Source organism: Cheilinus undulatus, linkage group 11, assembly GCF_018320785.1.
Source record: "Cheilinus undulatus linkage group 11, ASM1832078v1, whole genome shotgun sequence".
Classification (NCBI taxonomy): Eukaryota; Metazoa; Chordata; class Actinopteri; order Labriformes; family Labridae; genus Cheilinus; species Cheilinus undulatus.
The window spans coordinates 31,810,248-31,933,156 of NC_054875.1; the positions used below are offsets into that span (position 1 = coordinate 31,810,248).

General features: G+C 40.3%; 3 protein-coding genes across 5 annotated transcripts; 1 reads left to right on the forward strand and 2 right to left on the reverse strand.

Moving 5' to 3' along the window:
- Positions 1-15,763: 15,763 nt before the first annotated feature.
- Positions 15,764-25,599, reverse strand: LOC121517552 (YTH domain-containing family protein 1-like). Of its 2 annotated transcripts, none has more exons than XM_041799414.1 (6): positions 25,172-25,599; positions 24,319-24,343; positions 22,325-22,404; positions 20,218-21,867; positions 20,021-20,065; positions 15,764-18,154 (listed from the first exon to the last, which is right to left on the reverse strand). In XM_041799414.1, the coding sequence occupies exons 1-6, from the start codon at positions 25,196-25,198 to the stop codon at positions 18,128-18,130; spliced, it is 1,854 nt and encodes a 617-aa protein (XP_041655348.1). In that variant the 5' UTR covers positions 25,199-25,599; the 3' UTR covers positions 15,764-18,127. The 2 variants fall into 2 exon arrangements, with proteins under 2 accessions (XP_041655348.1, XP_041655347.1); XM_041799413.1 differs by having other exon boundaries at positions 20,021-20,068.
- Positions 25,600-27,029: 1,430 nt separating this feature from the next.
- birc7 (baculoviral IAP repeat containing 7) lies at positions 27,030-33,188 on the forward strand. The gene is made up of 8 exons (XM_041799035.1): positions 27,030-27,132; positions 27,239-27,781; positions 30,657-30,756; positions 30,896-30,977; positions 31,124-31,169; positions 32,464-32,673; positions 32,756-32,821; positions 32,986-33,188. The coding sequence occupies exons 1-8, from the start codon at positions 27,030-27,032 to the stop codon at positions 33,186-33,188; spliced, it is 1,353 nt and encodes a 450-aa protein (XP_041654969.1).
- A 1,446-nt stretch (positions 33,189-34,634) lies between these two features.
- nkain4 (sodium/potassium transporting ATPase interacting 4) lies at positions 34,635-121,036 on the reverse strand. Of its 2 annotated transcripts, XM_041799797.1 has the most exons (7): positions 120,715-121,036; positions 87,803-87,940; positions 86,350-86,430; positions 75,778-75,978; positions 58,057-58,117; positions 40,429-40,513; positions 34,635-39,267 (listed from the first exon to the last, which is right to left on the reverse strand). In XM_041799797.1, exons 1-7 carry the CDS (start codon positions 120,766-120,768, stop codon positions 39,258-39,260), a joined length of 630 nt encoding a protein of 209 aa, XP_041655731.1. In that variant the 5' UTR covers positions 120,769-121,036; the 3' UTR covers positions 34,635-39,257. The 2 variants fall into 2 exon arrangements, with proteins under 2 accessions (XP_041655731.1, XP_041655732.1); XM_041799798.1 differs by lacking the exon at positions 40,429-40,513.
- Positions 121,037-122,909: the final 1,873 nt, after the last annotated feature.

Consider the following 122,909-nt stretch of genomic DNA (forward strand, 5'->3'; position numbering starts at 1 on the left):
TCCAGTAATTTAACAGAGAATGGTCATAGTCAGCATCTTTTTCCAACACTTTTCTTGCTTTAAAATGTCCTAGAACTCACTGGGAGATGCCAAGGGAGACCACTAGCACTGATTTTTTTAAAAAGTAAATGAATAATGAAAAATGGAAATATAAGGTTTTGGCCCTACGTCAGGGATTTGTGTCTTCTTACAAGAGATGTGCCCCATAATTGAAAGATAATGCTTTTATTTGAGAACACAAAAAAGTAACCCTGTTTTCACACTTACACTGCCCTGGAAGTTAAACTACATGTCAGTCTGACCTGACAGGGGCTCCCCAGAGACCGTTATTTCTGATTTTGCTTATCTGGTGAGTGTTCAGGAAGAGGTCCGTTTCCAGGCTCACCGCCGGACAGCCCTGCCTTCTGACTGATACTTTATCAGTTATTGGTTTCACACTATCTCAGGCTGCTTCTGAGATTGAACCCTGCACAGATAGAGATGCACACAAACAGACACACACAGAAAACACAAATCGCGATCAAAATTTTAGTAGTTGATTGTGTTGACGTGAGGACAGACACATTCATCTACCTTCACACACATGCATGCATTTATTGTTTACTGCAAACTACTCTGCAGACCATAGGCGGTTTTACCATTAGGCAAAGGTAGGCAATTGCTGGGGGCCTACTGCTCCAAGGGGCCGTAAGATATAGTAACTTTATACATGTAAATATGTATTTATGAGGTATACCTCTTTTTGTGATTATGACTAGTATTTTGAGGGGCATGGAATGATCAATAGATCCAAAATGTCCTTGGGAGTCCCCTTATTCCCAACAGTGTGATTAAAGACCCATAAAAAGCTGCCAAAATATCTTAATATTAAGCAAATTATAGTAGGCTAGAGCCCTAACTGAAACAATGATTTGGTGGACTACTTTGTGGTAATTTATCCAACTTTGGATACTGCGAAATTCGAGGCCATATACATTTTTATGTATACATACATTAGATGTATTTCTGGGCTTTTTGTGACTCTTTAACATACATAGGACAATGCTTAAAGTTGAAAACAGAGATAAAATAGTAGGGATTGACATGGATTTTATCCTGGGCTGCCAATGGGCCACAACCTGACTGCTAGGATATCTGCAGCCCATTATGGGGTATATACAGTGCCTATAAAGTTTTCATCCAATTAGATGTTTCAACCTTTTGGTTTTATAAATCAATCATGGTCAATATAATTTGGCTTTTTAACAAGAAAAAATCTTTAATGTCAAGGTATAAACAGATTTCCACAAAGTAATGACAATCAAATAAAATATGCAATGGTAATTAAGTGACCAAATAAACATTCACCCTTTCAATCAGGCTAGCACATCAGGACACTACAATTTTATTCTTTTTTGTTATTTGCAAAACTGCTCAAGCTCTGCCAGGTTGCACAGGGATTGGGCATGAATTGTCCTTTTCAAGTCCAGCCACTAATTCTATTTTATTGAGGTCTGGGCTTTGACTTGGCCACTCCAGACCACTCATCTTTTTGTCTTTAAACCATTTCTGTGTAGCTTTCACCGTATGCTTCAGGTCATTGTCTTGCTTGAAAATAAATCTTTTCCCAGGCCATAGTTCTCTTGCAGACTGAATACGATTGTCCCCTGGGTTTTTCTGTATTTTTCTGCATTCATTTTACTCTCCATCTTTACCAGCCTTCCACAGTTGGCTGGCAAGAAGCATCCCTACAGCATGATGCTGCCACCACTTTGCCCTACAGTGGGGATTGTGTGTAAGAGTTTGGTGTCCATCAAACATAGTGTCTTGTCTGATGGCCAAAACCATTTTGGACCTCCCACTTGACCAAGGAGTCTCCCTCATGACCTTTGGCAAACTCTAGTGGAGATTTACTGAGTTTTCTTCAACAGTGGCTATCTCTTTGTCACTCTCCCATAAATGTTTGACTGGTGAGGGATCCGGGCAACAGTTGTTGTATGCAGAGTTTCTACCATCTCAGCTAGGGAAGTTTGTAACTCCTTCAGAGTAGTCATAGGTATCACTGAACATCCCGGGGATGTTTAGTGCATTGGAATTTTTTTTTGTATCCATACTTTTCAATAACCTTTTTCTCTGAGTTGCTTGAAGAGTTCTTTTGTCTTCATGGTGTAATGGTAGCCAGGAGTAGTGATTAATCAGTGAGTGGACCTTACAGACACAGGTGTCTTTAATCACATTCGCTGCACTCAGGTGATCCCCATTTCATTAATTGTGAGACTACTAGCACAAATTGGCTGGACCTCTGTTGAATTAGGTCAGTCACTTTAAAGGGGAGAATATTTATGCAGTCAGTCTGTTTTCACTTTGAAATGAAAGGGTTTTTTTTCTTGTCAATAAAGCCAAATTATTTTGACCATGATTGATTTATAAAATCAATAAAAGGGTAAAACATCCAAGGGGATGGATACTTTTCAAGACACTGTATATTTCATTGGTATAAGTTACACCTGGCTCTGAGACATGTTTAAATATTAAGATGTTTTAATTTTAAGTTGTTATGCTCTAAGAGCTGATGAAGTATGGGTGTTTGGGAATGTATACTTCAGATTTGGTTAAGTTTTCTGGCTTTGTCTCCAGATTTTTTTTTTTGTTTTGTTTTGTTTTCTTGCCTTGATTACTTTTAGCTAAATGACTGAGGACATCATGTTGTACTTTGCCTGGTGCCTCCCCAGCCCCTGCTGCAGCCTGTCCTTCAATGAACCTTACCTTTTAACCTTCCCTGATAGACACTTGGACCTGAATTATACACACAAAAAAATCACTAGTTGACTGCTTTAAGTTATGAATTTATTCAAAGAGAAGAAAGCAAACTGTGGTTCTCTGGATGCACACGCAGGGACAGGCATGTCTTCTCCATAGAGGACACACTTTCAGAGCATCTCGCATGACCGAGCACAGAGGGGAGAGAGATGAACACAGGCTGCCACTGCTGTAAACCATCATGGCAGCCACTTATCCCGCTCGTTCCCCTCTACAGCAAAATTATGTCCCTGCTATGGCGGGCGAAATATTCCCATCTTTTTCCCTGAGAATGCGAATATGTAAGGAAGAGAAAAATTACAACACATCTTTGAGAGTGGAGCGACTGTGCATATTGAAGTCAAGCTGATATTTGTATTGATAGTTTTGTTATTAATTATATTTTCAGGATGGGAAAGCATGTGACGGATGAGGAGTGGTAAATTAACTTGATGAATAGAAAAGGCTTTACAGCTTGTCCAGCTCACAACATGTCCATTCACACAAAGCTCTCACTCTGTCACACCTTCCTCCTGTCACTCACACAAAGCATGCTGGGAGGCATGGTTTCCAGGGCAACCGAGAGGCACCTTTTCCTTGACGACGGTTCAGAACGCGGCGATGGGAGGACATTAGCTTGCACCTCAGGTGTGGCAAATATCGGCGCCTATAGCTCAAACGGGAGCAGAACAAAGCGGCCGTGACCACTTTGGCAAAGAGGAGAAATGTAGAATTTGACATGGAATACATGTGAATAAAAATGACAGCACAGTTTACACGTACAAGGACCAGCAGATGATGTGAGAAGTGACATAAGTGACGAGCAATTGTTCCTGGATGAACTTTGTCGTTTTTGTGTTTAGCAGCTAGTTAGGATCCTCCAGAGTTTGCAGTGACGAGGGACCCACTGGGAGAGGAAGCAGCACTCTGGGTGTCTCTTCTCTGTGATAAATGAACTAAGCTGCTTCACACTTATAGTGTGAATTAAAATTTCACACACACATACTCCCTCAAAAGACCCTCGCACACTGTCCTAAATATGCAATAACACACTCCTGAAAACCCCTCTAGGCTCCAAAATACATCTTCAAAGAAACCCTCAATCTGCTTAACACATTTTACACACCGCACACACATACTGAAGCATGGCTACAGCTGCACACATGTGCACAAAGGAACACATTCAGACCCAGAGCACACAGATCAATGCAAGAAACGGGTCGACTCTGTGATAGCGTGTTGCTTTCAGTGAAGGCCGAACCCATGAAATCCATAAAGAGGAGACAGAAGCGGAGAAGGGTGTGTCGTGTGCACGCAAAACACACCCTTTAGGACGCAGAGGCGCTCACATACATCTCAAGAGAAACACACAAGCAAAGTGAGAGGAAAATGGAAGTGTGGTGTCCTTAGGTGTGTGTGTTTGTGCGAAAAGGAGAGTGCATAGAGAATTGAGTGCAGTTAGTAGAGTTTCCCCCTCGGCTGAGGCATTAACAAGCCTATAATGGACCCTCTTAAAAAGCCGACTAGGATCTCCTCCAAAACTAACTGATTTAGAGTGGCCAGGGCCCCCGTGGGCAGTGGCCAAGTTCCCCCTCTGTCCCTCCCCAGCACAGCCACAGCCAGCCCCGGTGGCAGGCAGCACAGACTCACATTGTGTTTGTCTACTGAACCACAAGCAATAGCAGTTTATAACACAATAAAACACCATGAGGAGGCATTAATTGGATATAATAGCCAGGGAATGATTTAGATGATTTAACACCTTTTTTCCAAGATGAGTACATAAAAGGGAGAGAAAGGGAAGAAAGGGGAATTAGAAAAGGACTAACGCACCGTTTCCGACTTTGATTACAAATGTTAGCCTGATTGGAGTGCACCCACACAAATACAGGCTGCGAATGCACACTGCAAGCACTTGCAGATGTTTTAGTTGTGTGAAGTCCATGCAAGGTCAACCATAGCTAATTTACATGCACAATTAAACATATAAAACAGCTGTGGTTGAAAAGGAAATCATGCAAAAGAAATAAAATCTTATCTGCCAATGCAACATCATCTATTCTGCATTGTGTTAACTCTTTAACTGGTGACAATAATCAGTCCATCGCACTTGTATCTGATGCTTACAAGATATGACAGGCTTGCGACTAGGAAAAGACACACCCATAACCTCTTTATCACTGATCAATGTTTCAATGGCGGCGTTTTATTGACAATATGAGCATCAGGAAAATAACAGACTCCAGTTTCTCACAGCAAATTATCCTCAAGCCCTGCTCGCTAAACCTTCAAGATATTCCTGTCACCTTATCTCTCCTCACCTCCCCGTCTTTTCACTCCACGCCATGCTGAAAGGGAGCAGGGCCTTGCATGTATGTACATAATTGGCACTTTACTGTCATATCAAATTCATATCAGCGCAGGGTCCTGGGCTGCCGAGGAACAATGAGGGCCAGAGACAAAAGCGTGGCTCCCATGCTCTGAGAGTCGGCCCTGATAACCGCAGCATAGGCCGGTCAATAAAACCAATCATCTCTAATCTTCTTATGGGGGACTAAACAGGTCCCCCAGATACTCCACAATGCCCACTAGACACAATGCGCAACCACACTGTACCAATATACGCACTGTACAGACGGGCAGGAAAACAATATCTGAACCGTAACCTCAGTGTGCAGCCTCATCAGACTTATCTTCTGCTGCATAATTATCTTCTAAACATGCAAGTTCTTCAAAATATGGACTAAAGTTTATGAGATTTAAAGCAGCATTTACAAAGAAAAAGGCCTGTTTGATAGCTGGTGAAACATGATGTCATTTTTCATGTAAATAATGTTTAAAGCACACCAAACGAAATATATTTCAGAATAAATCCCTTTAAAATTGCTGTGATGTTTGGTGTTTTTATGTGCCTTTGTAGACTTAAAAATGATGAATAATCCTTCACTAAAAGCAGAAATGTTACCACATTTTCTATGGAGTTCATCCTCATGAGTGACGCAGAGAAACATGCACATCTCCTGTACTCCAATCTGTTGTTTCTCCTGAAACACACGACAGAGAGGATTAAAGGTCAGCACCCTCATCTTTTAGCATTTAGCTTCCACCGTCTCACCCAAAAACAACCCTCTGATTTACAGTGCTGCAGCTGTTTTAAATCTGTGTTATTTCTTTCGCTACATTCACACAAAAATGGCACAATATTAAATGATATTAAATTGCTGTTGGGTTTGGTCACACTTTCCTGCATTTCCAAAACACTCCATCAGCCTGTCAGTGGAGACTTGCATACAGCTGTATGCAAAACCTCTCTGATGCTCCAACGCCCCAAAAAAGCTCTCGACTGGGGCCTACACAATCTGCGAATAAAGTGTGGGGGATGGGAGAGGTCACTGGGGTTGAAGCTATATGGTTTGTGCAGCTTAATCATCCCCAATTCATTTTTAAAGAAGATACATGTGATGTCATATATGCAGGGAATCAACAAAAATATAAAATGTCAGCTGAGGAAAATGTCACATGATCTGAAAATTAGGGTTGGAAAAATTCTTACTTTTATAGATTTCCCAGAAATACACACTTCTAAGTCTTTCTCCATCTTCCTCTCTCTCTGTCGCTCTCTCTAATGATGTTTGGCTGAGGTGTGGGTTAATTGCGGGGTTAACTGATGGCGTCGAGGAGCACTGTGCTGCGAGTATGAGACGACAGCCAGGTTTAGTCACAGTGTGTGGATGAGAGAAGCTGTGCATACGTTTATTGAATTTCTGCAGGTTTGCATGCGGTGTTTGTGTGCATGTATCTGTGTGATGGAGCTGGAGAGGAGGAAAAAGAGGGACTTGTGTCTTTGTGCTTCTCCACATGCACTTATAAAACAGCATCAGCTGGGCATGAATGAGCATCAGGAAGAGCAACGCTTTGAAGGGAGGTTAAACGTGTGCCTTTGTTTTCATGTGAACGGCTGACATGTGGGATTTGTGTAAAACTCACCTTAGCAGCAGTGTCACCTCTGCTCTGTGGAATAAAGAAGAAAAAGTGTATTTGTTGCCAGTGTGTTGATCTCATTGGAATTTGACTTGTTTTGCAGTGATGCAGTAATGAATTTCTATGGAGGCGGTTAATGTTCCTGGTGGTTCAGTGTGTCCTGTTTCCTCTGCAGCTCTCTGACTGCTAACACTGGAGTACATGACTGAGGTGCAGAGCCAGTAATGTACAGGCTAATGATAACAGGAATGTAAGACTTCTCTGGCCCTGTGAACACAAATATATGCAGGTGAACTTTGCATCACTTGTGTATCAATATTTGCCACTGGTTAAGACACGCAGGAAGATAAAGTGCATCTACAACACTGATCTAAACTTCATATTTACACAGTGAGCAGTAATTCTAGTACATATTGAGTTGTTAACATATACATTATGATGCATAGTCAAATATGAAAAAGCAAAACACACTTTGAAGCAGCAGGCATTCAACAGCCTCTCAAAAAATACAATCAACATTCAGGAACAAACAGGATAATGATCCTCTTCTACTGTCTCTGTCACAAGCAGATCAATGCAAACAGCTCATGACATTTATCAGACAGAGTCAAGGACCTCCACATTAGTCGTGACGCTCACCTCACTGCTCAAGTGGCTCAACGGTATTGATATGGAGTCCACAAAGCAAAGGACAAATATGATTCAGTCATCTTTAAATGCATAAAAATGAAGAAAAGACAAAGATGGTGTTATGTGGAAAATAATTATTAGAGGAAATGTGCTTTTGCATGTCTGTGTGTAAAAACGGGCTATTGTTGGTAGACACACATGTGAGAGTCCATGTCTGAACCATTTTTATTGCAAAAGTATGCACAGGGATTCTGTTTTTTCCCATTTTCTGACCAAAATTTTAACCGAAAGAGTCATCTTAAATGCACAAAAATTACTTTCTTGAAAGTTTAACCATCCAAAAAATTCTATTTTTTGTGCATTTAATTTTGTGTGTCTCTATGTGTGTTTGTGTGTAAAATTATGGCTTAAATGCAGCTTTTTATAAGGGATGTAAATTAAAACAAAAAATAAAAATGCATTTAAATTGCATGTTTGAAAAAATTATCATGTTTTACCTCATTTCAAACAGTCAAAGGTAATTTAAAATAATAATCCATGAAAGCTCTGATAACAGAGATCTAATTATATGTCAGTGTAAGCTAAGCCTTTATTAGCTTTCATAATATTTCCTAATAAGTGTATTACAATGAAAGAGCATAGTTAAAGTAATATAATATAGTTATAATATATATATATATTTATTTAGTTTAGTTTAGGAATTGAGGCATTGCTTAAAAATTTAATAAAAGATAAAAACTGCATTAAAAATAAGCTTACCTCACACCATGTGGAGCACATTATCTTTAGTGTAGCTCTACAAAATAAAGTTAACTTTATCCTGAAAGCAGGTGTAACACTTTATATCCAACAGATTTCCCCAAACTCACAGCCTCCAACTTCTCTCTCTTTCTCTTCCTATACTGTAAGTGTACATGGGTTGTTAATAGCAAAGTTTAATGTCGGCTGCTGTTTGTTATATCTCACCATATATTACCATTTCTCCTTGGAGGGGCCCCTTGCATTCAAATCAGCGGCCGGCTGCCTGATCGTGGAGGACAGCTTACTAGGCCCCTTGAATTGTTCACTGGGAACAATGGATTCCTTTGTCAATGTGTTTCTCTTTCTCTCCCTGGACAATACTGGAGGGTCCTTCTGGCTCTCTGCACTTAAGAAATGTTTGCAAAATTACACCTCTTTATATGCCTCTCAAAACAAGTAGCTGTGCCAGTATAAAAGTGTGGGAGGTTTCAGGAGGAAAATGCACCGGAGATTTGTTTCTTTTCTCTTTGATAAACTTTGGTCAGTGTTTTGAAGAAAATTTCCTGTATCTAAGAAAAGCTTACCAGCATGTTTTCCCCCCCTGGAGCCCTACAATCAAGAAATGTTGCAGTCTGTTTTGCTGTAAATAAAGAGTTAAAATGGAGTAAGTAATTACTTGTGACACATATAGATCATTTATAAATTAGAAAGAAAATGCTATTTTTAAAAAGTCCTAAAATGTAATTTATTTTTGGGGGGTACAGAAATCCAAAATGATCAACTAAAACGTCCCTATGAACCTGACTAAGGTAATCTACTTACACTTTGTAATGTCAGAGGGGCTTCATGTTATAAACTACAAAGTGTGTATCTGCATAACGAGCAGATAGCGCGGAGCAGCAGCAGCAGCAGGCCGCAGCGCTGACCTCTCCTCCTCCTCCTCCTCATGAATAGGCCCATAAGCAGAAGCCCAGCTGTGCCTATTCGGGCCTTCAACAGCATTTCGGAAATCGGTATGATTTCCCTGGGAAAGTTGGCACACCAAACCGGGACAATGAGTCCAACAATGTCCAGGATTATTAACTTGGGGAAAAAACAACTACCACAATAACGATTTTTTTTTCTGTTTTCTTCATCAACGTCTATTTGTTTTTATTTCTATACTATCATTATTATTACACTACGTTGGTATGATTATCTTCAGCAGCAGCCTATATGCATGTTTAAGTGATAAGATATGAGGGGAAGGCTACATTTAAAAAAAAAAAAGTAAATGCACGTAAAGACAAGACATAACGGGGCAATTCAAATGGGCTCAGACAAAATGCACGTGCCTAGGTGTTAGCACCATGCTAACAGAACTACGTTTAAATATATTGTGTTTACAATAAAACGCGAAGTAAAACTCTTTCCCGTTTTTCCTCTTTGTTTGATATCATTTTCATGTCATTTCAGTTAAATTTATTAATAAACTGCGAATATTTTCTAATATTTGACTATGTTCTGATTTAAAACAAATTGTAAATGACACTGTTAATGTTATTTACCCACAGAAAATAGGCCAAACCTGTCTCGAACACCCACAAGCTGAATTGCGCAGAGCCCTACATGAAGTTTGGTCCTCCAGTTTTCCTGTACATGTGTATTGCCTCATCATGTTTTGCTCAGCTGTTTGCACCAACTTTGCTATCAAGTGTGCGCATTTTTGAGTTGGAAAGTGTCTTATTCGAATCTCTTTCTTGAATTGTCAACTCAGCTGCACCTGCTGCAACAAAAAGATATTTTAAATACCGAGCATATTTGTTAGAAATGCTTTCTGTTGTCAGCTCCACATAAAACCCCGCCGCGGCACGTTCCCTAATGTAATTCAAACGCACAGGAATATTTTCCCAGCGTACCTCAAAAGTCCAGGGGCCGCAGCTCGCACAACTGGGGCCGACTCTCCTCTCTCTTTTGTTGGGGCTATTGTGGGGGGCTGCGTGTTGGGATTGGAGGTGGGGGGGTGTAATGAGGGGGCTGCGACCCCCCGATGGGGGTGCATTTGCTGTCCAAAGACCGTTAGACAGTGGCTGAATGAATGGGGCCTGAATGTCATTGTAATGCACAGGGACAACTCCCCCTTCATTCAGCTTAAGATGTGGAGGCCGCTCTGCTCTGCACGGGGAGAGATGAGGGAAGAAAAAGCTGCTGCGATTCAATTCACGATCCGGAATCTCTCTTGTGCATGTGGAGGAGACACGGAGGCTGGTTTTGCTGAGAGCTATAGGCGTTGTGCTGCAGCGTTTGCGTACGTTTTCTGCCCACGCTAAGGCCTGCTGCTGCACAAAATGGAGAGAAGATGCAATGGAGCCTCAGTATGGTGCATGGAGAAATCAACAACGAGAGAAAGACACTGAACAAAGGATTGTGAGTCCAAGTCAGCGTGGATTTATCACTATGGGCGATGACTGGACCGAGGACGCTTCTACTTCTGCAGGCTGGGTTATTACATTTACTCTTTTTGGCAACAGTGAACCCGTAGACCTGTAAGCCTAACAAATGGCTTGCATTAGTGAATTGACCTGCATTAATGTAAATGCAGGAAGCTCGTTTTGAGATGTAGATTACGACGGAGGCTGAGATGAGACAAAAGGCATGCCTATTAAAATAGTTAATAATTGCATTTGTTTGAAAAAGAGCACATTTGCGATTGTATAGGCTCAGTTATGGAGAGTAAAAGAGGAGCGGTTTCATCCTAAACAGCGCTGATGGGTCCTCCTCTCCCTCTCTTTGTTCAGCCAACAGTGGGAGGTAGACACAAGCAAGGGAAGGAGAGAGAAACATTTGAAAATCCAAGGCATTTTCTTCCGGGACACTTTATTCCTGCAGGGTTTTTTTTAGCCAGATTTAGCTGCAGAAATAAAAACACAGGTTATCACTGACTTAAACTGGTAAAGGAAAATAAAATTTAAACGACATTATGATGGTGTGCATATGGCAGGCCTACATGTGCGTTAACGTGCAAAACATATTTTTAAGAGATAAATGGGCAAGGTCTTACTTTAGTCAACACAAGAATATTTTATTGATTTTACTGACACAAATTATAGAAAATTCATACTTGAAATGAAAATGATGTGAAAAAATATACGGTGTCAGTTTTGCAGCAGGAAAGCTAAGAATTGCTTTTAGAAGAGCTGATAAATATTTGTTTATAAAAGTAGGTCACACATCCTGACAAAGTCATAATCGGAGCTAGCAGGGGATTGTAATATATGAAATACAGTCTAGAACATTGACTCCCACACTGTGCTAACTGTGCATACTATACTTGTACCCTACTGCCATTTAATATGTGCACCACATATGATTATTTCCCTATTTAATCTTCAGCTGTTACACAAAAACAGATGCTACATTAGCATGTGTTCTCAAACACTGGGTAGCACAGGCTACAGGCCTGAAAAGAGCAACCTTAAACACAGCTATGGAGAAGTGTTTGAAATGTTTGGTAGGAAGAGATTTATCTTGGGGTTTCATGCAATATTCATCTCTTAAAAAGTAATTGCATGCTGATACAACCCTGTCTGCAACTGGAATTCAGTGCAGTGTTAGCAAATTCATTGGCTAATCCAGAGACCTGCGTTGAATTTGCAAAGTAGAATTCATCCTCCTCTTGGCTGCCAGTACATCTTTTAAATTCAGAGGCCAGAGGCCGTGTTTGACTTGAGTAAAAATAAGTTGTCGCTCTAGGTTTTAATCAGAATGATATCATAGTGCAAAGCTATCAACCTTTAACCACAGGCCTGCAGCTTGGTTAGTAGCAGCAGTGAGCTGCTGGACATGCACCTGCTAAGGAAAAGAAAAAGTCAACATGCTGCTATCAGGTGTACGGTTAGCCTGTTTCTGCTGTATGCTAGATCTGTTTGAGAATGTAAACCATCGGCTGGAACTATTTCCTGTTAGCACACACGGTAAAGTCTTTCCTGATGCATGCATGCATGACGCGCTGCAGAAAGTCAGACCTGGTTTCAAGGACATTTGGGGCTGATGAGGATTTGGTTTTAATGGGGGGAGGTGAGAAGGAGGCAGGAGGGAGGGGGATTTGGGCCCCGGGCCATGACGTCATTGTGCGCCCATGTAATCCTCTTGCGCCGAAGCCCAATCAGCAGAGACTCGCAATTGTCTAGGATGGGAAGAGAGGGGCGCTCTAATCCGGGAGACAGTGGATCACACAGCCCGAGAGAGAGAGAGGAGAGAGAGAGAGAGAAGAGAGAGAGCGAGAGAGGGGGGCATGCATCCACGGCTGGATTGTGCCTGAAATGGGTCAGATTAAAAAGACACGAAGCAAAAGGAACCGGCTGACTCTTGGTGGAGAGAGGACCATTCTGCTGACGAAGAAGCCATTTTTCCACCTTAAAGAGATTTAGCCCTCCGTCTGCACGAGCTGTAGGGATACGCTAGAGAGCTCTGTGGCGCATAGAAGAAGCGCTTCCCTCCAGATATACAGTAGCCTCATGTTAAAGTAGCTATCTGTAGTTGTCAGCTGCATGGAGAGAGGAAGCATCGCGCGTTTTGTCCGAGGGCGTTGATCGTGGACAAGTCGGGGAACTGCATTCAAGCCAAGTTAAACGGAGAATACAGCACTCATCGCAGTGGGATGTATGACTTCAAAGAAATAGCATCATCAAGTGCTGCCATTTCTGCTTCCTTCTGCTTTGCACTGTTGTCTTTGTGTTTATGGCTAGCCTGATTGTTAAATTGAGTGGTTTGGAGAGAGGACAAAGCGAGATCCTGTGTAGCCTCAGCTGTCATTCTGTGCAGGAGATGCGCAAAGACGCACAGAAATAGAGAAGTGTTTGTTAATGGTAACAACGATAATTTTAACATGTTAGATATCTGCTTTAATTCCTCTGATTGTGGGTGAGCTGATGGGGTTTGATGCCGAGCTGTGGCGCAGTGATATCAATATTTCTGTGTGTGGAATCCAAAGAGACGCAGGGGAGGAATGTGCCCGCGCGCGTTATTGCTGCTGTAGGCTATAAATCGGCTTTAGATTTGAGTGTCTGCATGCGTGTGAGCGTATGTATGCTTGTGTGTGTGTGGATAATTGCGTTGCAAAATCGGCTTTAGATTTTTTTTTTTATGTGTGTGTGTGTGTTTGTGTACGGGCGAGCGCGCGCACGGACGGGAGCTGTACTTAAATCGCAGTCATGCAGTCTTGCATCCTCCTTGGCGGCAGCTGCTGAGGGTTTGAGCGCGTGGGAGTCAGTCAGGGTGAGAGGGGTGCTGGCTTGTCTTTATTGTGCTCCCATCAGCAGCAGGGTGAGAGGAAGACTTCTTGAAGGGTTGTCACTCTGCGTGTTCACAGCGGACCTTGATTTAATGTCCATACAATTAAGGCACGCGGTGAATGCCAAGAGAGGAATCTGCACGGCATCATGCTTCACGTTTGATCTCGTTATTTCATCAGGCCGCGCGCTTCCTTTTAACTACTTTGACCCTAAATGTTGCTGAAACAGGCCCTGGCTGAAGCTGGCTGCTGTACTGTCACTCAGCCGCGCGTGACTATGTGTATGTGTGCACGCGCGAGTATGTGAATACATTTCTATGTGTTTGTGCGTGTTGCTTTGACAGGGTGAGCGCAATGCGTACTTTAATTTACCATTACAGCATGATATGCGGTTACAGAGAAGTGGCTTTGTAGCTTTCATAGAGAATCAAAATGTTGGTTTTAAATGTCTTATTGCTCTGACGTCTCCAAAAACAGTGTAGCTTACAACGCCTCACGCGGAATACGACGTAGAAAACAACTGGACTTTCGCCAAGTGGGGTCACTGGCCTACATCTAGACATCACTATTATTTTAAAATTGATTTAAATCGATAATACTGTCGATATTATTGCAGAAGTTCATTTTTTAACGTTGGAGTTGGCGGATAGCTGGCTTCTTTGATGTGCGCATTTTTATCCCTTCAAAAGAAAATATGCTAGCCATCTTTTGTCACGAAAGGTGTCAGGTAATTTAATTGTTGGCCGAAATGACAACATCAAAATTGGTGACAGTCATACATTTATTGAGGACAAAACCTATGCTCACGAGCTATTAATTCAAGGCTACCTATGAATGAGCCAAATGGTAGGCTACGTGTCCGCCGAATGCTGTTTGAGCATTCATGCTACATCTCTATATTTAGGAGCCTTTGCACCCGTCTCCATATCGTATCACAGTCTTATTTTGACGGCCTGACAATTGTTACAAAATGTTCCAGAGGCTTTGTGGGCTGCAGTCTCCGCATCGTTTCAAATCAGTCTGCAATGAATTATTTCACAAGCTTAACTAGGCCAACGGTTCCATCCCACCACACCTTCACAGCTCAGGCCTACAGCAGAGACTGAGCTGGCTGAAGGGACACACTGACGGCGGCTGCAGTGTTCAGGTTGATGGAGTTAACATATAGAAATGTAAGCGGTTCAATGCCACCTACAGGCTTTTTCCTGTCAACGCATGTATGAAGCTGTAGCCTTTGGGAAGCCATGGGATTCAACACTTGATCAGATAATCCTTCATGTAAAGGTTAAGCAAATAAAAGTCCCTTTTTGGACCTTTTTAATAGGTTTTCCCTTACATCACCTATGTGGAATCTAACAGGAGCTAAACTTTAAATCTAGCTAATTAACATATTTAAGACTAACCAGATGTCTTCAACACATTTTGAAATACAACTTAAACATAGGTTTAATTTAACAAAAGAAAGGAGCAGAGTGTCTGATTGTGAATTTGTACATAATTTGAATGTCCTTTTTCTCCCTTATACTGTTTGATAGGTTGTTTGTATTACTGTGACCGCAAATAAAGCCTGAGCTGCACTGAGTTTCCTGCTTTTATTGTGATTATTCCACATGAAATTGTACATCACTCATGTCCACTTCACTCAACGCACCTGGGTATACTTGCAGATCAACATCTGATTTGATTAATTCTAGATGTGAGAGATTTAAAAGGCTGATATTGTGAGGAAGCTTAGCACCATATGTAACGAGCCGCATCAGGAAAGTTTTAGCATATGTTGTAGGCATACTTTTCAGCGTCTGCCACTGTTTGTAAAAAGTGAACTTTGAGTGTTTTACCTCTAGATAATGTTCTGCCTTTCTGTGGCTTCAACATCGCATCAGCAGTTCCTCCTAATCAGGACATCAGCACCACGGAGAGCTCCTGTCAAGGAAAGGGAAAAAAAAATCTGACTGAAATAGAACAAGTACAGGGCATCTCAGGATACAAGGCTGGATGAGAAAATGTTTGAAAATGTACGGCTTTACATTTAAATCAGCCAGTTAAATGCCTAATATGTGAATTTTCCTCTAGTGCGCTTAAAATTGGTCAACCTTATCCCTGTTTAAGATTACATTTTGACCTTATGAACCCATGGAAAAATGAGGTCTGCTTTGATGACAGTTTTTAAAGATACAGCAATGGAAACATCAGCAGCATGAATAAAGGAACACAAAAAAAGCACAACATTTTCAATGACATTTAAGCACAGAGGCGGTCCTGCAGAGCTCCCTCTCTTTGAATAAGGTCACTAGAAAAGACTGTTTACTCAATAACAGAAAATACATGAGATCAAGGCAGTAATTTCTGAATGGAGTTTATTAAGGCTTGATTTCTTCTATAAAGAAAAACCAAGATAGATCTTTTAAACAAGTTAGGCCTACTACAACTGAAGTCTAAAAGTAATCAATGTTAAATATTTCATGTTAACCCTTTTGTAGTGTAGATACATATACTTTAAAGGCTAATCTGACATCCCTCTATTGCAACATACATTATCTGACAACGTGCACGCAATCTCTGCACTATGATCACAACCAGCTCATGCTTCCTGAGGCAAAGAGAGATCATCTTCTGTTGCGTCCTTTAGCTTGGCAGCTCCCCCCCTGACTCTATGATGGTCAGAGAGCGGCGTGCGGTGAAGGCAAACAGTGAAGGGCCTTCAGCATATTGCTTGAATCAACCTAGCTATTAATTATGGCAGGTAAAAAAGGAAGGTAAGAGGTCAGTTCTTTAGATTACAGGGGATACACTGGCCAGTGGGGGGGCAATGCAGCTTTTGGAAACTTGTGACGTGCGCAATCATACTCACTCGAGTGACCTCAGCAAAGTGCAGTACTTCTGTCATCTCAGCAGGGAAATAATCTCACAGAATCAAAGCAGATTATATGATACATAAATTCTATCACATAATCTGCCAAAGTAATGAGTTCAGGGCACATTAAACATTTTCAACTGTCACTTTCTGTCTGTTTCAAGTAAAATATTGCAAACAAAAAGTTGTGAATTATTCATATTTGAAAACAAAGATACTTCTGATTTAAATCTTTACACAGACAAATAAAACTGCCAAAGGGAGAAAAGATTCTTCTACATTAAATGACAGCAATATCTAGCAGCTTCCTTATGACAAATACTCAGAGCCTTTTTTTCTTACCGATCTGGGCAAATAAAGCATACTGGAGCTTTTAAGATTCTGAAATAACATGAAAAAAAAAACTGCAAGATGGATGACAGTAAAACAATCCCAGCAGACCCTCTGTAGCTTGTCATGCACGGGCAAACACACATCTGTGAGTGACTGTGTTTTTAATATATAATCTCTTTTTCTGTTAACAGACCTGAAAGTCAGTCATAATCAATGGTTTTCAGTCTCGATCAAATTATGTTTGCAACAACAACCAAAAAACACACAGAAACCACATTTCATTCTTAATTTTTTCTTACTTGATAGTAAATCAGTTACATTAATTTTAGGTTATACATTTTTTAGGCTTTCTCCATGAATATATAGGCTCCTACGTTAAAGCTTAGCATTACGACCAACATGACAGACTTAGCAAAAAAAAAAAATTGAGGAAAAAAAAAAAAGAAAAACAAGAGGATTAAGACAGAATGATGGTGAATGGACAAAAACATGAACCCTCCCCCTGTTTCTGTGAAACAAAAAAAGCAAAAGCAACAATTCATTCAATGTAGTAGTTACATCATTACACATTTCTGATTATAAAACAATTTAAAAATGTTGGATGCGACAATTCTCTCAGACTGGGTTGCGTACACAAGCAGAATCTCCTGATGAAACATACGAAAGACCCCTTCAAGAAAGACATCAAAAGAAAGCAAAGCAGAGGGGTGTGAAGGATGTCAATAGTACAATTTTTGACTTAAAATGGTAAGAGTTCTGGTTGTGGAGGACACATCCGTTATTTCTTTCCCAGAGGCCTTTGCAATTCCTCCTCAGAAATGTCTCAAGTCCCGTGTGACTTCACACTATCCCTGATTTCTCCAGCAGTGTCACTGTTTGAGCAGTTCTTTTGAGTCACCAATAATTAGAAAAAAAAAAACATTAAGGCTCCAGAAAACAGGTTTCTGAAATGAAATTGTCAGTAGTAAGCCAAAAAATAGAGATTTTGTTGATCTGAATGAAAAATAGATAAACCAGTGAAGTTTTATTATCGCACAGCTCCAAGTCCATTGCCTTTGGGATCCTCCAACCCTGTTGGCACAGTTAAACCTCTGAAGCATGGCAATGTTGCCCCCTAATGGACACACAGGGGCAGGACACATCCGTTCCTGATTGTACTGAAATATAAAGTGGCAGATTTTTCTCCATGGTGCAGTCAAACCCTGATTCAATTGGAAAGAGGTGGGGTGGGGGCAGGAGACAGGAAACCAGTCTGGTGAGAGAAGAGCACGAGATGGAACGGGAAGAATTTTTTTTTTTTAAAAGACCCCAAACTAAAGAGTGTGGTGGTGGTGGCTACGTAATACATGAAATCAGCTTATTATCCCTGCACAAGAAGTGGGTGGTACATGGGGCAAAAAAAGCACAAGTCTTGACAATGGCAGAGATTCACCAGGATTAAACTGAAAATGAAGGGCATGGTTGCATTTTCATATTCTTCTGTCTCTTAAATCAAACGTCCTAGTGTAACTGTTGATCAAGCCAAGGATAAATGTCTTCTATTGTTTATTCCTGTTTTGACGCTCCTGTAAAAAAAACAAGAAAGTGTATTAAACATACAAGCGTTACATAAGAGCAGAGTAAATTGTACAACATTCTGTTGAACAATCTGCACTGATCTATTTAAAGCAGCGATCAAGTATTAGTTACAAAAAATGTACAGGTACAGCTCAAAAAATTAGAATATCATCAAAAAGTTCAATATTTTTGTCACTCATTTCAGAAAGTGAAACCCATATTTTATATAGACTCATTACACAAAGAGGTAAATATTTCAAGCCTTTATTTCTTGAAATGTTGATGATTATGGCTTACAGATAATGAAAACCCAAAATTCAGTGTCTCAGAAAATTTGAGTATTACATAAGATCAACGAAAAAGGATATTTTAAACAGAAATGTCAGGCTTCTGAAAAGTCTGTTCATTTCTATGCACTCAATACTTGGTTGGGCCTCCTTCTGCATAAATTACTGCATCAATGCAGCGTGGCATGAAGGTGATCAGCCTGTGTCACTGCTCAGGTGTAATGGAAGCCCAGGTTGCTTTGACAGTGGCCTTCAGGTCATCTGCATTGTTGGGTCTGGTGTCTCTCATTTTCCTCTTGACAATACCCCAGAGATTCTCTATGGGGTTCAGGTCAGGCCAGTTTGCTGGCCAGTCAAGCACAGCAACACCATGGTCATAGAACCAGCTTTTGGTACCATTGGCAGTGTGGGCAGGTGCCAAGTCCTGCTGGAAAATGAAATCAGCATCTCCATAAAGCTTTTCAGCAGAAGGAAGCATGAAGTGCTCTAAAATGTCCTGGTAGATGGCTGCATTGACTGTGGACTTCAGAAAACACAGTGGACCAACACCACTAGATGCCACGGCAGCCCAAATCACCACTGACTGTGGAAACTTCACACTGGACTTAATGCAACGTGGATTCTGTGCCTCTCCACTCTTCCTCCAGACTCTGGGACCTGGATTTCCAAATGACATGCAAAATCTACTTTCATCTGAAAAAAGGACTTTGGACCACTAAGCAACAGTCCAGTTCTTTTTCTCCACAGCCCAGGTAAGACGCTTCTGATGTTGTCTTTGGTTCAGGAGTGGCTTGACACAAGGAATGCCACATTTGTAGCCCATGTCTAGGATTCGTCTGTGCGTAGCAGCTCTTGATGCGCTGACTCCAGCCTCAGTCCACTCCTTGTGAAGCTCCCCCAAATTCTTGAATGGATTTTGCTTGAAACTCCTCTCAAGGCTGTGGTTATCCCTTATGCTGGTGCACCTTTTCCTACCACACTTTCTCCTTCCACTCAACTTTCTATGAATATGCTTGGATACAGCACTCTGTGAACAACCAGCTTCTTTAGCAATGAACTTTTGTGGCTTACCCTCCTTGTGGAGGGTGTCAATGACCGTCTTCTAGACATCTGCCAGGTCTGCAGTGTTCCCCATGATTGTGTAGCCGACTGACCCAGACTGAGAGACCATTTAAAGGCTCAGGAGACCTTTGCAGGTGTTTTGAGTGAATTAACTGATTAGAGTGTGACACCATGACTTTCCAATATTAAACTTTTTCACAACATTCTAATTTCCTGAGACACTGAATTTTGGGTTTTCATTATCTGTAAGCCATAATCATCAACATTTCAAGAAATAAAGGCTATACATATTTCACTCTATGTGTAATGGGTCTATATAATATATGGGTTTCACTTTCTGAGATAAGTGACAAAAAATATTGAACTTTTTTTTATGGTATTCTAGTTTTTTGAGCTGCAACTGAATTGTCAGTGTATCAACACCAATTTCAAGAGCAACTACCACTGGATACAAATTTTCAAAAAGCCAGTAATTCTCAAGGGACATGCAATAAAACTAAAAACGGAAATTTGACAGGCTTTTACCTGATCCAACCGTGAGCGGTTCTGTATCTGAGGCGGTTCAAAAGTCTGCTGGAAGGAGCAAATACAAATGAAGATTATGAAAACAAAACAAAAAACTGTCACTCAGAAAGAAGCATCATTACACATGTACTACAATAATCAGTTCCAAACATCATTTTCATTCTTTTTAGGTAACACAGTAATATGACCATGCCCACCTTCCGCACCTCCTCCTCCTCTTCCTGCCTCTTCTCATAATGGGAGAAATCATCAAAAATGGAGGTGGTGTGTTTGTAGGTGGCGATGATCTTTAGCACCTGCTTGGCCTTCTCCAGAGGAACTTCCTGGGTGTCGCGGGAGTTGGTCACTGGTTTGTTGTCGTTGTTCTCCAGGCGGATGTGGCGCAGCTGGCTGTTAGGCACATCCTTAACAAACAACCAGTCCACGTCAAACTTGCCCTTCCACTTGTCCTGCGCCCAAACACCAGCACTGGTACCATAGTCCACTGGCGAGCGCATCTCTGCCACACCGCAGAAATGGCCGCTGCCGTTGACACTGAACAGCAGGTACACGGGGCCCTTACCGTTCATGGCCCGGAAGGCTGAGTCCAGGCGCTTGTTGCCATGCTCCGTGCTGCACCAGATCGAGTACTTGATGGAGCGATGGATATCGTCCTCAGAGTAGCTCTTAATGATGAAAACACGACCGTTCTTCAGGTTCCACTCAAAGTCCTTGGGGTTGTAACTATGTGAGGCACGCAGCTTGTCAAGCACTGGGTGGGACTCTACACCAGGTCCCTGGTTGGCAGAAGATTGGGGGCCAGCGCTTCCACCTCCAACCGTACCCATCACACCACTACCGTCTTGGCCAGGGCCGCCCTGTCCATAGCCTTGGTTACGGTTACGCGGGGCGACCCAGCGCGTCTGGGGTTGAGGGGGCTGGGTGTGGTTTTGGTAGGCATGAGGTGGTTGCTGATGGTGCTGGTGATGAGGGGGTTGGGGCTGTAAGGCCATAGGCTGCATCTGGGGCTGCACCAAAGACTGGGGAGGAGGAGGCTGCATGGGTCCTTGCTGCATGGGGGGCTGAGGTGGCAATCCATGGGGCAGGCTGAGAGGCTGCTGCTGTTGTAATGCAGCTGTGGCTACTTTAGTCACCGGGCCCTTGTCCCAGGTCCCAATGTTCATGTTGTGTTTGATGGGTGGAGGGGGAAGAGCCCCCCCTGGATTGAGCATCCCTGGTTTCACCTTAGCTTTGAGCTGCTGCGGCTTGGCAGGCTTGCTTGCAATTGCAGCCCAGGAGGTGGGTTTTGGTGGAGGCATTCCAATAGGTGTGGCTCCATTCCCTGTGGGTGCCACAGCAGGTCCACCAATCACAGATCCTACAGCTTTGACTCCCGACCCCTGGCCAGTGACATCCCCTCCAATCTTCAAGCCAACCATACCCTGCTCCAGGCTGTTCATACCAGGGGCTTTGTTGAGGGTGTCACTGTGAAAGCCCGTTTGACCATCAGGCACCAGGGTGCCCCCGAGGGAGCTGGGAGGGTAGCTGTAGCTGCCTCCATAGGCTGAACTCTGAGTCTGCTGGCCTTGGGAGCCACTCGTACCCCAAGCAGAGAAGGCAGGGTTTTCAGGGAAAAAGTTAAACCTGTGGGGGTAGATGCTGCTTCCCAGACCCCCTGGTTGACCAAACACTGTATCCGGCATGAAGTGATGGTCTCCATTACTCAAAGGTCCATATGGGGTCAGGTATGGAATAGGGGGATCCCCGCCTGTGGACCAAGGTGCCTCACTGAGGGGGTATGGAAAGCCAATAGAAGGGGCGTAGTAGCTGGACAGGTAGGGATCGGTGATAGACTGGTAGCTGTTGTTCTGGATGGATGAAGGTAAACAAAAGCACCATGTTAGGATGTTATTTACTTTGATTTAAATCTAATCTGTGAATTTAAAAAATTGCCTTTTCTACATGCATAAAGTACCTGGTACTTAACTTGAGTTAAATTAACTTGCATCAAATTAAGGACATGGAATTTACTTGATATAGCCTAATACTGATGAGAAGATCATACTTTTTGATTTCAAATTCATTCTTTTACATATAGTCAGCTTTAAAATGCTCAACAATGATGCACATTTTTGTCTATATGCAACCAGGTTTATCATACAAGTATCCTTAGCATCAAGTACATTTAAAGCAAGACAACAAACACAACTTACATTAATTATAAAATTAGATGCTGTTCTTGACCATCTACACATCATAAACAATGTTCATACCCATTACTTTCTGATATATATAAACTTCTGAGATTGAGATATGAAGCTTTACCTGAGTAGATTGACCAGTGAGGTATGGCTCAAAGTCATTGTCATGGACAGTCTCCTTCTGATGCAGTGAACCATTTTGCACTACAGAGAAACAGAATCACAGTAATTACAATTTACAATGATGTATAAGGATGTCAAGGTTCCTATCTTAACAGAAATAGATATAAGTTTAAGTTAACTTCAGCACAGCCCCCAATGGATTTAAGGATACACACTACTCTCATATTCAACTACAGAAGTTAATACAGAAAATAATTTTCTACTTTGCCTTTTTCCATGATGATATCAGAGTAATATTATGATTAAAATCTATCAAAGGACATGTTTAATACATTTACAAGGTACTTTTGTCTGTCTGTGCTGAAGGGGAATCAGCCTGTGGCCAGCTGCCAACCAGGCCTGCAGGTTAAAGTGACTCAAGCACTGAATGTCACTTAGCCTTTTTCAGGAGCTGCAGTAAATCAAAGAGGACTTGCCTGCCATAAAAAATACAATGACAAGGCCATAATAACACAGTTGATAATAAAAGTGTTGTAAAAAACTGTCAATGGATTTTTAAAGCTGAGTGATTATGTCTGTACATGTGTGCCTTTTGTAACTTTCTATATCAAACCCTTCTGGTCGAGAAAAGTGCAAAATCGTCATCTGTTTCAGTTTAGTTAACATGCATCTCTGTGGTTAGTGATGATCAAGGGAAGAGGGTTGCATTTTCAGATCTTTGGACAAAGCTTTACCATAAATACGCCCCGTCCCTCTTCTCAGCATGAGAGGAATCGTCTTACATAGTTCACTAACCGTTGACTCATTTAGGAGGATGAAGGGAAGGTCTTATACAGGGTAAGGATTGAGAAAGGACCTCCATTTTTCCATATAGGAGATAAACAATGTGGACATGCTTACAGTAAGTCATTAATTTGTGTCCGGACTTTGAGGGTTCAGGAAGTATCATTCCTCTCCAAGACAGTTCTATTTATAAAGACATGCTGAATGTTTCCTTAACTCTCCTCAGAGTATTCAGGTATTGCCCACTTTCATGTATTAGATTATTAACACTGCTATTGTGTCATAGTCAACATCACAACAGTACACCTTTAACCAAAACAAAGCTGCACAAACTATTTGTTATTTAGGGCAGGGGTTCTCAAACTTTTTAGCCCAAGACCTCAAAAATAAAGGTGCCAGAGACCAGGGACCCTCACTGACCTGAAGGTGATTGAAGCATAGTTGAACACAGTCGCACACATCAGAGAATAGTTGTGTACGAAATTACATTTTTAGGAATTTTTTTAAAAATTAATTTTGATTTCAGCATAAATCTCAGCAAATTGGCATGTTTTTATCAAAAGGATTTGGCTGCATACCTCTACAATGGGGAGACCTCGACCGTGGGGAAGGAAGTGACATACATTACTTAAGCCGAAACCAGAATGGTGTTCTGGAGATTTTATTTATTTATTTATTTATTTTGAAAATGGGTAAAATATAAAATTTGAAATAATCTGAAAATATTCTTTGTTTTTTGGAAGGTATCTGGCAGCCCCCAGGTTGAGAACCACTGGTACAGGCTACATTATGGTGAGGTGTGTGTAAAAGCGATGTTAAAAAAAGCTAAAATTCCAGGTAATTCTAAAGAAATTTCCATTATAACTTGGTTCACTCTGAGTAAATATGTAGTACATTTATCATGCTATATTTAAGTTCTATTTTGATTGGTTTTACTATTTTGCAGTGATGTATTCTTGTTTCATGTTTTGCTTTTCTACTGTGAAGCACTTTGTTTAACCATGGTTGTTTAAAATGTGCTCTAAAAATAAAGTTGAAGTAAATATTTACAGTGTTGTGTTGTCTGGCAGTGGTATATATCAGAGGCAGATTAAGACTTTATAAAAGGCCGAAGTATGTGATGCTGTAACACTTTGCTAGAGGAAAATGAGGGCCAAGATTAAACGATCGTTTAGTATTTTCCCTTGCTTGTCTTTTGATGCTAAAACATACCTTTGGATGCTTGTCCCTTTGATCTCTGCTCCCACATCGGCCCATAAAAAGAAGACAAAGAAGACAATGTGATTAATTTCAGGTATTTCGGTATTCACACAAAGGTTTAGGTTGACTACAAGCCCAAAATGCAATCAATGTATGGTTCAGAAAATGAACACAACTGACTACTTCCTGAAGAAAAGCAACGCTTCAAACTTACCTAACATTATGTACAGTAAAAGCTGTTGATACAACTGGGATATTTAATCTATTTGACCCACTTACGTGGTATATGACAGGAGATAACCAATGTTCCAGTAAACGTTGGCGTTATTACACGCACAACTCAGCTAGCTTATGTAGCCCTCTTAAAATGGCTTTTTTTCCCTTCTACACACCAGTGGCGTCAATGTACCTTATAACACAGTGCTCACATGAGTCAAAATACATTTAAGGAAGCCTGGACAACACAGAAACACATTAAATAAAAAGTTAGGATTCACTGAATGAGTTACATTAGCTTTAACCCCAGTTTCAGTCGTTTAACGTTAGCTTTTGGTTTCACGTATCCCACCATAGGTGGCAAGTTTTTTCTGCTACGTTGATGGAAATAACGTATTAATTCCGGGGAAAGATACGTTGGACAAAGACTTGTACGCTAACACATGGATGTCATCATTCCCAAAATCTACATTACAAACATTTAACCGTTTAAAGGAATGTAGCTCATTTGCTAGCTAGCTACATGCACCGGCCAACGTTAGAGGCTAGTTAGCACTTCCGAGGAATAGCCATAGCCCAGCAAATCGTTAACATTAGCAGGTAGCTAGCTTGCAAGCTCTTAACAGGCGAGGTACACCGGCCTTCCTACCTGAGGGTCAATGCTTGTGGCAGACATAATTCATTAAGTAAGTCCCTGGATTCTCACAGAGCCTGGGCTTGTATCTGGATTTCAAGCCCCGTGATATCAAAGCAAGTTCACAGCTCAGTTACAGTTAGCTATGTGGCTAGTTGTGCCGCTTAGCGTGTGGCTAGTAGTTGTAGCGCAGGCTCAGCTGTATATTTTCCGCTGTGTGCACGTATCCCAACTTCCACAGTTCAAGTCTGTCGTCTCGGATACTGTGCCCAAAACGATTCAAGTCCTGGTAGCGCTATTCAAGTTTGAACGTTTTTCTTCACCGAGGGGACCTCTCGTATCCTCAATATTTCTATCCTTGGTCGCCTTTTACTTTGTCTTAATTATTCCAGAGAGAGAGAGAGCCCTCCTCAGTTACGTTAAAGCCCTGTATACTTCCCCAATGGCTGCTCCATCCGGGCTTCGAGCCGCGGCTGTAGTTCACCTCCCTCCCCGCGGGGTGGCAAAAGTTTAAGAGCATCGGTAAGTGAACATAAATAATGTCTATATTTTAATTAATACAAAGAAAACCAAGAACCCAACCCTTTAACACTGACACGAATGTCCAACTACCCATTTTTAGATTATTGACCCGTGTGATTTTGGTGTTTGGAGTCTCTTTGGGAGTAAACAAGGCCAGGCGGCTGTCAGCAGACTCCGGTGTTTTTCTGCAGGGCCAAAAAGATCTGACACAGTTTAATTGCGGCAATTTTCACGTGAGACTTACTGGGGCATGATTTAAAATGACAAAGTGATCTTAGTGTTTGCAAAAAAACATCCAAGACATAAGTCAAATGTAGGTCCTTCTTGCATTAAGCTGGTGGCGCTGAAACACAGTATTAGTAGAAATGTAGTTTGTATAGGTTTAAATTTATATTTATTCTAATGAAGTGTTCACTTTCTTTTAGTAGTCTACAACATAAAATGCACAAACATAGTTATTTTTGTTCTCCCCTCACATGTTCTGGTCTAGTTTGACCTGCAGTAAATACAGAGGTTATTTACTGCCTCTTCGCCACCAGGGGGAAGCAAAGCCGCACTAACAATTCTACTAAACTCCGTCAAAGATCAACCTATGGTCCACGAGATTAAAGCCTTTATTTTTAAAATTTCAAGACATAAATCTGACAGAACATGGCATTTCTTGTATATGGGATATTGACTTGGGATTATTGATTATTGTGTTTATATAATTGAAAACAATACTGTAAAGGGGGCATGCAGAGCCATTTCGCACTGGAACCTCTTGTTTGATGGATTATGTTAAAAAATTTCATCAAGTAAAGCAACTGTCTAAATCTAACAAATCGAGGTTCACAGGGCAATGCCCACAAACTCCTAAAAGAAAGACTTATCAATTATAGAAAAAAAGATCCACTTTTGTGCCAGTGTGTCTTTGAAAAGCATTGGTGGATAAAGTACAAGATTGTTGTACCCAAGTATGGTTACTTTGGTTAAATTTTATTTAAGTCAAAGTACTGGTCTATTAATCTACTCAAGTAAGAGTCAAAAGTCTTCAGGTTAAAGTTTACTTTAAGTGCTGAGGACTGAGGTGCTACAGACAAGTTGTTCAGTTAAAATATTGACTTTCCTTATTGGCAAGAACAACAAGTGCATAGATCTCCAACCATGTTGCTAAGGGTAAGTCACACCTTTATAATAAAGTAAAATATACAACAAAAGTGACAATGTTAATTGAACTCACATAGTGTGAAAAACTTTCAAAGTGTCCATATTGGTCCATGTTACATGTAGTTAACTATCCATTGGTCTTAAACTGTGTAATATCCCTTTAAAGGTCATAGTTGTTGGTAGGCCATGAGATGCTTCCAAAATGCGTGAAGCAGTTGTAGGTGGAGCTACATGGCATGTTCAGGCTCTCATTCATTCAAGCATCAATGAGCATACATTCTGGCATTTGGTGGCTTTTCTGGAAAGTAGTCTCCTGTAGGCCACTGAGCAGGCCCCCCACAGCTGATCACATTATTTCAACTGGTGTGCTGCACTCACCTTCAGTGCGCGCTCCACTATGGACCGCATAAGGGGTGACTGGCACAGGACAAGAAAGGAGAGGAAAACCTACATGCCAGAAAACCATGGATGACAGGAGTACCATGCTGCACATCCTCGAGGAACCCCAGATGAGGAAGGAAGGGGAGAGGATTCAAACTTTTCACAACTGGCCAGCAGATGCTCCTGTAACATCTGGAGAGCTGGCCAAAGCAGGTTTCTTCTTCCTCGGTTCTGGGGATAAGGTCCAGTGTTTCTGCTGCGGAGGGATTTTAAGATGTTGGGTCCATGGGGACAGCCCAGCTGAAGAGCACAAGAAGCATTTCCCCACTTGTAGTTTTATTCTAGGTCAAGCTGTGGGAAATATTCCACTTCAAACCGGATCCTCCGACTCTGTTGACGGCCAGCTGTTGAGTCAGCTCCAGAGGATGACTATGGATGATCAGGGGACAGCTGGACAAGCCGTATACCCAGAAATGGATGCAGAGGATTCCCGGCTTACCACTTTTCACAACTGGCCTACAGAGGCCTCGGTCCAGCCGGATGTTCTCGCAAGAGCTGGATTTTTCTACACAGGTGCTTATTGTGTCATTGCAATGCTTTTGAGTATATTTCAGTCAAATATTCAGCACTGACCTAGTCCCTGCTAGAGTGACCTGTCTTTGTGAGAGTTCATGGTTCAATTGAGTTGCTGACTCATGATATTGTGAACAGAACGACCTGGACAAAGCTGGGGCTGCTAAAGAAGCAGGACCCACAGCTTCAGGCAGCACACAGGCCGTAAGCACAATATTAAAGCTTGTATGAAATCATCTTCTCAGGATTAGTTGTAATGACCGGAAGTTGTTACATGACCATGATTAACTTTTCGTTCTGTTAAAATGAGATATGAAAAAGTTAAACTGATACATACATACCTAAAGAAGACAAAGGTCAGTGGTGAGGAGTGCAAAAGATCCTGAAAAACATGACAATAAATGGGTTAGTTTACATGTTGTTTACACAGTTTATATAACAAACTAGTGTGCATAGATTTATGACAGACAAGGAGATTTTATTAACATGACTAAACATATCCATAAAACCAAGTAAAATAACAGTTGCTAGAGCAGATATTTCTGGGAAAGAAGGCTCATTTCTAACATGATATTTTTGTCATTTTCCATAATGATTTTGTCCTGTGCATGTGACGTCATGTTAAAAAAAACACATTCTGTGTTCTTTTAACAATCAAATGTTTTGATCACTAAAATTAATTGCTGTGGAAAATGTTGATTTAGGTAGTTTATCACTTTGTCTGCCATGTATCAGAAGCAGTTTTAGCAGAGGTGGAAATGAAGTAATTACATTTACTCAGATTACTCTAATTGAGTAGTTTTTTTGGGGTGTAGTTGTACTTCTTAGTAATTTTGAAATATGTACTTTTACTTAAGTAAGTTTTAACTAAAGAGTGATTTAACATCACATCCCAAACAGCTGATGCCTAGTGGGATTCTTTTGGTCATTGTCCCAGTGGATTGTTGGCACCATGAGTGAAGCTATCGACTGATTTGGAGCTCCCTCTTGTGACTTTAGGTGGGACACATGGAGCATATTCTTCATCAGGATTAAATGCCTTGCTATGAGGTTGACTCTCTGCTTTGTTCTTGCTAGAGGAGACCCACATTGACACAGATTTTCAAGGGTTGCTGCAGCTCTGTCATACTGTAAAATGTTTCCTTCTCCCAAATCTGTAGTTAAACTTTATGTAGTGTGGAACATATAGATAATTTTGAAGTGTGGAATTAAACTCTATATTAGTTTAATTTACAGTCAATTTAGCTGTGTATTTAACTTTATTATAGAGGTGTGAATTTACCCCCCAAAAAAATGAAAAACAGTAGCACATAGTCAGAGAATGACTCGACATCACATCCCGAAAACAGCTGTTGCATTTACTTTATTATAGAGGTGTGACCTGTCCAACCAGGTTGGGGATCAATATTCTGATGTTATTGCCAGTAAGGAAAGTTCATATTTTACTGCACAGCTCCTCAGAAGCTACTGAGGCTGGGCTATTGTAATATGTCCTCATGCAATTTACAAATTGCAGAAGTTGTTTCATGTAATTCTTTTGCTGCAGAGACATTATGCTCTACATTAGTGGTTCTCACCTGATGGTTTGGGACCTAAAAGTGGGTCTGTTTTCAGTGGGTCGCAAACTAGTTCTCGAAGAAAATAAGACTAATATCTAGAAGTCCCAGGCTGATGTGTGTCCCTGTACTTTATTTTACTCTTCTCTGGACAAGGAATAAATTCTGTTTTGTTTTGGGGGGGGGGTTGAGATCTTGTCTTAAAGGTCACTTTTTTTTGAACTTTTAAGACAAGCTGATAAATTATTTGTCTCAAAGGTCTCCAAAACATGCCTGTGAAGTTTGTTGCTGAAAAAACATTCCAGTATTGAATTATTGTATGTCTAAAAACCCCTCTGTTTCAGCCCTGGTCAGAAGGAGCTGTTTCTGTGTCTGTGGCTTTAAATGTTGCTGAGCTGTCTGACTCCGCCCCTCTCAGGAAATGGATGTGGCTTAATGGATATGGCTCTCCTGATCCTCCTGGGCGGAACTTTCTTCCAAGAGGGTGGGCCAACTGAACCTGGGGGCGGTGCTAACTCCCCACATGACATCATCAGGGAAAATCTGAGAAAGGCCAGGGGCACATATTTTTGTTAGAAAAACCTGAGACAGTGTATTTTACATAATATGTGACCTTTAAGTATCATGTTATCACGGATGGAAATATCTTCAAGCAAGTTTGTTTTCCTATAATGATGTTTTAATTTCTTGAGACCTTTAAAAAATTAGATGATAAGCAAAACAGACTGAAATTAAATGTTTGCATGCCTGTCTCTTTGTTTAGTTATATGTTTTGTCTATTCCAAGCCCCAACATGCAACTTTTTTATTACATTAATGTAAAAAAATTCAGAAATTTGGGTCACAGTTGACAATACAGGGTCCTGTGGTTGGACCAGTTTAGAACAAAGATTGAAGCATCAACTTTTTATAGAATAGTTTGGGAATCTTCCTTTTTTTTAATTGTGCAAATGTTTATTTTGTTTTTTGTTTTAATGTTTATTTAAAATGTAAATGACATAAATATGATTACTTACTATTCAATACAGCAATTAACGTTGCATCTGCAATATGAGTCAAAATAATCGGATAGATATATTTTTTAAAATTGTTCAGCCTTAGTTTTACAAATAAACAAATCAGTAAATTGTTATAACTATTTTAAAGCTCCTCTCAGGGGCTCTACGTTTATGTGATGCTTTAAAGCAGATGCAGCTCTATTCACAGGCTGTATTTATTGTATATGTTAACTTGTACGTCTGTTTAGGATAGCAGGAGTGCTATGAGTCATGTTCATATGTACAGCTGTTCTACTCATTGCAGTCATTTACATCCTGACAGGTCATGGTGACAACGTCAAGTGCTTCTACTGTGACGGAGGGCTGAGGAACTGGGAGCCAGGGGACGACCCCTGGCAGGAACATGCCAAGTGGTTTCCACGGTAACAGCAGGGATTGTCACAAGGAATAAAAAGACATCAGTGGCATTTATTTATTCTACAATATAAACAAAAATGAAGGGTTGAGATATTGTTCCACATTCTGTATCAGATTGTAAACAAGCACGTCTCTGTTTCTCAGATGTGAGTTTTTAATCCAGTCGAGAGGACAGGAGTATATCAGCAACATCCAGGATGCTCACTTCCATCTGGGTGAGACTGTGGTGAGAGCCTTTCATCCCTATTATCTGCTCAGAATACAATCTGTTTGGCACATCATAATCGCACGCTGATAAATGACAGTTGTGACACTCTGCTTCACACAGAAGCGTTCATGACTTTTCACGGTGAATATGAAATCTGATTCCAGGGTGGATCGCAAAGCACCATGGGTAGAGATATCAGCTCAAGAAATGGTAAGTCAGAAAACTGAAACAAGATGCATACACCATGAACTCAGTCGACTTGAATACTTAAAAAAAGAAACTGATAACTTAAGAATTAAATTATGAAAACATTATTTTTCTAAGAGTATTTAAGTATTTTTTAATGCTTTGATTTTGATAGAATCAGTAGCATCTTTATTATGGGCAGGTACGATAGGATGAGGAAGGTGATTTTTTTTTTTTTTTTTTTTTTTACCAGGAAAGCAGTCAGGAGTGTGCCATGAGAGTAAAAGAAAAACTTGTTAATCAAACACTAAAGAAACTACTTTTTTTGCTTGGACAATGACATTTCTGATATTATGTAAGACCCACCATCCCTGAACCACAGTGATCAATTGATTTGAGTTTCGTGTTTGTTTGTCAATTGACAAAAGCAAAATGCTGCGACATACAGTCATGCACATAAGTTTTAGGCATGTGGGGTGCCAAAGATTCATCACAGGACTTGATTTGCCACAAACCAGGGCTGTAGTTTGGGGGGCAGAGTCAAGCTCAGCATGTCAACACATGGGACTCTGGGCAACCCTACTACCCGCCCAGATGGTACTCTAGGTCATGTTTACTTGCCACATCCACCACTTGTGCCTTAAAAGTGTGGACTTTATTTTCCAACAGATTATTTTTCCATGCCCTCGGTAGTAATGCAAGGACATCCAGAGCATGACTGAGGATGTGTCAATCCTCCTTTCTGCCTAATGGTGCCCTCAAGCGGCTTACTCGCCACATCCACGCCTTACCTTAGCCTAAATTTTTGACCCAAACATGCCTAAAAGTTCTGCACAGCACTGTATCTGGATACAAAATACAGCAACCTGTTGATTCAATGATTCTGATGTCAGCCCGGGTGAAATATTTGGCTTCACTTTAAAAGAAATAGTCAAACTCATCACTGAACCAACTCCTTGGAAGAAAGCAAGCCCATCACTTTACTTTGCAAGTCTGCAGAAAATGAAATAAGAGCATGCTCAATTACCTGAGCTAATGTTTGCATAAGATTGGAGTAATTAATGATCGCTGCTCATGGTGGCATTGAAGTCATGAGAGAGCAATTATACCTTTGAATAAAGAAATTGCAATTATGAATTTCAGCAGATTAACAGAAGATGTCTGAGGCTTAAAATGTTAATATGAGTTAGGAAACAATGGAGGCAATGTTCTCAATTATGGGATAGATTGTCCCTGTTTTGTCAAAACCAAAAGCCGTCCAATTTGTCTCTTTCCACTGGTCTGGTCTCCTCACATCCTCCCTTCCCTAATCTCTCAGATATGGTCGGAGGTCTGGCAGCCTCCTCAGCCATGCTGTCTCCCGTGGTGCAGACGGTGCTGCAGATGGGCTTTGAAGCCAGTCTGGTGGAGAGTTTGGTCCAGACTAAGTACCTGCTGACAGGCCAGCACTACACCTCTGTGTCAGACCTGGTCACTGATGTGCTGCAGGCGGAACATGAGGATGGAGAGAGGGGCCTGCAAAGCAGAGGTACCATTGTCAATTTTCAACACTTTGCCATTTTATTTCTTTTTGGGTTATTTTCAACATATGGGCATTTTTTTTCCTTTAGAGACAGAGTTGAGGCAGGGATCCAGTTCAGGAAATATGAGAACACAAACAACCATCAGAGAGAGAGGTCAGGAAAAAGTATCTTTTTTTGCTTGGATTAACTTTTTTAAACCAACCGAATCTGCTTATATGCGATTGCCCTTTCCTGAAGCGCAGATGCTTTACACACAACGGTTAGTTTGTACGTAGTGCCAGAGTGTACTGATGTGTCTGTGTGCATGGTTTCTCCATCAATGAAAGACCCCAGCCCAGAGGAGCTGCTGAGGCAGCTGCAGGAGGAGAGGACGTGCAAAGTGTGCATGGACAAGCTGGTGTCCATCGTCTTCATCCCCTGTGGACATCTGGTGGTGTGTGGAGACTGTGCCGCCAGCCTGCGCCACTGCCCCATCTGCAGAGCTGTGATCAGAGGCAGCGTGCGAGCTTTTATGTCCTGAGGCTGCAAAGAGAAGACACTGACATACAGCTGTTGCAGGAGTGGCCTTTGGTTTTCCTCTTAACTTCCTCTCCCATGTAATTACAAAATAAAATTAAAATAACTTCTGCTGGATGTTTTTATAGTGTACTGATATTTTTCTACAACCCTGTTTCCAAAAACGTTGGAACACAATGTAAGATAAAAATGTAAGTAGGAAGTGATTTGCTGATGCTCTTCAAAGCCTTTGCATCAAAAAAAGTTCTCACTTTCAGGATTTAGTGCAACAAGCGCACTAGCCAGCTGTGAGTTGGGCTCGCAGAATCTTTAATCTATTTCTCCTAGGACCTTATCAATAGTACGGAAATACTATTGCATGTATTACATTTACTAATACACATATGGACAAAAGTTTTCAGCTGTCTAACCATTACACTAACCACCATTACAAACTGTAATGGAGTGTTTCTGTGGGAATTTGTGTCCATTCATCCTCTAGAGCTTTTATGAGGCCAGGCACTGATTTTGGACAAGAAGGCCTGGCCCAAAATCTCCATTCCATTTCATTCCTAATGTACTTGGTGGTGTTGAAGTCAGGGCTCTGTGTGGGCCAGTCAAGTTCTTCCACACTGAACTCAAACCATGTCTTCATAGTCCTTGCTTTGTGCACTGGAGCAAAGTCATGTTAGAATAAAAAAGGGCCTTCCCAAAACTGTTGCCACAAAGTTGGAAGCATAGCATTGTCCAAAATGTCTTGGTATGCTGAAGCATTAAGACTGGAATTCACTGAATAAGGGGCCTAACCCAAACCGTGAAAAACAGCCTATACCATTATCCACCCTCCAACAAACTTCACAGTTGGCACAATGCAGTCAGGCAGGTAATGTTTTCCAAGGCACCTTTTATGCACCATGCAGCTTTTAACGGCTTTTCAGCCTTGTAGCTGAGTTGCTGTTGTTCCTAAACGCTTCCTCTTGAATAATATCACTTACAGTCGACTGTGGAATATCCAGCAGGGATGAAATTTTACAAACCATCTTATGCAAAGGTGATATCCATCACAGTGCCACACTTGAAGTCTCCTAGCTCTTCAGAAAGATTATTTTGTATCACAGATGTTTGCAAATGGAGACTGCATGGCTAGATGCTTTTATTTTTTACACCTGTGGCAACAGGTCTGATTGAAACACCTTAATTCAATAATTGACAGGTTTGGCCATATACTTTTGTCCATATAGTGTTAAATTTCAGCAGCTGGGGATCGAACCTCCAACCTTCTAGTTGAGAGACGACCAACTCCACCAGCAATCAAAACTCACATTGTTTTTTTTGTTGTTGTTGTTTTTATTTTCAATTTTCCCAACTTGTAGGAGACAGAACAAACTTAAAATGGCTAAATGCTGCATTAACGAGTGATCCTCACATTTAGCATGTATACCTTTTGCGACTGAATGATCCACACAATTAGTAAAAGATCACATTCTTTTATTAACAAACACCTATTTACAAGACACCAAAGCACAGTTCAGGATAAATAACATTACACAATCAGGTCCCGTAGGGGTGACACAAACACAAAATACAAAAGAAAGAAATATATAAAAGAGATTTGTTTTCTGCTTTCCATACAAAGAAAATGAATAATCTACAAACAGGTGGAACTTTGCAGTGGGACTAGCACACACATACACAACCGTAACAGCGTCAACTAACTCCACTTCCAGGGCTTCAGAGGAGGCTGTATTGCACTCAGAGGAAGACTACATGGCATTTTTAGTAGCATTTACTACTAACACTGATAATGTTACAGTATGAGGTGCTCTGTGTTTATACTAACGCACACACCATTAGGCCTTTAAGAACGGTGTAAACTTTAAATGATAAAAACAATAATGACATTTTAATTATTGCATCTCGCCAACAGAGAGGTGACCAATCAAACCCAAAATAGCTCACTCTCATTATTCTGACATAAGCTGAGAAAAACGATCAGAAGATTTTCATGTTCATAACAGATCGTAACTGTTTATGTGGCAGTGAAGAACTTTTCATATCACAAAGGAAAAACAACACCTTTAAGAGTATTTTTAGGTGCTGACAAGCAGACACAGTAGAAACAGAACTTTTTTCTTCTGATTAAAATAAAGTAGACAGACATTTTCAAACTCACCACTTTAGACAAAGCATACAGAGGAATACAGAAAACATCCTGGATTTATGTGCAGTGGCTACCAAAGATCTTTGTCTCATTTGTTTTGACAATGACTAGCTCTCCAGTGAAAAAGTACATACTCTTTTGGCGCGTTTCCTTCAAGTGGTCCAGTTTGGCATGGTTTTGGTTACATTTCCACAGACAGAGTTCGCAGTGAGGCTGATGGGAATTCTGGCTTCTTTTAGACAAAGGGGAAAAAGTACTTGATTATTTTACTCAAGTAAAAGTAGAGTTACTCTGGTTGAAACTTACTTAATGTATTAGTACAACTACCCAAAAAATTTACTCAATTACAGCAATTTGAGTAAACATAATTAGTTACTTTCCACCTCTGCTGTTAGAGATCTGAATTATTTGGCTCAGTGTTATTCTTTCAGCTCCAAAAAGGCTTTTCATTTGGTATAAGTCTGCCTTTTTATGTCTACTAAACAACAACAAAAAACGTTAGAAAAAGGAAATTGTCCCCTTAAACAGGAACATTGGCCATTCACATAACAGAGCCAGCTCTTAAAAGCCGGCTAATTCTTGTACAACACATCACTACAGCATGTAGTTTGTTTACCTGAATCAATTCAATCAGTACCAGTTTTAGTTCCTAAATGGCTAATCACCATTTCCTTTAAAAGCATCTTTATGACAAAATAAGGGAGAAAAGGTGTTCAGCTCTGCAGGCCTGCCTACAGAATTGACTGGGCTCCTGAAAAACCCAGAGAATGGGCCCTCCCCCTGTTATTTCATGATGGTATCAATACTTGTGTGTTGGATCAGTAGCAATGGGTGCTTGCGTCCCTGCTAACAGTTACTTAAATTTAGAGATGAAAAGTGTGTCAAGCTATAATTGAGTTTAGATGTTCGAATTTTTAATTCTTGCCACTTTTTAAGAACTTTTCATCACAGTTTCAGCTAATTTTGCCACATTTGTTTCCACATCAAACCAAATTTTTGGTTTTGCAACTTTAGCCACTAATATATCTCATTTTTGCCACTTTTTAACCACTGTTCAACACTTTTTATGGCCAATTTTGCCACTTTTTCCTTTCTTAACCAATATTTGCAGCTTTATTCCTATGTAGCCTCTTTAAGCCTATTTTCCCCTTTTACCCATTTTTGCCACTTTTAACTGCTTTTATTGACTGGGCTCCTGAAAAACCCAGAGAATGGGCCCTCCCCCTGTTATTTCATGATGGTATCAATACTTGTGTGTTGGATCAGTAGCAATTGGTGCTTGCGTCCCTGCTAACAGTTACTTAAATTTAGAGATGAAAAGTGTGTCAAGCTATAATTGAGTTTAGATGTTCGAATTTTTAATTCTTGCCACTTTTTAAGAACTTTTCATCACAGTTTCAGCTAATTTTGCCACATTTGTTTCCACATCAAACCAAATTTTTGGTTTTGCAACTTTAGCCACTAATATATCTCATTTTTGCCACTTTTTAACCACTGTTCAACACTTTTTATGGCCAATTTTGCCACTTTTTCCTTTCTTAACCAATATTTGCAGCTTTATTCCTATGTAGCCTCTTTAAGCCTATTTTCCCCTTTTACCCATTTTTGCCACTTTTAACTGCTTTTCACCACTTTTTACAGCCAATTTTTCCACTTCTTTCTTTTTTAATCCATATTTGCTGCTTTATTCCAGCTTTGCCTCTTTCAGCCTATTACTGTCACCTTTAAACTATTTTTGCTGTTATTTTGCAATTATTTGTATTTATTATTATTATTATAATTATTTTTCCCTTAAAATTATCACAGTTCCTTCTACTTTATTCTCTGGTATCCTGACATTTGTGCACATGATGGTTGAGCTATGAAGTCTAACATTACTTTCCAAATGGTTTAGTCAATGTGCCCATTCGCATTAACATAACCAAAAAAGGTGATTCTGTTTTGAGGAAATGGGTTTACATTTTGAAAAATGCTATTGTACAACAGCATAAATAAATCAAACTCACTTTTGTTGCTTAGGTAGGAGGGGTTATTGTTCAGGTTAAATCTAAAATATGGTTATCACAAATAAACTTTACAATAGATCATGATTTTCCTGACCTCCATGGGTACCCCAGTTGGCTTGGCCACAGAAGGCTTTCCCCTTCACCTCCTCTTATGGGCAGCCTTGCAGCTTAACAGAAAAAATGGCAAGCTTAGTCTTTGTTAATTTTCATAGCTGTCGCATAGTAAATGAAGAATCTTTTAAACTAATCAGTGGCCTTCAGTCAGCCCAGCTCCACTCTTCTCGGGTCACATAGGTACGCTTGGTACCCCAACAGAGAGATGCCACAAAATCAGAAGGTACCAATCAGTTATTCTGGTACCTCTTCTAAGTTTTGACAGTGAAAACCAAACTGAACCAGACCACTTGATAGAAATGCAGCTTTTACACACAAAAAATATTCAAGACAAATTTTCTGAAAATGCTCACCTGTATAAGCGTAAGTTGTATATGAATGCTCTGAACACCAGAGGGCAGTAGTGATTCACACAAATAAGGCGACAGGGCAGACATTTGAACTAGCTTCAGGTTTAAAAGATCCATGTTAAAAAAAGTGCTACTAAATCGTTCAGATTAAGAGATATGACCCACATGTGTAAACTTGATCCTAAATAGAGATGCTTGTTTTTTGTTGCTGGGTCAGAATAACATTTATGTGACTAACCAGCTCACATACAGACATCAGTTTTCCTACTTTCTCATTGCTTTATATGTTATACACATAATTACAATACAAACCGTGTAAAAAAAAAACATGCTATGAAACAATCACAAGTGAGACTATCACCACTGAGAATGTACACTGACAGGAGACACAGCTCTGGTTCACTCGGGTACAGCCATGCTACTTCTACACAGACGACCATACCCAGACATCTCAACATTTGTTTTGTGCAACGTCAAAAGAAAAAAAACAGCTTCTGTCATATTCTTGAAGTTAAAAATATGCTGTGTAATCTTTTGCTGGAGTGTGTAATGATCACGCCTGTCAGCGGCACGGTGTGTGTCAGCAGAAGAAGTGAAAACAAAACTCCCTCTTCTAGTGAAACATCTGACACTTCACAGCGACAGGCTTGGCTGTTGGTGGAAATAGTCACAATAAAAGGACTCCAGGAATAAAAGTTACGACTCACATGCTGTTCCTGCTTTTTGAAAGCCTCTTACACGCTTTTGCATTCATGATAGTTCACATTTCAAACTCCAAATCTAAAAATCCTCCCCCCTGCTTGTTTCATTATTTACATTTTCTATTTTTGATGCATTCCCCCTGTAGGTTTGGTGCTTTTGTCCCCCCCTCTACCTCGCCTCTCCCCTGCCTCTTCCTGCCTTTGCTCGTGTATTTATGCACACAGATCCTGGCCTAAAGTAAACAGGCAGTGCACAATGGCTCATTCCGCAGACTGCACTGTAATTCAGCCTCCGGCCAAGATCTGAGCCAAACCAGCAATAACGTGCTAAATCACCGAGCCCTCTAAGACGCAGCAGCACAGAGCGGGAACGCTGGCCAGTCCCTGATTACATACACTATGTATTTATACACTGTACATGTCCTATACAGTCATGTTCTTAGAGGGACTTAGATCAGTACAGGCAGGTCACAGGACAAAGAAAAGGATTGACACGTCCCTAAATACAAAATATGAGGCTTTGTTTCACTGTAATCCCTCAATCCTGAAGCCATTATGGAAAACAATGGACCCTACTGAGAAGTGTTGTTTTTTCTGGGCAGCACACCAGTAAATGACATGTTTAAAGGACCGAAATCAAGAGGAGGAGGAATGTCTGGTGTGTCCCCCCCCCCGCACGCTGGGATGTTTGTGTCAAAACAGCCGTTTTGTCTCCGTGGGAACTTGCTGTGTCACCTCCCCGCTGGACGTTCTCTTTTCTATTTACGTAGACCTGCAGAGAACAGAAACAGACAGAAAGAGAGGCGATTTTTACACGACGCAGACACTCGTGTTCATGCACAGTAACACACACTACTCTGGATACATTTCTCCAGGATATAACTCCCTCTAGATAGGGGGAAAACTTCCTCCCATTAGAGACGGAGCTGATTAAACTGTCAAAAAGCTAATAAAATATTCATGTCATGTTGGCAGAGAATTATAGCATGACTTCCCAAGCTTATTGTTATTAAGTCTTCTGCACTGCCTAATTGATTAATCCCATTTTAAGACAGATTTTCTGTATGTTTTTCTCCATGTGTTTCTACCAGTAACTGCCGCAGGCGTATGAAACCACACGTGCACGGCATTCATACATGAAAACACACAACTGTGTAGTTAAAGGCCTACTCTGCCTGAAGCCTTCTGACAGGATGTAGCATGTTTTAAAGGGATGTTTACTCCTCTGTCATCACTCAAATCTGCAGGAGGAGAGCCAGAAACTGTCAGCTGAACCACTGTTAGTCAGGGTTGTTTTGTAGCCTCCTGAAATTTGATTAAAATCATTATAAACCGGTTTCCTGAGGCTTTGTTGTGAATGCTGTTCTCAGAGTTTTATTTTAAGATATTCTCATGTTCACCTTGTGCCTCTCATGCACAAGAGGATTATGTGTGATAGCTGGCTCGCTAGTTAGCTAGGGGTCACCTACACCTCAGTAATCAAGTTGTGGCTTAATATGAAGGAGATGAATGGACAAATGTCTGACCATTTGTATGCTTTTAGAAAAAGGTCAATGATAGCAGGACAGATAAAATGACAGGGGCTATTGTTTAGCAAAGAGGCTAATATTACATTTTTGCTTTGGTATGGCATTTGGTTTCCTGAAGTTGTCATATAGAGGGCATGTTCAAAATAAGAAAATATGGAGGAAAAATAGTCTAAAATGTTTTATTAACCATTTTTGTAATTCTATCTTAAGAGTTTCACTACTTGTCTTGTGTTGGGGCTCCTACCAAAGCAGCCCCTTTATTGTTAAATTAGCTTGACCTGAAATCAAACACTATTATTGTGAATATGATTATGGAAATGTATGTGAATATGCTCAAAGTGACATGTACAACGCAAACATAAACATAAAAACACAAGTTGACATGGCAGAACAGACATACTTACAGGTACATGGGCTTTAAGAGGAGATGAGATGGTTTCTCATTGACATGGTAGAGTGGGAATGGATCAAATCCACCAATAAAATCAACTGAAAACAAAAGCAGTCAACACATAAATTATGGAGAAAATCAAAAGACAAAAAAACAACAAAATAAGACTGGTGTGGAGTAATGAAAAATAACAAACATGAACTGAAATAAGACATGGAAACAAAAAATGAAGTGAGAAAATGTAAGGCAAGAGGGTTGAAAGGTAGCAGCTTGCAAAGGAGAGTACATGGAACAGACGTAAATCAAAGCAAGTGTATTTGTGTAATTTAAGGAAAAAAAATGTGCTATTGAACTTATTATAAGCCACATTTATCTAATACATTCAAATCATCACTTTACCGTATGATACAAAGAGTAGACACTCAGGCCTGAGCTGCTTGTAAGAAGTAAAAAACATTTGCCAACGAGGTGAGACAATTTAAATAGTCAGTGGCTCACTTCAGCTAAAGCTAACAAAGCTACACTGACTATGTAGTAAACATTACGAATCAAGCCAATGTAGCTAAGTGTGCAAATGTAGATAAAACTGACATAGCTACATAAGCTACATAGTTATAATGCATGTTGCTTATGTACCTATAGTTAGCTTTGCTGGTACTTTGCTGGTATAGATTTGTGAGTTTTAGCTTTAGCTACGTAGTTATGTAATTTATGTATTTAAAGTAGCTAATGGAGCTGTAAGCTAGGTTTGCTATGTAAGAATGTTTTCATGGAGGATGAGCTCTTTCCCTGAAAGCAGACTGTTTACTCAGCTTAATTAGTCAGGTTTTGTAAGTCAGGTATTTGGCTTTTAACTTCTGGAGTCCTAATCCGAACTTGACCTTTACTCTAACCTCACAAAAAATTGAATTGTGTATTTCTGTGCTGACAGATGAGGTGTCCCACAGTTATGGTCTGTGAGAGGGCATTTAAGACCTACTGTCTGCAGCCAGACGTCACCCTCTCATGTACTGCTATGACAAGCAGCCGTGGGGCTGCTAACATGGGATCAAGCACAATCATTCTCTGCCAATGGCTGCAAATTCTGTTTCCCAAATGCAACAGATCCCAATCCCAACTCTGGACTTGTCAGGTGACTTAGAATAAATTTAATTTGACATTTTTTAGCAGAAATACACTTGCTTAGATCTGAGGATTTGTAGGGTTAAAGAGTTTCTTTTCAGTCTAAACTCTCAACAAAAAGGATGTTATAAAAGGTCTATGCTTTAACTTTTGTTCCATCTGTGTATCCGCCTGCAGCCGGAGGGGAAAACTCAGGAACAGGTGAAAGCTGGCCAGCTGTCAAAATAACCAAAGCCTGTTTTTTATCGCTCAGAAACAGAAGTGACCTTCAACCGTGGACGCTCAACTCTCCCTGTTTACTTTCTCCTGCAGAAGTCCAGGCGAGGTGCAGATGAGCAGAAGGGTGTCACGTAGGAGGAGAGAGTGAGGGACATGCTTGTGACTGAAAGTGCTGTGTTTTGAACATATTTAGATATTTTTTGAGGTGAAGGGCACCCTTGAGAGAACACAAAAGCTAAAGAAGGAGAGAGAAAGAGGGGAAACGGGGTTCGTCACGCCTGTCAGTCTGGCTGACGGGGGCCAAAGAGATTAGGCTCCAGGGGTACATGTGAAAGGAGCCAACATGTCCACAGGCTCTCTGTAAACATCATGTGAGGCAGAGATTGAAGCTGATTCAGGGGAAAAAAAGACGCCAACCAAACATTGAAGAGGATGAAAAAAGGGAAAAAACAGGCAGATGTGTTACTTCAGGGGAAAAACAGACAAATGCCAGGCGTGAAAACTACTGTAAGGCCAAATCAGTTCCATCCTGATAAGAGGAGGTCGGGTGGTCTGCTGAATACTGATATGTGGACAGGATGAGAGAAGAGAGCCACAGGGTGCTCAGTGTTGTCTTTGACCCTGCCCTGATGCCCTGGGATTCTCCACAAACACACCACATCACATCCATGCACACAAAAAAGACCTCTCCCCTGATCTTTTCTTTACCACTGATTTTCTCATTATAAGCAGGTGGAGACAGGTCGCCCGCCATGATAAACTGCGCTGAGACATGCAGTTAGATGATAATGACAGCTGCCATTTTAGACACACTAGCAACTCTGGGGATGGCAGTGTCTGGTGGGTCGGTCCATGTCTGTCATCTGACTGTCAATCCAAATACTTTGACTTGCAGTGAAATATTTGGACAAATTTAGTATGGATTGATGTGAAATGTGGCACAGATTCCTGCAGGCTCCTGAGGAAAAAAAACTAATGACTTTGGTGGTTTAAGCTAGCAACAAAAATAGGTCGAAATTTCCATTCATGACAGGATATCTTGAGATGAAATACTTCCACTTATGTTTCTTATGTAGTTAAGTTATAATTGTAGCAGTTGCTAAGGTCAAATGCACAGTATGTAAAAGTTCACTACCAGAGGGCTCTCAACCAAAACAATGGCAAAATATGAGAAGTATGTATGTGAAATGTTATATGTTACAATATGATACAATGTGATACGTTATGATGTGATACGTTACAATGTGATATGTTGCATCGTGATATGATAGGATGTGATTGGTACAATGTGATACAATGTGTTGAGGTAAGATGAGATACGATGTGGCATTATACAATGTGAGACTATGTGATGTGATGTAATACAACGTAATCAATATGGGTGATATGTTACAATTTGATAGGTTTGATAAGTTACGATGTGATACGTTACAATGTGATACGTTATGATGTGATACGTTACGATGTGATACGTTACAATGTGATACGTTACAATGTGATACAATACGATGTGATGCGTCATGATGTGATAGGATATAACGTGATATGTTGTGATGTGGTAAGTTACGATGTGATACTTTCTAATGTAATTACGATGTGATATAATACTACCTGATATGATACAGACTGACACGATACGATGCGACACGTTAAGATATACATGATAAGATGTGATACTATACGATGTGATACAGTACAATGTGATACATTACGATCTGATACAATACGATGTAATACATCACGATGTGACAAGTCATGATTTGATACGTCATGATTTGATATGATAGGATTTCATATGATATGATGTGAAACATTACTATGTGATATGCTATGAATTGATATTTTATGAAGTGATACACAATAATGTGATAAGATATGATGAAATACGATATGTGATAAAATAAGATGTTATAAGAAATGATTTGCAATGTGATGTAATGTAATGTGATATGCAATATGATCTGATACAATACAATATAATAGGAAGCAATATGTTAGGATGAGATATTGCACATTGCAGTGAGATACAATAGAATGTGAAGGGATGGGATATGATGTGATAGGATAGGATATACCATACAGAACACTACAATGCAGTGCAATCAGACGCAATGTTTTTTGTCAGATCAAAAAGTACATTTTTTGACAACTTTATAAACCAGACAGCACAAGCTTAAAAATATGGGTCTACAAGTGACCCTGGGTGTTGCCACCTGCTCATACTCGAATGAAGACATCCTACATGTAAAAATATCAGCTGTCCTACCTTTTTAAAAATCACATTTATAACCCAGCGTTCCTTCCCTCCTACATACTGTTCACTGAACGTCAGCACGATAATTGCATTTTTTAACCTTTTTCCCATTAATCTTGACAAGCAATGACCCTCTATGCAATTCAATGAACTATAAATCTTAACTGAGTATTTTGTCATTAATTATTTGGTGATATGTAGTTGGAATGATCAAACATGCTGATAGTCCTGCCAAAGCTCTGGCTGAAAAGCATACTGAGCATAGAAAGAGTGTTCAAAGCCATCTAGATGAAATTTTGGACCGCTGAATGCTCAAATGGCCTGTTGGTTTTAAGAAGATGGTCCAAGCGCTCCACTAATGTTTGGCATTTTCATGGTGGATGGCACTCTTTGAAAGCCTATCAGACAAAAAACCTCAGTAAAAAGCAAACTTAGAGCATTAAAAACTGTGTACTCAATTTATCCTCTCTGATATGGATACTGGCCTCTGAAAAAGACATTGGCAACTGATCTGCGTGTGTGATCCTGTAATGCTGAAAGGAGTGAGCTCAGTTTTCTTCCAGGCAGAGAAGACAAGCGGATTTTTTACTTGTGATGACACTTGCGAGAAATGAAAGGTATGTAGGTCAATACTGCAGGCATCTACTGGATGTGGTGCCCACTATACAAGCAAGGAGTAATGTAAAGACTGGCACACTAAAAGATTTTAAACATGTTTTTAAAAATGGGACATCCCAAATGACAAATAATGATACAGTAGGCTTAACAGTTTTATTGCTATGGTGTGTGGAGGGCGAGAAAATGAAAAAAAAAAAAAAAAAGAAACAGCAGGACACACACTCACAGTTTATTCACAAACAACCAGATTCCACGCTGTAAAAATACAAGGAATCTCACAAAATCCCTTGCAGTCATCCCAACTTTAGAGTTAACAAATATGAGGGATGCCAGACAGAAATAACTGGCAATGATAGCTGGACTACTTTTACTTTATATGTGTAAATTATTATAGAATTATCATTACTGTTATTCTATTATAGAATTGGGTTGTATAGATCTATGGTTTTCAACTGCATCAGGGTCCACCACAAATCAATACCCAAATTCCTTAGAATTTTCAATCATGACCAAATGTTTTTAATGAAAAATGGGACAGTCTGGGCCTGAGATGAAACAAAAGGAAATGAGACATATCCTTCAAAAAAAAAGCACATAGTAGACTTTTTTGTTCCAGACAAGGTGTGAGGGAGGGGTGTTAATATTTAGGGACTGGAGATTTTTAGCGGCTCCAGAAACAGACATTAGTACTGATATTTCTATGTGACCTTAAAGCCAACATGACCACCAGAGGAATAATGATTACATCTGTATTTGTATTTGATTGCTTGACATCTCTTCCACAGAATCAGGATAAGATGAAAATGATTGCCACACAGACCAAAAGTGTTTAATTATACATTCTCTCAAAGAGAATCCATGAGTAATGTGATTGATTATATAAAGTCAACAGGATGTTTAATTCATTTAGCTTCAGACAGCTCTTTTTACATGAGCAGTATATGAAAAAATACTATATGGACAAAAGTATTTGGTCACACGTTATCTTACTACTATAATTAGAGGCGTTTCTGTCCATCTGTGTCAATTTGCATGCCATATCGTTGCTCTAACTGTCCTTGATGCCTCTCAAAAGAATTCTTGGGTGTACCTTTGCAAAAATGGTGCCATAACAAAATCAGAAATATGTGCAGATTTTCTATAAAATCCAAAATTGTTGTGCATTTGTCTTCAGTTTGCCCTCCCTCACCGTCCCCAACCCCCAATTATACCACTTTCCCTTTATAACATGTTAACTCTGCCATAGTGTCAAAGAGGAGACAGCTTTTGGTCTTAAAGACACACAAAAGACAGAAACTATCATACACAGAGCACAAGAGTCTGTTTTTTCTTTATAATTGAGAGAGAAAGTGACAGAGCTGGAAAGCAACTGTACTTTGTTGAAACACGCCCACAAGGAAACTTATTTGGCACGCCAGGATGTGTTGATAACCAGTTCCACGATCCCCAATTTAGGTAAGCTCTCTTAAAGCACTTCTCCACGCTCATTTTAAACAAGATAATAAAGGAGATGTGTCACAAATTGGTGGTAGAAATCAGTTTATTTGATGTCATTTGTCGGTTGTAGTTGGTGGTGCTGCATAAACATGTTTGAGTATGTTTCCCTCCGTGCAGCCAAACGGTATGATGCTTTGTTAAAGCTCCACAGCTTTAATGCTCCCCTTTTTATGTTGTAGGCGATAACCCTTGAATACACACCAGCAAGCAGACAGGCTGAGCCACTATGCAGTTATTCATTAGAAGTGATATTATTAGAAAGTGGAAGTGTTTAGGAACAGCAGAAACTCAGCCACAAACTGGGAGATGAATCACACTTCAAGAACTGTCTTATTGCAAGGGTGGCTGAAGTCACTGAGCTCTTCAAAACAACTTATTTTGTATCATAAATGTTTGCAAATGGAGACCGCGTGGCTGGATGTTTGATTTCATACCCCTGTGGAAACAAGTCTGATTAAAACACCTGAATTCAATAATTCAAGTTGTTTATTAAGTGCATGTGATGTCTGATGAGTGCATTTCAACATTTTAATGAAAAACTATAACATTAGTGTCAAAGCCTATGCATACTTTAAGACCACCGCCTGTGCACACAGAAACAGCCCTTTCAGTCCAGTCTTTACAAGTTTGGTTTGTGAGCGCCCCCGAGGAGACTCATTTCATTTCACAGTCACTGACATTTGTGTTAAGTAGGCCAATACTATTATGTTACTTTAATGGCTCCCAAATACACCTTAAGGGTAACTATCAACTGAATTTCAAAATAGCCTCGTGGTTGCATTTTTGCATAAGGTCAATAGTTTGGTTCAATATGACAAACTGATAATCCCTCCTGAGCAGATCTAATCACTCTTAACTTTCCTCACACCACAGGAGAATCTGGCCAAGATAATCTTCAAGTTGTGGCTTGACTCTTATTGTCCGTATTGGGAATCAAGCCCAAAATTACCTTTATATGTGTCCTCGCTTTGGTCAGTAAAGTTTCAGTCAAAGTGTAAAAAAAGGACAGGAGACAAACCCACAAACTATCTACAGCTCACTGATGCACACTATATGTGTTTTTTGTCTGAGGATTGGTGTGGACAGTGACATGAACCAGAAAACACAGAGATAAAAGCAAAAAAGCCAGGAGGGAAACACGGGGTGAGAATAAAAGAGCGCAGGGTGAGGAAGATGGAGAAAAACAAAGAGAGACAGTGCAGAGACAAGGAGAGGGAGAGATAAAGGGCAGACAGTTCAAGACTTCAGAGCCTGTCTCTTAAGCTGAAAGGGGCGAGATACAATACACTGCTGTGGTCTCTCTCTCTCTCTCTCTCTCTCTGTCTCTCTCTCTCCGGCTCACATTCACTTGAGATACAACACCAGTCTCCATAGTCAGCTTCACTCTGCAGGGATGCAACTCAGTCCTCACACATCATTACACAGCCATCATTACTTTATGTGCTATGAGATTAGCTAAGCTGTTTTATGCTTGGTTATTCTGCACATGAAAACTTCAGGTATGTTTGACTGAAAGAGTGTTTAAAGTTAATCATCCATTCAGAGAAAAGAAAGGCTTCAGATCGGAGCGGAGCAGGAGAGACTTTAAAATAAGAGAGTAGAAAACAAACTGAAACTAACACACAAACCTTTGAGAAACTTAAGTGACTGCAACCCTCCTCCACCCCAGCTATCTCTATCACATCATGAGTGACACAAGAACCTGTCCTGATGTGCACAAGGGTGCTGAGATCTTTCCACACCTTGATGGGAGTCCATCTGCGGTAAATTAAAAGACCTGGGCATGATTTGTAAAGTTGCACAGTGCACACCTCTCTACAGAAGGCTTCATGGCTGAGAATGCATATTAGAGCGAAAACCATGAGATCAAAAGAACTGCAGCAGAACTCAGAGACAGGACTGTTGAAAGGCACAGATCAGTGGCCTCCATCATTCTCAAATGGAAGAAGTTTGGCACAACCTGGACTCTTCCAAGAGCTGGTCGCCTGGCCAAACTGAGCAATCGGGGGGAAGTGCCTTAGTAAAAGAGGCAACCAGACCCTGATGGTCACTCTGACTGAGCACCAGAAATCTTGTGTGGTAATGGGACAAGGTTCCAGAAGGACAAACATCACTGCATCTCTTCACCAACCTGGGTTTATGGCAGAGTGGCTAGACGGAAGCTTCTCTTCAGTGCAAAACACATGAAAGTCTGAGTCGAGTTTGCAAAAACAAAAGGAATCGCTCATCAGCTGCCCAATATCATCCCATCAGTGAAGCGTGGTGGTGGTAGCATCAGGCTGTGAGGGTGCTTTTCAGCAGCAGGGACTTAGGGCGCACTCACACTAGGCCATCTGTACCGTGCCTGGGCCCATTTCAGCCTAAAGTCTGATACATTTGGCTAGTGTGAGTGCAATCATTCTGTGCTTCAGTGTGGCAAGCTTTGTGGCTCCAGCATGGAAAGACGAGGTGGGCCTAGGCACAGCACAGATGCAAATGAAGGAGCACAAGCACGGGAATGTGACATAAGGTGAATTAACAACAAAAGGACCCGCTTCAGAGCACACCAGGCAGCAGCTGCATGCTAGAGACAGCAGGATTTTTTCTAGAAAGATAGCAAGAACTAAATATTTTGTCTCTTTGTATTTCAACAAGTTACAAAGATTTTATAGGAGCTGAAGAATTTAACTTCGCACAGCTCCACTGTGACCTTGTTCTAATGGATCCCACTCCAGTCTACATTCCTGACCAGTTTCAAGCAAAGTCAGGCTTTAACCATTGTGAGAGGCTTTTTTGGTTTGTGAAATAAAACTTCTTCCCTTGTTTGAGTCACAAACAGCAGCTCACAGGATAACACACACCTTTCATCCGCTATGAACCGCTTTCTCTCTCCTCACTGGGCTCTGTATAGTTAACGCAGCCTACTAACCCTAGGTCAGGTGAAATAACTCCGGTGTCAGATCAGATATCGTATAAATCTGTTGCTATTTTACAGCCAAAAAACCCAACACTTATGTATACTGAGTCATCAACACGTACAAGTTTATAAACGATGGAGGCTTCGTGTGATGACGTCGGCGTGTGACGTATCCGTGCCCAGGCCTGGATGTGTTGAGCAGAATGAGTGCGGGCCAAAGGGGGAACAGGAGAGGGGGTCAAACGGGCTTCAGCACGGTTAGAATATGGCACAGTACGGATGGCCTAGTGTGAGTGCACCCTGAAAGACTGGTCAGGGTTGTAGAGAGTTCAAAGATATTCTCATTGAAAACCTCTCCAGCAGCACTCAGGACCTCAGACTGAGCCAAAGGTTCAACTTCTAACATGACAATGACCTTGAGCACACAGCCAAGACAACACAGGAGTGGCAAAGGAACAACTCTGTGAATGTGCGAGAGTGGTCCAGCCAGAGCCCTAACTTGAACCCTAACGAACACCTCTGTAGAGACCTGAAAATAGCTGTCCGCTCACAGTCCCCATCCAACCTGAGCTTGAGAGGATTTGCAGAGAAGAATGGCAGAAAATCCCCTGATCCAGGTTTGTTGAGTCATATTCAAAAGAGTCAAGGCTGTAATTGCTGCCAAAGGTGCTTTAACTAAATACTAAGTAAAGGATCCGAATACTTATGTCAGTGTGATATTTCAGTTTTTCCTTTTTTATAAATTTGCAAAAAATTCTAAACGTCTGTTTTCAATTTGTCATGATGGGGTAGAGATGAGAGAAAAAAGGAATTTAAATGACTGTAGCATCAGGCTGCATCATAAAAAAAAGTAAAGGGAGTCTGAATACCTAAGATGCAAAAGTTATACTGGTGTCTCTGACAAACAGAGATCACAGTCAGATGTCTCATACAGGAAACAGCCACCTCAATTTTCTATCCTCTTTCATTTGTATTCATGTGTGCACTGACCCAATCATAATATCCCTTATCCATAATTTAAATAGTTAAACACAAAGACTGGAATGTGTTTCTGTCTGTGTCTTGTCACACTGGGTTGAGTTATGCTCAGATTCATATAAAGCAAAGCTGATTGTACAAATAACTGGAAAACCACCTGGTGGTTATAAGCCTCTGCAAAGTATACATTTGCCAACAATGAAATAACAGTGGTGGGTCAAGAAGAAGGGCTTGGATGGCTTCAGATATTAAGTATTAAAGTTGAGTCACAGAGGACATTTGTGCAGAAGAAGGCCCCCACATGCATGAAGGCATAAAAACCATTACAATCTACATTTTTACATCCAACAGGTGCAACAACACAGGGGAGGTGTGGAGCTGTCAATCATCTTAGTCTGAACAGTCTGGTGCTAATCAGCCAGCATTAAGTGGAAACACTTGTTTGGGCTGTTTATTAGACTTTCATTCAACAAATATCAACAACACCACAGCCTGGTTTTAAGAAATTTTAACAGTTTTGAAACATGGAATCACATGCTGGTATTTTTTTGAGTGCTGACTCCCTCTTCAGACATTTCTAGAAACACTTTATGATTGAAGCAGGGCTGGAAACAAGTTTCACTCAACTGGAATTTCATCAAAGAAGAATTGCACTTTGAAGATGGTGTTATTTACAGCAAGCATCTGTAAGTTCAAGAAGACAGACTGTTTAATGTCCATTCATTAAGAATCATTCATTCAGTCTCCCTTTCCCTACTCTGGTAATCAGCTGGTATGGGCGTCTACTCAATTTCCTTCTGCCATGACCTCTCTCGATCAAATCATCCTTCTGCTATCAAATTTTTGAATCTGTCCTCCTCTCCTCTGCAGTCTGTTATTTCAGTGCAACAGCTGCAATCCCCCTCCACCCCAGCCACCTTTATTACATCTCATTGGCTCCTAAGAAGTCAATTCCTCATCCTACTTTCTCCATCACTCTCACCAGTGTCTAATCCAGGCATTTTTTTCTTACAATTGCATCTAATCTTCATTTGACTCTAGTATTACTATTGAGATGCAGAAATCTCTTTTACAGGGGAGTCCTTGCCAAGACAGCAGCACAAGAATAGACCATAACAAGTGAAGAGTACATTGATTAACAAATCAGCAGTGTTCAGCAGTGAAGCATACATACTTTAATCAAATGATCATCAATTCTGGCTTAAAGTTAATCCAACACTGAACCTAACCTTGTAGCTCAAACCAATATGATGTAGCAAAAGCATGAAAAGCTCTTTGGGAAAGAGTTTGAGGTATTTTATCCAGGATAAATCCATTGAGAACAAAGGTTACAGATATTAACAGTTCAACTTGCCACTACTTAATCCTTCTGTCATTTACATTAACTGTGCTACAGTATTTCAGGACCAACTGTCTGAGGAGATGCCCTCTGGTGGATTCTAGAGCTCCGCGGGATCCCACATGTGCTCATCCAGCTGATGTCTGCCCTACTCTGGTACAGAGAGTGCTGTGAAGTGTGGGGACTCCACCTTTGACTTCTTCCCAGTTGATTCTGGGGTGAGGCAGGGTTATGTCTTTTCTTCTATACTCTTCATTACCTGTATGGACTGGATAATGAGGCGGGTAACAGAGTTAGCAAGCAATGATCAGACCACTGCTCTGGTCATCACCAAACTGGCATTCCCGGTACCTGACCATGTGGACGAAATTTTGAGTCTTTTGGTCCTTGGTCTGTCAGGTCTTACTACACTCTTGTGAGGTCTGGACGTTGACTGATGTCCAGAGGTGTTGGCTGGACTCCGTTGTGACAACTTCTCTTTGGTGCATCTTCAAGCGTTGTTGGCAATGTTGCGTGTCTAATACTGACGTGCTCAGGAGAGCAGGGATGGGAAGGGTCGGCTGCTTGATACAGGAATGGCAGCTGTGCTTTAATGGACACTTGATATTTTTTCTTTTTCTGTCCTGTATTCTGCATTTTTCATGTCTTTTGTGTTTTCTACTGTAGTGCTTAATCACATCAGTATCCCTCATGATAAATGAAGCTCTATCCTATCTTGTTGCATCTTACTTTATCTTTAATCTATTAGCACTATTCTAGAGGCCACTTAATACATGAGACACTCACATCCAAGAAAAAACATCTTTTTGTGGATCATACAGTGTCTCACATCATATTGTGTCAGTAAATTCTCAAACTAGTGGAATAATGCAGCATTGCTTGGCTGCATTTGACAAACTCTTTGAAATGTGGCGGCTTGTCGCAACACGGTGACACAGTCAGCTCTCAGACGCAGCCTTTGAAGGATGCAGCCCTGAATTGAGACACAATGAGTGTGACAGTGAGCCAACATGCACAATAGGAGGACCTAAGACGCTAAATGGATTTCAGCTACTACTCACCTGTGATTTAAGACCAGTCACTCTCTACTTCTTTGACATCATTTCAAACATTTCACACATGATGATATAAAAGCAGCAAATAATTTGATCATCTTCTAACCTTCCCTGTCTTCTTTACAACCTAAGGACACGGCCACCCAGACATCCATCCAGCCCCCCGCCCGGTTCCTCCGTCTGCCTGTGGAGGATTTTCAGGGGATGTGACTCAGCATAGAGGGCGGCGGCATAATTAGCAGACATGCTAAAGCGAGCTTATCCCGGCGCTAGGCTTCTAACTCCATGACCTACTTTACAAAGAGGATTTTCCCCACCACTCACTCCGTCGGTGTGTCTGCTCGCCACCGATAACTGTGTGACAAATTAACATACACACAAACACACTACTAGACATCCACACACAAATACATGCTATTGGTAGGTACGGAGGGCATGTGCACACTTAAAGTAGCTACACCTGAGTGACAGAGGGATGAGCGAGATCTCACACATAAAGCCTGAGAGCCATGTCAAACTGAGCTGATAGAACATGATGCTTGTTATTCTGCCCATTTTGTCATCTTTCCTTCTTACCAGTGTGTTTTTCTGCACACATGTGCGTGTGTTTGTTCAATCCGCTATCCTTTACGCAAGCTTGAGCACTCAAATCTAACTCGCCCGTCTCCCCTGGGAGTGAGAGAGCGCTCGGCGTGAGAGGAATTTATGTCTTATCTCCTTATTCGTGTAAAGCCCGTCTTGTCTCGTTTTGTTTGTTCTTACATTTTTTTTGCCCCATTTCTCTTTTTTTTCCCCCTCTTCCTTCCTCAGCATGCTCTTGAAAACAGCTCCCTCTACTCCCATCATTCCCCTCTCCCAGGCTGTATCCTTCTGTCACACCTGAGCAGGGTGATTACAGTTAACCGACACTAATCAAGTACATAAAACTAAAGTGAAAACAAAAAAACATTTAACTGAAACTAAAATAAAAGCTACTGACACATCCTTCATGACTTTTATGAAGCACTTAATCAATATTTTGGACTAACTTTTTCACCGCAGAGGCTAGGTTCTTCAACAACATTCGTTTAAGAACTTGGGGTAATCTGGAATTTATGGACTACTGCAGGAGAAGTGGTATTGAGTATATTCATAACTACTTTAATCTCTAGTCTAAGTATAATTAATATTTTAGACACCCAATCCTTTCCCTCAAAGCTGGGGCTAAAGTGGCCCGATTTTATTGGTCAGGACTTAACACAATGGTAATTTTAAGTCACGCTTGGTATTCAAATACCACAGTTGAATAAATAAAATCAAAAGTGAAGAGTGGCCGATAAAACTATATTCACCTTTTCTAGCCTTTTTGGGTCCCACAATAGACAGGTTGAGATGAAACATTTACCAGGTTCAGTGACAACATTTCCTCATGTTTGTTATACCATTCAGATGTTAATTCACAGTAAAACAGTTTGTGATGACCGTGCTTTAACCGGTCTGGCCCTAATTTTTCACCAGCAGGACTTTTCATGGCCTTTCTAAGCAGACAGGGAGCAGCTTGAGCCAGTCAGTGACTGTATGCTACTTTCACAAAGGGACTTTTTTTTTTCGTCAAGCCAACAGTGGAGGGTTCTTCATTTTGGTTTACTTTGATTAATACTGATTGGTTTTGATCATATGAATTGTTTATACTATGTGCTTCTCAGGCCTCCACTCCTACAAACAGTGAGTTGTGTGAGAGAGCAAAGGAAAAGGACAGTGACGTCTTCTCCCTAAGAACAGGTTGTCAAAAGTTACATAATTTTTGAACCATAAATCGTAGCCTCTTATTTTTTTCATCTTGAAGGTAGTTGTTACGCTGTTCCATGCCTTTGTAGCCCTTGCAGAAGCTTTTCTAGCAAGCCTGGAACTTGGCTGACTTTTCTGGGACTTTAAAAATTAAATCCACACTAGTAGATCCAATATTGAATGTCTTTTTATCCACTTTTTTTTGTTTATTTGCTCACCATGGCCAACAAACAACGGCTAGCACAAAAAAGCAAAAGAACTTTTTTCTTTTCTTTTTTTGGAAATATGTGAATATTCTGAAGACCTTCTGTCACAGGATTATTTGTTTTCAGGTTTTGGTCCCCAGAAGTGTGTACAAAAAAGTTCTTCCTTTGTCTTAATATTCTCGTATTTTTTTGGAATTCAAATGGCATCACTGCAGCACACTAATTCCTAAAGCCAAGTATTTCTATAAAAATGTGATATAAAGCTTGGCTTTGTACCACAGGGTTTATGTTTTACATGCTTTTTAAGACGGTGAGTCCTGGCGAGACAAAATGGTAAAAAAATAGCTTAGGGCTTAAAGGGTTAATTGGCCAGCTAATTTAATCCTAAAAACGTAAAAAAAAAAAAAAAATTGTGGTTATATGTCATATAAAGCATGGTATCAAAAGTGTCAAAATTTTTGACAACATTATTAAAAAAGTACCTTAGTTAATGCAAAAAAGGAACTTTATAATTTTTACACAAACAAAAAGTCAGTATTACCTGAGCTGCTAACTGATTTATGTTGTTTTCTTATATAATACTTAATGACATTATTCTAAATGATGAAACTGTATTTTTTGTTGAGTTTCAGCAAATAAAACAATACCTTGATATTATATTGTTACATCTCCAATTACAGGTATCCCATATCATTAAAAAAAATATATATTACTAGCATTAAATCAATACAAATTAAGCACTTTTACAAAATAAAAACTAAATGATCAAACTGTAAGTAAAATCTCCTCCAAACCAAACTGCAATTTAAAGCAAAAAATCTAAATTGTATACAAATAAAAATCCAAAACTATTATACCCTTACTCCTGAGGGTTTACCCCACCTTTTCTTCTCTCAACGAAATGCAATCAACTGTGGAAGTTATTGACCGGCACAGCGCTTAATGAGGCCGACACAATGAGTGACTGGAGACCTCTAACTTTTATGAGCACACCTCATTAAAGCTGACGCTGAGAGAGGGGACACAGATTTCTTAAACACACAGAAATTGGATTCTGATTCGAGATTATTCCGTGCATGTGGAGAAATGGGAACAGAAATAAAATAAAGCCTGTGAGATGAGGAAAGAGTTCAGAGTAGGAGGAGAGATACTGAGGCAGCCAGGGAGCCTGATACAGCTTTAATCTACACATCAAATAAGAGAGGGGGAAATGAGAGCGGCAAAGTGCTTTAGAGTTGCTGTGAATGTGGGCGCTGGTGCACCTGTGCCGTCATGACCACAGACACGTGTATGTGTGTGTGCAGGCAAAGGGATGATTACAATAACAAAGACACAGGCAGTTGAAGGGATGTAGCAGTGCTCTCTTTCAACACAGATGAACGGCTAGATAATTAAAACCGATAAAATAACACCATATTCTCCTTTCACACTGAGTCTTCTATCATCAAGCATTTCCTATAGCACTCTTTGCTGGTTGTGAGTGTGGCTGACCTCCCGCTATGAGCTTCAACAAGCTCAATTTGTCGTTACAGTCCACACGGAGCAACGAACAAAGCTCAAATTTGTACAAAACAAACAGAAAAGGAAACATTGTTGAGAGAGGAAAGGTTTTAAAATAGGATTGCCCTTCAGGGATTAATTAGGGGTGATTGCGTGGCACTGCCCAGTACGAAGATGGAGGGGGGCAAATGGGTGGTGTTTGTTACCACTCACAGTCAGTGAATCTCTGGTATGTGACAGGCTAAGAGCTGCTATAGCAGGAACACACGCAGAAACCACATCATCTTAAATACAGAAGGTTGGTGTTTAACATGGAATTAGTGCATGTAGTGCTTTGTTAATTACTTTGTTTTTAAATCAAATTAGAGCTTTGGTTCTGTACAAAAGGGACTGAAATGATTTCACCTAGGTTACATAATTACCACCCTAACAAGTACACACAGTGTGTATGAGAAACTCCTTTAATCTTAGCTAATCCACACAAAGAAAGCTCGCTCATTAAGCTCAATTTACAAGGCCACCCTAAGAAAGGAATTCTCACACATGTGGAAAAGGCTTTACATACTGGAGAGTTACTGCACTGCCAATCAGAAATTTATGACCACCACTGACCCCCGTAGATCAAATGTTCCCTGCCCTCTGATTGGCTCACCTCTAGTACGGCCTCTGACCTGCTACCTACGAGGTCCCACTAGCTGTTTACCTAATGTCTCTTATCTTTCGACTTATTTCATAGCTCCATGCTGTTTACACACTTAACTCAAATGCCTAAAAAAGTCTTCACTCCCTTTGGATGTTTTACCCTTTTATTAATTTTATAAACCAGTCACAGTCAATATAATTTGGCTTTTTTGACAAAAATAAAATTACTCAAAACAGCGTTAATGCCAAAGTGAAAACAGATTTCTACAAATTAAAGTCAATTCAATTAAAACATGTAATGTAAACTACGTGACTGCATAAATATTCACCCCCTTCAAGTCAGTGTTTAGTAGATGCACCTTTGGGTGCAATCACAGCGCTGACTCTGTGTGGATAGGTCTCCATCAGTCTTGTATGTCTAGACATTGCCATTTTACTTCGCAAAACTGCTCAAGCTCTGTCAGGTTACATGAGGTCAGGCGTGAACAGCCCTGTTCAAGTCCAGCCATAAATTCTCTGTTCAAATGGGTTCACTCCAGCTGGGTTTTGCTGCTGAGAAGCATCCCAACAGCATAATGCTGCCACCCATGTGCTTCACAGTGGGGATGGTGTGTTGGTGGTGATGTGTAGTGTTTGATCTTCACCAAATATAGCAACTTGTCTGTTGACTTTGTAAAAATCAGTTTTCAATTAGGCTTAACAGAGGTTTTTTGTTTGTTAAAAAATTACAGTGTACCTGCCTATCTATCCTTCTGTTTGAATGAAAGAATTGTGAGGCTTCTGTTTGAAAGAGCAACTCAGGAAGATTTTTGACCAAAGTAGTCGTGCAGTTATCTAGAATTTTTCAGGAGTGCATTTAAGAAAAGGGCTTTAGTCTGCATCATTAAAGGCTAGCTTAAAGGCTATCAACAGCCCTCATTTGACACCATAATAAAGTATAAAACTAGGACAGTTTACAGTAAGCGGTGCTGTGATAACATACTAGGAGCCACTTCAGGAGAAGGACGTTTTTGCAAAATGAGGCAAGGTGCATGTGTTAAAATAGAAAAGAAAAGAGAGAGAGGGGGAGATTCAATTCTCCTGCAACAAAAACAAACACATGCTCCCCCTCAGCCAGGCAACAGACAGCTGGAGTGTCAAACAACGGCCATATGATGAGAGGAGAGTGAGAGAGCCAGGGTACATTAAAGGAGGTGAGTAACAGGTTTACAACAACCACACGGATGAGATGAGGAGAGGGGACAAAGTGTGAGAGTGTGTATGAAAGAGAGGAAAGAATGGATGTCTGCAATGGGAACACATGGCTCCTTTAAGTTCTGGAGGGAGTGAGAGGGAGAGGGGACCCAGCTGGCGTGGGGGAGGAAAGAGAGGAGGGAGACGGGGGAGCTGGAGCAGCGATAAAGAAGGGTGGGATAAGAAAGATGCAGCCTTGTTCTCTCAATTAGGGAGTTTTTCCATCTGTGTGAGGGAGTCTGAATGGTTGTAATGCTCTTTTTCAGGAAACATTTTGTGTAAAAGTGTGTGTAAGGGTGAGGTTAAATGACTCACAGCTGTCCTCTTCCTCGGTGATAGCACTGACAACGTAGCAAGCATACACGAAGCCCAGGAGCTGTGAACACACAAGCAAACAGGAGATGTTAGGTGACTCCACAGAGCAGGGCAGGCGGGCAGGCAGCAGTGTGATAACCAGCTGTATGTTTGCTTTGATGGAGAAACGGATCACACAGAACATCTGGAAAAGAGCCACAAGCACTCAGATTGAGAGCTGGTGCAGACAAAGCAACACTGTGAAAAGAACACCACTTAGCTGATTATTTGATAGAAAATTAGCTTTTGACAATTATGATAATCAGGGAACAATTTCAGCTAATTATCAAGCAAAATGTAACTGAGAAACCTACTGTTCCAGCGAATTTGCTGATTTTCTTGGTTTCAGGAGAAGTGAATATCATTAAGCTTTGGGCAAACAAGTAATATGTAGATATCACCATATATGCTGTAAATAAGATTCATATTTTTCATAATTCTGAGACACTTCCTCTGTATTGGCTTACAGCGGTGTGGTGTGTCAGATACAAGTCAATATAATGCATATGCATATAAGACAGCATCATCCAGATGTTACAATCTCTGGGGCTAGATACTTTAGACCTGTGCTTTAAAGCAAGCTTATGCATGATATTAGATTTTCGCTTGATATACAATATGTAGATATTTAAAAACAAAGAAACACAATGTCTGTAGAACACATTTTAAAAAGACTAAAGGATAAAAAATAAAACTTCAGCTGATGTTTATCTGTTGGCTCTGCCAATAAATCCACAAACTTATTAGTGCATTCTGCTAATATTTACAGCAGATTTAGGTGGATATTTCATAGGCCAATATTCAAGGCTGATATAGGCTAAAATTTAGCAGATGGAGTCAAACAGCAGAGCTAATACATCACAACAGGGCATGGGTCATTTAGTATAATATATTATAGTACAGTACAGTACAGTATAGTACAGTACAGTACAGTACAGTACAGTATAGTATAGTATAGTATAGTATAGTATAGTATAGTATAGTATAGTTTAGTATAGTATAGTTTGGCATATTATAGTAAAGTATTGTAAAGTATACTGTAGTATAGTGTAGTATGTATAGTATATTACAGTTCAGTATAGTATGGTTTGTAATGTATAGTATAGTATGATATAGTTTAGTGTAGTATAGTAAAGTAGTATAGCATAGTATATTGTAGTATAGTATACTGCACTATACGACAGTATAGTAAAGTATATTGGTATGTACTGTACTAGTATAGTACAGTACAGTATAGTATAGTTTGTATAGTATAGTATGGTATAGTGTAGTATACTGTAGTATATAATAGTATAGTATGTTTTAGTATAGTAAAGTATAGTAAAGGGTAGAAAAGTGTACTGTAGTATAGTACAATATGGTATTGTATGTTATGGTATAGTATGTAAGGGTTAATGCCCAACGAAGTGTCCAATTGTCAAGAATTAATAGATGACATGAAGGCCTTAACTGTCCAATGTGCAGCGGAGGATGGTTGCCTCTGCTTTGTCCATATATCAGAAGTTAATGTACACCAATCAGAGCCAATCAGAACTGAGTATTCCCCAAGACCATTGTATATTATAGTATAGTATAATATAGTATAGTATAGTATACTGTAGCTCAGTATAGTGTACTGTAGCATAGTAAAGTATACTGTAGCATAGTATAATATACTTTATTAAAAGACAGTTTGGTATAGTAAAGTATAGTATAGTTTAGTATAGTACACTGTAGAATGGTATAGTATAATACAGTAAAGTATAGTATAGTATACTACAGTATAGTAAAGTAAATTGTATAGTACTTGTATAGTATAGTATTGTTCATATAGTTTAGTACTGTATAGTATAGTAAAATATAGTATAGTATAGTGTACTGTATCATAGTATAGTATAGTTTAGTATAGTAAAGTATGATATAGTATACTGTAGTGTAGTATAGTATAGTACAATAAAGTACTATAGAAGAATTGCATGGTATCATACAGTATACTGAAGTGTAGTATAGTATAGGATATTATACTGTAGTATAGTATAGTACACCACAGTATGGTACAGCACAGTAAGGTATACTGTAGTACAGTACAGTATAGAATAGGATAGTATACTGTGGTATGGTATAGTATACCACAGTATGGTACAGCACAGTAAGGGATACTGTAGTACAGTATAGTTTAATATAGTATTCCCCCTGCATAGTAAAGTATACTGTAGTATAGTATAGTACAGTAAAGTACAGTTCAGTGATATATAGTATTGTATGGAATTGCATGATATCATACAGTATACTAAAGTGTCATATAGTATAGTTTCATATTGTATTGTTTACTTCAGTATTGTATGCTGAAGTATAGTAAAGTATAGTATACATTACTTGACTGTAGTTTACTGCATTTTTCTTTTCTTTATTATACTGTTAACTATACTAAACTTCACTATACTGCAGTATACCGTTCTCTACTACAGTACACTACACTACATTCAGTGGTGGGTAGAGTATACAGTTACAGTACTCAAGTAAAAGTACTGTTACTTAATAATAATTAATCAAGTAGAAGTAAAAGTACTCATAAAAATAAGTACTTGAGTAAGAGTAAATGAGTACTTTACTAAAAGACCACTCAAGTAGTGAATAACTTCATTTTGTGCAATTTATTGAAAAGTATTGCATTACGACATATTATTCAGGGGTAGTAATGTGAACTGCAGACTGTCAAAAATAAAGTGGCATAACTTGCCAAAAGTAAAAGAAATAAAAGAAATTAACTAAATTCATAAAGCAGCAGTAAAGTTATATTTGTGAATCACAATTATGAGATGAAAAATTTAACATGAGAAAAAACAGACTCTTTCTCTCATAATAGCCATCTTATTTCTACATGATGATTTTAATCTCATATAAATTAATTTGTACCTTGCAGTTCTTACTTTTTAATCACATTATATTCATTTTATCATGTATTAATGATTTTTGGCTCATATCTATGAAATGAATCTTATGAACTGGCCTCTTTTCTGACTTTTTGCCCTTTGTAATTTAATTTTTACTTTTTAACTCAAATTTCTGAATTTTTATCCTGATTATCACTCAACAAATGTGGCAAACAAAACTGAAACTTATTTAACCCAAAGAAAACTTTGGCCCACAAACCCCATGTTATAACCATGTTAGGTATAATCACTGATATCAGAGATATGCCAGATATGCACATGATAATAGTTTCACCTATGACATAACATTAAACAATGGCGAGTAAAATCACATTTGTGGCAGAGTTGCAGAGGTGGTTGGACAGGTCACATCATTTATCACTGACACAACTGTGTCTTTGCAATCTGCAAGTTAAAACAGAGATTTGAACTTACACGTTTAGCTAACTAGCAGTGCAGTCATTGGCTTGTTTAGCTTTCTTACCATAATGTGCTTTCTTAGATTTGACTTGCTATTTTTGAAGCTTGAGATTTCCACCGTTTTAGGTAGACACAGTAGGCAGCGCATTAGGTGGCTGTTGTTCCTCGTCGTTTGAAAGGCAAGGAGTCTTGATGTTGGGCCAGGGACGAAGATGCTCCTCTGAAGGAGACACAGGAATTACATCTTCGGCCATTATCTCCAACTGTTGATAGTTAAGGGGGAGGGGTCACTCCTCCGTTTGCTCTGTGGTGCTGAGGATTTTACCTCACGCTGCTGTGAGAGCTCAGCTAGGTGTAAAAAAATACTTCATGAAAATAAATGATAGACAAGTAAAAGAAGCGACCAGTGCATGCCCAATGTAATGGAGTAGAAGTATCGTTTTTTCATCTCAAATGTAACGGAGTAGGAGTAAAAAGTACTCTGCTTAATAAATACTCTCAGAAGTGGGATTTTTCAAAAAAAAAAAACAAAAAAAAAACTCAAGTACATGTAACAGAGTAAATGTAATGCGTTAAAACCTAACTCTGACTACACTACACTATACAGTCAAATGGTTGTGTCCCATTATGGATTATCAGCTGTCACAGCCAGAAACCTATTCAATTTCAGTGCTCCCTTTAATTCAACTAGTGTCTTATTCTTTATTAGCTTCTCTTTATCAACAGCCTGAGATCAAACAGCAGGCAGCTACCAGACCAGCATAATTTGACTGTGAACTCCATTAGGAGATGTCAAAGACCAAAGTCAAAGCTAAATTGAGAGAGAATATTTGACTTATTCATGCATCAGGTGTCTAGTAACAAATTAGCTGAATGTGTAAACACAGAGGTGTTTGCTGAAAAGTCAGTCACATCAGCTGAAAAGATGTCACTGTTGTGTTCACACCTCCTCTCTGTTTTATGATAATATCCATGTGGGAAGTGTTTCCCATCTTGACAGAACTTCCAGAGTGTACATAGAGAAAATCATGAACACAAAAACATCACAATCTAACACGGCAAGCACGTATGTGAGTGTACGCTGACACACGGTTCTGAGAATAGCCTGTGGTAGTAGCAGATGGCTGTCATCGACTCAGAGACAGACACTGAGAGACAGTCTCACTCCACCCAGCCAGCCATCCATCAGCTGGCACTCTGCCATGCCAATTAAAGCAGCGTCGGGCCTGCCGCCCTCCTCACACACTCAGTCCACAAACACAAAACCCAAAGGGGAAAGACTGTGTGTGGCAGTGGCTTTTTATACAACATACACACCACCTATAACTTAACTTAGTCGGCAATCATGAGAGCAACACCGATGATGTCTGTAGACCTTTTCCTATGATAGGAGGTTCATTGTATTTTCCAAGCTGTGTGTGCTGAAGTTCATCCAGATGTAGATTAAATGTTTTATTTATGAATGAAACTCAGGTGTCTTCTAGAAAAAATAATGGGTCTCTGTCTGTGTTGAGCTAGATAAGATACATCATGGTCTTTCACTCCTTTTTTTCTCTCTCTCCAGTATCTAATTGCTGCTCTCACCTCGTCCATTACAGCGGCGTTGAAATAGAAGTGAATTAGCATATGCAAAAAGCCAGTGTCACACACAAGACGGTGTTAACAGCAGGAGGGGGGACACCCTGTTAGCAACTGCATTGTGTCCAAGTGTTTTTATTCCCAGTAAGTGAGTGCACATGAGTTAATGCTGATGCATGAATGACCATTAGTTTAATTTTCATAAAGACTCTGGACGCTGTGGTCGGTGATGGAGTCAAACAGCAGAGCTAATACAGCACAACAGAGCCTGGAAATTATGCATTCAGGGGATCCACGAGGTAGACTGAGTTTAAAGTGACTGGAACAATATAAGGCTTGGATAACTCTTTGCAGGGAGTTCCATTTTATAAGAAAGATGCTCAATACTCATAAACCACTGTGACTACAAGCAAAATCCTGTAGATGTGCTGAAGATTTTCACCAGGAGGTTAAGTTCTGCCTTAGCCTCTGCTCTGGGTAAGGGGTAATTTTTTCATTTAAGCCCCACATTTTTGAGCGACCCATGCAGCAAACACTAAACTGTTGTACTATGCACTTGATTATTTAGCGCGCCTTGAAATAGCCTTTTTGTATTTGCTTACTGACCACCAACTTTATATGCAGCAAGCTGGTAGAAAGTAGCGCCATCAGCTCTGTTCACATTGCTAAACACATATGATACTATATGGACTAGATACTAGGTATTCGGCCACCTGATCATTGCATCAACAGGGACTGAAATTACACTGTATTTGAATACATGTACTTTAATATGGCTATAACAGCCTTCACTCTTATTGGAAGGCTTTCCACAAGATTCTGGAGTGTTCCTGTGGGAATTTGTGCCCATTCATTCTGTAGAGTATTTACAAGGCCAGGCACTGAACATCAAAATTCACAGTTGGCACAATGCGGTCAGGCAGGTAATGTTCTCCCAGCATCTACCAAACCCAGACTCACCCATCTGACTGCCAAAAAGAAAAGTGTAATTCGTTACTCAACAGAAACATGTTTCCACTTCTCCACAGTTCAGTGTCAGCATGCTTTATATCACTCCATCTGACGCTTGGCATTGGAATTAGTGATGTGGGGCTTGCATGCAACTGCTCAGCCATGGAAACCCATTCCATGAAGCTCCTACTGCACGTTTTTTGCGTACATTAATGCCAGACGTTTGGAAATCTTCAGCAACTTTTACGATCCATGTGCCTAAGCAGTCGTTGACCCCGCTCTGTGATTTTACATGGTCCTCTGTTGCCTGTGTTGCTGTTGTTCCTAAACGCTTTCTAATAACATCACTTAAAGTTGACTGTGGAATATCCAGCAGGGATGAAACCTTGCAAGCTGTCTGATGGAACCCATCACAGTGCCACACTTGAAGCCGCTGAGCTCTTTAGAACGACCCATTCTGTATCACAAATGTTTGTAAATGGAGATTGCCTAGCTAGGTGCATGATTTTATACACCTGTGGCAACAGGTCTGATTGAAACACCAGAATTCAACAATTAAAAGGTGTGGCCAAATACTTTTGTCCATATAGTGTATAACAGAGAACCACAAAGCACCTAACCACTAGGCTACCACAGCTACAAAATTGAGTTTCTTTCATCTGCAAATCGAAGCATTTGTCTTCATTTCACTCTTGTAACATGCAAAAAACTTTGATCAAATCCGTCCATGTTTATTTTTCATTTTCAGAATTTGCACCACACACTGACCTTGTCTGCCAGTTTTCTTTCCTATGCTCCTGTATATCTAATGTGATGTACTGTGAGTTAATAAGGTTGGAGAAGTGAACACTTCCCTGATTGGCTACTTGCTGAAGGCATCGCTGCCCCTTTAAGGGTCAGTGTCCTAAATGAAAAGTGACAATTCCACTTATACATGCCTGCAGTTTAAATGCTCTTGAATCACGTTCATTAATCCTCAAACACATACACACACACAGCCACTCAGCTTTCTTCTCTGACTTCCTCATGTCACTTGAGGAGTTCAGGGATCATTTTAGAGTCTAATGTCAAATTAATTAAACTCATAAAGCCCCCGCCTGTCCTCCGGGGCTCGATCTCAGACTGTCTGTGACGACGTGCCACACTTAAGCTAACTCATTTTGCTGTCAGTCAATTTTCCCCCTGCACTCTGCACTTGTTTTTCCACCTCATCTTGTCCCCTTGTTTTTGTGTCATTCTTCCCGTACGTGTGGCCCTCCTTGCTGTCAGCAGGTACCGTCTTCTGCGGTAAACAACGACCCTGAAAACTGACAAAAAGGAGGCAGGAAGGCAAAAAGTCGGGCGCAGAAAGTTCAGAGCATGATGTGGAAAAACATCAAAAGCAAAGCAGTCCTCCTGTGGGCCTTCATTTACTATTTACTCTGATGTAGAGGAAACTAAAAGGGGCTATTTGTGATAGTTCAGCATTATCTGCAGTTTTCGCTCTCGGATAATGAGGGTGTGAAGCAGTTCAAGGCTCAGCGTGTTCATGTGTGTGTGAATGAGAAAAAGGCCAGCTGCAGAGCTAAAAAAGAAGGTTACATGTATTAGCATAGGCTAATGAAGGTCATGTTTGTAGTGAATGTGCCAGTCCAAAAAGATACACAAACATCTTTAACAGGGCACACTGAGCCACATGCAGCAGTCTATTAAACATGACTCTATTCCATGGTTATATCCTGGCACTCATCATGGATACAATTCCAAAAAAAAGCTGATTTTTAAACAATCTTCAGACAAATAAAATATTCTAAACAACCACATCCTAAAGCCTTTTCAGTTTTAAATGAACCATGTGTACAACTAAATATCAAATTAACTAAAGCTCCTATGAGGACGATTTAGCTGGCTATGAAGATGACTGTAGATAAAACTGGTGCCTCTTTATGACTGACAAAGCTAAAGAGATCAACAGCTAGAATATATAGACATATTTTTTTTCTTATGCTTGTAACTGCCTCAGTGAGGTAGATGTCACATGCTGTGATTTAAATTATCCTGTCAAGACTGTCTTTTTTACACTTGCTGAAGCAAAGATTCACAATGAGTGATATGTTTGATTGTTGACGAGACTAGGTTAAAACCTAGTACATGGCTGATCCCAACTATCATGGTTCAGCATCAGGAAAAAATTGTCTTAGTGTGTTATAATAGCAGGAACTTGTAGATAAAATACACTACATTTGAGAGAAGGGGAATAGAAAGAGAGCGGGGGGAGGAAGAGGAGGGGGCTGCTGCAGGTGTCTTGTAGGTTAATTGCACAGGACACTCTGCCTGACAACATGGCACGGGCTGCTCTGCACAAAATGAGACGTGCGTGTTTGTGTGTGTGTGTAGGGCAGCTGCATGTTTAATGACAAAACATGATGAGATGGGGACTGCAGAGACCACATCCACCTGTTCTTCTTCACCAGAGACCCCCCCTCCCACCCAAAAAAAAAAAAACAAAAAACTAACACAGGGATCCATACAGCTTTCACAGGCTGCCATGGGATTGTTCGGTGTCTGTGGTGCTGATTTGCATCTTCCACATCAAATGATGATGTCTGAAAAAACACCAAGACACTAGAGGCTGCTCATGCAGCAATAAAAAATGTGTAAAAAAACCCACGGCTATGTATTACAGAGAGAGGTTTTTACATGAGGTTTGATTTAGGGATGGGGGAAATATGAGGATCTCCTCACCAACAAATAAAAGGGCAGAGAGAGAAACAAGAAGGTAAATAAAAAGCAGCACATGCTCCATGAGTAAATATGCCAGAAGAGAAGGTTTACTATTCTAATATTGCTTGTTTTCCACATCTGAGTTCCCCTTGGTATTCTCCTCTTCTTCTCGCTTTCTCTCTGATGTTTTTGAGACCAAATATTAGAGTAAAATTAATCTGGGTAATCTCCATCCCTCTGCAAAACAGATTAACAATTAAAGCTTTTGGCAGAGACTGCCTTTGAAGTCAAACATCAGGATGTTTGTGTTTTTATGATGTACAAAGAGCAGCCTGGCACAATCCAGTGGCCTACCGGAGACTATGTCTCTCCTCTGGACCGGGGGTCTCTCTTCTCCTTCCTTTGTTGTCTTCGTTTCTGAGCAGAAACTAGTAGACCGTTTAACGACATCATAAGTCTTTAATCCTGAGATTTTTATTATGCTTCGAAGCAGATGCTGTAAAACTTGCAGAGTAGTCCCAAAGCAATGCCAGAGCTTTCATACAGGAGTAAACCCACAGCCAGTTAATGACTCTAGACAAACAATGGCCCTCAAATATGAGAACATTAAAGATCACAGCGATTGGCTCCCCTTACAGAATATACAGACAGAGGAAAACATATATGAAACATAGCTGCAGGTTTTAAACATAACATGGACTAATGGACTTATCAAAGCGAGCACACTGACCTATTGGATGAGTGACAGGGTGCTATGGGTGGTATGTGGCTTTGCTGCTTTCATGTGGCTGAACTGAGTGAACCTAAACAGACACAAAACCTGCACCCAAGCCTATGGCCGAGTACAGCCCCTACCCTATTCACACATGCAAAGAAATCCTGACATCTTTACCCAAACTTTGGCTGGATTTTTTTAGTGCCATGCACCTTGGGTAATTTCCATGGGACATGTCGAATCCAACTGGACAAGATTCATAGACAGCAGGGCAGTTTTTATCTACAGAAATGCTTCAGTTCTGATAAAACTGCTGCATCCATGTTTATCTTTTTACCGGCTGCCATTGTTTACAGACTTGCAGTAAAAGACCAACAGGCCTGTAGCTATCACCTCTTTCTCCACATTGGACGCATACTAGTCCAGCCATTGGTATGAGTCCACTATACTTCCCGCCCTCCAGAGTGACCACACCCCTGTTTGGGTTGAAAACAAACCCCAGGGGTGAATGGCAGAAGATTAGAAGACAGAGGAAGCTAATTGATTGAGTGATTTTCATTGATTTTATTATTTCATAGTGATGTATTCTTGTTTTATGTTTTGATTTTATACTGTGAAGCACTTTGCTCAACTCAGGTTGTTTTAAATGTGCTATATAAATAAAGTTGAATTGAACTGAATGCTAAAGCACTGTATTCTGCACTTCAAATAATTAAAAAGCCATAATCTATGACATTTTCTACTGACTTTAAGGCAGTGACAGTAGGAGCTATAGTCTGCCTACCAGTTAACCGATTCTTTATACATTTATTATCAATATAATGTATACAAAAGTTGACATTCATCTTATATGACATGCTTAGAAATAAAACTAAAAGTATATCAAGCTTGACATGTTGAAACACACGTTGCTCAGCAGCCAAGGCCAAGCTTGACGGCATATCTTTTGCCCCCATCCCCACCCAGTAATGCACCTATAGACCATCAGCAGTTTAAGGATTCTTGGAACATCCACAGCCCAGCAGGTTGGCTCAAGCAACCCTACTTCCCGCCTGGGTGGTACTCTTGGCAACGCTTTCCACGTCCACTCCTTAAGGCTGGCTAAGACATGAATTATGTGCGTCAGCAAGGGCAAACAGCCTTGTAGTGTCACATAACAATGCATCCAAGACGCCCCATGACCCTGATTTGACGAGACGTACATGTCAGAATTTTCTAGCACTGTTGCCTAACCCTGCTGTCAACGACGAGAATCCTAACGCCCAACAACAGGACAGCATTTGCTCCATGTCCTTCTGCCATCATTTATCAGAGTGACATTATACAAGTCTCAACTTTTTTTTCATCCCCTGAGAATTTGTGTACATACAATGAAGCTGTAAGTAATGGTGAGGTTAACTAGGCAAGTTTTCTAGACATTTGATCATGCCTCAAGTTCTATTTAAAGAGGAGCCGGTCCATGATACATCAGGATGAGACCATAATTGATTCTTGCTTTTTCTTCCTTAATTTCATAGCATTACATAGAGCACTTCTGCTGTAGCAACAATTGACTCTCTTTGACCCACCTGCCTGACAACCTCTGACCTTGCACACAATCCCAGAAACAGTGGTGACTTCAGTGTACAATAAGTGGTCAGGATCACATTTGTAGTGTTACCAGTCTGTTGGCCAAGACAGGAAAAGATTTCATTTGCATAGTCAGGTTCAGGTAGTCTGTCACAGTGCTGTCGTGATTGGCCAAAACAATTGTGTAGTCTGAGTCATTCTTTACTCCACCTTAAAGGTGTAGACTTGGTTATTTTTTCAACAAATCATTTCCCTTGCCCTTTGTAATATGCAAGGATATCCAGAACATGACAGGGGCTGTGCCAATCCCTCACACCTGATGGTGCCCTCAGGGGGGCTTACTCACTACATCTATGCCTTACTTCAGCCTCAACTTTTGGCCAGACATGTCTAAAAGTCCTGCAGTTTTGTATATGAATCTGAAATACAGGATACAAGATTTCAGGGGTGCACTGCCCTGAAATTTTCAGGAAATTCTCAAGATGACTTAAGCACAGACCTGACAGGGCCATCTAATCACCATAGAAACAGAAGGAAAGGAGCATAAATGACAGCGACTTGGAAATGCAGGGAGTGAGGGAGTAAAGATGAACATATTTTTGTTACAAAACCTGTTGAGAGTTCGATTGACATTGTGGCAAAACAGAGTGGGATCCAGACAGGAAAAAAAGACAGGAAGAGACACAGAGATAAGAGGAAATGAGCAATGGAACGAAAGAATGACGTAGGTTGCCCTTCTTTTCCCATTATCAACTTCCACACCAACCCCCAAAATGCAGGTTTCCAGGGAATAGAGAGGCAGCAGAAGAAAGTATTGCTCGTGGCAGCAATAACCTCTACTAAATGATATGATATCTGTGAGAATGTGTGAGCATTTTCCTTGCCTGTTTCATAAGCAGCTCTGACAACCCTTTGACATCTCTCACAGCTCCTGTTAGCGTGTAAGAGTTATGTCTACAGATGTAAACTGAATATCACATATTGCTGCATTTTTCTTCTCCTCTCTCATACCTTTCTTTCTAGCTGCCTTCTCACTGGAGATGTTTCCTGAGACTCCACTGTTTTATTTAACAGCAAAGGCGGACGCACAAGAGAGAGAAAAAGAAGGGATGATTGGAGGATAAAAAGAGCGGGAAAGGAGTGGATTTTCTGCAGACTTCACTGACAGAGGAATCCCTTATTTTTATGAAAGCTGCAGAAACCCAAAGCCACTCTATAGTAATATGTATTGCAGGAGGAATTGGTTTCAGCAAAGGAAGCAAAGACTAGGATAAGGTTAGACATTGAGCAAAATATTCCCCCTAGTGATGGATCACTGAATAATACATGACCCCAGTTTGAAAAGGTTGCTCCTCTTCAAGCTCATCTGTTAAACCTTGAAGTTTCTTTTTGACTGGATGTTGCCCACAGCTGCAATATCAACAATGCAAGGCTGACGTTACCAAATCTAGAGCTTTACTTCTGCTTGGATTCCATTCAGCTCATGATGAATCTGAGCAGATAGATGACAGCGATGCCCAGCCAATGGATCCCCATTTTTCATCTTAATGAAACATGCTCCTTGAAGCCCAAACTAAATATTTAATGGCCTCTCACGGCGACCTTGAAACCTCTTTAACAAAGACAAAGGGACTCACTTTCTTCCTTTTCTTTTCATTAATTCCTTTAACTCACTCTTCTCTGTCTGGCTGAGAGAAAAAGGGACAAAGAGAATCAAAAGTGGGAACCTCAAAGGACTGAGCAGTGATCTGCTTTTATCCAGGATACAAGGACAATAATACCATTTGTGACACGGGGATTTCAGGACAGATTTCTCTGCTGTTCCCTAAGAGATACTACTGAATGCTTGGATGGACAATATGTAAAAGAAAAACTGTTTCAATCTCAAACAGAGAGGGGAAATTCCATGACAGGAGAGAAACTCACATTTACCGCTTTTAGTGCAAAGGCTAATGAGGGTCAGTGTAAGAGCTGGGCTATTAAGTGAGGTCAGCCATTACATTGCAGTTCTCCATGGGCACGAGAGGATGAATGGTACGATCCACTGCTTCCCTATCCTAGTACTTTTCTCATCTTCCAGGTAGTTAACTGCATTCATTGCAATCTTCCAGGTGTAAATTAGCTCAGGATTAGACGGAAAAAAATAGAAAACAGCGCAACTGTGAAGAACACCAGAGAATCACTGATGCTGTCACATGTGAAACTACTCATTAGACACTAAAATTAGCCTTTTGAAACATGCAGAGAGCTCCTGAAAACTTCCCAGCAGGTTACACATTACAAGATAAGTGTGCTGATTTGGGATCTGATTCCCTCCTTCTGATCAGAATCAGCAAAGGTCTGATTAACTGATGGTTCTCAAGGTTCAGTCAGGAACACTCTTGTCACACATTTTACTATTTTTATTGCGAAATGGTTATACAGTTTTACTTTGCAGAGAAGGCTCTGCTCAAAAGATGATCCCTGGGTAAGTCAAGCAGCATGCTTTGACTTTCCAAAGGGTGCATGGCAAGAAACCCCCACATGAATAGATATATTTAAGATAATGCAATAAAATTAATTCAAAGGCAACTAATCCATAGTAGCATTAATCTGAATATGAGGGTGCAACAAGCTTTATGCTATAAAGGAGGAGGCTGGGATGGAGGAGGTTAAGCTTACAGCACTAGCATGATGCATCAGCGTTAATGCAAGCAGGGATTAGCGAGAAGTACGTCATATCTAAATACACAGCTGTGTTGAGAGAAAGAGCTGTGATTGGCTGTGGAAGCTTGGAGGTGATAATAGGGATCAGCTGGCGGTCAGCTGATCATGGCTGGGTGTATGATTACAGAGTCCTGCATGGACTAACGCCAATCTTTACTTCTCTTGTCGGATTTTCCTGTGGTGTGAGGAGGGATCTTTCGGTCTCCGATGTGCACGGAAAAGGATTGGAGCTGCTCTAGACCGAAATTATAAATGTAAAGCAAAATTTCTGATAAGAAATCCTGCAGTGTGGGGGGAATGCTGAGGAAAGCCAAGCATGCACTCTAAGAAGTGAACGCTAGCCAATCAGGATTCTGAAGTTCACAAAGGATACAGTCATAGTGAGTCTACTATAAGTGAAGGATACAGCACCTGGACCAGTGGTGGATGACTTTATTCAGTGGTGTGATGATTCCTTTTTAATCCTTAATGTCACAAAGACGAGGAAATGTACATAGATTTGAAAGGAAACCAAATCCACCAATTTTAACAAAGATTAAGCTATAAAGACCTTGGAGTCATCAGTAATAAGCTTTTTTAAAATGAAAATACTGATGTAGTTTATAAAAAAACACAGCAGTGACTGCACTTCCTCTGGAAGCTCAAGCAAGTTGGGTTGTGCCGAAAACTAATGACTAACTAGAAAAGCATTCAGAGAGCGCAGACCTCCGCCATCAGCCCTATCTCCCAATAGTGAAGAATCCTTTAAAAACATTCCTGGATCAAGACGGTGATCCGGATCACTCCCAAAATCTAATTCACCGATTACTCCCTCCCTGGTGAGCTGGAGACACAGTGAGGCAAAGCATTGGCTTCACTATGTGTGGAAGTCATGGCAGAGGGTGAATATTCCTCTATTCCTCCCAGCATTGTGAGTATTCTCGCTACAATTCGCTGTCTTTCTCTCTGTTATGCTCTGACTCGTCTCCTCGACTGGGCGTGTGCCTTTTAAACTCTATAAACTCCAAAACTTTGACTAAGTTACTCATGTCCGCCATCTCCTGGTGTAAAGTGGTAACAGCACAGACCTCTGCCATTAGCCCTATCTCCCAGTAGTACAGAATCCTTTAAAAAATTCCTGGATCCAGACGGTGATCTGCATCAGTCCCAAAATCTAATCAGTTATTTTTTATGCCGTTTCTGCCATCTCCTGAAAATTTCATGAAAATCCGTCCATGACTTTTTGAGTTATGTTGCTGAAAAACTAAGAAGCGAACAAATGAACAAACCCACCTGATCACATAACCTCCTTGACGGAGGTCATGACAAAAAAGAAATATTTGGACCACATGGATTAATCTGTCCATACCTTTGCCATTATCTCCTGGTTTCTTAGCCTCTCATTAGGAGATAAAAAGACTAAAATTATTGGTATTCAGTTACCTGATCTGTCTCAAACTTTTTACAAAAGGGTTAAATCTAAGACTCGGGACACAACAGAGTTATGAGCATTTTCTGCATGTTGAATTTGAGCTACTACCTTATGGCAGGGGATTCAGATACCAAAGGCTAAATCAGACAAGATGAAAAACTCTTTCACAACTCAGGCCAACACACAGCTAAATTTAAAAAATAACCAAATATGAAGCACTTTATTATCGCTACAGATGTCTGAGGATGTCTTTTGATAATAAATTTATGCATTTCAGTGTGGTGTCTGAGTTTTTGTCATTGTGTTTCTTGTGTTTCCTGGGTTTTTTTATGCCTGGCTGCAAAGTAAATTGCCCTTAGGCAAGATTATAAAAACATGGAAAACCACAGACATCAAGACAATTTAAACTGATTTTTCGTCTAATAATCCTCTGAACGCACACACTAGATGACTAAGCCAGACCAAACCTTTATTTTTTTAATTTTTAATTTCTAACTCCAATTTATGAATTTCTATCCTGATTATCACTCAACAAATTTGGCCCTAGCACCACGTTATAACCATGCTGGGTATAATCACTGATAAGCCACACACACGATAATAGTTTCACCTACGACGTAACGTTAAACAATGGCGAGTAAAATCACATTTGGGGCAGAGTTGCAGAGGTGGTTGGAAACGTCACATCATTTATCACTGACACAACTGTGTCTTTGCAGTCTGCAAGTTAAAACAGAGATTTGAATTTACACGTTTAGCAAACTAGCAGCGCAGTTGTTAGCTAGCTTGTCCATTTTTCTGACCATAATGTGCTTTCTTAGATTTGATGTGCTATTTTTGAAGCTTGAGATTTCCACCGTTTTAGGTAGACACAGTAGGCAGTGCATTAGGTGGCTGTTGTTCCTCGTCATTTGAAAGGCAAGGAGTCTTGATGTTGGGCCAGGGATGAACATGCTCCTCTGAAGGAGATGCAGGAATTACATCTTCAGCCATTATCTCCAACTGTTGATAGTTAAGGGGGAGGGGTCACTCCTCTGTTTGCTCTGTGGTGCTGTGGATTTTACCTCACGCTGCTGTGAGAGCTCAGCTGAGTGTAAAAATATAATTAATGAAAATAAATGATAGACAAGTAAAAGTAGCGACCAGTGCATGCCCAGTGTAACGGAGTAGAAGTATCGTTTTTTCATCTCAAATGTAACGGAGTAGGAGTAAAAAGTACTGCTCAATAACTACTCTCAGAAGTAGCATTTTTCAAAAAAACGACTCAAGTACATGTAACAGAGTAAATGTAACGTGTTACTACCCACCTCTGGATAAAACCTATCAGACTAGTTGGTTAAACTGTGCAACCTGAAAAATGTTGTAGAAATTGCAACATTTGCACTTTATGATATCATTACCCGTAATTTATTTTAAAGACAGTATATTAGTTTTTTTGTTTATCGTGAAACGATACATATGTGTACCAATATTTACACATGTCATTTAAGCTATGTTGAGGGGCCCTGAGTAAAGGAAAGTTGGGGCCCCTGTGGGGCAATTTTGTGACAGACATGCAAGAAAGTAACCTAAAACATGCATTTTTACCAGGATTGAAGCATCTGCAAAATTTAGGGAGTTCTGGGGCATGTCAAGGCCTCCAAATTAGCAATCTATTTCTTGGAGAAAAAATTAAAAGAAGAATTCCTTTAGTGTCAATAGGATCCCTGCTCCAAGATTGGTTCTCAGGCCCTGATAATGTTAGATGGACATCAGAAATGGAGGCAAACTTATTGATTTGTGGCACTGACATAAATGTTTTTACAACATCAATCTCAAATTGTGTTGATTCTTTAGATAGAGCAAATAAAAAAAGTAAAGGCCACAATTGTTTTCATTAAGACTGCAAAGCTGTATGTCACAGTGTGAACAGAGGACGCATGAAGTCAAAGTGGGCCTAAGACGTTAAAATTTTGAGCACATCATTTTTGGTGTAATTAATGAATCTAAATTTATGTAGCAGCCCAATTTATGAACATTACACCGACTTCCACAGTGTAACGTCTACATAATCTTTGCTTTGAGACACCCTTGCTCTCTCCCATCACACAAAGAAAACTTGACGCTATGATAGACATGCATGAATTAGTAACTCAGGAAGTTTTCAGGAGTAAAAAGAGTAAATGTCAATGAGTTAAGAAAAAAACAGCAAGTGCATTTCAAACACATTGCAACAAAGCAGGTGTAAATGAATGCTACTGTGAATAAACATGTGTAATGTGCATGTCTGAACCTGAGTGCCTGCTGTTCTGGCAGCTGAAAGAACGTCTTGGCCTCTGTCCAATAAGAGGTGAGTGAGTCAAACATGAGTGTGTGCAAATGTGCATGCTGGCAGGATGTGAGTTCTCATACTGAGCTGTATAAAGAGGACAATAACAGTCCTTCCAGTGTTTGAGAAACCTGTTAACAGCTGGCAGGTCTGAAACTCCACCAGACAAAACAACAGATCAATTTTTCTTTCAGCGACCGAGTCAGAGGAAGGGAGGCCGCCACAGTCAAAATAACAGACCACTGCGGAATCATAACGAGAAAAATGTTTGATGGGAAATCAAAACGTCACCTTCCTTTTTATCATGTTTGCATTTACAGATAAGCTCAGTGAAGCAGTGAGGTCTCTGCTCCGTTTTAAGTATGAGGGGTTTGTGTGACATATGAACGACATCCTAGCTTGTACTTACAGCAACAAGAATCTGTGCGCTGCTGTGTGCCACCTCGATGTATTGGTAGTCCATGTGGCAGCCCATTACAGTGATGTAGGAGTGGCTCTCAGTGGTTCGGACCCCCGGAGTCTGTGGCATCTCTCCCGTCACACAGCCTGGCCCGTGTTCGCTCCACCAGGAGTGATGAGCTGAGATGTTAAATGTCAGCAGGTCGCTGTCCTGGAAGGAGAAGGAAACATGAGCGTCTTTGTCTGGAATCAATTCATCTGCTGGAAAAACAAAGATGTATAACTGGTGATGTTATACAGGAGGCTTATCTCTGCACACCTGCTGCAAACAACTTAGCTTTTAATGGCTGTTCTCTGCTGCTGAAAGGGTTTTTCACTCAGTACATCCAAGAAAAGGACACAACAGCAATGCTCACAGTTCTCTGGGGCTATACTTAGCTAAATTTTGATGGTCTCCTACTAAGAAAAGGATTTATAGTTGTATGAAAGTCTTAATATTTCTGATAAAATTAAGGACAGGATCTCTGGTAGACTTAATAATTTGACCAATCTGTGGCTAGAGCTTGAGTGAGGGAGCAAAAACCTTCATGTTGGGCTATCAGTAGCCTAGTTCTCATGTCTGTGCCCCTCATGTTCAAAAGCTGATGTCCTGGGTCAAACCGGGCTCCTTTACTGCATGTTATTCTCTACTCTCTCACAGTTTAAGACTCAGTCGTCATCATGTTGTTTTTAAACCATTATGCAGCTTTCTCTGTATGCTTCAGTCCATTGTCTTGCTGTAAAATAAATTTTCTCCCAAGCCATAGTTCTCTTGTAGACTAAACAAGACTGTCCTTCAGGATTTCCCATATTTTGCTGTCACTTTACTCGCTACTTTTACAAGCTTTCCAGGGCCATCAACCAAGAAGCAACCCCATTCCCCACAGCATGATGCTGCCACCACCATGCCTCACAGAGGGGATGGTGTGTTTGTGGTGATGTGCAGTGTTTGATGTCCGCCAAACAGAGCGTCTTGTCTGAAGGCCAAAAAGCACCATTTTGGTGTCATCAGGCAAAAAAAAAGTTTTTCCACTTGACTATGGAGTCTCCCACATGCCTTGTGGCGAACTCTAGTCAAGATTTTATATGAGTTTTCTTCAACCTTGGCTTTCTCTTGCTCTCCCATGAAGCTAAGAGCTGTTGTATGCAGTCTCTCAGATCTCAGCTGCCGAAGCTTATAACTCCTTCAGATTAGTCAAAGGTGTCTTGGTGGCCTCTCTCACTAGTCTCCATCTTGCAAGGCCACTAAGGGTGCACTCAAACTAGGCCATCCATGCCTGAGCCTGTTTCAACCTAAAGTCTGGTACGTTTGGCCAGTGTGAGTGTAATTGTCCCGTGCTTCGGCTACGCAGTCTCGGCATGGAAGGACGAGGTGAGCCTAGGCATGACATGGATGCAAATGAAGGAACAAAGGTGCAGGAATGTGACGTAACATTAAGTAACAACAAAAGGACCCCTCAGAGCACAGAGAGCACACCAGGCAGCAGCTGCATGCTAGAGACAGCAGGATTTTTACTAGAAAGATAGCGAGAACTATATATTTTGTCTCATTTTATCCCAACAAGTAACAAAGATTTTATAAGAGCTGAAGAATTTAACTTCGCACAGCTCCACTACGACCTCATTCTAATGGATCCCAGTTCTGTCCACATTCCTGACCAGTTTCTAGCAAAGTCAGGCTTTAACAACTGTGAGAGTTTTTTTGTTTGTGAAATAAAACTTCTTCCCTTGTTTGAGTCACAAACAGCAGCTCACAGAATAACAAACACCTTTCATCCTCCGTGCGTAAAGGAGACTGCCAAATACACGGACAAGTGTGTCCAGGGGTTAATCTCACAGCTAATTTAACCTCTCTTATTATAAAATTATAATACCATACTATTATCCACTGAATTCACTTGCCTTTAATTCTATTTCATGTTATCAAGAAGTGAAATTTTGGTCTTGGTTGCTGACGTTTGAACGGAACATCGTTTATTAATCCTGTGGCGTATTGACCTCCAGCTCTCATCAGATGGGTAAAATTGCTCTGGCCTGATCTAGGCAGATTTACACATGTGCCATATTCCTTCCATGCCTTGATGAAGGATTCAACTGAACACAGGGGGATGTTCAGTGCTTTGGAAATTTTTCATATCCATCCCCTGACTTATACTCTTCAATAACCTTTTCTCTGAGTTACCTGGAGTGTTCTTTTGTCTTCATGGTGTAATGGTAGCCAGGATTACTAATTAACCAATGATTGGACCTACTAACACCAGTTGGCCACCAGTTTGAATATACTGTGTATTGGCATATTTTAAAACTCTTTATGTAGCCCTAGTTTGAGGTAAAGCCGTTTTTATAGGACTTAAAGTATTTAAATCTGTCTTCCCAAACAGGGATTTTCTTATCCTACCGGATAATTCACAAACTCCACAGTCAACAACTTCCTTTAAAGCTAAATTCTGGTTATTAAATAATCCTTCTAAAAGTGGCTCGAAGGGTTTTGTGGGTTATATAAGGTTATGGGTAAATTCTTTAAAGAAAGTGATGGTGCTGTCTGATTAATGAATGCAGGTTTATCTTTCAAGTATGAAATGAAAGTAATACATGGTTGTCAGCTGTACCAGATTGAAACAGATGTTTCAAAAGTGACACAAATAAAGTTAACTTCTACATTTCTAGATGAAATATGTCTTTATAATTCAGATATTTTTCTGCTGAAATTGACAACACCCCCCGAGCCAGAAGTGGAAAAAGTTTCTGAGTACATGGAACTTTTTCAGCCTTAGTCAGCGGTCTTTCTATGCATGAGTAAAGTTTTTAGATTCAGTTTTGTGACCTTTAGATCCAGCGGCACTTTTAACACAAAGCTCTTTTACAGCCGGGCGATGTTCAATTTGCACACGGCCATATGAGCCCACACATACAGACGCACAGACGCTCACACCAATCAATACCCCAATACAGCAATCTAGTCCTGCATCTGCCCCTCGGTGACAAGACATGCATTATTAACAGAGCCAAGTGCTGTCAGGAGAACATCTCTGATTCCGATCCACCCCCACCCACAATCACATGTACACATCAACAACACAAAACAACAGATACGAGGAGTTGATGCAGATGAGTGCAACAGGAGTCAGGAACAATATGAAAAACTGCTACCCTCTTCATCTGTTCCTTCATTTATCATCTCCCTCTGTGTCTATTTCCCCACTCTGTCATTCTCCGAGTCACAAAAACAAGGACGTCTGAAGGTCAGTAAGTAGGACCATGTGGACTAATGACTTGACAGATGCCATTGATTGGGCCCGCAAGCTAAAGAAGCCATCTCTATCCCAGCCGTAACCGCACTCATGGCTGCAGCACATAAGCAAGTCAATAGAAGAAGCTTTTGGCAACTTACTTTCAGGAGTGTTGTTGTTATGCTCCCAATCACCCCTAAGAACAAAATCAATCCCCTCATATCATAAATTCACCGAAGACTTCTGATAGTGCTTAAACTGTTTTCCTTAAAAAAAAGTCGATACAGATTTGGAGAGAACCCCATTTCTGGACTCATGAGAGAGATGAGGCCTTAACGAGGCTGCAAGGTGGGGGCTGTAGCCTTCCCTGGCTCTTATTGAAGTCTCAACTATATGGCATTTATTAAAAAATTACAATGTTCTTCCATCATGGTCAGACATTACATTGACAACCCTGATGAAAGCCTGATGCACGCTAAAAGATTCTTACAATCGTTGGGGATTTTGATATTTGTGAGACCTCACATATGACCACAAGTAATGACAAATTTAATTTTATTCTTTTAGTGTGTGGCATCTAATGAGATGACCAACACTAAAAGATCCTGTTCACCAACAGCCAGTCTCCACTGTCTCTCATATCTTGCACGGTCAAATGAAACTTAAACAAGCTAAATATGTCTAACTAGCTGAGCGGCCTTCCACATCCATTCACATCTTCCACGACCTCTCTCCATCCAATCATCCGGCTGCTGTCATATTTAAAATCTGTTCTCTTCGCCTCCACAGTCAGTCTGTTGTTTCAGTGCGACCGCCGCGACCCTCCTCCACCCAAGCTACCTCCATTACATCTGCATCCTTAATGGCCACCTCATCAACGTCAGTCTAACTTTATGTCTCACATCTATTGTTGTTGTCATGGCTGTGTTTGTTGTGCTTCCTCCTTCAGCACAGTCAGCTTGCTTCCTAACTGGAAATCCACCACAGAAAAAGTCGGATAGATCATCTTCTAGTGATGATGCAACTGAAGAATCAGATCTGATTTCTTCTGCTTCAAATATTGCAACTTTTCTCATGTTTGACCACAAGATCAGTTCAGAGTTTGTTCAACAGGTTACCTCTTCTGGCCACTGATAAATCTCTTCGCTGTGTCAGCCATGCTAAATACCAGCACTAAACTGATATGACACAACAGATATACATCAGCTACTGACATCAATTCATGCCATTCGCTGGTGGCCAACATTAGCCAATATTGTCTGGTTCAGATGTTAAAACAAATGCATCAATGAATCCCCACAATCTTAAGACCCCATATGATAATCGAGGCTTTGCTGATTTTGGTTGGAGGGAGGGAATCTGATCCAAGTTGGTCTGATTATCATGTAGTGTGTACCCCTCTTTACCAGAAACTTAGCCTATAGCTTCTGCTTTTGATCAAATTTTGTTGATGTTTTTCCTCAATAAAAAATGTACACCTCTTACATACTGTATCTCCTAAAGAGAAATACAGGCAGTCATTATGTTAAACATCTTCAGAATTAGCTATGGGAAAGGGACCTAGGGACAGAATAGGGGGAGCAGGCATGGTCGGATGCTGTGAAGTCTGTAGGAAAAATATTATTTTGCAAACAGAGAGTACAGAACCTTCACAGACTGCAGCATACACTCCTATCCACTAATACTTTCTATCCTGGACATCCTCCTCCTGAAAGATGTTGGATCTTATATACATTGCATTTGGAACTCTCCTCTAATATTTAAATTTTGGTCTCAGAGGAAATTAATTTCATTTTTGGTAAGACAAAACAAATAAATCCTGGTTCGTTTTTGTGAAGGACTTTCTCTCTGACAGACATCTAGCAAAAACTTTTTTGCATGATTATGTTTTTTGGCAAGAACATGTTTTATTTCAGTGGATCAAGCTTAGACCTCCAACTATTTATCAGTGGTATGAAGATTCTTCAAGTTTTGCCAATGGAGAGCTTGAGCTTAGTGTTGAAAGGTGTTTGATAAGCCATGGGAAACTTTCCTGAACCTCTTTCTAAACCTGACGTGGAAATGTCCATGTATGATCTCTTGCATGAATATATATATATGTTGCTGGGGTATTTTGGCAATGTTTGTTTTGTTTTAATAGTTTTGTCTTTTCCCAGATGGTCTGCATATCAGTCCTTATTGCCATGTAAGTTTGGAGTCATCATTGAGAAAGAGAGACAGAGTTAATAACAGTTTTATAGTGAAGCAAATGAGTCTGATTTGTAAAAACAACTATCACTGACATACTGCCATTTCAAAGGAATTTATTTATGCCTTGGTTGCGATGTGTGGTGATCAGAGACTGAATGTTCGAGAGGAGTCTCCCTCTGTTACAGACGTGCTTTTGCTCCCTCAGTTGAAGATAGGAACTGCTGTGCTCCTGTATCCAATTCTTCATCAATAACCAGTCAAAATCAAGAAACCAAATCATTTTTGGTTTCAGGGTAAAATTTCAGGTATAATGATCCTGCAAATGCCTGTTAACAAGTCCTGTACACTATCAACTTTCAAATATTTTCATGTTTTCTTGGTGATATTCTTAAATAAATAAAATATATATACAGTATAAAGACACAAAGTATGCAAAACTTTTGTAGCCTCCCAACAATGAGACACATGAGAAGCGCTCTAAGATTGAGGTTGTGGGTGGTGCAAGTGCAAAAAGATGTCATCAATGAACATGGGCCATGATTGTGCTGTGAAATGGGCATTTTATTTGGCTTTCAGCACTGGCTACAAGTGGATATATAAGGAACTGCACTTTAACACTTACTATTTACTAGACTCTCTTTGACTGGTTCTGCTTCTCAACCTGCCTACAATGCAGCACAAGGCAGAACAGCATTGTGTTCATGTCTGAATGTGTATGTGAAGCTCCAGCTGTGTGCTCACACGCTGTGTCTTTCATGGTTTTTACAACACCGTGATGCGATGTGAAATCTCACACTGGGACACCAATATTATGCCACTGCAGATGCGATGTATGCAAAGTAAGAAGTACAAAGGTGTAATAACGAGCTGTGTGGACTATAAATATGTTCGTGCCTGCTGAAACAACAGCAGAGCAGCTACAGTTGTTTTTTTCTTCTCTCACTTCACAGAAACTAGTTGGCTTTTTACCTGTTATGTTAACTCCAAATATATTTCCCCTTACAAACATATCCTTCACTAGTAAGTCAAATTATCTTCATTTATACTGATATATAAAACAACCATAGTTGACCAAGGTGCTTTACAGAGTTACAGAGACAAGAATAATTTGATAAATCAAATAAAATATAAATGCTACACTGTAAAACATGAAAAGTACATAGAACTTTAAAATAGATATAATAGAATATAAACTGCTTACCTTAGCCATCTTAAGTTATATTCACTCAATTTTACTTGTGCATTTATACAACAATAACTTCACTTTTTTGAGTTCATCTAAGCTGTGGGAACTTTCGATGTGTAAAATTTCTGTTTAAACCCAACCCATAACAGCATGTTAAGTACTACAATTTTACACACGTTTCTTCTCCATTGCAGTTCTCACTCATTGGCTTCACATAATGTTTTTTGAACATTCATTCAGCCTACAGTACTGTGCATAAGTTTTAGGCATGTAGAGCACTAATGGTCCTTTACAGGTCCTGATGTTCCACAACCCCAGGCTGAAGAGAGGAGGGAGGGCGGCTGGAGTCAGTGTCAACACATTTAATGTGTGTGTCTCGTGAACTACTAATAATCAGTTTCAGTATCGGCCCTGAAAACCAAATCATTCAACCCCTATTATTTAGGTATCTTATTGTGTCAAATCAAATGTGAATCCTTTAATATCAAAAATTGGCAGAGGAGGACTGTAAGGATCTTTAAGGCCTTTTCTGCAGGACCTCTTGTTTGTGAGAGTTGTATTTTGTTGCAAATATAATACTACAAAATAGTCATTCACAGTGTTGTTAAATTCTAACTTACAACAAATGATTTACAATCAATTTGACTACAAATCATCTTTTCGACTCAAGTTAAGTTTTATCATAAGCACATTATTCATGTGATGTGCTGGTGCAGGTGTGGAGTGGTGATCAATCTGATCATTAATGGCCCAGTGTGAGACTCTACAGTGAGCAACTGCAAATACGAATGATTTAGTCAAAGCTTGACAAGAAAACAATGGTTGCATATGTCATAACAGTAGTCTACAGCTATACTAGAGGCTCTCTGAGGCTGTGTTCACGCACAACTGCACATTAATGTGAAGGGACATTGTTAATTATTATTTGGGCAATATTTACTAAGTTAGACGGTGTGTATGAAGAACTCCAGAGAGAAGTTGCTCTCGATCCTGCACTATTCTATTTAAGCTAGAATAAAACTTTATGGGTAATCAAAGAGATTTTATTATTATTCATAGATAATTAGCTTCACAGCCAAACAACCCAAAAGGAGAGTCATTAGTCTTTTCATATTCATACAACTGCATGTTGATATGTCCAAAGTCTCCATTTTTTCTGGCAGAGTGACGGCAGAGAAACAGTGAGGAATGTTAAAGCCAGAGCAGGGTTCTGTCTGTCAGTCTGTCTTTCACCATGGGGGAGGGGATAAGGGATCAATAGGAGGTGACAGGGCATGTGGCATATGACTCCTACAACCTGCCCCCTCACTTTGAGGGCCCTGTCACCCTGCACTACCCACTCACACATATAAATACAAACACACCCTCAGGAAGAGTCCTGTCAACAGAAGTCAAGGCAAATCAGACAGAATGATCCCAGTGTTTTATGCTAAAATGTGCTTAGGACCTCTTGGTGTGCCAAGTTTGGTCGTGCGTGTACACTTTGGGTGTGGGTGTGGATGCGTGCGCTCCATTAGCCAGCTCTCCTCCTGGCCACCATATGCAGAGCTGGGAGCTCGGGCTGGCTCCATCTGTCGGGTTAATGCCCAGCTTCAGCCCCAAGCAGCTGGCCCCTACAAGCCTCATTATTCCAGCAGGAAACATGGAAAATACACACAAATACACACAGGCACGCAGTGACTGACAGACACACTTGATGGAGCCACAGTCAATCACACGGTGACAAAGTCGCCAGAGCTCAGGAAGGTGATGCTGAAATTAATTTTTGGCTGTGTGAACTGGTGTGAGATGAGCACTGACTCCATGAATTCATTATTTCTGATGGAGAGAAGAGAAGAGAAGAGAAGAGAAGAGAAGAGAAGAGAAGAGAAGAGAAGAGAAGAGAAGGATGCTGAAAAATGGGAGATATAAACTTGCAAATTATGCAGCATAAATTAAAAAAGATCAAAGGGGCAGTCAGTGAAGTTAAATGAAGGCGAGAGGATGAGTCAGTTGAATTCACAGGTTGGGTAAATTTAATCGACATATAAATCCAGAAGGCATATTTGAGTGAGAGCGGTGGTGTTTAGAGGACCTTTTTTACCTTTACCTGTTTTGTCGACAGCTTTCAGAAAGGTAACTGCCAACCACAGATAATCTCAAACACACCACACAAACAGACAAGCCTAAATTATACATCTGAGTTGAGGCGTGGCAGATGCAAGCGTGTATTGCTCAGACTCCTAAAGCTTGGAGAGTGATTTATTGTACAGCATCAGATTCATATTAACTGTCTGAGCTGCACCATTCATTACGCACCCTACTGGTGGTGTTTATTGGGCTGTATTTGCTAAGTACAGCAGGCCAATCAGACTTGACATATGCTAAATAAAACACCCTGCAGCAGTGCATCATATCTAATTAAAGCTAACGTATAACTTTGGTGCTGATGAAGCTCAAGAATGCTGAATTATGATTTTAGATTTTACATCAACAACTCCAGGAGCGGCTATGTCTCGTGTAAGGAAAAAAAAAAAAACACTGGCACAAGGTCAGAATAAAATCTGAATATTTTTTCAGGGGGAAAACAAACAAGCTCAGACTTGAGGCTTCTTCCTGGCAGAAGAGAGATTTGAGTTTCCTCCAGCAAGTTGTATATTTTTTTTGTCTCAGGATGGCTGTGTGTGTAGAGTACTAGCATGCTTATGTCACGGCCACTTTAAAATAACACAATAGACAACAGAGCATCTAATTTTTAAAGTTTGCTTGTTTTCACTCTGTTGTTCCCTTTGAGAGCTGTTACCAAAAAGAAAAAAAAAAACTGAAAACTGAAAAGACAGGAAATGCTGCTGTTGGTTAGAAGTAGGCATAAATTCTATTCATTTTGTTTACTCATACAGAACTTGTTTTAATGTGTCTTCAAACTGATTTATTAACAAGCTTGTTTTGTATTTTCAAGTGCTGGCCACAGTAAATAAAAGACATAAGCAACCTGTGTGAATAGGAGGGTCTTTTTAAATGATTTTTAGCCTTTAAAATTATAATTTTGACTCTTCTTTTTTAAATCTCAAAATCATTTATCATCATCAGCCAATCAGAGACATTAATGTGACACTCCAGGATTGTGGGTAATGTAGTAATGTTGGCCAAATAAACTACATTTTTTTTACCTTGAGGTCAATTACATGAGAAACTGTATCTCCTACATGACCACTGATCAAAACACTCAGGTAGTTCATAGTCTGCCTTGATTGGTTATGACATTATGACTAATAATCAAGTCTCAAGAGCGGCATGTAATGAGTGATGTTGTGGCTGATTAGGGACAGCAGGAAGGAAGGAGTGGGCGTGTCTATTCTCCCCTCCCTTTTCCTAGACATTTCAATTAAATTTCTTGGAATTTATTTTTATTTAAATTTTATATTATATTTATATTTTCTGAAAACCAGGGTAGATGCACCTCAGTTGAAACTGATTCACTCTTCAAGCATACTCAACTTTTATTATCTCATCACAGTTATGCCAGTGAGAAGCACTCTAAAATTGCAGTTGTGGGGGCTGCCAGTGCAAATTAGGCCATAAATGGACAAAGACCCTGATTCTTGTGTAAAAGTGGGCCTTTTCATAAAGGACCCATATGGGGATTATTTGACTTTTTGGACCAGCCTCAAGCGGGCATTTGAGGAACTGCTGTTGTAGCACTTGTCTGTGTGCTTTATTTTTCTAACACTGGAGTCTTCCTCTTGACTGCTACTGCTTCTCAACCTGCCTGTAATGACATCTGCAGTGTAGGTGGCTCAGCTCTCAGACAGAAGAAAATTAATCTGACTGAAACCATGACCTCAGAGAGAAAAAGAAACATTCATCAGTGCAGTCAAAGCCATTCGCCCTGGCCGACACATGCACAAAGAGAGATTTTTGGAGAAAAGCAGAAGACTGAAATTTTCAAAGGTCTCACCTTAGACAGGCCTCCTACATCCAGGTAGAAGCAGATGATAAAGACGTTCCAGGCCACCCACAGTGCAGCCCACACTGTATACTGGAGGGCAAAGACATGGACAGATTAGCACCATGGTTACTAGATGAATTGAACAGAACTGGATATGACGGCTAAACAGTAAATTTAGTGTGCTCCTTGAGTCACTCCCACACATATGTATACTATCATACACAATAATCAAAACAAACATGCATATTTTATGCATTCATGCAGTAATCACTTTATTAGGAACACCTGTTGAACTGATCTTACCGCTAATATCTAATCAGCCAATCACACAGCAACAACCAATGTATCTAAGCATGTAAACATGTTCAAGTAAATCTGCTGACATTCAAACCGAGCATCAGAATGGGTGAAGAAAGGTGATAAGAGTGACTTTGCATGGGTCATGTTTGAACAGGTATGCCTAATAAAGTGATCAGTGTTTGCAAAGACGCCAAACATACAAAAAAGGTGCACGCTGGTTCAGTTAGTCCGTCTGAGCCCTGAGGAGCTTTTTCAACTGCAGAGGCCGAATTAAGTTCATAAAACTGTAGAGTCAGACAGCAGCCCGCTGACAGACAGAGAGGTATTTACTGACAGGGAGAGAGAGGCATCATTGTTAAAGAAGCTTGTGAAATCTTCTGACTCATGATGAATTGTAGGTTTAAAATGTCAGAGGTGTCAGAGGTAAAGTGAGAGTAAAACAGCACCTTTAAAAAAAAAAACATGCATGTTGAATCATGAAACCCCTCTGCTCGCTCTGTCCCATTTTCCATTCGCCTCCCTCCTTCCTCCCCAACCCTTAATTCCTGCTTCCTCTGTTTCTTCATTTTGTCCTGTGAGGCTCCTGTATATCCTCCTACATCCCCCCTGTCTCTCTTTATTTACTCACTTTTCCTCCATCTCAATCTAGCCCCCCTCTTCAGTCTTTTCCTGTCATCAACACCACCATCTGTTCATCTACCACTGCTGCTAAAGACAGGATTTTAAACTCAAAAATGAGCGTCATGGTTGTGTAAAAAGACTGAAGTGCAAACGATACTCATACGGTGTTTTCTTACAAATGGATTTTTTTAAAAATCAGCACATGATTTGCATTGTGTCTGAAAGAATGACCTTCTCTGTCCACTACCTCCAGGCAGGGTATAAATCTGATGAGCTCCTTAGTCCCCCCAACACACAACACACCCCCCTCCTGTTTAATTAGCCCTAATTACCAAGGGATTACAGTGATTTAAGGGTGTCACACAATGCACACGAGAGTGAGGCACACTTTGCAATTAGAGAGGAAAGGCAGCAACATGTCCGATCAGATGCTCAAGCATAGGGCTAATGCAAAGTGATGGGACGCTGCTCAACATAAACCATGTGGAATTGGATTATGGACCATACTGTGAACTACCAGACTTCATTAGCATGTACTCACCACAATTATATAGCGTGGCCGGTACTGGATAGTGCCAAAGAGACCAAGGATGACGATGATGATGTGGAAGAAGTTGGCGAGGATTGGGGCCCATTGGTAACCCAGGAAGTCAAAGACCTGTCTCTCTAAAGCCAAGACCTAAAGGGCAAAACAAAAGAAACGCATGTAAGGTTCAAATGATCTTGGAGTAAGGATGTTGCAACACCTCAAAATAAAACTCAAAACAGTACAAATATAACCACTTAAAATCGCAGTTACACTGCAGAGGGTGCCACCTACTCTAGGCTCCTCTGTTTGATGTACTGTAAGTGGCTGAACAGGAAAGATGCAGACAAGGCAGATTAAATCGACAATTCTGAGGTTGGGAGTACATCCTGTTTCAAAAAGCGGGTGTTAATTGAAGAGGATTAGAATAAAATACTCTGTAAAGCGGATCTGAAACCCTGTTCACCTAAAAAAGTGCAAGAGTCACATATGCAAGAGTACCATCACAACAAAATATAACTTTATCAGCCCATGCTGTATTGTTTTCATTGAAACAGTGCGTCTATACTGTATCCTGCTTAAGTTGTCAAAACTTTTGATACTTCAGATATTACATCCAATAGTTTCAAAAGTACAGAAGTTTTAGAGAAAAAATAGACACTCATGATTCACAGTGGTGAAAACTCTAAAGCCTAGGCTCTCAACTGCTGGGTCGGGACCCAAAAGTGGGTCACAAAGCCATTTTCAGTGGGTCGTGGATGTTTGCCTGGAAAAAATATGTGGCAAAAAGTCCATGTTGCACTTCTGTTTTGAAAGATATGTCCCTTAGGGATGCACAATATTGCCGGAAGGATATCAGTAGGGCTGGGCGATAACGTTGAAAAATTGAAACTGATTTTTTCACACCATTATTATTTTTTTTTTTTTTCAAACGAAAAACAAACTACTCAGACAGGTTTACTTTAATTTTATGAACAACATGTTATAAAAGTTAACTGAATTTTCCTCTACAGGTTAAAGTGTAAACTGTAAACTTGCCTAAAAATTGCACTATGGGGGGCTATTTACATGAACACAGGCTCTGAAAGTCATTATCTGCTTAATAAACAGACTAAAAGTAATGCTGATGCCTCTCCATGACATATGCAAGTAAATTAGACCATCAGAAGAATGTTAATGATTTCTTTATTTGTACGTGTTACATCCATAAAAAAAAGGACTTGGAGTGAGTGATGTGATTACAGATTTCCAAAAACCAAATTTATTTATTAAATAAATTTATAGCCCAGCCCTACAGTGAAGTTTCGAGGAGAGATAATGGTTTGGAGCTGTTTTTTGAGTTGGGATAGGCCCCTTATCTCCAGTGAAGGCCAGTCTTAAAGGTCACATATTATGCAAACTACACTTTTCAGACTTTCCTAACAAAAATATTTGCACCTGGCCTGTCCACAATCCCCCCCAAGAATAAGACCCTCACCCCCTTTCTTTCTCCACCTTTCAGAAAATGTGTGCTGAAACAAGCCATTCTCAGACTTTCCCCTCACGATGTCATGTGGGGAGTTAGCACCGCCCCCAGGTTCGGTTGGCTCTCCCCACTTGGAAGAAAGTTCTGCCCTCCTCTCCTGAGGATCAGGAGAGCCACATCCATTAAGCCACATCCATTTCCTGAGAGGGGTGTAGTCAGGGGGCGGAGTCAGACAGCTCATTAAATGTAACGCCACAGACAGAGGGCCTTTTAGACATGCAAAAATCCAATACTAGAGTGTTTTTTCAGCCACAAACTTCACAGACATATTTTTGGGATCTTTTGGAATATAAACCTGTCTGAAAGGGGTAAAATATGTGACCTTTAATGCTTCAGCATACCAAGACATTTTGGACATCGCTATGCTTCCAACTTTGTGGCAACAGTTTGGGGAAGGCCCTTTTCTATTCAAACATGACTGTACCCCAGTGCACAAAGCAGACTATAGAGACATGGTATGAAGAGTTCAGAGTGGAACTCTTGTTGAAAGTCTTCCAATTAGAGTGGAGGATGTTATAGCTGCAAAAGGGGGGGTAACTCCATATGAAAGTCCATGTAGTTGAATATAATGCCATTACAGTCCCTGTTGGTGTAATGGCCCATATAGTGTGTATTATAATGTGTGAGCTGAATAGATCATGGCATTCCCTATCCTGAAGCATGCTGCCCCTCCTGCTGCCCTTAAAAGCTGAAAAGTTAATGTTTCACATGCTACATGGTCCTAAAATGGCCCTAGGAAACGTCAGCTTCCATCCACACACTGGCTATTTCCTCATATACTTCTCATTTATTGAGGAAAAATCTATCCACCTCACAGTAGCAGACCAACAATCCTACATTGACCTGGCCTGCAGGAACAGCTAGAGTGTTTACCCCCCCTACTGTGGGAGCACCCTGAGGTGAACGCTGGCACTTTAATAGAATAAACAATGGCAGGTTTATCGATTTTACCCTTGCTGAGCTTAAGACGAGCTCACTCTTTCCAACCGACCTGCCAATGGCCTCCAGGATGGAGAAAAGCTCTGGGAACTTTACGGGAGGCATGGGCCCTCTATAATAATGCTGCTGCAGCCAGCTTAGGTGCTTATCAAAGAATGCGCTCACAAACATTGTGAATATATGCACATGTACGTGCATAAGCTGCATTAAAGCCTCGACAATAAAATGAGGAATTCCACCGTTTCCCCAATACTGGCTCCTCCTTTCCACTCCTTTGTAAACACAATGGTTTCAGGGCAATTCCTTACAAGACAAGATTGATTCATTCATGATGCCTTTTGTTTTCTTCCTTCCAAATACCTCAGCTCTTTGCATGCAACATTTTGGTGCCAAAGTAAAGAAAGCAATACGGACACTTCAAGACTTCGAGTTTCTATTTGCATCAACTCAATTAGCATGCAGTTTTGCAGGGATATACAGGGAGGGAGTGTGAACCATTTAATTAGAATTCCATCACCAATTCAATTCAATTCCCTTTGTGTGTTTGTGTGTATTTGTGTGTCTCAAGCAACGGTGTGTTCCCTTGTGTGTCGACATGTCATTTCCAGCCAAGCGCTTGAAGATGGATGAGGATGGGAGGAGGAGGGAATCTCGTCCTCTGCGCGATGATAGGAACGCACCAGCGAGCACATTCAGCCAAAGCACACGCACACAACCACAGCCGCGTCTGCACTCCCTAATGTAATGGAAATGTTACCAGCAACCCAATGAGACGCTGTGACAGGCAGGGGAGGGGGATGATCAAATACGGCGTGATAATTAAAAATGAACACTCCTTCATATAGAGGGTGAGGGCAAAAAGTCCATAAAAGGTGAGTGAACTGTGACCCACGCCAAGCCTTATCGCACCAAAGTCATTAAATATCTTTGCAACGTAGAGATAAAACCTTCACTCTACAGGGAGATAGAATAAATAACAGCTGGGATCAGAATAGGGAGGGAATATTAGGTAAAAAAACAGATGATTGTGAGAGAGGAAATGCAGAGGATATCACACGACATGAGCTTGCCTAGAATGACTGAGCACCTCCCTTTTAATAACCTCTGTCCATCCTGGATTTAGGAAAAGAAAGAAATGAATAAAGTCAAAACAGATAAACATCTTCTGGTCTGCTCCTGGTCATGCTTAAAGAGCTCAATAAAAGTCACGTCAGCAGAAATGAGCTACAGATAGGCTGCATTTTTACAGGTTTTATAGCAAAAAGGATTGAGCCCTTTAAATAGCAAACACTTGTGGCATCATTTATAAGCCTTTTCTTTTATAGAGGCATAGTTCAGTAGTTTTGAAGCTGGGTTGTCTGAGGTATTTGCCAATGGTAAGAATATAAGCTGCAGAATATGCAGGTCAGCAGGGTTTCTCTATGGAGAGAAAGGCCGGAGGGCAGGCATGGAGGCGAGGCCATACAGCTCTGCAGACAGGAACTGTATCTCAGTGTAATCGTCAGAAAAAAAAATGAGCTTAAAAAACAACACTGGGAAAATTCAAGTGCCTTAATTTTAGTCGGTGGGCATGTGGTATGCCCATATGTACTTGCATATATTTAGGGGTATGTACACTATTGGTTTGTCTTTATCCTAAACGCTTTTGCAATGTCAGTGTTTTATCTGGTGATTTTAGATGCATTCTGCTTTAATCATCTTATACAGCACTTTGGTACAAACTCTGTTTTGAAAGTGCTTTATAAATAAAGTTGATCTTGACCTTAATTTTCCATTAGCAAGTGACTTTGCCTAAGTATGACTTCAGCATACATTAGCTCTATTTTTCTTAAAATCAATATACCTGACCAACATGTTGACGGTCATCTCCTGTGGCTTTTATATACTATATGGATAAAAGTATTTGGCCACATCTGTTAATCATTGAATTCAGGTGTTTTAATCAGACCTGTATAAAATCATGCACCTAGCCATGCTGTCTCCATTTTCAAACATTTGTGATACAAAATGTGTGGCACTGTGATGAATGCCACCTTTGCAATAAGATGGTTTTTGAAATTTTATCCCTGCCTAATATGCCACAGTCAACTTTTAAGTAACAACAGCAACTCAGCCATGAAGTGGAAGACCACGTAAAATCACAGAGCAGGGTCAACGACATGGTGTGTCAAAATCGCGAATGCTCTGCTGATTCTGTAGCTTAAGAGTTCTGATCTTCCACTGGCATTAATGAAAGCACAGCTGTGCAACAGGAGCTTCATGGAATAGGTTTTCATGGGCAAGCAGCTGCATGCAAGCCTCACATCATCAAGTTCAATGCAGTGTCGAATGGAGTTATGTAAAGCACACCAATGCTGGACTGTGGAGTGACGAATCACGCCCCTCTGTTTGGCAGTCAGATGGGTGAGTATGGATTTAGCAAATGCCAGGAGAACATCACCTGCCTGACTGGAAGTATATGTGCCCATGCTCCTGTTGTTTCTGTAGAAAGCCACATTGCCAGCTAATGGCCTGGCATGCATACTGCAGCTTTTTCGTTTGTTTTGCTGATTGGTGAGCACACCAGTTGTAAGTGTGGTTGTAAGTTGTAGAGGGCTGTTTGCTGTGTAAAGGTGGCCTTTGTATTGAGAGAAACTCGTACAACAAAAATGCGGAACAATCTGTTTAAGAAGCATCTTCGGATAAAAATCAGTTATTACTCTGCTGCTGGGTGTTTTCCCATCCATACAATGATGTCATTTAAACCTATGTTATCTTTTAAACAAAACCATTTAAACAGCATTTAATGTGGAGTGTGATGCTCACAAGAAACTTCAAAGACATCCTAAAGAATAATTCCTTGGGAAGAACAAATGAAAAGACATGGATTCAGAAATATTGGTGCTCTCGTGTTTTGTCATGGTGATTCTAACACCCTGATGACTTATAGATGAGGTCTGGTCTAAACAAGTCCTTTTGTTAAAAAAGAAAAACCTTTACATTTGAACCACTTTTAAACATCTTTTCAGTGGTGGCCACAGATGTCTTTTAAATGTCCTTTAAAAAGAACAATGCTCACTGGGAACTTTAAAGATGTCTCTTGAGTGCTCAGCTTTTTTGCCAGGTTTGACATTTTGGAACAGCTGGGGAGAATTCAGCCCATAGAGGGACTGATAACATCTATTTGAGCCTTACCTGACTCTAGCACACTGCACAGCACAGTAAAAAAAAAAACACTTTTATTGCTTAACCTATTTCCTATTTTTCCTCATTAAGACTTTAATGCAGACTTAGCAAATGTAAATAATCATGCATTCTATTCCCAGGTATCTTTCAAAGCACTAACAGTCACCTTGAAAGGAAATACACAAGTTAGCAGTGAGTTAAAACACTGAATAAAAAAGATGGCAGAAAGAAATCAATCAGTCCATAAACGCAAGTTTGAAAAGATGGGTTTTAAAGTTAGAGTTTACGTTATGGATCTCTGGAGGGAGGGAGTTCCAGAGGCGGGGAGCGTAGCAGCTAAAGGCTCTTGATCCCTGTGGTGGGTAAGGAAATTGTATTAAAACCAGGATTTGATCACTCAAAATAACCCCAAAATGTCCCCAAGTATTCACCAAACATTTCATTATGCCTTTCTGAAGAAGTAAGATTTACATAAAATTTTCACCAAATATTCCTGAAAATTTTCAAGAAAATTCCCTAAAATTTCAAAGCAAATTCCACCTAAAATTTATAATCAAATCCTAAAAATGTATAAGTAAATATTCCTTCCTTTTCAATAAAAATTATAGGAAATGTCAAAATAAATTCTTCCAAACCATTTCGGATAACAATTCAGAAAAATCCCAGCCAGATTATTAAATCAAATTCCCCCCAAAATTAAAAACTAAAAAAAAAATAAAAGAAAAAGAAAAAGAAAAATTCCTATGCGAATATGAAATACGAACTATGAAAATTTCAAAGCATCCAGCCACCTCAAAAAAAGAACAAATATTTTCAAAAAAAATTCATCAAGAATTTCTAATCAAATTAGCAAAGATGTAAAAATCAACATTCTTAAAATTCCATCCATCCATCTGTTTTCTATACTGCTTATCCCATTGAGGGTTGCTGGGGGACTGGAGCCTATCCCAGCTGTCATTGGGTGAGAGGCGGGGCACATCCTGGGCTGGTCGCCAGTCAATCACAGGGCTGACATATAGAGACACACAACCAGACACGCTCACATACACACCTACGGCCAGTTGATCTAATGAGCATGTTTTTGGTGGTGGGAGGAAGCCGGAGTACCCGGAGAGAACCACGGGGAGAACATGCAAACTCCACACAGAAAGGCCCTGACTGGGAAGCAAACCAGGGATCTTCTTTTTATGAGGCAACAGCGCAAACCCCTGCGACCCCGTGCAACCTCTCCATGAAAATTCCATGAAAAAATTATTGAATTTTTTAAACAAATTCCCCCAAAAATCAAAACAATTTCCAATGAAAATTCAGGAAAACTTTGAAGGACATTCCCCACCCTAATTTCCAGTCCAATTTACAAAAAACACACACAAAAAAAATCCATAAATTCTCATAAAAGTACCTGAAAATTTCAAAGCATCCTGTCCCCCTCATAAAAATTCTAATTAAACTTTCTAAAATAAACAAACATACCAAGAAATTTTTAATGAAAATTCCTGAAAATTTCAAAAACAAATTTCACACAAGATTTCTAATAAAATTCTCAAAAAAAAGAAAAAAAATTATATATATATATACAAAATAATAATATAATATAAAATAATAAAATAATATAAAATAATATATATAGACTAGAAGAGTAAAGAAGCATCCTTCAGAGTCTTCCCTGCATATAGAAACTTCAAAATGGCAGACTTGCAAAAAGTCAAGCACGCCTACAACGCTGGCTAAAAGTTATACGAGGCGTACAGCGTATGTGACCTCCTGTGACCGTGGGTGCAGTCATGGTCTGTTAAAGTGGAGCTTCCTCCACTTGATATCAGACAGAAAATGTGCTGTATTTAATAGTCTTGCGTTGAAGATAGCAGAGCTGAGCTCTCAGAAATGTCCTCTGGTAATCCTGATAGAAAAAAAGAGAGATCCACAGGCTCTGCAAAATCTGTTTAACAGCTTTTATTCTATTTGGCTGGGTGAATGCAAAGAGCCTTGGGATGTTATCTGGGTGTAGTTGGCACCATTTTTCACTGCAATTATGAGCATCTGAAATGAATAAAGACATTCTAATTTAATTTACATCTATTCTTTCACTCATCAGCATAATAATATGTGATACCAGTTTTTTGTGAGCTGTGAAAATTAACATCATCTTCATTTGTCTGTGTCTAATGACTGCAAGCCTTCATCCATTGGATATACACTTAAGTCCATTTATTCCAAAGGACCTTAGACTCTTTTCTGAAGTGTTTCCACTGAATTTAAGAGCGTGTAGGAATGAGTTATGTTCAATGCGCGTTTATGTATGTGAGCATGTGTCTCCTCTCCTCTGAGATGCTGTGTTGAGCCTATCATGTTCCCTCCTAACTCGATAATCTGCCAAAATGACAACAATCAATCAAGGATAGAGAGGCCGCTGCCCACCCCAGAAACACACACGCAGAAACACACAAACCCATACGGCACAATTAGCCCACAATTCCTCGGAAGCAGGTTACTGGAGAGTGGGGCAGAATTTGATCATAACATAGCGACGCTCTTCCAGGAATAGTGAGCCGGCTACATAACGGCCCGTAAAAGCCTCCCACTGACCGCCTGCGAGCATAAATGACTCCCTCCAGGGTGACGGCATCTCTTAGTGTGTATTTTGGTTTTGGGTGTGTATTATGTTGCCCACACATGCCACCCCTCCCGCCATAAATACTAAGCAATTAGGGGGTGGGAATGGCAGCAGGATGCAACAAGCCCCTCACTCATCTCCCTCCACATCTCTCTCTTTTCTCACAGTTTGTATCACTCTGAAACCAGCAATTATCCCCTCCTTCACTCATGTGATACCAGATTATATACAAGCATCATAGACCTCAATCCTGCTGTGTCCTCTCAGTGATGATAGCCTATGTAGTGTCGACAGGTGTGCATGATAAACAGGAAAAACATACACAAACTGGAGTGATAATTTGAGTTATTATGGCACTAAAATACATTTGCGAGTATTGCTAATGGTGTCTAATGGTGAGTTTAAACGGACTGATTTTAATACTGATGCCTCTGTCTGACCCACAAAAGCAAACAAGAACATCAGAAAGAAGATTGATTCTTCTATAATGTAATTATTAATGCTCTGGGATGGATGTCAAAGCTTAGCAGCACAGTGCAGAAACAGGGCAGCTGTTTCACACATTCACTCCTAATAATTTCTAAAAAATGTCAGGCAGACTGCCACTAAAATCTTCCTAATATGGTTTCACAGCATGAGAATTGCCTTGTCACATAGGAGGGGGTCTCAGAAGGCGAGGAATGATGCAAAAGAGCGAGGCATAGTTGGCAGAAGAAGCAACATAGTCTGTTCTATGATGCTTAAATGACAATATTTGCCTTTATATTAATACTAAATGAACACATTCATAGTATCTTCAAAGGAGCAGAAAAACAGACCAGGCAGCAAAAAAACGTTATGAAGAAGTTTCACACAGCATCTGTTCTTTGCAGTGCAAACTACATTTGCACCAGCTGAAAGATAAAACTGACAACACCCTACCTCCTAACAGGAATTCTCCTGAATATTTCCTGCAGCGTTCTCATATCAGTTTGACCTCACTTCACAGAGGGAAATTTTCAAGGGAGCTGGAAAAGAGAATTCAAAGGAAAGTCTGCTACATGCACATATGCTGCTCATCCTACAGATGATGAGTTTGTGCGTGTAATGTTTGGACAGGGCTTATTCTCAATGACTGATATGTTTAGTTCTTAGACAGAAGGATGGGACTGTGGAAAAAAACAGAAGCACAGGGGGCGCCAAAATGCACACAGACTGCACACAGCTTTCAAATGTCTAAAACAGCATTTCTCACCAAATTTGTGGTGCCAAAACAGAATTCTAGTATTAGAAGTCAGTGATTTTATAGAGTCCTTTGACATAAGGAACACTGTGCAGCTCTTATTATTGATTTGTCCAAAGCCTTCGGCTCCTTTCATCAAGTCATTTTTTTAAAAGACAGGCTGTGCTGTATTGGTCTGTCTGAGCAATCCCTTCATGTCTCGGAGTTAACAATGGAGTTCCTCAGGGCTCAGTCATGAGACCACTGTCGTTTACATTTTATATCAACAGTCAAAATGAATACACAACATCAGGCTCTCGGCCACTTTCAAGAAGCCTTTGATATTATACAGCAGTGGTTCTCAACTGGCCGAGCCACGGGACCCACCATGAAAAATCGCAACCTAAATTTCTGATCTTTTCTGATCAATCAGGTTTTGGCGTAACTTCATTTCAAGGAACACATTCGCTACCCACTGAAAAGGGCCCCGCGACATACTTTTGGGTCCTGACCCACCAGTTGAGAACCACTGCTATACAGGACACTCTACAAGAGTTAAAATTAAGAAAAGAAAAACCCTCTTAACCTGTCTTCTGTTACCAAGCCTCACAATGATGTCATTGAATCTGTGTCTTCTTACTGGATTCTTAACTGATGATTCTTTGACGTTTAAGCTTCATATTGAGCAGCTCAAAAACAAGTTGAAGTTGTTTCTGCCTCATTCTGCCTCTGATTGATTGTGGTGATATTTTACATATGCATGCTTCTTCTCAAAGCCTTAAATCTTTAACTACTGTGCACCATGGGGCACTGAGGTTTATCACCAGTCTTTAGTCCTTACCTCATCAAACTCTGTATGATCGAGTCGAGCGGCCACTCGTAAGCTAAATCAGCAGCATTTTCTTATTTACAAGGCTTTACTCAATATGTTCAATTATACTTGTGTGCTTTCATTAATGTGAAAAACCTGGGAGAGACAGTCTTTGCTTTGTGCCTCAGTCACAAGACTTTCTCTTGCTCTCTGTTCCCAAAGTCTCTCTTGAAACGGGTAAAAGGAGTTTCAGGTACACTGCTCCTGCAGCCTCGAATCTGCTACAGGAAAATCTGTGTCTTGGGTCTCTTTAAATCTTTGCAAAAGCAGACTGAAGGTGTTGGAGGAAGACGCATCAGGCTGTAGATTTTTTTTTTCTTTTTTTTTTTTTTACAAATGACAGTGCTCTGTAACTCAGAACTGGTTGATCTGCATTTGAGTCTGCTGTTGGCCATATCAGTAACTGTTGATTGTGCTGCTGCAACAAGATTCATAATCTCAATGAGGTTTTCCAGGCTAAATAGATTTAAATAACAGGAAGTAAAAGAAGAAATCTCTTTCTTTCAATCTCTTTCTTTCAAAAAAGGGATACAAAAATTGTAAATGACAATTTTAAGGATTAAACCAAGTAAATGATGTAGGCTGTACTTATTATGAACACACTTGACCAGGGATGGACCAATCGGTTTTGGTTTATATCAGTCTTGCTAACAAACATCAGCAGAATAATGTGTAATCACAGATATCATTTAGAGAAAAAGTCACCAGTTAGAGAAACTCTGATCTGTTTTCAAAGACAAAAATGAGAGAAAATGTTGCCTTACTAGGAGTCAGAAAAAAGCACCTATGGTATTTTGGGATGTCAGTGAGTAGATTTAATAAACTGAGACCTGTCATTTATCTCACATCAAAGTCCTCACAATATGTCTTCAGACCAGAAGCCCCCTTCTCAACTTGATGTTAAAATTAACATAAATTGTAATTGTTGTCACTAGTAAGATTTGAACATAACAGGTCTTAAAAAACCTTTCTCACCAAAAGACTTTTTATAAACTATCCATGAAGTGTGTTATCATATTTTTTTTTTGTTCTCATTTTGAGCTAATCTAATCACGTCACCATCAAAACAGACTGAGCCTCTCCCCCCACTAAAAATTTTTGGCTCTCCCCCTGTGACCAATCACAGGGCTTGCTTTTTTTTTTTTTTTTTTTTTCCTTTTACAGAACAACATGTAGGTCAACAATAAGGATGGGCAAAACAAAAATAACACTGATGGACTGGTAATTGTCAAGATCAGAAAATGTTATTGGTTAAACAAACATCACATTGCTTATAGAGCAAGGAGGGGTGAGCCTGGGCCTGGCCAACATTGAGCGAGACAGCAACCCCCCACCCCTCAAGCCCCAAGCCATCTTAAGCCACAGAGCCAGAGTTCACCACTGTGATGGGAGGAGTGTGCCAGCAAGCTTCTCTTTGAGTTTTGTACCCCCTTTTAGAAAAGCTTGTTTGTTTTACATTTCAAGGGGGGTTCTCTTCGCTTGAGCTGACCACAGCCCAAAGTTGTAAGCTAGTGTATGTGCTCTTCCCAACTGTGGTCAAGAGTAGTTACACTTCTAAGGAGGTGCACATCTGGCCAGGTGGGTACACTTCTGTGTAGATGTAGGGAGTATGATCAAAGCAGAAGCATTAATAAGACATTACACCGTCTAAAGAAGTGAAATCTAAAGTTTTAATGGACAATTTATGCTCCTAAGCATTTGTCTTATAAAACAGAGGTATCTGCTATTTTGAATTTGAAGAAAAACAAGACACAACAAAAAGTTCCAGTTTATTGTAAAACATGATCATCATATATCAACTACATATTTTTATATCTCCTTATTTCTGAACATTTCAAATGTCTTAGATGAAGAGTCAGTATCAGGAAGTTAAAACTGGGAAAGAAACATCTCTCGCTGTAATCCCTTCTTCCCTCTGAACAGAGATTAAGGAAATCAAAGTGCCAGAACATTTCAATCCTCACTGCCGTCTAACATACCACGGAGAAAAGGAGAGAAAAGTAAAGCTACACGTGGAGGAGTGCTGAAGGATCAGAGTGAACGTGTCTGGGAGGGAAGCGCTGTCTGATAGCTAATTAAGATGTGCATATACATAAAAATCAGTCTGCTTTAGTGAAGCACCAAACTGCAATGTGGAAAACATGGTGCTGGCTTGAGAAGTTGTTCTAAGATTAAAAGCTTACATGTGTTGTCAAAATCAAAGACACGCTGCTGTGAAGAAATTTCTGATTGGAGGATTGAAGACTTGATGATGCCACCCCAGAGCAAGAGGACGGAAGTGACTGGTGACACCCACCTTAACCCGCAGAAACGATAAATCAGATCAGTGGTTCTCTCAGCGAAATGCCCTCTGATAACATGTTACTGAATGTGTCATCAGGATCTGAGGCTTTGAAACGCAGGCCTGTGTGTCTGTCTGTGTGCTTGGATGACTTCAGGCTGCATGAGTCAGTCTCCTCCGTGTTCAAGCATATCACTCTGACTCACAGAGTCAGGCAGGACGACGACAGAGGAGAGGTTAATCACAATCAGTCCTCCTAACAAGTGATCTCCTGTGTTTTTAACTCAATGCTTCACTGATGATTTCAACTCAAACACAAGCAGAAATGATTCAGGAGGAATGTTTGTGAGTTATAATTTGTACATGTTTCATAGGTAGAGGACAAATCAAGCTGCCTGTTGTGCGTCACTGCCGAGGAAAAACATAGCACAGTATATAAAGCCAGCCTCTGATCGCCTGTATCATCATACAGTTTCAAAATAAGACACTTATTTGGTTTTCCCTCATGAATGTTGGAACCGTCAAAGAGAAACTCCACTTCTGAGTGCTTGCATAACCCGGTAAACAGCGGTTCTATATTTGGCTCCTGAGATCCTCCCAAAGGGTGACAAACCCACATCTGAGAGGTCGGGAGATGGTTAACAAGATAAAGAAATCTCCGCTACACAAGATTACTTAATTTGCTGGAACTTCTTTAATTTTCCTTGCATATTACTTGATAAATGGACCTCTTTGGGGCTGTAAACATAAAACCACAAAGGAGGAGTGAGTCAGCCTCTTAAACTCAGGTATATTTAAAGAAAATAAAGGATTCTTCAGTACTAGAATTGACCTAAACTTCAGCTCAGACAGTCAGGGTCCAAAAAATAGTCTAATCAGGTCAGTCAGAGTTTAATACCGTGGCTTTGAGGCCTTTGTGGCAATATGCTTGATACTCTATTGGACCCAAATGATCTGAGCTTTCCTTGTGTTATATTTTTGACCATAGCACAAATAAATATTTGAAGGTCTTAAAAGCCTGTCACAAAGATTAGCTTATTCATTGAATTTAAAATAGTCCAAAAATCATTTCTTGTTTTAACCTTATGCAGCCTTGTCCATCTGGCCCTATTCCTATCTGGTGCAATAGTGTCACGACTTCCGCTCTAATGGAGCAAACTGTGAGCCTAAATCATCAGGAACACATGCTGGAATGAACTGGTTAAAAGAATCCATTTCACTAAGGCAAGAGTAGTTTACTCTGATCAATGATGATGATGGGGGGAAGAGGGCAGTATCTGCTGGTAAAAAGGAGCGGGGTCTGGCTGCAGAACGTACATCTCTAATAGCCCGTCTCACAGACTGTGAGATGAAACAGCTCATATTTTATAAAGAAAATGCCGTAATTTGCCTGTAGAAAGTGCAGTATTTCCAGTTTTAGATTTTTTTTTTTTAATTCGACTCAATTCATTAGCAAAGTCTGGCAGTTAATTTCATGAAAGAACCACATTGCATTCATTACAGACTAGGAGACGTTTCATAAATAAAACAAGAAAAAGTTCAGCAGTCTAATCTGAGATTGGATTATATGTAGACCTGTTTTAGAAGTAGTTACACTAACAGTGGCTTACTTTAGCTAGTATTAGCCACATGAGCTTTAGCAAACGTAGCTAAAGCTGATGTAACTATGTTGAGAATAAATCTACATACCTTACTAAGCTGCTTTGTGAGCTTAGCTTTAGCTACATTAGCTAGGTAGCTATGTTAGCTAGGTAGCTATGCTTGCTACATAGCTATGTTATCAATAGCTAAATAAGCAAAGAAATATGAGCTTTAGCAAACACAGCTAAGGCTAACTTAGCCACGTAAATAAGTTAGATATAAAGCAAATGCAGTTGTGCTCAGTTTTAGCTACATTAGCTATGTAGCTCCATTAGCTACATATCTGTTATCTAGATAGCTTAAGCTGCTAACAGAGTTCCATAAGCTACACTTACTGCATTAGAATGTTTCCATGGAAGACCAGGTTTTTTCCTGTAAACAGGCTGTTAAGTCGGCTTTATGAAACGTTTTGTAGTCAGATTTTGCAAGTCAGGCTTTTAACTTTAAACTTATGTTATCCAAATCATTAGCATAACCTTCAATGAAGGTTTAATCTGATCTTATTTTTGAAAGTTGCAGCCTGTAGTTCTGTTCTGAGATATGAACCGTCTGCAGCCAGACTGTCTTGGAACAAAATAAAATAAAATTCTAATGTGATTCTTTGACAAAATGAATTGAGTTTGTTAGAAATAACATGATGTAGGTGTGTAAGAAGTTAAGTGTCAGGATGCCTCAATCAAGTATTTTTGCTGCTGATTACCTTCATTAATCATATTCTGTTTTGATAAATGACCTGGTTTAGTGGTGGGCCTGTCTCTTTGGCTTTGGAGGGTATCCAGACCTCCTACAAGTGGTAACTTGATTAAAGAAACATAACAGTCATATTCATTTAGTCAACAACATGATTTTACTTACTTCTCTCAGCAGAACACTGCAAAAACCTCCCTAGGAGCAATGCAACAATTATCCAACAGTAAGGACAACTAAATTATTCAATGTGATCATTCACTCATTAAATTTGTTCATTTTAGGGATGCTCGTGGTTAAATGGTTACATTTGTCAACCAAATTAGCCGGCACAAGATTTACAAGTTAGTTTAACTGATTATCTGACATTTTTCATAAACACAGGCCTGAAATCCTGGTCAAATGCTCTCTTTTTTTTTAAGATTTCTTTTTGGGCATTTTTGTGCCTTTATTAGATAGGGGAGGACAGTGGATAGAGTTGGAAACAGGGTCAAGAGTGGGGGAGAGACATGCGGTAAGGGGCCTCAGGCTGGATTTGAACCCAGGCCGCCCGCGTACATGGGGAGCGCCTTTAACCACTAGGCCAACTGCTTCCCCAAATGCTCTTTTAAAACTGTAATGAAGCCTCCTGCCACAAGCTGCCGCTGTAGCTTGAGTTAATGGGCGTTGCTTTCCTGGCAGAGCTTTCTGCACTTCACCAAATTTAAACATGAGCAGCTTAGGCGTAGCCTTGCATTCAGTGAGTCATAAGAACACATGGTGTGACAGTTTTTTTTCACTAGAAAATGGATATAAAGTAGTATGTAGGCTGTTGAGGGTTTTACTCATGTATAACTACTCAACCGAGGTGGAAACAGGCCACATATCAAAGCAGAAATATTAATCTGTGGAGAGAAATGTAGGCTGGTGGAGCTAGCTGCTAATGTCAACCACACCTTCACAATACCAGGCTTACACTGTAGCTAAAGCTAACAGAGCTATACTAGCTGTGTAGCTAATGTTACTAAATCAGCCAATGAAGCTAAGTTAGCTCTAGCAATGTGAGCTTTAGCAAACATAGCTAAAACAAACCTAGCTAAAGCTAATGCAGCTATGTTAGCTATGTCAATAACATAGCCAAGAAGCTTACGTAGTTAATGTTAGCTTTGTAGTTTTGCTCGTACAGATATCTATGAACTTAAGCTACGTTAGCTACATAGTTACATTATCTACACAGCTAACAGAGCTATGTAGGTAACGGCTGCTGTGTTAAAATGTTTTCATTGAGGATTCCTGTAAGCAGACCGTTAGGTTGGCTTTTTTAAACATTTTTGCCTGTCAGGTTTTTAACTTTGGTATCCTCACCTTTACTTTTACCCAATCAAAAGATAAATCTGGTTTTATTTTGAAAGTTATAGCATGTATTTACATTACATTACATTACAGAGGTGGCATCTTACATTAACTATGAAAGGGGGCGTCTGAGAGCTACAGTTTGCAACCAGACCCCCTCAACCTTACTGATACATGATTGGTCAATATAGCTGAGACTACTGTCTTTAATTAGAATCTGTTTAGAGATTAAATGATGTCACATTATTAAGCTGGAAGGTCTTGAGATGTTCATAAGATTAATATCTTTAGACTGCCAGGCTACAAAATATTTTGTTGTCACATTGTAGGTAAATTACTTTTACTAACTTAAGTATTCGAAGCATATATTTCATTCTCTTGGTAACAGCTGCCAAAAGATTGAGGGAAACTTTGGATGGCCCCTTTTCCTTCACAGTTCTTAGAACAAGCGTCACAAAGTGTCTGTGCAACTGGATTAGAAAAAGCTGTTTTAGTGCTACATTTAAACTCACAGAACTGGTTCACGTAGCAAATTACCATCATCCCATGAGAGATCAAAACAGCTGTTCTATTCCAACTTTAAATAAAGAGAAAGACAATACCAGATGAGCCATGAATCAGGGGCTGGCAGGAGTTTTTTTTATGTGCCATGCTTTGCCCTGGCTTGTCTGTGCTCTGTGACTCCCAGCAAGCTGTAAAGTACTTCTCAAAAACTTTCTCCAATCCAATTTTTCACCTCTCGCCTGGGTAAAGTCATTATACTCTGGTGCCTGCCCGGTCCTTGTGTAACTAATGGTGCCAGTCTAAGTATGTGTGTGACAGTGAGTGTGTGACTTTCATCTGGTACATGGAGGTTTGGATAGATAGATAGCCCTTGGTGGTGCCTGGTCTCACAGAGCTGGGACAGGGATTAAGAGGCAGGGTGCCTCCATAAGCCACTTTCTTCTTCTCTGTTTGAAATATGGACCGCACAGCAAAACACAGCAGCTAGTCCTATTTTAGCCCAAGAAGCACCACTTGTTTTTGGTAGTGGTGCTTAGCAGACACGGGCTTGAGTGCACACTGCCTCTCTGGTTTTTGGAAAGTGACCATGAGGGCCTTTGAATGAAAAGAGCCCTTTATTTAAGATTAAATATGCTAAACCTCCAGTGCTCTTAGAGCTAATAACATGCTAATCTCTCAGTGCTATTGGGAACACACAACACACAAATCCGTCCCTATGAAAGAAATGTGATAAAAAGGCTCTACTTTGAACTGAATCTCCCTCAAGACTCCAGCTAACTACTTTCAACTTTTTGGGTCTGTTTTGTTGCACTATTACAGCTGTTCCTGTGGGTGACTTTGAGATTAGACTAACTTGGTCTTGACAACCATTTCCAGTTGCTTCAATGAAAACAGCTGTTTAGTTTGTCTAATTAAGCCTTTATAAAAATATTTACACACAGACCCTGACAGTTCAGTGTCCATTAGACATTGAAGGGGCATCAATGCTTTGGAATCACCACAGCACAGCAAGATAACACCTCCCATCCTTATGGCCACTTCAAACGGTACCACAAAACCCCAGTATGACTCAATGAAAGATGAAGAAACCTCATAGTTTAGTAACCAAACATTACAGTGCATTTAGGCACAGTGATATACTGAGTGTCCTAAAATCACAAGTGCTAGGTGTTATTTTGATCATAGTTAAGTACTGTATTCTTACATTCTGCATCCTATTTTCTAAATGTATCACAAAAGTAAGGAAACTTGTGTTTAAAAGATTATTTCTTTGTTGTAACAGTGCTTCCTGGAAATAAATCTTACACTGTTAAGAAGTATGTTTAATTCCCTTTAAAATGTTGCCACATTTGTAAGGAGCATGCCTTTGTGGAATGAGCAGCAGAGCTGAGTATGTGGGTTGCGCCTCCTCTGCAAACGCTTTATTTTGCCGTTGCTACTGACTCTTGTTTTGTGTTTCCAGTACTCCCAGTAGCTGACAATCAGGTGCTAACCAGGCACCTCCTACACTGGTCAGGGCCTTTGTGATAGTTCCACAAAACCAAGTTGCAACATTATTCATAGTAAGCCCTAGTACCATCTCCAAACTGAAGGTAAAGTTCCATATAACAGACGGATGTCAGAGACAGGCGTCCCAAGAAGACGACACACCAGAAAGACCTTTCCCTCCCCCTGCCAGCACTTCTGAAGTGTAGGCTGTCTTCTAGAGATTTGCAGTCAAGATTTGCAGGACATATGGCTGCCCTTACAATCCAGAACAGAATGCAAAGACTGCCCATCGTCATCAGGCCCGTTTGCACTGGTGTCGCCAACACGTGCACTAGAAACTGAACGTGGAGGAATATTATGTTTGCCAATGAGTCCAGGTATGATGGTATGGAGTGGCATCTCCCTTACTGGAAAAACGAAGCTCGTCATCATTGAAGGCATTCCCAGTGCAGAGAGATATTGTGATGAGATTTTGCAGTCAAGAGGCAACCCCATATCTCAACAGTCTGGGATCAAACTCTGTCCCACAGAGCGGGGTTTATCATAGAGCATTTACAGAATTTAGGAGTGGAGAGGATGGAATGGCCTGCCAAAAGTCCTGACCTCAACCCCATTGAACACTTGTGGGATCAGCTTGGGTGTGCTGTCTGTGCCAGAGTGATGAACACAACCACATTAGCTGACTTGTGACAAATGCTGGTTGAAGAATGGGATGCCATCCCACAGCAGTGTGAGACCATCATGAGCAGACGCCAGCCTGCTGTGGCTGTGTATGGTTCTTCCACACAATACCGTTACTTCTGTTTGTTAAATGAATAAATTCATAAATTCACAATATATGCTTGGCACTGGCAGAGAAGTTTAGGCATTTTTTCACGGGTGCAACCCACATACTCAGCTCTGCTGCTCATCCCACAAAGGCATGTTCCTGACAAATGTGACACCTTTTAAAGGGGAAATAATCAGGCTTTCCAACAGTACAAGATTTATTGCCAAGAAGCATTGTTGCAAAAAAGAAATAATCTACCAAACACAAACTTCCTTACTTTTTGTGCTACATTCATTTATTTAAAAATACACTTTAAAGATTTGTCTGTTCGCAAAGCCTACACTGTCCTTAATTCTATCAGCATGTATTCTATTAAAAACAGCTGAAGATATTGCAGCAAAACTACAATAATAATCATGCTCATGATAATTTTGAATGAGATATTTTTAAAGTTAAGACGACAACCACTTCATTCTACCCAGCTTGATAAACTCAGCTATTATCAAGACTTGCACATGCAAGACTTGCCTGTGTTTGCACAGTTGATCAGAGGATTTAGATCAGTGGGGATAATGACTACATGTGAAAGGAAAGCATTCCAGAAATTCCTACAAAAGGTCTGTTTAAGGTCTTGTTAGCATGTTTGTCATTCCTAATCTCTACCTAAAAACACTGTGGGAAACCTGTAAATTAAAAATGAGCAATGCTTTGTGTTTTTAATTCTCACATTCTCGATAACAAGTCTGCACGAAACTCCCAAGACGGCATCCGAAGGCTTCTAGCACAGAAATCAACAAGTTCATGTGGTGCTTAAGCAAGGTTAAGTCAGACATAACCCAAATTCTTACACTGCGACAGAAGACATCCTTCCTCACAAGGCTGCTATCTCCTGTGAAAAGCTTATCTGCCTCCCTCTCCCCTCCTCCCGTCCTCCCCCTTTGCCATCAGCCAACATTTCACTCAGGTTTATCTGCAAAGGTGGCAAGAGTGTTTGGATTATTAGAAGCTCATTTAGACTTTGCTGCATCAACTTGAAGAGGGATGCAGCAGCACGGGTCGTTCTGATTCCTGCCTCAGCCCCGGGGGATTACTGTCACTTGTGAGGTTTTTTTGTCTCCTCTTCTCTTGTGCCTCCAAATTTTGGCTGTTTGTTGTGTGGGTGTCTTATGGAAAGATGAGACAGCAGACTGCAGCCGACACAGATACTTTGATTTCTCAGAGGAGCTGATGGGAGAAATAAAAGAGGACAGGAATACATGGATGGATAAAGCCCAAACCAGCCAACAATGGATAGGACAGAAGGGAAAGTGACGAAATGAGAGCAGCTTAAACCAGCCAATCCCCTCTCCCTCACTGGATCCCCATGTCCCAGATCTAACAAAAACTGTTCAGGTTTCGCCCCAATTAACAAGTAGGCAATTTAGCCGTTATAGAGGAAATTCTCATCAAGAACACACAGTCAGGAACGGCAAACAGCTGTCAGCACTTCGTCCCCTCCAGCTCTGCTTTCCATAATTGACTCAGTAATGTTGCTCTTTTTTAATCATAATGCCATCACTCTTAATCTTTCATCCAGCAGCAGAGGAAGTTCCACGGTACGCGTCCCTGCTGTCCAACTGTTTGAACACAAAACACAATTAGAGCAAAAACATCCGTGAAGTCATCAGCCGCTTGTAAAACAAGCAAAGAATGCCCCAAACAGAGGAGGGGGGTGGAGGGATTTGAGTGAGACGAATATGCTTTGCCGTTGAGCTGAGTGTGATCTGTCAAGATAGTCATCCCAGCTGTGGCGCTCCCAAAGCAATTTATTCGATGCCACACTATAACAAATGACGCCGCTGGAGCCATTGGAATGGAAAGAGAGAAATGGGCTTGCAAATAGTTCTACTTTTATCTCCATTATGGCTTAATATTGCATTGTCACTGATGTGGAACACACACACTCTCTGGGTACAGGCGCTCACATGCTCACACTCACCAGCCCAAGCTTTTCTCTGTGACCACATAATTAATGGTGTGTTAAATTGAAGACATTAAAATGGTGAACAGTTGTAAAAAGGCCCACCAGGGACAGAGGCGATGGTTTTTCAAAGAACACACATTATTATAAACCAACCCGCAGCCAGCAAGGGCAGTGATTGCAAACTCAAGGGAAGGTTGGGAAACAAGAGGAAGGTCAGCACCTTTTTCTCAATTAGCATAAAACGCTGCTGCTTAATCTCTGTTTAACAAGCAGCACCAGACAAACATGAAAAAGAAACTGAATTTAGATACAGCTGGTCCAGCACTAACTGCTGTGCTTGGTAGTTAATACATTACATTCTCTGCTTTTTTTTTAATAGAGTTCAGAGTAAAAAGTCTTCACGCCTTGGATGTTTAACCCTTTAATTGAGTTTATTTATCAATTACGGTCAATATAATTTGGCTTTTTTTTAAATTTTTTACAAAAAAGCCCTTCAACGTCAAAGCGAAAACTGATTTCTACAAAGCAGAAGCTCTACAACGTTGCTACTCAGCTTATAGCACCTATGTCAAAAATGTTTTTCTATTTTTTCAACAAATAGTAAACAAAAATATCAACAGCAGCACTGATAAGGACTTGGATTGCAGCCAACGGAGAAGAAAATAATTGGGTACATCTCAAGTAAGCAGCACACAACATGATGAATAATACACACCAACAGAACAGCAGGTTCAATCAGCGGTTCACTCTTCTTTATGTGGCCGTCTCGGATGTAGCATCCAGTGTTTCCACTGAAAAGATTAACACGGTACGGCAGATGCCATGATAAGGCTGTGACAACCAGGCCAGATTTGGCTGGACCCAGGACTAACCCAGTTGTAATCTATTGATAGTATCAATGCAGTGTGTTGTATCAGTAGCATTCGTGCTAGTCTTGGTGCAACTATTCATGAATTTGGAACACTTTTCTGACCGTTTTTGACACTTTGGACTTAATGCTCATTCTTTGCCTCTAATAACCCATTTTAGACACTTAAAACACATTTTGGCACCATTAACCCATATTTTTAATTTCCACTTATTTCTTCTGTCCACACATTTTTGCCAACATTTACCCCTTTTCACAACTTTGATTCTCATTGCCATTTTTAACTACAATTAGTTATTTTGTATGCCCATTTTTGCCACTGAAAATAGATTTTTGAACTTTGTAAAACTTTTCACCATTTTTTCTAGTTTCTTTTTTCCACTTTCAACCAATTTATGTCATTTTCTGCCCGTTAACCCATTCATGCCACTTTTGAGCCATTTTTGCCCCTTTTGATTTATTTTCCACTTTTGCATCCCATTTCAAAGCTTTTCTGCCTTGTTTGCCACTTTTAACCAATTCTTGACACTTTCTATTTCTTTGCCTCTGCTAAGCCATTTTTGCTTTCTATTATTATTTTTGGTCAATTATTAATCCTTTTTCAACACATTTTCTGTCCATTTTTGCAACTCTGAACTAATTGTTGCCTGTTTGTTATAACACTAAAACCATGTTCTGCCCTTTTACAACTATTTTTGGACTCTATATACCCACTTGTTCCTCTTTTGACCCATTTTTTCCACATTTAAATCCTATTTAGACACATTTTCAGTCTATATTTGCCACATTTTGCCTAATTTTTGCCTTTTTTAGTTATTTTTGCCAATTTAAAATCATATTTCACTACCTTTTCTGCCCATATTTCCACCTTTGAATCCTTTTTGCCAATTTTAATACATTTTGCCACTTTGAACCCATTTCAATTCTGTTTTTAAAATAGGGATTACATTTCAAATGAGGCTTAATACAGTTTAATATGTGTGTGTGTGTGTGTATATTGCTTTGATAAGAGTGGTTGTTTTTCAGATTAAAAATACATATAAATAGTTATCACAGCTGAATTTTTCAATGGACCATGATTTTGCCGGCCTCCATGGGTGCCCAGTTTTCCTGGACCCCAGAAAGCTCTGCCCATCTATCCCTTCCTTATGGGCAGCCTTGGTTATAACTATAAAAAAAAAAAATTGGCTTTGGAAACTGCTGGAAATTATGAAAAGTACTTAAAACATGTCCAACAAGTTAATAATTTTCTACTTATTGTTCCTTTAAATAATACAGTGTGTTTTACTTTCATTGTCCATTGGATTGAAAAGTACAGAAGCTGTAAACACATTAAAGCTATTTTATAGGACAGGTGCTTAGGAGTGGAACAAATCTATCAAAAGTACTAGTTAGCTCCTTCACTCTGTCTAAATTGCAGAAATATGCTGGTAATCATTTTTTAACCTGATAGTGCAGTTTTTTGCTTGCAATGTTTTTGTAATCTGAAGAAATTACTCTGTAGCCAAGACTTCTTTTTGCTGCCATGGCATTGAAACAGGCATCATTACTATCTGATTTTTGCAAGTATAAATTTTACATTTTAATTCTGTTACTGTGGCAATTTGTTCTGACATGCATTATGGGTGGATCTTTCAATGGTAAGGCTGAGGCTGTATATATAAGTCAAGCTATCTTCAGAGTGACAGTTATCCTAAGAGGAGGATGTTTTTTTGAGGCTTGTCTTCTACATAGCCTGTCCCCCCCAGGTCCTCCACCAGCACTTCTCTCTCCTCAACACGCTCCCTCAGATTTGCATCATGCATTCCCACATCTCCCACTGACAGGTAGGTTTCTAATTCTCACAGGCTCTTCTCTGCATCTTGTTGTTGTTCGGTTTCTGTGGTAACAGGGGAGAGGGAGCTAAAAAACAACACAGCTAAACATAGAGATCTGGGGTCTCTTGGGTCATGCATGTAATTGGCCTATGTTGAGAGGTCGAGCAATCACCCATCCCCCTCTTTCCACACCACCTTTCCATCTGCATCTTTCCTAAATCTCCAGTGAGTCTGGCCTGGCTGATAAATCACAAGCTGATCAATAATTCAAACATATTCACAGCACAGGGAGAAAATGGGGAAGAGAATTGGTGGGGGAGAGGGATTTGACACAAAGCCTGGTTGCGTTTTAACAAAGGATACACGTTGTGGGCGGGGCTTATGCACTGATTACACATTCAGGCCATGCTTTTCCATCCCTGAGCGCTCAGGTTTGCTCTAGAATCTAAGGTGAGATGATGGCACACAGGAAGGAGCTCCAAAAGTCTAGGGTGTGACTGTGAATTCATTAGGAAGTCACCTTGCTTTCTGACCAGCAACACAAACACATTTTCTAACACCTGTTTAATCTGTTTTATTTGACCGGGCTCATATTTGAAGGAAAGGTCAAACAGGATCGGGGTCTGCTCTGCTGTGGATGAGGGTTGTTCAGACATCACAATCAACACGGCCCAGGTCAGGACCACAATCAGTGCTAAACACCAGGGGGGGCCTTTGACAACACAAACGCAGCTCCTACATGTGTGTACCAAAATATGACAACTTGACTGACCTTCAAAAGAGAAGAGACAGAGCTCAGACAATGTAAGACAGGGTTCAATCATTTCACACATTCACAAAATTGTGGAAAATTTTCAGGTTAAACTGAGTGTAAACAGCCCCCTTCTTAAAACATTATTATTATTCCTGAGCCTTTATTCTCTCATTCTGGTTCAGTACACACAACCGCAATCAGCGAATTATTTTAGACCTATATTTGACTCAGAACATGGCTCAACCAATAGAATCATAATGTACAGGCGTTTTAACGATCACATTCAGAGAAACTGGCCTGACCTGAAGCCCATAGAGAATCTCTGGGGAAGATGAGACACCAGACAATACAGATGAGCTGAAGGCTGCCATCCGAGCAACCTGGGCTTCATAACATACCAGCAGTGCCATGGGCTGACTGGCACCATGCCACTTGGCATTGATGTAGTAATTTGTGCAAAAGAAGCTCCAACCACTTACTAAGAACATAAATGAGCATCATTGATGTTTTGTGATTTCCTACTATTCTTAGATTGTGGAACTTTGATTTTTGTGAGCTGTAAGCTGTAATCATCACCATTAATACAAAAAAAGCCTTGAAAATAAGGAAGTTACCCTTCTCGCATCCACAGAAAGGTGTGGATCAAAATAGCTCCAGTTATCTGCTTCACACTTTTCATAACTTAACGTATAAGTTAAAAAATGTGCCATGACATAAACTCGGATTTTCATTGGCTGGACTTTTACATCTCTGTGTTACTTTTCCTTTAGTGTAAATGCTGAAACTAAGGACAGAGCAATGTTGTGCATGTTGTTGGATGTCTGACCACATGATTGTTGGTATGTTGAGTTCCTGCTAATTGCGTCATGTTTCTCGCACTTCCACGACAAAGCAGTGAAAGGCTTTGTAAAATCACAAACTAGGACACCAACATTCCACCATAATGGGGCTCAATGTGAAAGTACAGAGCCATATTGAGGGGAGAGCTTGGTTAGGGCACTGTGGCAGAATCTAAATGTAAACAGGCTTTTAACTAATCTCCAACTCCCTTTTCCTGTGTCGAAACTGCAGTTTTAAATCTGTCTTTGTGCAGTTTTAATGTACCAACCAACAGGCTTTAGCAAGCTTGACTGTGCAAAAACCAAGGCACTGCCTTATAGGACCTGAGGAAATAGAAGTGTTTTAATTTAGTCAAACAGAGATGTCATTGCTTTGTTTATACTTATTCCACAACTTTTGACAATAAACTTTTGTAAAATAGCATTTAGAATGGACTTATTAAGCCATCATTTGCTGATATTAATGTAGAGCCACTAATATGAAGTATTCCTATAAGCAACAAAGTTGGATGCCAGTACCCTACATGTCTTTTAAGCCAAGGCTGAGGACTAGCCTGCAACTCAGTAACTCAAGAAAAGCAGCAAAAACATGAGAAACCATTGGAGCGATATCAAATCAGACTGCCAATGATACAACATCCATCCCTAGAATGCCAGATAAACAGGAAGATTGATTTGTCCCTAGACACATGGTTTGGTCCATGTCTGACAAAGGGAAGTAAGCTCAAAAAGCAACACATTGTGCCACGATATGAAGAAATTCAAGAACAGATGAGAAACAAAGTCACTGACATCTGTCAGTCCAGGAAAGGGTTACAAAGCCATTTCTAATGCTTTGGGACTTCAGCAAACCATGGTGAGAGCCATTACCCACAAAAGGAGAAAACTTGGAACTGTGGTGAACCTTCCCAGCAGGGACCAGCCTACCAAAATTACTCCAAGGGTGCATTGACGACTCATCTGGGAGGTCACAAAATAACCCCAGACAACAATTGAAGACCTGCAAGTCTCACTTGACTCAGTTCAGGTCAGTGTTCATGATTCAACAATAAGAAAGAGACTGGGCCAAATTACAACACGAATGGGCCAAATGGGCAAAAAATTCCTCCACAGCGATGTGAAAGAGTTACTGTAAATGCTTGCTTGCAGGTGTTGCCCCCAAGGATGGCACAGTCAGTTACAAGGTTTAGGCGGGAAATTACTTTTTCACATAGGGCCAGGTATTCTTGGATGGCTATTTAATCCCTTAATAGATGAAATTATTTAAAATCTGCCTTTTGTATTTACTCAGATATCTTTGTCTACAATTAAAATTTGATTGGTGATCTTAAACATTTAAGTGTGAAAAATATTACCCTTTCCCAGGGTCTCTAATCTTTAAAGATCCCAGAAAAGGGTCTCCATAAGGGCTACAAAGGCATGGATAGCGTCATTAGAGCAGGAAAACAGAGGGAAAAAAGTAATTGGCTACAATTTATGGTTCAAAAGTCATTTAACTTTCGCTTCTTGTCATATACCATGTCAGTTTCAGTGAGTTAGGATGAACGGATTACATCTTGGAGGTCAGGGTCATTAGGCTTCATAGTTGGCCCTTCTTCTTGACCACCATTCTACTTTCACTGTCCAGCAATCATACATCTCACAGAGGTGTCTAACCACCATGTGGTATTTCTCATTATGCTCAATACAGATACCGAAGTTAACAACAAGGTCAGTATGCCTTAACACGCAGCATTCCTTTAAAATGAAGTGGAGTAGATCATAAACCCCACATCAGATTTAACGAACACAGTAATGAGTTGATATAACCTGAATGTTAATGGTGATATCTGTGTTTAAAACCCTAGGCACAAACTGGAGATCATCTTTCCAAAATTAGCCTGTTAAATGAATTGCTTCTGGCATCTGTTGCCATTTGGCACCCACCCCTAGTTAACGGGGAGCCTATGTCTGTACAGCAGACTGTGTCGAACTCCCACAGACACCACACTTGCATCTGCATGGATAATTCAGATAGGATTACAATCATATTCTGCAGCCATCTGAAAGCCTAAGCAAATAAAAGAAGTGTTCTGCTTTCAGTGATATGAATCAGAGTCCAGAGAGGCTTCAAGAGAAGTTATTAGCCGGTCCAGAGAGGCAAAGAAAAAGTAGGGTAGGAAACAACGAGATAAAAGAGCTGTGACCATCCACTCTGTTCCCAGCGGCCTATCTACTCCATCAACATGGCAGTGCCAAGGAAATACAGTTCATTATCATTGATCACACTCAGCTCCACTCTCACACAGACACTCTAAAGAAGTTACACACAAGACACCCCAAACAGCTGTCTGTAGCAGCTGCAGCTAATAAAAATCCCCAAAACAGCTTTCATATTCAATATTTACCAAGTTTTGATATACTATCTCTTGTGGGAACAGCCAGAACAGAAGATTATACAGTAGAGGGAACTGCCACATCCAGTTCTGCTGGCCTGATACCACACAATGTTATATTAACATGCAATTTGCCTCAGCTGTAATAATTAGTCTTAATTACAGCTATTTTGGTGTCTGAATATCATAGCTGGGGGTGAGGACCTTGTGTACATCTGTGAGGTAAAAGAGACAGAGAGACTGTATTTTGATAGACATCCACAAGCTCATAAAAATTCAACAAGAAATCCAAACGTTCCATAAAGCAAATGAGTAAGCAGAGGAAGCAGGAGGGGGAAAAAACAGCTTAAATCCTTTGTAATGTGTGGGAGATGACGTGATGCCTGCCAAGGGATAATGTCGTGCCTTTAGAGATAGCGTTCCTCAGGAGAAGGCGCTCTTCTTCTCTGCAGAAACTTTCTTGGAAGCACTTTGGCTGAACCCCGTCTTCTCCTGTGAAGCCTGCACTACAAAGTTGGTATTTCTGTAGCTATGTCATCAAAAGAGTGGAGGAAAAGTGGGCAGTGTGATGCAAGATATTACACTTACATAGACACTGGCTTGTGTCTTGCTTCTGGGTAGTCTGGCTGTAGCTTTTAAGGGTGAAGATGAGGTAAATCTTGCAGATCTTAGCCTCGTCTGTGAATCACTTTACTATAAAAGCACTTTGTTCTACAGGAGAACAAATGAAGCCATTCACTTTGACAACATGGACGGATTTTTCTTCTCCTGGCTTGTGATTAAACGAAACCCATTCCAACTCTTTCCATCATCTTGGAGGCTGTAATCTTGGCCCAACACAAGACCTACTAACCTATAACCGGTGGTTCAGAGGGCACAGCTGTGTTTGTGGGTGTTTCTGAGCATGAAATAGTGTCCGTGTCTCATGAGGTTGCATTGAAGCGCAGTCAAAGCCCGGCACTTCAGGGTCAATGTTCAGTTCGGACCTCATTACCCTTGTTCACTGTGATTATGTGCGTGTCTGCCTTTCCCTGAAAACCGCCATGACCAACGAAGAGGCCTCATCATCAATCACCCACTGTCCACCGCCCTGCATTAACACCATTCAGAGCAGTGTGCCTCCTCATGGCCGGTGGTTGACTTTCATAATATATCTGACCATATCCAACCAATCCAAGCCGAGGTCGACTTGAGGTCAAAACCTGAAACAACCAACCCGTTGAGCGCGCCTGCGTCTCAGGGTGCAAACAAATCATTAAACAGACAGGGCTTCCTGCCAATGCTCACCATTCTCCAGGGCTGATCGGGGTTCTGACAATGATCCAGCCCTACTGTCTGGAATAGTTAGTCTGCGGAGGGAAGAGGGAACTGAGGCGTTCTGATCAATACAGCCTCATTATCTGTTGCCTTCTGTCCCAGAGAGATGAGTCCCTCCGCTCAGCTTGCTGATGAGGAAAGCGCACCACAATTCAATTAGGGGATGGCCGAGATGCCAAAAGAGGTTTGATCAAAGCACTCTGCGAGGCTAATTAGCACACACGGCAGGTTCACAAGGGTTATTTTTACATCTGAAGAGCAGGGCAGGTTGATTTGTTAATGGTAGTTTTAGCCTGTAATGGACTGGGAATAAGCTGGCTCATTGTCAATGCATAGGCTCTAGAGAACCAAAAGCCCCTGGAGTTGCTTCACACATGTATATTCATGTGAACATGCACACATATACGGATACCTGATGACCTTTTGAAAAGGTCACGCAGAGTTTAATGCGACCCCTCTTTGCAGGTTAAACTCATCAGACGTGTGCAGGTGTGTACGGCTGTAGGAAGGAAGTGTCAGGTCCTCCAGAAATAGAGCCAAGGGGGGAAAATAAAGCTGTTTCCAGGAGTCTTCAGGGACTTTTTAGGCAGTCCGCTGACAGCTTTATAAACCTCTTAACAAATGGTCGACCTCTTACAACTCCCCTCTAATGAGGCAAAGAAGTACAAACTCTGGGAAGGGAAAACAGGTGTGTCTGAAAGGTGGGTTCTTAATTGCTACCGTTGGTGGGAGTTCTGAGGGAACATGACCCATTTAAACAAAGGAAGCAAGACTGACTTTAGTCCTGCAGACATCATCAGACCATTTATCAATCTGAGTTCCCTTACATATTTCCATATGTCTAATCTGACACAAACCCATACCAGGTCTTTATCTTGAAGATTAAGGGTGAGGCAAAACATCAATATCGCAATTTACTATCATCCACTCATTTTAAACAGTTATCAAATCACTGGTGCCAAATACTTTAATTGAAAAATATAGGGCACTAAATGGCTTTTCATGAAATTTGACTTGGTGTATCTTGTGTTTGTCTTTTTACTAAAGCAACACCCAAACTCAGACTACTGCTTTATTTTATTTTTATACTGCATTGAGTACTATTGTCATAAGTCATCATTCATGACATTGTATCATTCATAAGTCACCACTATTGAAAATAAAGTGGGAAAATTTGGGGTGAAAATAGAGTGGAAAAAGATAGTCTACAAGGATTGTACCATATAGTACTGTGTTGTACTTTACTGTATCTTGTAATATCTTATTGTATTGTACCATATCATATGGTATCTTCTGGTAGCATATTTTTTCATCCTGTATCTTATCATATCCTATCATATCAAGCTGTGTTGTTCTGTACCATATTGTCTGGTACAGTATCGTATTGAATAATACTCCATCTTGTCATATCTTATTTTATCATGTTATAGGGTATTGTATCATATAGTATTGTTTTATACCATGTCTTGTTGTATCTTGTCATAAAGTGTAAGTCTTGTCGTGTCTTGTCATATCTTATATCACACCATACCTTACCTTGTTATCATGTCATACAATAAATCATATCATATCAAATCAGACTGTACTGTATTGTACTGTTTCATATCATATGGTATTGTATCATACATTATTTTGTCAGATTTTGTCCCATCATATAGTATCATACCGTATCAAATGGTACCTTATCATATCCCATCATCCTATCATATAGTACCATATGTTCCATATGTTCATAACGTACTGTATCATACAATATTGTATCATATTGTATCTTGTAATGTATCATATCGAACCAAATTGTATCATAATGTATCTTGCTGTATCTGGTCATCATATATCATATCATATCGTACCATATCATACAATATCATATTGTCATAATTTACTTTGTTGTATCTTGTTGCATTGCATCCTACCACAGTGTACATGCCTTATTGTATCATACACATCTTGTTGTGTCTTGTCATATTATATCATATAATACTGTATTTTATCATCCCATATCATATGATGTGATAGTGTGTCATACCTTACCTTGTGGTATCTTGTCTCATCGTATTGTACCATACTGTATCATGCCATATTGCATCATGCATAAAGTATTGACTCATATTGATCATACCCTACCAACTTGTATCATCGGTATCATGTTGGATCTTATGGTATCATACCATATTATATCACGTTGTGTTGTGTCGTATCGTATCATATCATTCATGAATCATCCCTATTGAAGATAAATTGGGGACACAGCAGCTGGACGTCATTCAAAGCAATCAATTGTATTTATCTTTTTATTGATTGACACTTAAACTACTTAATTTTTTTTTAAATTCTATATCCTCTTATCATGTCACTCATAAGTCAGTACGTGTAAAGACAGAGAAGCACCATTGTAGATAAGGATAAAGTGGGAAAATTTAGGCTTAAAGTATCACATCACATCATCATTTTATAAAACAGTATATTCTATCATATCATACCATTCATAAGTCACCATCGTTGAAGACAAGGTGGGACATTTGTAGCTGGAAGTCATGCAAAGAGATCACTTGTATTAACAGTCAACTTGTACATTTAAACTGCTTCATCTAATTTTTCTATATGTATTTAATTGTAATGCATCATATGTTATATATGGTATTGTATCGTATAATACATGACTTATCCCCACTGAAGGTAAAGTGGAGAAATTTGCTGCTGCGAGTCAAAGTAAGCAGTTGTCTTCATTGTTTTATCTGAATAAGAAATGTTCAAGCCACTCAAGAGATTAGCAGGTTCTTCTGCTTCAATGCATAAACTTCTGATTATAACCAGCCGAAAGACCTGTAGCTCTGAGAGACCTCTGAAGGCGTCTAATATGGCATAATTACATAAAAAAATGTGTGCATTTCTTCCATAGAAAGTTATGACTATAAAACACTCTCTATCTTCTTTGTTTTTTTTGTCTGTTTTCCAGATGCCCTCATGCATGATACAATCTATCACGATTTTCCCATTTCACTCTTTATCTGAGGAAGAGTTTACTGCTCCCTTAGCTGTTAAAAGTGACATTTACTCGAGGGCTTTCAGTGAGAGCAAGCTCGGTTTTAATGCAGCCATAAATAACCAAGTCACACCCTGTCAAGTAAACTCTACTCAGGGATAGTGGCAAAGGCAAGCCTGTCTGCATCATCTGAGACTGAGCGGATACCATCTGTAAAATGTCAAGTTTACTGATCAGAGGCTAAAAAATCCGCTGTGATTTGTGGATCAAAACGCCCTGAAATGGATGAAAATCCTCATGAACTTATTTATAGAATCTTTAGATCATGTGTGATGCATGTATGAGCAGAGGTTTTAGATGTTTTACATCTCAAAGTATCAGCCACTGTTGATAAGAATCTAAAAGACAAGGGACAAGCTTTGAACTTAAGCACTACATTAATGCTGATGGTAGTTTATGTTCTCTATTTAAGTACAATATTTAAGCACTTATTTGTTAATGCACTTTCATCATGCATCACACAGCATATTTACCCAGTTTACCACTGTTTATCAGTGAGCCACCAGCCTACTGGAGGCTGTTAGTCCTTGAAGAGCTGACTTCCTAACACCAGCAGAACCATATGTTTCCTGTGGCAGTGTGAATTTCCTCACCAATCAAGAACAGAAATCAACACAAACTCTTAAAATAGCCACAAAGTAGGAATTATATGTTTCAAGGGTCAAGGGACTTGCAGTGCAACATGTCTGGATAAAAGCATGACAACATGTGAGCTTCTTGTTGTAAGTTACAGAACTTTCTCAATGTACACATATTTCTCTCCTATTCACAGTGTCACCCACTGGTTGTCACCCTGTTACACATAATTGCTAATTCCCTGCTAAATTGACAATTGCAAAGTTGCTTTGTCATTATACAAAAAAGAAAACTTTAACATTTCTCACATTTAGAACTTGAAACCCGCCAAGTAAAAAAATGTGGGTCAACTCACCAGCTGTAAAGTGCAAATAAAGATGAGAGTGCATCGTCCGCTGCAGCAGCCCATTGTGTCAGCGGCGAAAACGTGACTCTGCGCCGGGAGAAATGTACTTCTTAACGGGCTGGAGGAGCTCTAGAACGTGCCGACCAGTCTCAGTCCTGATCCAAACACCGGCGTCCCATTCTCCTCTTCAGCTCCGGCGTCTGAACGATGAGCCAAACACACGCTGCAGGGTCGCTCTGACTGCTCTGGGTCCGTTTGTATGACTCTGCTCCAGCCGGCCGGTGGAAGCTCTCGAGGTGACTGGCTGGCTGGCTGGCTGGCTGGGTGGGTGGTTGTGAGCCGGTGTGTAAAAGGGAGGAGGGGGTGGGGAGGGCTGTTGGTGTTGGGGCAGTCATTAAGGGGCTGGGAGGAGGCTAACCGAGGGCGTGAACTGGTTTTCAGGAAAGTGTTTGTCGTTTAGCAGACCTTTTGAAGTGTTGGCGTGATATTTAATGTTAGCTGTAGCGCAACCAATTGTCACAATTAGGCTACCTGATTCATTAATATCAAATCAATTTTCATGCATTTGTAGCTTCAACAGCGACATGCAAAACCATAACACCGATATTTATTTCTTTATTTACATGTGGTCAGGCGTCAAAGGTTCCCGATGGTGTTTTAGGCCATTGTTAGCGTAACATTTTTGGATTTCTGGTTTCTCAAAGAGGGGCGCAGGGTTAAGTGAGCTGCCACTCATAATGCTGATGGAGAAAAGGCCCCATCTTGTGGTTGATGGAGGAAGCACATCCTGACAAGGTACACCGAGCACTTCACATCAAGGTACAGGTGTTGTGGTTTAAGTGTGACCATGTTAACTGGTGACCTTCAGCCGAATGCGTTTTTTGTTATCATCGTGAAAAAAGCCATTAAAAACTTTCAGTCTTCGTTAATGATTATTTATTCGGTTTTAATTGGAGACAGAAATAATTACTTTATGTAACATCACAACGAAGGCACTTCTCAGAGTTAAATGTGACACATTTTTAAGTTTTTCTTTAGCTTTGACAACCACAGAGCATCGTTAAAGGGAAACTGTGGTTAATATTTCATAAGGAATCCATATCTGCCCGTTCTTCATATTTGTAACCAAAACAAACTTATTTTAATCAAGGTGATACACTCCAATTGATGTTTTTGCTGCTTAGGACAAAAATAACTGAAACATGTAAGCAAGGTTATGTGCCTATACCTTTGTAGCCTGCACAACACAATTTCGCCCTTTTCATACCCTTGTAGCCTAGTACAGTGGTTCTAAAGTGCTGGGTTAGGACCCACAAGTGGGACGCGAAACAGTTTCCAGTGGGTGGCGAAGGTGTGCCAAGAAAAAAAATGTGGATACAAAGTACAATCAAACATTTTTCAGCTGTTTTTCCCACGATAATTTTGATTTATCATAGGGAAATGACCAAATTTCCCTGCTGTCATGCACACACGTCCTTCCATAATTGTGAACCTTGTGTTTTTTGCCCTATTTGTTCAATCAAGATTTATTTCTTTCATGAAATGAGTTATTGGAAATTTTTTAAACTTTTGGTCATGATTTGTCATTGGAAGGTGACAACAAATCCTGATGCCTTACCAGCTGGGAGCCACTGACCTAGTAGGCCCATTTTGCCCTCTTTACATGAGTCGTATGCCTACTCTCCTTTCTGACTCTCCACCTCCTCTCTAAATCCCTCTTGCCCTGCCTCCCTTTCTCCACGGGCCTTTTGTTTGGATCTGCATTTGCCTCCTGGGTAGCCGCTGCTCAGTATACGATTTATAATGGAAAAGATCTTAAAAGCAACTCTCTCCGTCACCCTCCTCCTCCTCTCTCCTCGTGCATGGAGGCTGGTCCCACCTCTCTCCTCCACCAGCTTGATGAATCTTTTACGCGTCTGCGGGCTGAGCGAGGGAACACTTCACATCTCATTTCATCACACACTCCTCCTCCTTTGCTCTGCTCCTTTAAAGTTCTTCTCTTCTCCCCTCTCACTCTCTCTCTCTCTCCTCTCCTCCATCCCACGCCGCCCAGCCCACCTGCATCCGTCCAGCCCAGCCCAGGCCCCAGGAGGAGCTCCTCCCCCACCGCCAAAAATAACCTCAGGGTATTTATGGAGTCGAGTAGGGAGGCACGAATAGAGCATTTCAACAACTAGTAAGTTTTTTTCATCGTGACAAACCAT

What these genes read in the sequence shown, in the direction of transcription:
- LOC121517552 (XM_041799413.1), bottom strand. Translation starts at nt 25,198, where the DNA reads ATGTCTGCCACAAGCATTGACCCTCAG. An exon ending in AAAGGGACAAGCATCCAAAG is followed by an intron (nt 22,405 to 24,318) that starts GTATGTTTTAGC and finishes GTTTCTCTGTAG; the next exon opens with TGCAAAATGGTTCACTGCAT. An exon ending in ACCGCTCACGGTTGGATCAG is followed by an intron (nt 18,155 to 20,020) that starts GTAAAAGCCTGT and finishes TTTTTTTTACAG; the next exon opens with GAGCGTCAAAACAGGAATAA.
- birc7 (XM_041799035.1), top strand. Translation starts at nt 27,030, where the DNA reads ATGCGTGAAGCAGTTGTAGGTGGAGCTACATGGCATGTTCAGGCTCTC. An exon ending in TTTGGTGGCTTTTCTGGAAA is followed by an intron (nt 27,133 to 27,238) that starts GTAGTCTCCTGT and finishes GGACCGCATAAG; the next exon opens with GGGTGACTGGCACAGGACAA. An exon ending in AGCTGGATTTTTCTACACAG is followed by an intron (nt 27,782 to 30,656) that starts GTGCTTATTGTG and finishes ACATCCTGACAG; the next exon opens with GTCATGGTGACAACGTCAAG.
- nkain4 (XM_041799797.1), bottom strand. Translation starts at nt 120,768, where the DNA reads ATGGGCTGCTGCAGCGGACGATGCACTCTCATCTTTATTTGCACTTTA. An exon ending in ATGTAGGAGGCCTGTCTAAG is followed by an intron (nt 75,979 to 86,349) that starts GTGAGACCTTTG and finishes TTCTCCTTCCAG; the next exon opens with GACAGCGACCTGCTGACATT. An exon ending in GCGCACAGATTCTTGTTGCT is followed by an intron (nt 58,118 to 75,777) that starts GTAAGTACAAGC and finishes GTGTGTTCACAG; the next exon opens with CTCCTGGGCTTCGTGTATGC.